The following is a 144179-nucleotide window of genomic DNA, read 5'->3' as shown; positions in this document are numbered from 1 at the left end:
TTGACATTGGTGATGTTGTCTGACTCTTTTATTGTACTTGAGTTTAATGCTATCTTTCCTTTTGTTGCTTTTTAGCTGTCATTTTTTTGTTTCTTTTTCTTTTTGTCTCTCTACCTTCTTTGACTCTTTCTCCTTTTTTGTGGAAGAAATGGAGATGTCCTTATGTAGATAGTGGTGATGGTGGTGAATGCATAAATATGTGATTATACAGGAAACCATTAATTGTTTACCTAGGACAGAATGTATGGTGGGTGAACAAATCATCTTAAAAATAAAATGGTTGATGAATAACTTTAGGGCACTATGTTGAGTGAAATAAGTTAGACAAATAAGGACAAATATTTTATGGTCTCACTGATATGAACTACTTATATATGTAAACTCATAGACATGAAATATAAGTTACCAAGATATAGAATGAGGCTAAAGAATGGGGAGTGGTTGCTTATTACAAGCAGAATTTTTAACTAGGTTGAACTCAAGTATTTAGAATTGGACAGAGGTGAGAGTAGCATATTTTTGTGAGAATAACTGACAGTGCTAAAAGGTGTGTGAATGTGGTGGAAAGTGGAAGCTAAGAGTCACATATGTCACCAGAAGGAAAGTTGGAGGATAAAATATGGAATGCATAAAACATTGTGGTGGACAATGTCTATGATTAACTGTACAAATATTAGAAATATCTCTCATGAACTAGAACAAATGTATGACACTATAACTAGAAGTTAATGATAGAGGAGTACATAGGGAAAAATATTCTTATTCCAAACTATGTAGTACAGTAAGTAGTATTTTAACATTCTTTCATCAACAGTAACAAATGTACTATACCAATACTATGAGTCAATTATGGAGGGGGGGTGGTTAGGGTATGGGAGGATTTGAGTTTTCTTTTTTGTTTTTATTTCCTTTCTGTAGTAATGAAAATGTTCTAAAAATTGAAAAAAAATAAAAATTAATTGTGATGGATGCACAGCTGTATGATGGTACCATGGGCAACTGACTGTGCACTTTGGATCTTTCGATGATTGTATGGTATGTAAACAATCTCAATAAAATTAAATTAAAAAACAGACGAGAATTTATCAAGAGGGACTAAAAAAATAGCCTAGGTTAATGCTATAACACATGAAAAAGTTCTCTAGAGCCTTAAAAGTTAAAAATACTGCTGAAAGCTGCTCATTTTAGCTGTGGGATAGTAGCAGATGCAGAATCATATCTGGCTTTGGAAATATTTACACATTTCCTACACAATTAATAGATCCCTCAAATATTTATGTATATTTTCTTGTTCACTATACCTACAACATATATTGATCAACAAATCAAATAAATTTTTGATAAAATAGTATTTCTATAAGACAAAAAAAGTAAATGTAAAAAAGAGAGCATTGTGCATCTCTTTAATTCATAGAATAAACTTTAGAATAAAAGTACAAATTACAAGATATGTATAACAATATCAAAAACTGTGGATTCTTTTGAATGTAAGTGTATATAAATTATTTATCCCAAAGTGTTTTTTATAAACAGCTTTTATGTCTGTTTGTGATTTCTTTCCTGGTGTAACAGTATTTTGAATAGCTTTTACAGTATTATGGACAGACGGTGAGTATAAAGAAAATTGAAGTTGGGTTCAAGAAAAGTTATGAAAATTTAACAGTGAGTTTCAGATTATTGCTTTCAAAATGAAGCAGTAGCAATGGTAATCATATAGTGTACATCTTGCAAACACATACAGGGAGAAAGTTATCACGTTATTTCATAAAACACCTAACATAATTTTTCGTTAATATGGCATTAATCTATTGGACACAGTTTTGAGAGTTGGTTTTTTTTTAACATTTTAAATGTCTGTGAGAGTCATTGTAGATTATTGACAGCAGAGTCTCCTGTACTTTTTATTGATATTTAATTATTCAATTTTGTTTATTTTCATTACCCTTGTTAATATATACTAAAATTATAAATGCATATTTAATTACAACATGAAGATGAAGACTACTACAAGCTTTTCATACTTAAAATAGATTATCCTGTTACAAAAGATATTTTATTTATCATTCAGAACAAGTGTAAATATTGTATTAAACAATCTCAATTTACCCATAGATTATACTTAAATATACAAACACTTGTGTAAACCAACTGCTGGCATTGGATTACATCACAAATATAGGGAATTTTGAAAACAATTTTAATCAGCATATTATTGAATAATTAGACTCAGGTATTCTTATTAAAATTATAGCAATTATTAATAAATCGCATGAGAAAATTAAGCAATGTTATATGGTATGTCAAAAGAAGAATATGGAAACTTCAATCACCCTCAGAAGTTGGATTATTCAATATATTAGAAACTTAACAGCATTATTGAAAAATGAATATTAAAGACAATTCAACTATAAATTTTAGTTCAGAATTATTTTCTATATCAATACTTTTCAGCAGCCATAAAACGTAAACCATAAATAAGAATTGTGAAAATATTTTAAATTTCCTTGTACCTATGTTAAAAAGAAAGTTAAAGAAAAAGAAGAAATTAATTTTAATAATATACTTTATTTTAACACAATATATCTAAAATATTACCAACTTAATATACAATAAATGTAAAAATATTAAACAGATATTTGGCACTTTTTTCTTACAAAGTCAAATCTGATTTGTATTTTACACTTAAGCACATCTCATCTGGATTTGGACTGGCTGCATTTTAAGTGCTCAATAGCATCAGGTGGCTGGTGACTAACAGGTTGGACAGCACAGCTTTATATTACAGATTTTCAACGAATAAAGCATCCAGTGTTCAGCATGTACTTGCTTCCATTGTGATCCATCATATTTAATCCAGATTTTCCCTTTGTAACCCAGCAGAGTGTATGAGAATATTCCTCTACCTAACAGATCTTGGTAAAGTCTCAGAGATATTTTCTTTCAAGTTGTCATACGTTTACTCAACATTATTTTTTATAGAAGTTGTGGGTTACAGAAACTATCATGCAAAAGATAAAGTATTCCCATATGCTGCCATATTATCAACACCTGCGTTGAAGTGAAACATTTGTTATAATTGATGAAAGCATATTTTATAATTTCTCTATCAACTCAATAATTATTATATTACTCAATAACTTTTAACCAACACAGTAGCATATAATCCAAGATTATACACTGGATACTAGAACTACAAATAGGAACATTGGAACTTATTTGGCAGCTGAGAAAGACAGAAAGAATGTGTCAAATGCACTCTGAAAAGTGTTGTGGTATTAACTACAGAGTGTAAAGCAAACACAAAGAAGAAGTGGATACTTTTAATAGGGCTGAAGACTTGGATTCCATGCAAGCCACCTAATTTTAACATATTCCAGTCATAACTTCCTATCTTTTCCCTGAATTGCTCATCCTTCTATATTCTGTTTTAGTTCATAGAATTGCAATTTAGCCAGTTATTCAAAATCAGGAACCGCAATTTGTCTTTTAATTTTCTCAAGGCCTCATCCCATCCCTACCTGCTTAGCAAGTGCATGCTACTGCTTCAGCTTCTTAAATATATACCTTTACCATCCAGTTTGTTTTATTTACAGCATCACATTTCTGATTCAGGTTGAGAGAATCAGATTAGTAATTTAAAAATAGATTCAGTGTTGTAACTGAGTTAGGATTTATTAAATGATTATGATTACTGAATCATTATGTAGTTATTTCTTTTTTACTTTCTGTTATATCAGAATAGCCAAAGAGAACGATCTTAAATTACTGAACTGTAACCCAGCTGCCTTGATCTTTGATAATGTTTATAAAACTATTTAGCTTTTATCTTGTGATTGTAAAAACCTTGTGACTGGCCCCCATTTGTACCCCCAATCCTAGTTTTCAACTTCAGAATTTTATGATCACAAAAACAGCCCCTAATGTTTATTAATGAAGGCAGAGTTACTGCAGTTCAGGGAGACAAATTTTTAGGCTCATAGGCCATCTTATTCCTGCTTCATGCCTAACAATAAATTCTTTCTCTCTTTGAAACCTGTGTTTCAGGAATTGGCTATCCAAGTGCATTGGGCAGAAAACCTACCACTTTTGATTGGTAACAGTGTAGAAAATGCACTGGAGGAACTCAATATCTTAGGTAAATTTGACTTACATTAAAGAATCCAAGTGAGAGATGACAATGTTAAGTCCCCCTATATTTCATTCTTCAGTCACATGTACATTGTCTTGATAGCTGAATATGGCTGTGGACAAAGAGGCCGTACATATGAGTATATTGACTAGCACAGATTTTGCCACAGCTTTGTTTATGTGTATTTGCATGTGTTTGTCTGTATATAAAAGAGGTAGTGCTAACATGATAGCATGTACAAGTAAGCATAAATCTGGCTGTCTACCTCACAGGGTTTAAAGGCAATCCTTCTATTGTACATGTTGTATGTATTAACAATACCAAAATGTAGAAAGAAAAAAATTAGTCTCCCCATGTTGTACTAATTGATTGAGAAGACTGAGATATATTTGGTGCAAAAATGATGATACAGATAGATAGACAGAGTCATATTACAATGTCTATTTAAGGAAAGACCAAATCTGTCTACTTTTTACCATCCTCTTTCTAATTGAATAACTGACTACTCTACCTTTCTCCAAAAAGTCTCCACACCACAATCATCATTTTCACCATTCTGGTTTCGGCAACATTCTTCATAAGATGAAGATAAATAATGTTGGTCATAATCGTGGCTGCAATACCAGATCTGTTTTATTACCACGTTCCAATATGCACTGCAGTGTGTATAGCACCTATAATTTAGTATAAAATTTTCTTCTTTCTAAATATTCAAAAAACTATGAAATCTAAAATTGACCAATTGATATAGACACATGGACATTGTGTGTCAAACAAATGTGCACTGTTTTATAATTCCAGAAATTTTAAAAGGAAGCATAAAATGATAAACAAAGTATTATAACAAGAGTATTACTTGCTCTATTTTAAAGACTTTCCTAACAAGTGAAAAATTAACATGATGGAATTAAAACTGATACAATTAATTCTACTTTGAAATATCTGTCTATACATAATGAATCTGGAGATCTCAAAAGTATCAAGCCAAATATTAATTGTGTGATGGTGAAGGAGTCAAGGGGACAGTATTTGAAATTAGATTATAAATAATTCTTCATCATTACTCATGTAACATAGAGATAAAACAAACTTTTTTCAGCAGTTGCAAAATTAGTAAAAGATATGCTCTAGACATGGCTATGACACAAATGACAAATTTATATCCTGGGATCACAATAAAATTAAGTAATATTTCATTTAAATTTTTATTTCTGACTAAATATTCTTTGTTTATGTAGAGTCTATCTCATACATTTTGCAGCTAATAATTTATATTAGAATCTTAATCCATGTAAAAATTTATTTCATACAATTACACTTCTACTTCATGTTCTATGATATGTTTATAAATTATATTTGAAACACATTTAATATTTAGTTTGGTAAATATTTAGTTTATTACATTACACACTATATTTTACTGAAATTAATATTGAGATTGTTATTTTGCTCTGGCAATAAAATAATTAAGTAATAATGATAGTAATAAGAGCAGAGAACAGAGAAGATGAACAAGTAAACAAAGAAGAAAAATAGAAAGAGATCAATTTAAATGTCTTACTTTTATAATATTTTAAATGAACTAATCCCCTATATCACTGGAGGTAACATTTATTCAAAGACCTCAAGTTCTGAATTTCCCTTGACAGATTGGCAACTCTTTTCATTCCCACTCTTATTCCTTCATTCCCAACTGTGTCAGTTTGTATACATTATGTCCCCCAGAAAAAGCCATATTCTTTAATGCAAACTGAGGGGGCAGATTGATTAATCTTTTTGATTAGGGTGTGCTCTCTTGATTGGATGCTTCCATTGAGCTTTGACCTACGCATTCAAGGTAGGTCCTAATTAGTTTACTGGAGTCCTTTAAAGGGACCTTGCACAGAAAGCAGAGATGAAAATGCTCCAGAATGTGCTAAGCCAAGGCTCAGGCACTTGCTGACACTTTGAGATGTTAGCCCTGAGTTTTCTCCAGAGAAGCCAAGAGAGGACCAAAGTGCCCCAAGAGATGCTTGCTGACACTAGAGATGCTTGGAGTTGCAAACAAAAGGATGTTTGGAGATGCTAAGCTAAGTATGCACAGAAACTGAGAGGAGCTGAAACACAACCTGGGACCAGCAGACAGCAGCCTTGTGCCTTCCCAGCTGACAGAGGTGATCAGGACACAATCCGTCTTTCTTCAGTGAAGGTATCCTCTTGTTGATGCCTTAGTTTGGACACTTTTATGGCCTTAGGGCTGTAACTTTGTAACCAAATAAACCCCCTTTATAAAAGTCAATCCATTTCTGGTATTTTGCATAACAGAAACATTAGCAAACCAGAAGACCAACTCATATGCTTATTTCTTATTTCTGATTCCTGAAGCTTATCTAAAGAAAGTAGATAGAACAACTTTTTGCTTCACTGGCTTCTATATTAGTGAACAACAATTTTAATAATTTGTATGTAGAGGAGAGGAAGCAGTGATGAGCACTGAATGTTGCTATCAATCTATCCAACTATTATGAATTATAATGGACAGGAATATGCATGATAAGGATGGAAAACATAATTAGCAAATGGGATTCCTGAAGTGGAACCTCTCTATCTATCATTTCATCTAGGTTATCAGTGCTAGGCTCTCTAGAAATACATAATATAAGAGATAAACTGATTCTGGAGCTAAAAGTCCTTCATTATCTAAGCAAAGCACAAGAGTTGATGGTAACTAGATAAAGGTGAAGAAAGAAGAAGGAAGAGGAGGAGAAGGAAAAGGAGAAGAAAAAGTAAAAGATGAAAATGAAAGAGGAAGAGGAGAATTCAAATATTTCTAAAATCTCATCTGGAAAGGAGGAGTTAAAGGAAAGAATACATCTCAAGGGTACATCTTATTGTGAGAAGAGGCGGAAGAATATTAGTGAGAGATTTAGTTGGTTCCTTGTTTTCATATTAAAGGAATAGGAGTCAAAATTGAGAAGAAATAGCAATTGGATTATAACACCCAAAATAAGGCAAAGAGGAATAGAAAAGCATCATTTCAAACACATCTAATGTATAATGTAATGAAAGGAATAAATGTCAATTTACCATGTTGTCCCAAAAACTGACAGGACTGAATTTTCCTACTTGAAGATTACAGATGCCAGACTGTTTTGAAATAAACTTCAGCTATAATATTTCTAAGAAACATTTTAAATGAAATGATAAACTACAGTTGGACATAAGAAATATATGCATTATAAATTGCTTATTATGTCCATACTCAATCTCATCCATTCTATTCTCTCCTAGTATAGCAGCAACTAGGAGAGTAAAAACACATTTTTCATCCTCTGTCTCAGCTACGATATTAGTACTACATAGCTTCTGTGAGAAAGGTGCAATGACGCAGAATTTGGAAGTGAAACAAGTATCTTTCTAGAGCTGTGGTGTCTGGCAAGAATAATTAAATAACTCTGAGTATTTGTGGTTACTGGGCTCCACTTCCAGTGTCTGTACACCAGGATCAAGGGTGTGAAGTAGCAGCGGTGGTAGGAGAAGCAGCAACAGTTTCCTAGATTTCAGATTGCTCTTAAAGCAGTAAGACCTTTTGACCTTGGAAACAGTGGTCTGGCGGTGATCTCTTGACTTCTCACCTACTCACCTAGCTTTTCCTGACTTCTTCACCTAGATCTTCCAATCAGGTTAAACTGCCTGAAATGCCCTTGAAATGCCTACAGTAGTTTAATGTATTGAACCATGACTGATAAAGATGGGCAAAGAGAGACCATTTAAATGCAATTGAAAAGAAAGCAAGAGATAAAGAAGCACAAAGATGAAGAATACTGTATACAGTGGCAGTATACACCATTATACAAATAATATATAAATTATATAAGGCAAGAATGCAAGAAAATGGCACCCAACTCACTTCCAAATTCTGTGTCACCAACCTAATCCACCAAGTTATTCCTAGCTACAAAAGAGGATAGAAAGTGTGTTTTTACCCTTCCTATCACTGTTAAATCATGGGAGGATAAAAATGGTTGGGGTTGAATGCAAATGAAATAAACAGTAATTAATATATATATTCCTTATAGTTAATAATTTTTTGTCACATGATTTTAAGATGCTTCTCATAAATATCACAGAGTTTGTTGTGTTTTTTTTTTAACTCAACCCAGCAGTTTATTTTAATAAGAGAATTTAGCAGGAAAATACATGTGTTTATACCTCCCCCTATTCACACACTCCTGATTTGCCCTTACAACAGAGAGCCAACCCTTCCATACTCAATATATCTTAATCTTGTTTAATATTGGATAATATATTACCACTCTATAGCAAGAAATTTGGAAACCTAAAATAACTGGAAGATTTCTTGTAAAGTATAAGTTACCAAAATTACCCCCAAGAAGTAAAGAGCTTGAGGAGACTAATTACATAGTGATGTTTTCTTCCACTGAAAGTGGACTAGTGGAAGCTCTCTCCTCCGAGTGTTGAAGCTGGGGGTTCGTATCCTAATTTGACCTTAACTAGCTCTGTGTCTTTGAATGTTACTTATCTCCTTTGTGTTTGTAAAGTGAGGAACTGAATACTAACTAGGTAATATCAAATAAGACCATTTATTACTTAGTTTACCTTAGATAGTAAGAAATGGAACCCAAAACTAAATTAGGCTATATATACGTTATTAGAAAAAAAAAATTAAGTAAGAACTAAATCATAATAGTCAGTTAATAACTACCAAATTCTACAACTTGCTAAATCAAAACTGTCAAACATTTGCTTGCATCATGTTCAACAAATACTTTGAGTGACTGGTATTTCCAAGATACATTTGCTGTTCATCTTGTCTTGTTTATTTTAATGATAGAGAGGATCATGCAGAGGTCTGGGGTTTGCATTCATTAAAACTTTCATTCCATGATGATAATGAAACATTCTTGGCAATATACTCCATGGTCATTCCACTTGTGAGTTCTCAAAGTCACTTGGTCTATAATAGCAGATCTTATTACATCATGCTTGAGTGTTGTTACAAGAGTATTGTTCTCTTGGATCCTGTCTGCAAGACTCAACTGTAGTCAATCATGTTGTATTATTCAAACCATAATTGTCCTAATATACCTCATTTTTTTCTACATGCCATACAGCCAAATGTATAAAAATTTCAGTTATTTTGAGCACATAATTCACACAAAAACACACTCTGTCTCTCACACACATATATAATAATTTAAATGGAAACAAATTGAAATATTATCTATGCAATAACTTATTCACCTTACCACATACAAGTATGACATTTAGTATGTCATACTGCATACTAAACTTAACTGTGACTATAGTTTTTTTCATAAAAATATGTATCATAAAATTGTTATAGTAAAATTGATTCATTACCCATTTTTTATGATTTTCCTTTAAAGTAGGGAAAAAAAGGCAAGATGAACTACTATGTATATATCAAATTATTCCATATCAAATTATCTTCATTAAAGCAAAGGTAAGAGATGCAAAATTAAAGGAGGATGAAATATACACCATTTGTGATTTGAATTTCTCTGCCTTATGAAATAAATACAATAAGAATTCACCAATGCCTTATTATCTTATCTCATTTAAACCTTATGGTCATTAGGTGAAGTAGATGGTAACTCTAGTATAAGGAAAAAAAAAAGTTAGCCATCTAGAGAAAAAGAAATATACTCAGATTCTCTAGCTGTAGAGTAACAGACATAGGTTATAAAATTGGATTATTATCTGACTCCAAAGTCCCAGAATTTTAAACTATATTGGCTTAGTTATTGAAACACAGTCATGAAACAAAGAAAAACTCTAATGTGAAATTGTTGTAATCTAGCATTTTAAGAAAAATGTTTAGTATCTGATTAATTTGATTTTTCACTTCTGAAAGTATATTCTGAGTGCTTATAAATATATAGGTACGTATTTAAGTTTATCCAAGTACAACATAAAAAGCAAACTCTCCTGTTGTATTTTAACATAAGAAAGGTGTTGACACTTAATATATTTAAATTGTGCCAATTTTATTAGATTAACAAACAGAGAGACTACAACGGTGCTTATCCTCCAGTATTTTGAATTTTGATATCTAAGTTACAGCCTAATTCTGATATTTAGTGGCTATGAGGCTTTGGACTTAATTAGCTATTCTAAGCTAATTAGTGAAGACAATCTGTAAAATGGGGTTAATAAAGACCATTTCCAAAAGTTGCAGACAGTAAATACTTTAATACATACAAAGCATTCAACATATCAGTTATCCTTACCATTGTTGTTGTTGTTGTTGTTGTTATTATTAGCAGAGGGAATAAAACAGCCTCAAAGCTACAAATAGATTCAGCTAATATGCAAAACTACAGTGTGAGCTAATTTTAAAGAAAATCTTCTTTGATGGATTTTTTCTACATATAAACTTGCTATATATGAGTATACTGAAACAAATTTTTAATAATATTAAAGAACTCAAAATATGTATATCCAAATGAACATGTTACTTTATAAACTTATAAAAATTTGAATTTCATGAGAAGTAACTGTTTGGACCTTTATTTTTATTAATATTTTATTGTATTTCTGAAACCATGTGGCTTCTGATACATTGCATATATTAAAATGAGAACTACAAATTATTCAGCTTCTGCTCATCACCATGCTTCATGCACAGCACTAACACTGCAAATAAATGTAATCAAAATGTAACTACAAAAGATGGTGATGTAATAACAAAGACTTTTTAAAAAGCTTTGAATACAGGGGTAAATATGGAGATGTATTCCTTGGTTAAGGTAGAGAACATAGAAGGAGTTACATTAAAAGTTCTCAAGCTTTTTCACAGTGTGAACATTTTTTTCAAGAGTCTCTGAGTTGATAATGATAGGCTTTAGGTTAGCTGCATCAATTACAATATTTAGTTCTTTCTTCATCTTGTTTTGACTTGCTGACTCATAATTGAGAAAAATCTGGAGTAGCTAAATGTGTACATTCATGTGATTGCTTATGAACATTTAGTAAGATATAACCATGAGTTCTCAAATGAAATCTGTTCTGTTAAGGATATAAGATATGACAATAAGTTTGAATTTTGGAGTGTAAGACTGATATTTCAATCACTGTCGAATCATGAGTTGATCAAAAGAGGAAAAACAAGTGGATTTTATAGCTTTTGGTTTCAGGCCTGATATGTAAAGGTTTAGAAGTTGTCACTCCCATTCTTATAACAACCAAAATGCTGAAATACATATCATGATAATACCAAAAAAAAAAAAAAAAAAAAAAAATGAAGGAGAGATAAAGAAGCAAAAGAAATAACAATAAAGAAATAGTGGCTGAGAATTTTTCAAAATTGATGATAGACATTAACCACAGATCTAGGAAACTCGGAGGATAACCAAGCAAGATTAATACCAAAAAATCTATACCTAGCCCTACCACATTCAAATGCATAAAACTAAAGACAAAAACCCTTTATGACAATCAGGGGGAATGGGGTGGTTAGCTATAGAAGAACAAAAATAAGAATTACATTGAACTTATCTTTGCAAACCATGTAAGCAAGAAGAGAGTGTAGTGAAATATTTAAAGCATTGAAAGAAAAAACCCACCAACCGAATTATATATTCACCAAAATTATCTTTCAACAGTGAAGGATGGAAAGAATCTTTGGATAACCAGCAAGAACTGACAGAAACATCTTTCTCCAATTTCCTAAAAATAGTTAAAAGGTGGCAGTAATAGGGTAAGCACCAAAAAAGAAAAGGCAACTTAAGGATGGTAGGATCTCATGGTGCCCTTGCTGGTTCCTGTCCCATCCCTTCATCAGCTTTGTGAGTAGCCAGCCCATGCTTACAGAGTGAATCTCTGGGCCTGGTTCCAGAAGGAGCAAAGTAGCCCTTATGATATACAAGGAGAATGTATGTCTGTGCCAATCTGTCTGGCATCAGCATGAAGAACTGTGCTAGGACACACATCACAGGCTTGTGCCAGATATTTCCCTGTGCCTAGAGGTAGCTCACAGAGCTCTTCTAGAGAAAGCTGTAGAATGTTCAAATTATAGCTGCCTGGGGCAAGGAAGTTCCAATGAAACATCCAGGGCCATGAGGAAACACTGGTTCCTAGGGAAATGAGAACATTCATGTCACATGAAAGGGGAATTCTTATGGTCACACATGCATGACCAAGACAAGATACACAGACAAGAAGAGGGAGGACCCTACACTTTTGCCTCAGACTATTATCTAAACTCATTATCATGACAGCTAAACTCTGAAGGATAGTGTTCAGGCTGGCCAGTCTACAAAGACTGCAAAAGAAATGTTTTCTTTTTTTCTTTTTCTGTTAGCTCCTGGTTTACAAATAAATCTCCGTCGTAACACAAGCTGGAAGATAAACTTAAGAAACAGACACTTCAGAGACTAAATTCCAGTTATAAAACATAAATATATCAAAATGTCCAAGTTTCAAAAAGGACTGCAAAGCATACAAGACACAGGAAACTATGGTTCATGCAAATGAGAAGACTAAAATGTTAGAAACTATCAACAAGGAGATGGAAACCTCTGACATAATGGAAAAAGACTTCTACAAAATGGTCCTAAATATGATTAAAGAGCTAAGAAAATCATGGACAAAGAACTAAAGTACCTCAGAGGAACACAATGATAATATCAATAAAAAGATACGAATCATGAAAAAGGAAACAAACAGAGCTGAATACCAAGGTGGCAGAAAAAAAAAAATTTCCCTAGTGGGGTACAGCAGCACATTGGAACTGGCAGAATAACAAATCAGAGAACTTGAGGACAGGATAATTGAAATCATATAGTCTGTGGAGTAGAAATAAAAAAAGAATGGAAAAAAAGGAACAGAGTCTGAGAGACCTGTGGGACACTGTCAAGCATACTTATATATGTATCATGGGAGTATGGGAGTCCCAGAAGGAGAAGAAAGTGAGAAAGAGCCAGAGAGAAAATTCAGAGATAATGGCTGAAAATTTTGCACAAATGTAGTGAAAAACATGAACATACACAATCAAGAAGCTCGATGAACTCTCAACAGGATAAACCCAAACAGAGACACATCAGGACATATCATAATCAAACTGTTAAATGTCAAAGAGAAAGAATCCTGAAAGTCACAAGAAAGAAGCAATGAGTCACATATAATGGAACCTCAATGAGATTAAGTTCTGATTTCTCATCAGAAACCATGGAGGCAAGAAGGCAGTGGGACAAAATATTTAAAGTTCTGAAAGCAAAAATACTGCCAACCAAGAATTCTACATCTGGAAGCACTGCCTTCTAAAATTGAGGAAGAAATTAAAACATTCCAGGAAAAACAAAGACTAAAGGAGTCTGTTACCACTAGACCAGCCCTATAAGAAGTGCTGAAAGTATTTCTTTAGGTTGAAAGGAGAGGACAATAGACAATAGATTGAAACTGCATGAAGGAATAAAGATCTCTGTAATAATGGTGACAGGGGCAAATATAAATGCCAGTGCTACTGTATTTTTGTTTTGTAACTACATATTTTACTTTTTACAGGACATGGATCTAAAATGCAATGGCATAAAAATAACAATAAATCCATCATTTTTTACTCAAAATCCATAAAAACTACATAATTTGTGACACAAACTATGTAAAGGTGGGGGCACAGAAGGGATAATGGAACATAGTTTGTATATTCTATTGAAGTTAAGTTGCTATCAAACCAAATGAGACAGTTACATATTTAGAATGTTAAGCATAAACGGGGTAAGGTTTCTGTTTGGAATGATGGGAAAGTTCTGGTAATGGATGGTGGCAAAGGTAGTGCACCATTTTGAATGTGATTAATCATATTGAATGGTATGTATGGGAGTGATTGAGATGTGAAAGCTTAAGTTGTATAAATGTCTCCACAATTTAAAAAAAAAACCTAAAATGACAATGACAATTAAATTAAATACATGATACTGGAATAGATCTATTAATGGAGGAGAAAAGGCTCAAAAGAATATTACTAAGACATATGAAAAAATGAAATATGGACTATAAGCTTTGTAGCAATGTCAGGTTAACTGAACTTTATCATTGTACTTATCATGGATACATAAGTGAATATCCTTATTCTTAGGAAATGCATGGAAGTACTATTCTGTTCAAAGAGCATACTATATATAATCACCCTCAAATGTTTAGAAAATACATTTTAAGTAGATAGATGATTGAAAGATGATAGGTGAGAAAGAAAGAGGTATGTAGATAGATATAGATAGGTAGATACATGATGATAGCTAGCTAGCTAGATACAATGATACAGCAAATGTGGCAAAATGTTAAAATCCATAGATCTGGGTATTTGGCTGAAGGTGGTATGTTGGAATCCTCTGTAAGAATTTTCCATTATTTTTGCAAATGTCCTACAAGTTTGAAATAATTTCAGAATAAAAAGTTTAAGAAGAATACCTCAACAAACACTTAAAAATTGAAGAAGAAATAAGAATGTGTCAGGAAAATAATATAAAAAACAAGACAACATATACACAATGGAATATTATTCAGTTGTAAAATGAATGAAATTCTGATACATGCAGCAACATGAATGAACCCTGAAGACATCATGTTGAGTGAAGTAAGCCAGAAACAAAACAACAAATATAGTATGATCTCACTGTAATAAGCAAACTCTTAGAGTCAGAAACTAGAATATAGGTTCCCAGTTAAAAGTACAAATATAAATATTTTCACTTTCATTTTCAGTGTAAGTATTTTCATTTACATTTTCAATTGTAAAAATGTGTTTCATTAGTTGTAACAAATGTACCACACCAATGCAAGGTGTTAATAATAGTGACACATAGGAATACTGTATTTTATGCATGATGATTCTGTAAACCCACAAATTCTCTAATAAATAAAAAAAAAAGGAAAAAAAATGAGGGAAATAATTGTTAGTAGACTTACCCTTTTAGAAATGTTAAAAGAAGTTCTTCAGGAAGAAGGAAAATGACATAGTTCAGAAGCTCAGGTCTACATAAAGGAAGAGCTTCAGAAAAAGAATTAATGAAGGTAGAACAAATTTTTTTTCTAATTCTTAATTGGTAAGTGTTTGTTCAAATAATATTAATAATATATTTGGGATTTTTGCATATGGATAATTGAAATGAATGACAGCAATGTTACAAGGGATGGGAGAAAGGAATTGTGAATAAGGCACTTGCCCTATCTGTGAAGCTGTATAGTGTCATTTAAAAGTGGGCTTAATTACATGTAAATGTGTATTCCTCATTCTAGGGCAACCACTAAAATAACTTTACAAAGACATATAATTTATATGTTAAGAGAGGATAGAAAATCAAATCATGTTAAATGCTTAATTGAAACCAGAGAAGAAAAAAAAAAAAAGAGGAAAGGGGGAAAGAAAACAAAGAAATAACAAGTGTAGTGAACAGAAATGATTGCAAAGATGGGAGATACCAAACCAACTATAGCAATAATCACTTTAAATATGAGTGGTTTAAAGGCAACAATTAAAAGACAGAGATTATCAGGGTTGATATAAGACAATACACAAGTATATGTCGTCTACAAGTAACCTGTTTTAAATATAAAGACACAAATAGGTCAAAATTAAAGGGATGCAGAAAGACATACCATGCTAACAATAATAAAAAGAAAGTTGGAGTGGCTACTAATTTCAGACAAAGCAATTCAGAACAAGAAAAATCATCAGCAATGAAGAGGGTCATTGCATAATAATAAAGGAGCTGTTCTCCAAGAAGAAATAATCCTCAATGTTTACACACCTACCAGCAGAGCATCACAATATGTGAGGCAAGACTAATAGAAGAGCTAAGAGAAATACACAAATCAACTATTAGGGTTGGAAAATTCAATACCTCTCTTTCAGTAGTTGATGGAATAAGCAGGCAGAAAATCAGTAAGGCTAGATTTTTCCTGAACCACACCATCAATCAATTTGATCTCACTGATATTTACAGAATACTTCACCCAACAACAGCTGAATACACATTCTTCTCCAGATCACCTGGAACATTCACCAAGATAGAGCACATTGTGGGTCACAAAATGCCCCTTAACAAAATTGAAAGAATAAAAATCGTACAAAGTATGTTTTCAGACCACAATAGAATTAAACTAGAAATCAGTCACACAAAGTTAGCTGGAAAATCCAAAAATACTTGGAGATTAGACAACACCCTACTAAATAACATGAGTCAAAGAAGAATCCTCAAGAGAAATTAAAAAAAATTTTGAACTAAATGAAATTAAAAATACAACTTATCAAACATTATGCAATACAATGAAAGCTTTGCTTTGAGAATAGTTTAAAGCACTGAATACATACTTTAATGGATTTTATTACTTTGGCAATGTATCATTTTGGGGGATTGAAATGGGTAAAAGCACAGTAAAGTAATTGAAGCCCAAAGTACAAGAAATATATTTCAAAGCATTGTTCCTCAAAGAATCTTTTTCTAGAAATTATGCTTTCTTAAGAAATAAAAAGAGCTAGATTAAAAATTTTGGATTAGTGGGAAATAAATATGAAATAAAAGAAAACTAAAATTATAATATATGTATATAAATTACATATTCAGATTAAGAAAGAGATGTGGTGATCTTTGTTGACATTCTAGACAAGTATAAAATAAAAGATTAGATCTTGACAATCATTTTACGTACCTAAATGAAAGTAAATGCAGAAAATAGTTTATAGTAAATTAATCAGAGAGAACAATTGGAACCCAAAGATACCCCACAAAAGGAAAGAAAAGCTCTGAGTACCCTGAAGCAGTTTTCCAGAGTTTAGATTCAAAAATGTTTTGAGGAAAACCTCTTAGAGCAACAGATGAAGAGTTCAGATAAAGAGTTACTAGGAAATCGCCATTTAAAGTTTTCCAATATTTGGTTATATGTAAGAAGGGGAGACCAGATATTCGGCAGTAAATTCTTAACCATTATTGATTAAATGTTAAAATTGTTTTATTTTATGTGATAATGTAGATAATTGGTGTGCTCTTGGAGCATATGCCCATAAAATTTAAGACCAGAATCATCTAATTTGGCAGATTCAAGCACATATTAAACCACAAGAGGTGAAAATAGTTTCTTATAACTATTTATGAGGCAATACAAATCTAGTTATTTCGAAGTTTCTTCTTAATATGAAAAAAATCTATTGCTTCAAAATATTAGTTGCTTTAAAAAACTGAAAATATTTTTCATGGATCTTGGCATTTTTATCTTGAACATCCAACCCAATAATATAATCTATATCATGTTAGGATTTAACTATCTTTCCTTAATTATTCTTATCATTAAGTTAATACACAAATTATGGGCACTGAAGCTCAGTAAAAAAAATGACTTTCTATTACATTTTTATAGTTGTTAACTTTTAATATAAAACATACAATGGAAATTTCATATGCCTACAACATACTTAAATATACTATTTCATGATAACTTGTTTGAAGAGAAATGTAATAATTTATATGTATTCTTCAAGAGTTCCTGTAAATTCCTAATCATTATTAGAAAAGGCTTGCCTACAGTACTAAAATTATTTCTGGATTGGGTTATTTTTTCTATTGCAAATCATTTTAATACTAGATTTAATAAAATGTGGTATTTTCCAAGTTAGTAAAAAAAAAAACTTCTAAACTTACTATTTTATAACAACTTGAGTTCAAAAAACTGTTATTAAATTTCCCACACCATAGTCATATATTGAATTCTACAGTACCCATTGCAACCATGAAACATGGTTTTAAATAAATATTTAAATCTCAATCAAAAAACTCTGTACATTGTACAAGGGAAGCTGTGATTATAGTGAATCAAATTATTAATTACTGAGATGGAAATTATTCGTAAGAATTTTAAGACTTTATAAGAGCTATATTTGCAGGAACCCGGAGTAATTTACTAGAAAATATGGGAAATACACAAACTCAAAATTACTAGAGGCAGATTAAAACATGAAAAAACATTTTCATTTAGTTCTTCAAAATGTATTAATTATATATATGCAGGGATCCCCTGAGGAGCTGGGGGAAAATGTGGAAATGATAGGACTTCCTCATCCGGATTGTTGCTGATGTCCTCACAAACATTGAGGACAGACGGCTGATTACTGCATCGGAGAGGCTAAACCTGCTTATAATTGTGCCTAAGTGTCTCCCCCAGAGTGCCTCTTTGTTGCTCAAATGTGGCCTCTCTCCCTAGCTAAGTCACTGCCCCCCCCCCCCCCGCTACATGGAACATGATTCCCAAGGGTGTAAATCTCCCTGGCAATGCAGGATATGATTCCCAGGGATGAATCTGGACCCGGCATCATGGGATTGAGAACATCTTCTTGACCAAAAGGGGGATGCAAAAGGAAATGAAATAAAGTTTCAGTGGCTGAGAGATTTCAGATGGAGTCAAGAGGTCACTCTAGTGGACATTCTTATGTGCTAGATAGAAAACACATTTTAGGTTTTAATATATTGGAATAGCTAGAAGTAAATACCTGAAACTAACAAACTCCAACCCAGTAGCCTGACTCTTGAAGATGATTATATAACAAGGTAGTTTACGAGGGGTGACAGTGTGATTGTGAAAACCTTGTGGATCGCACTTCCTTTATCCAGTGTATGGATGGATGAGTAGAAAAATAGGGACAAAACTAAATGAAAAATAGAATGGGATGAGGGGGATGATTTGGGTATCCTTTTTTACTTTTATTTTTTTATCCTTATTCTGATTCTTTCTATTGTAAGGAAAATATTCAAAAATAGATTGGGATGATGAATGCATAATTATATGATGTTACTGTGAACAGTTGATTGTACACCATGGACGATTGTATGGTATGTGAATATATCTCAATAAAACTTAATTTAATTTAAAAATGTATTAAATATAAAGTATTTAATATAAATCAGTTATCTTAAATATTTTGAGTTTATAAATTACTATTCAATAATATTAAGACTATAGTGAATTGAATGCAAATGTTAAAATATTTTACTGAAATTATTACAGATTTTTCCCATGTTATAGAAAACAATATATATTAATTTTATTAAAGAATAATGGGGGTAAATCTTAATATAAATTCTAGTCCCCTAGAATTCAATAATACTATTGAATTAGGTAATAGAATGTGACATTTGAAATGTCCTGTTTTATACACAAGGTTTTCTAAGTTATTTTTGGCAGATTTAAGGGTTGAAAATTATAAATGCTAGTGTTGCTTTTATTTATTCAATTTGAAATAGTTGAAGACTACAAAATGTAGCAGAAATGCCTCAATTACAGTATTAATTATTAAACCTGACACCAAACAAATTTCCAAATGTATATATAATTTTATAATAAAATTCCAAATGTATCATCTCTATATTATCGATGTTTTCATTTAGAGTTAAAAGACTGCATTGAATGAGTAAAGGCATTCTACTTATTTTTTTAAGCAAAGTATGCCTTCTTTTGAGAATTTTATGTGCAAATGGGATTGCCAAATATTTACACGTGATATACTAAAAAATCATCTGCTGTTTACTTGACATTCAAATTTAACTGGACATTCTTTATTTTTATTTGATCAATCTGGCAGCCCTACAAGTATGTGATACATGTTTAGGAACAAAATACGTGTTTGTTAAGTCAATCATGAGCTATACAAAATATTGTAGTTAGCCTAATACCCCTGAATCTCCTTCCTATTTAGATGGGAGAGACTGTTTCTTATCTCCACCTCTTTGCTCAGAAGATGTTTAATATTTAGATCAGAAAGAAGAAAGACTGAGCAATGTGATAACGTGATAGGCCATATCAATAAACATTTCCCATAATTAGTATAAATACAGCTGAAAAGGGACAGACCTTAAATAGAAAAGAACACAACATTTTAAAATGAAATAATAGTAAAGCACAGTTTAGGCAAATATTGGCCAATAGAAAACTGATGTAGCTATACTAACAACAGATAAAATAATCTTTAACTCAAAAAGTAGATAGAAATAGAGAGGGTCAGTAAGTAATAATAAATTTTACAACAGAGCAAAAAGAATACAGCAATTTTAAATATGAATGCACCAAATAAAATATCATCAAAATATTTTAGGCAAATAATGAAAGAACTATAGAGAAAATGGAGAAATCCACAGTTGGATAGGGACATTTCTACAGAGTTTTCATGAATATTAGCCATCACTGTATGAAAGAAATAAGAAAACATAAAGACATCTGAAAAAATAAAAATAATTAGTTTGAATCTTGATCATATATGGTTCCTACAAGCAGTGATTAAAAAGCTCACATTTATTTTCAACTAAAAATAAATCATTTACAAAAATTAATTATGTCATAGACCAAAAAACAACCTCAACAAATTTCAAAAAGTAGGTATCATATTGAGTATAATCTCAGATTAAAATACAATGAAGTTGCACAATAATAACCACAAATTCCAAATTTTAGAAAATGAAAAGCTTGAACCTTAAATATTTCTATTAGGAAAGGTTAAAAGGCATACAATTAATTTCTAAGTGTTAATTTTGAGGAAAATAAAAACAAAAGAACAAGTGCAAATAAGTTGAAGAAGAGATAATCAGAGCATAAATAAACAAAAATAAAAAGAAAAGAAAATTATAAAGGAAAAATCCAAATTGTTGATTATTTGAAAAAAACTAACTGTGCTGGTTAGGAGCTGTTATGTGACCCAGAAAAACCATATTCTTTTAATCCATTCCTGTGGGTATAGACCTATTGTGGGTGGGACCTTTTGATTAGGTTGTTTCAATTGATAGGTGACCCAGCCCACTCAAGGTGGGTCTTAGTCCCCTTGCTGGAGTCCTTTATGGGAGTATAAAAGACAGAAGAAACTCAGAGAGCTCAGAGAAACTAAGAGGTGAAATCCAGAGAAAAGCCTCCAGAGCAGAGAAAGAGACATCGACACCAGAGCCCGGGAGAGAAGGACCAGCAGACGTCACAGTGTGCCTTCCCATGTGGCAGAGGAACCCCAGATGCCAATGGCCTTTCTTCTGAGAACGTATCTTCCTCTTGATGCCTTAATTTGCAAATTTTCATGACCTTAGAACTGTAAATTTGTAACCTAAGAAATCCCCCATTGTAAAAGCGAACCCATGTCTGATATATTACGTTCTGGCAGCTTTAGCAAACTGAAACACTAACAACGTACAAATGTCTGACAATATTTATCAAGATAAGGAGAAGACACAAATAAATAAAGTTATGAATGTTAATTAACTCCTACAATTAAAGCAGAAGTTAAAAAATATTTGTGACAACTAATAACCAACAAATTGGAAAACAAAACTGAAGAAGAAATAAAAATCTGTAACTGTTTTATATCTGCTATATTAAGGAAATTGCATTAATTGTTAAAGTTATTCCTCAAAGAAAACATCAGGCCTGATTGTCTATCAGAAGGTGTGGTGGCCCAATGACTATGGCCCCTTCTAAAGGCCCATAACAAACCTGCTTTAGTCAAGGAAAAAGGTCAAGAAATTAACAATCTCCCAAGAGGGGAAAGAATGTAATTATGGATGTAAAAAACAGCTGATTGTATCTTAGTCTTGAACACTAACCTTAGTAAAACATCAGGACTTAGGCCCCCTTAATGATTATACTAGAGACATGATGTCCTCATACTATATGGAATGTCTTTGTTCTAAAATCATATATTGCCTCCTGCATTTCTTTTCCCTTTGTGGAGTGCTGATGTCCAGAATGGCAACCACTGGAAAACACTTCTCCTGTCCCTAAGTCCCAAATAAAATTCATGTCTGCTTCTGTGCCTGGCTTGTCTTGGTTCCACTGTGGCCCCTGCTTATGCACTGCAAGAGCTGAGCCTGGGCCAAAACAGAAGGTTTAGGTGATCATGATTTTATAGAAATTCCTAGAGAATATGGAAAAATTTCCCCATCTCCTTCCACAGGAAACATACCAAACCAAGAAAAAAACTTTGTGTGAAGAAAATATCAGTGGATATTTCACTCATGAGTATAAATTCAAAATGCAAATAAAATGAAAAAATTGAATGTGCTAGTGTTAGAAAAAGATAGCAGTCAAAGATGAAGATTGGTTTATCCAAATTATATAGAAGTAGAATAATATTAGGAAAGATTTTTTTAAAATGCTTTGAATCATATTATTTCAACAGATGCAGAAAGTGGATTTTAGGTAATTTACCTACAATTTATGACTAAAAACTTTCTGTAACTAAATGCAATGTGTGTCCTGAATTGGATAAAACCAAAAAAGACATTGGTGGGATAAACTTGTGAAATCCAAAGAAAGACTGGAGTTTAGTTAATAACATGATTATATCTTAGTTTTGACAAATGTATCATGCTAATAAAAAATGACAATAATGGGTGAAGCTGTGTTATCTTTAACACTTTTATGTATATCTAAATTACTCACAAACCAAAATTTTAATTAAAAACTATTAAAAAGTGGATCTAGTTTTAAAAACAAAGCTTTGGATTTACAGTTGAAAATTGGTATACAAACGCATAGTTAAATATTTAAAATTAAAATAGCATTCTATTTTAAAACAAAATATTTAAACCAATAAACTCTTTACTATTTGCCATTATTTACTCTTTGAAACTTAAGAATTAAAAAAAAAAGAATAGTAATCCACAAGAACAAACACCATCATAATGGGGGAAATTATAAAATATATAATAGGGAAAATTTTAAGAATTCTATTTAAAGTCAGAAATGGGAAAAGATTTACCAGTATTACCATTTTTATTCAATATTCATTAAGAGGTCTTAGGCAGCACATTGCAAAAAAAAAAAAAAATTGAGAAGAGAATACAGGCACTAGGGTAACATAAAAAGGAAAGGAAACTCTTGTTCTTTGTAGATTTTATTATGGCTTTCATAAAAATACAAAAATAAGCTAGCAATAATAGATCAGAAATAATAGGAGCACTTACAAGGTGCCTGGTGGTAAGATAAACATATAAAAAAATTGAGGGTTCATCTCCATACCCCTGCAGAACTATCAAAAAATATAGTAAAATAAAAGTCATTATTTAATTTAGAAGAAATCTAACCTAACCCATATCCACATTCTGAGGTGGAGGCTGCCTCAGGCACCTTGGCTGAGCTCTCTTTATCAGGGGAAGAGGAGAGGTCTGGAAGACACTTTTCTCTGCACTCACTCAGTACTCAGTACTTTCTACTCCTAACCCACCTCTCCGTCCCTCCAGCCCCTAGGTCCATTAAACTCCAGGAGCGTTTTGTTTGGAGCTCTCTTGGCCTGGTGCTGTTCCTCAGGGAAAATGTAACTGAGGGAAAGTGACCTTTTCTTCAGCCAATTCTTTATTCCATCAGAGTAAGTGATTAAAGGCTTCACTGTTATTTAATTTTCACTTGTTTTATTCAGCTACTTTCAACAGCTGGAAGCTCAGCTGAGCTCTTAAATGTGAGAGAATACATTTTCCTTATTTTAAGCCCACAATTTTTGGTAATACTTAAATAAAATACTTAATTAAATAAAAGTAACCCATATGTGGTGACTTGGAGTTATGTACCTCAGAAAAACATAATCTTAATCATAATCTATTTCTATGAGTGTGAGCCCACAGTAAATGAGACATTTTGATGAGGTTACTTCAGTTATTGTGTGGCCCAAAAATCTGAACGGTCTTAATCCTGTTATAGGAGGCCTTACAGAGAAAGCCACAGAAAGAGAAGCCATGGGGAGCAGCCAGAAGATGGATGTCAACAGAACCAGGAAGTAAAAGGAGAACTCACCACCGTGTGCATTGCCATGTGACAGAATGCCTGAGGAAACCCAAAGATCACCAGCCAGCCAAAAGGTAACAACCCCAGGAGGAAGCAAGCCTTTTACCCTTTGAGACCATGAGTAACCCATTGAATGACATTTGTCTCAGCAACCAGGAAACAAAAACACCTTACAAGGAAGAGGAAACATAAATAGCAGACAGATCATCTCAAAAGTTAATTCAGTAAATGAGGTATTATGTAGTTATTTTCTAATGAATTATGGAAGAACTATGTGAATAAGTTTTAATTATGAATCAACAGCACAAAATAGAGCTAAGAGTACAGAGACATTGAGCTAAGAAAAAAGAATTGAGGAAGACAAAATGAAGGTGTTAAAATATTAGCTAGCAAAGCCCAGGAAAAACAGGAAGCAGAAATTAAATCTTCAGAGAATAAAGGTGAAATCAGATATAGCACAATCAAGAGAAGACTCTGTTGAAAACAAAGTAAGGACAAGAAATCTACAATGCCAAAGAAAGAAAACTTAAACAAGCAAACAAAAAGAAGAGTTTCTTCTTCTGGTAATAGGTTCATTTATTAGATACAAAGTTGACAACAAAAACTCAGGAAAAAGAACAACAAGAAAAATATGTTGGCTTTTTTCATGTGTCAACTTGCTAAGCTACAGTACCTCATTATTCAATAAAAAATCAAACACTAATGTAGTGTTACTTTATCTAGGTGGTGCTTTGAAAGTATTTTGCAGATGTAATCAAAGTCCCCAGTTATGCAACTTTAAGTAAGGGAGATTATACTGGGTAATCAGGGAGAACATTTTTTAATCCATTGAAAGAAAAAGAAAAACTCTTTTAGAGAAGAGTAGTTTTGGAATATGACTGTGAGTTCCAGCCTGCCCATGACTACACAACTATATGATGATGCCTGACAGCCTGCCCCACAGATTCTGGAGTTACTTAGCCAGCCCCCACCATCTCATAAGCCAACTTGGGTTCTAAATCTCCAGATATCTCCTACTTGTTCTTTGGGGTATTTTAAAACTCCAACTTCTGAATGAGATCAAAGGAAAAAAAGTTTATTTTGTACAAAATTCATTTTTTTCTCTAGCACACTATCTAATTTAACCTGTCTGGTTAGTTTATTTAAACAATGTAATTACATGGAAACTAGAATAGAGAATGATTTCTTTTATTCTATACAGGCTAATGTAACATCCCAGAATATTTTGGGCAGAAAATAAAAAAGTATTTACAAAGTCACCCTAGGGCCTGAGGAAAAATGTGGAACTATTAAACTTCCCCACTTGGGGAATTTCTGCTATTCTCTTAAGCAATAAGGGCTCCCAGTTTAATAAGCCAACTCTTGATCTAGAGGCTTGCCATTATGAAACTTATCTTTCCGATGGTGAAGCTAAGCCTACTTGTAACTTTGCCTAAGATTCATCCCCAGAGAACCTCTTTTGTTGCTCAGATGTGGCCTGTTCCTCTGCAAATTAACATACTACCCTCCCCCTATGTGGGACATGACTGCCAGGGATGAGTCTGCCTCTGGCATCATGTGATTGAGAAAGACTTTTTGACCAAAAAGGGGGAAAAGAAATGTAACAAAATAAAGTTTCAGTAGCTAAGAGATTTCAAATAGAGTAAGGTGGTCATTCTGGAAGTCATTCTTATGCATTACATAGATATTCTTTTTTAGTGTCTAGTGCATTGGAATAGCTAAAAGAAAATACCAGAAACTGTTGAACTGCAATCCAGTAGCCTTGATTCTCAATGATGATTGCATAACTATACAGCTTTTATCATGTGACCATGTCATTGTGAAAACCTTGTGATTGACACTCCCTGGATCCAGTGTATGGGCAGATGAGTAATAATATAAAGACAAAAAAAAAAAAAATAGAAATAAATAATATTGGGTGGGTAAAGGGTAAACTATGTTTTGGGTGTTCTTTTTTATTTTTATGTTTTATTGTTTTTAATTATTATTATTTTTAGGGGTGAGTAATGAAAATATTCTAAAATTGATTGTGGTGATGAATAAACAACTATATGATGATACTGTAAGCCACTGATTATATACTTTGGATGGATTATACAGTATATGAATATATCTCTATAAAATTGCATTTAAAAAAATGATGCTGAAGGATAAATAGGAAAATAAAAAATGAAATGATAAGAAAGCCCATGATCAAATGGAAAAACTGGAAATAAAAAATGCAACATTTGAAATTTAAAATTCACTTATTCAGCTTTAAATGAAAAATAAGTCAGTGAACTTGAAGATGGACTGAAAAGAAATCATCCAAATTAATGAATGAAAATAAAAATAAGAATAACATGAACAAAGACTCAGGGACATCTAGAAAAATGTCAGAAGATTTCACTTGTGAATAACTGGAGTCTCAGAAAGAGAGAAAGGAAAGATTCAAGGAAATTATTTGAAGAAATAATGGCCAAAAAATTTCTGAAATTTGGTCATAGATATAAATTCACAAATTCAAGAAATTCAGCAACTCTGATACACAGAATATGAAAACAAATCAAAAAGCAATTAAAAAAACACCTTAATTAAGCATACCATAATTAAACTGCAATGAACCAAACATAATCAGAAAATTGTTAAAGAAACCAGAAAATAAGAATATATAACTTAGAGGAGAAATTACTTTGAATTTCTATTGACTTCTCATCAGAAATTATAGAGGACAGAAGATGGCATAATGATGACTTTGGTGGATATAGGGGGTGTAGGAGAAGGAACAAGGAAACCTTGTCAATCCCAAATTCTATATCCACTGAAATGTTTGTGTGATGCCTAAAGAGATTTTCATATAAAAAAATTAAAATAATTAATTTTAAGCAGACTTGCACTACAATAATTGCTAAAGGAAGGCTTTCATACTAAAGGAGAATGATATTTGATATATTGCTTGAAATCCAGGAGCTCTGTAGAAGAATATGGGAAATGGGAAATGTGTGGATAAATATGAAAGACACATTTTCCTCTTTATTTAAAATATTGACTGTTTATAAAGTCTAATGATAGCATTATAATGTGGAAATAAAAATACATAAAATATAATAAATAAGGACTTGCATGAAGGAAAGAGTAGAGGGTGATTGAACATATAGTGTGAAAAATTCATAATTATTATATGAAGTGGTACAGTAGTAACCATATATGACAAATAAATGGAAAATTGGGTTAGTTTTAACAGTGTGTTCTCACTACAGAGGCACTCTTCTTCCTATTACCAGATTTTAATTAATTTCAAGATTGCTATTGCAGGATTTCCATAACTCAGGGGCCCATGTAGAAAACTTATCATTTGTCAAAATTATAGCAGCTTCACTAATGTAATTGTGTGTTAGATATTAGCAGTTTGCTGTTTGCTTTGGAACGATATTTTTGTGAGAGGCTCATTTCCTGAATTTTGGTTCTAATACAGATGATTCCTCACAAGAAAAAGGAAATACTGCTGTGATTCTGTTTTTTCTCCATGAAGAATTAATCGCTTCCTCCAGTATTACCAACAGACACACAGAATAGCCACTGAAATCATATAGTTGTTTTTTTAAAAAAAGTTAACTCCTCACATACACGACTTAAAATAAACAGTAAACAACATACCAACTAGAGAATTGGCATTTGTTTCACGAATCCTGACATTTCAGACTGAGTTCTGTTTTCAAATGTTAGAAATATTGTTGAAAAGCCAAAGCTGTTTCTCTCATGGTTGTGGTTTGGATCAGTGATGAGAGACGTAGGTGGAGTATCAGAGGTGTTGAACTAAGGGTATTTGATCTGAGCTTCCTTCTGGAAGTGTTACAGTCAGCAAGGGTGAATGAAGAAAAAGAGTGGCACAGAGATCAGATATCCTACTGGAAAGTAGGGCAGCCTAAATAATGACAACACCGGGTGATGATTATTCTCTAGAGCATAAGGAGTGTTTACTGGAGTCTATAACTTACACCCTATCTTAATTATTCATGTGCACTTTCCTTGTCTATCCTCTTTTGGGGGCTTCTGGTTGTTTATCTTTCACTGTCTTGATATTGTAGTTATTATAACAAAGATTTCAATCTTTAAGCTTCCTATCTTATTTAGACTTGATTGTGCTAATTATCACAAGTATCAGACATGGTATTTAAAGGAAGATTAGCCAGGTTGCCATAGTGTTTTCTAATAGACCAAGTGGCCAGAAATAGGCCTGGGTCCAACAGGAGCCAGGGATTGGCCAACAGACTGCAGTGTAGCCAGAACCCCCAGAAAGGGAAGAAAAGTGCTTTACATTTTAAAGACTAGACAATATCAGAGATCTCAATATTAGTAGTATAACATTCCCAGCTGGGAGGCTGATTAGTAGGTTAATCACTCCACCAGAGAAATGTAAAGGCAGAAATGTCCTTTCTTTGTATATACTTCTATTACCTTTTCTAAGAGGGATATTAAATATTATATTTACATCTCTCACCAAAGGAATCAGAAATTACAAAAGAGAAGTTTTAAATTAAACTACATTTAAAAACCAATTTAATAAATATCCATGGTAAACAGGCCTGTGTATAGGGTTACCAGATTTAGTAAATGAAATGAAATGGCTGTGTTATTTATTTATTTATTTATTGGTAATAAAATGAAAAAATGGTGAATGCAGGACATTTAGGGAGCCCTGAGAGTCAATACAGTAGTCAAGACAAAAGTGTTAAATACAGAACATGTTGTGTCTCTACAGGATCGCTGGCAATCCCACCTACTCACTCTTTAGCTGTGCTCCTGATAACATTCCAATCCCAAAGGAAATGATTAGGATCAATTTTAGAAACAGACAAAGCGAATCGAGTTATCATATCCTTAACTGGACAAGTATTTTAGGTTTTAAAACACTTTTTGTTGATTTTCAACTGCAATACCTGTGTAAAAGATGTAGAAGTGAAGCTGTAGCAAACAGAAATAAAAGATTTGGAAAACTTGCTGATAGGAAGTCATGAAATGCTCTTGTCACCAATTATCTTTCTGAATTTGTATTGGCTTTTAGAATTCAAGTTGGATAAATTGAAGGAATATGGCCAAATCAAAAGGGAGAGAAAGGGCAAAGAAGATTGACATAGTTCATGCAATTCTGATTATATGAACTATAAAACCAAAAATGATTGGTTGTGAGAGAGTGAGGACACAAAACAAATAGATCTGACATTACTTATTTTATAAGTCATCTTGCGTGTTAGAATTCCTGTGGTGAAAGCACAAAAGCTGATGTGGACTTGGGACCTTAGAAGAAAATAAAATGTGCCTTTAGCATCTACAAGGAGCAAAAAACAGACATCCTATCTACCCTGTGTTCCACACTTGGGAAATAAAGCTGAAGGCCCTTTCTACAAGGGATAGTATGAGAGCATTCCCCCATGAGAGAATCTCTTTTATAATTACTTAAAGAATCTGGGTGTTACCAGGTGTCTTAAAGTTCAAGCTAACATTGGCCGTAAAGGTTATGAAACCAACTTTGCTGGAGGTGGCAGGAACAGAGGGAAAATATTTCCCATTAGGGAAAAGGAAACATTGAAACAAAAAATAACATACAATACAGAATCAAATTAAAGCATATTTAAGAGAAAAAATGGCTGTGCAAGACCACGAAAAATGGCATATTAGAAAATGGGTATTCATTTTACATTTGAGTCTCTTTCTGTAAATTAAGAAAAGGCAGTTGAAATATCATTGAGTAAGAGATAGAAGGTACATTATGTGGACTAAGTCCATCATTTCATCTGTATTTACAAATGTAGTGGCACAATTATCTGTAAATTATATGTTACTAAATTAATACATATTAATAGCAGAAAAGTTTGTCAATAAAGGGAAGTATAAGAACAGAAATAAATGTCATATTCAAAATAGTTTCATTGGTTGCACAGTATTTTGTCATATTTAATCAATTCCTTGATTCTTTGAAATTTTATTATAAATTGTACTGCGATTGCTATACTTCAGTTAAACAATATTGTTTAGTGCTTACTATGTAGTATTAACAATAGCACTATGAAGTACCACTATTATCAGTTTCTCCAATTTGCAGAGGAAGAAATTGATGTTGAGAGTTGGTATTTAAACCTAAGAAGTCTGATTTCTTGGCCATGGCCTTGGTTGTGTGTGTGTTTTTTTTTTTTTTATTATAATCCCTAAAACTTTACATATATATATATATATATATATATATATATATTTCAAAGAAGATCATATACAAATGTGCAAATATTCTATTGGTTTCCCTAGTGATGAATCAAGGCCCCCAAAACAAGCATGAGTAACTGACTAATTAGAATGTATTAAAATGCAAGAAACCTACAAGATTGAAATATCTCCTACACCTGATATTTTCTTTACCATTATTTTAAAATAATTGATCTGAGATTAAATTTTGCAATGGATATTAAGATTTTAGGGATTAACAGGAAAGCAAAAACAAGCATCAACTAAGACAAGGAATGAATCTGACTGAAAAGAACATGACTTCATTCAGAATCCAAAGAACTGCATTGCTTTTAAAACTTTGTATTTATAAACAAGAGTATTTATTTTTGCAAGTGGGAAAAGTAGATGACAAATATTTTTAAATGGATGCTTAACAGGAGAATAAAATTAACCATCTACAGAAACAACATGTATTAAACATCTGAAACTCTTCAGTCATACTCTAACACTCAACATACAAAAGACTTGAGGTAAAAAGCTGTTGCTCCCTCTTTCCCTCATTTTTTTAATAAAAGATTCTCTTTTTCTAAAAAATGAGCAACTAGAGCTTGTCAACATTTTTTAAGACTGATTTCTACAAAACCATTGTGGAGTTAAGTGTACAAACCATAGTACATCAGAGACTTGATAAATGTAAAATCAAATGTTAATTGATCACAGTTTATTTTAAAGTCATAAAAAGCCAGCAACAGAACTGGCTGGACAAATAACTGATTGTACCTATGTTTCCATCAGATGTGGACAGCAGGACAGAGTTTACACAATGAGAGCAGTGCTTTCCCTTTCCACCTTCCTGGCAAAATTTTTGTTAGACTAGGCAAAGGATGGCAGCTATAAATGGTGGTTTGAACCATACAAGAACAACAAAAAATAATAGGGTAATAGGTGTCCAATAAGCAGGGAGAAAAATCACAGAAGGCATTGGCTTAAAGGCATATAAACCCAGAATTAAAAAAAATTATACAAGAAATAAGCCTTTTAAAAATGTCTTCCTGGCACCTGTAATATAGGGCAGCATGGTCCAAAGATAATTTTATCTTTTCCATAATTTTTTAGGTTCATACACAGAGTGGCTTTTGAGTCTGCTTCTGCCCTCTTTTATTCCACCTGAGGGGAAACATAAAACCACCTAAATATCTTCCTCTAAAACTGTGGATTATAGAAATTCTCAACAAGTAACATTTATTTCACCCCTAAGCATAAATAGCTAAAACAGAGATTACTTCTCACTTTCCTCTTCTAGTATTTCAACTCTGAGAGACCTACAGAGTAGAACGTAAGTTTTAGGCCAGTCTCCACCACCAGAGAGCTACGAAATATCTTCTGGTGTAATGATTCTGACCTTATCATCATCAAATGTAATCCATTCATCTTGCTTCCTTTTCACCTATGATATGTAATGACCTGAAGAACTAGACCTTCCCTGATATTGCAACACTGCTTGTAAGTCATAGCAACCACTTTTATTGGAGCCAATATCAGCAAAAGAAAAAGCTTCATACTTTACTTCCTTCTGGACACTACTCTTTTCATCACTTGTCTTTGGCTCCTGATTTCACTTTTTTATCTTCTAGATCCTTGAACTTTGATCAATAAGAGATCACTTTCTCTTTACTTTCTGGTGTGCATAGTTGGTACACATCCAACACAAGAGGAAATTTAACATACTTAAGAACTTTGACATTCACAGATTCCTTCTCTTTATATAAAAAATAAATCAAACCATATGAATAGTCAAGGAAGCAGGGAGCCAGCTGATTTTTTTTAATTTGATATACAAAGCATTTCTTTGCAATGTTGGAGCCTGTTTAGTGATTTCTTCCTGAAGTTGCAATTTAAGACTTGTAAAAATATACTTACCTTCTTGATTGATAAAGCAACTGAAGCTGCTTTTCCTTTCCTTTAGTGACTTCTTTTTCTTCAGGTTCTGTACATTTCATGGTAGTTTCAAACCCAACACTGAAGAACTGGTCAATTATGCTTTTCTTTTTAGAAGTTGCCACTGCTGATGCAGAATCTGTTTCTTTAGCAGAATCATCCTCTAAGTCTTCCAATTTCTGTTGTAATACTCGCATCATTTGTATCAACATGTTTGCATCCTTTGAAAGGTATTGTCCTTGTTCACCTTTTCTCCACAAACTGTGGGAAATCCATGGGACAAAACTGCAGTAGAATAATAGGTGGAAAAATTGGAAGAAGTTTTATTCATGGAATCAAACAAATCTCCAAGGGCTACAGTAATAAACTGTGCTGAAGCCTTTTCCCTTGAGGATCTCAAGGCACCTGCACACTTTTTAAGGGCATCTTTGAATTCAGGCACAGGCTGGATACACTGAACTGTGGCATTCACGTAACAAGTGTTACCAAGATTTGTCAATGCACATGTGATTCCAGAGCAGACACTAACTGTTCTTCTGCCATGCCATCCACGAAGACAGCTTTAGCTGAAGGTTCCTCAGGGGGAGTAGTTGCTGACCCCATCACTAGGAGTATAATTCCTTTTGTTATTTTGATGTTTCCCCAATCATCATCCTTCAACGTCCGTCCTTTCACCATAACTTTCTGCCTGGCCGGCTGGACTCCAGTCAGTGCAGAAAGCTGAGCCTTGAACACCACTGGTGGTTTATAAGTATTCAATTCTACACCTTCAGATTTCTCCTCTCCCCATTTTACAGGAAAGGAGTATAGAGGTGTGGCTGGGAGCGAGGAGAGGTGGCGGTGCAGGAAGGCTGGACCTCGCAGGGCCTGCGAGGGAAAAGAAGCAAGACAATCTGCTGTGGCAGTGCAGGGGTGGCAGTGCGACAGTGGTGCTGCTTTAGCCGTACTCTTTACATTTATTTATCTTATTGATAATCGATTTAGGATAATTGCTAATGAATAGAATCAATGACAAAAGAAAAAAGAATTTAAGACTTTGCCTAATATCCCTTCAAAGATACTACACCAAATTATTGCCTCACTGCATTTATATGATTTTATATGTTGGCTTATTTTCCCTGCTAATAGTGGAAATTAAAATTAATAAAAATAAAATTTGCCTTACTAGCCACAAAATGACATATTATTAGGCAAATTTTTATTTCTCTATTAACTTGGTCATTTGATTTTTGACCACAACAGAGCTTGTGGTCATCTGGAAGTAAGTATGGCCCTAGATGAGGAAGAGGAAGCCAGGATTTTGGCAGAGTCCTATCAAGAAAGTCAAGAAGTCAATGGCCCTTGACATTGTGGGTCAGGACACAAAGCTGGTGATGTCTGTATTATCCAATGCTGTGACTTTCAAAAGAAATAAGCCAGCCAATGTCCCATCAAGCTCTACTAGCCTTTTCATCTCAGATATTAGAGGACAGCAGCCTGTTCAAACAGGGCTTCCTTCAGACCAGCTGGAGAAGGCAGTGGCAGACCCAAAGCCCCAGTGTGTCACTTCCTGATGCCTAAACCTTGATCACCTCTCAGAAGAAGATGGCTTGTGGGAAGACCAGGGGCAGTTCTTCATGCAGGAGAAAGCATGGTAATTCCTGGGCACTTGAAGCCCAGTCACAAGACGGAGACTTTCATCTTGTCCTGTGGGCCGTGAACATTCATGCACCCGTTCTCACATTAACACAAGGTGGGGCTGGGCAGTTAAAGCACAGCATTTGCAAATTTGAGAGTCAAATACAAGTGACTTGAGTAGGTTTGTGGTGTCACCTCATCTGCCTCCCCCTTGTTCCCAGACTGCTCACATGGATGCAAAGTGGGGCCAGGCCACTGTCCCCTCCAAGTCAGGCTACAGGAGGTTGTTGATGCTAAAAGAACAAAGTTCATCTCCTATGTCTGTCTGATTCCTCTCCCCCAGTGCCAGAGGAGGCTCTGTTAGTTTCTCTCAGGTCCTGGTTAATGCCAGCTCTGTTTCTCAGAGTGAACCTTCCCTGGGAGCTTCTGGGCTCATCTCAAAACAAGCTTAGGACAGAGAGTAATGGCCAAGAGTGGCTTTTCCCTCAAAATCCATTGGCATAAATAATAGTAAATTACAAAGACAAAAAACTTTTTCTCCCTGCTAAGAAAAAAGAAAGAAAAAAAGAAAAGAATGTGCATGTGTATGTATGTGTATGTGGTTGCTGTATTTGTGTTTGTAAGAATTTTGCAAATGTATGACTTGCCTGTGGTTTGGCTAGAGCTGGTTCTTAGAAGCTCAAGAGAGCTAATTGTTAAATTTTCAGGAATTTTTTCAAGCCTATTGATATCACAGAGGTAGCCTGAAGTCAGATCTTGAGGATATTTATACAATACAAAGAACAAACTCTATAAATCAGCAAACTCCACAAATAACGGGTTTCTGTCTCTCAGGAGAGCCCCTCTGTTTATTATTTTGCTCACTATTTTACAAATAAAGAAACTGACACCCAAAAATTACATTAACAAGCTTTTGGTCTTACACTTTGGTATGGGCAGAGAAGTCACTGACTTTTGAATTTTTGTTTCCCTCAAAATCAGTTCCTCCCAAGAACAAGTGCCTGAATTTTGGTTTCTGATACCATTCTCCAGTAAAAAGAATCAGGGGGCTCCTTGAAAAAAATAGCTCATTCATATAAAATGAATCTGGAGCTCTTGTACTGCCAGAAAGTAAGTAAATATTCATAAAACAAAAGGATGAGGGTGCCAAAGGGAAACAAGAGCCAACTGAAAGAGCTCCCAGTGGCAAAAGTTGGAACTGTTTGTTCAACAAAATAAAAGACATAGAAATGGTTTATAATCCAAAGTATAAAATAAGCATCATAGTCTATACTGATATAAATAATTGATTGACTAACTAAATAAATAAGAGAAAATAGACAACTCTTCTGTACAGAAGAGTTCCAAATAATTTAGACACATACTCTTCTCAAAGGGTATGCCTTAAGTGTGGACTGTTCAAAGTGCTTTCCTTCCAGAGTACAGTTTAAAAGGTGGGTGTGAGGGATATAACTTTCCAATGAAGAAATATAATCAGCATTATCTCAGTCAGGTGATCAAGTTTAACATTGTTAGTGATAGCCATGTTGATGGCTATCATGTTGATACAATGTGATGAAAATGGTACTTTGTATCTGTTTTCTTCCCAAAAAACCACTGCCCCAGCCTACATACGAGAAAAACATCAGACAAACCCAAATTAAGGGACATTTTACAAAATATCTGACAATACTTCTCAAACTATCAAGATCATCAGAAACAAGGAAACTCTGAGAAACTGTTACAATCCACAAAAACCTAAGGAGCTAACTGTGATGGGATTCGGAAACAGAAAAGGATATTAGGTGAAAACCAAGGACATCTGAATAAAGTATGAACTTTAGTTAGTAACAATATATTAATATTGTATCATTATTTGTGATACTATAACACACTAATTTAAGATATTAATAGTAGGGGAAATTGAGTGAAGCATATACTAAAACTCTCTATACTATCTTTTCAGCTTTCCTATAAATGGAAAAATATTCCAAAATAAAAAGTTTCCTTTCCTATAAATGGAAAAAAAAAAGCATTTGAAGTTTGTCATTATATTCAAAGCATTAGCCTTGAAGTCTACCCAGAGTTTTGTCTTTGGATAGGGCCACCTCATTCTTCATTGAAGAAAATAAAACTAATATGCCAGTAGCTTCTGTAGAGTTGAGTCAGGACTGGAGAAACTAATAAAGAGCAGAGTAAGATTTTCTAAGACCCTGGTCAAGGACTTTCAATCACACCTGAGAAACTAAGCAGGTATCCACCCAACTGAATATACAAAAATAAAGCCATAGCATAGCATATAGTTAGGATCTTTGCTTGAAAGTCATAATAAACTTTTAAAATGTTCTTTTTTGGCTCAATCCAATTTAAACAGTCAACACTCAGTTACTTCAAGTTAATTTAAACTACTTATGTATTATCCAACAATACTTGTCTCCTTTTCCCTTATCACATTCATATTTTGGCTAGACCATTGCTCACTGACAAATCCATTTAAAGAGCACTATGCAAAAGAGAAAAAAGAGACTAAATCAGTTACAGTTATTGGCTAAAACTGCTCTGAATAAAGATGGCAGAAATGAGTGGAAGCTATTAGTGAAAAACAAACTTAGAGAATGATAATTATTTAATTTTAGTTCATACATCATATTAGAATAGAAAAATTAAGGGTAGACTCCTTTAAAAAGATGGCTTTCCTAATATTTCTCAACTATCATAATAACAATATTTTTAGTACATCATGCTGATTTAAATGTATTGTGTACCCCTAAACACCATTATCTTTGATGCAATCTTGTGTGGGCAGACTTATTAGTGTTGATTAGATTGTAGTTCTTTGACTGAGTGTTTCCATGGAGATGTAACCCACCCAACTGTGGATGACAACTCTGATTGGGTAATTTCCATGGACATAGGGCCCTACCCATTCAGCGTGATTAGCTTACTGGGGCACCATATGAGCTCAGACAGAAGGAGTGAGCTTGCTACAGCCAGAAGGGACACTTTGAAGAATGCACAGAAGCTAAGAGAGGAGCTTCAGCTTACAGAGACATTTTGGAGATGGCCTTTGAAAGCGGACTTTAGTTCTGGAGAAACTAAGAGAGGACAAACACCCCAAGAGCAACTAAGAGTGACATTTTTGAGGAACTGCAGCCTAGAGAGGAATGTCCTGGGAGAAAGCCATTTTGAAACCAGAACTCTGGAGCAGACTCCAGCCATGTGCCTTCCCAGCTAACAGAGATTTTCTGGACACCATTGGCCACCCTCCAGTGAAGGTACCCGATTGTTGATGTGTTACCTTGGACACTTTATGGCCTTAAGACTGTAACTGTGTAACCAAATAAACCTCTTTTATAAAAGCCAGTCCATTTCTGATGTTTTGCATTCCAGCAGCATTAGCAAACTGGAACATCTTAATTATCAAACTTGAAAGTTTGATTCTTACCTCTGTGGTTATTTTTAAAGGAGAAGGAAAACAGTAAAAATTAAATGTACAAATGAATATTACTAAGAATTAGATTAACTAGAAGGTTTTCCAATGTAAGTGCAGGTTTTTTTAGATAGATACTTAACTGGATTCTGTGTTATTCGAAAGACTGGAGAAGAATGATCAAATTAAAGTTAACTTTTCTGAAATAAGAAATTTAATTGAGTTTCTACTCATCTAACAATAGTAAAAGACAGTCTATTATCAAAATGAAGTAATTTATATTGTGACACACATCACTCAGAAGGGATCTAGCTACTGCTGTTTAATTTGAGGTTGCGTTGATTATTTGAAACAGGAAACTGGACATAACTATAGCATAATAACTGCAATTTGAAATGTATCATAAAAGGGGGGTAAAGATTATTAGTTCCAGTTCCATTACTTCTCCAGAAATTGCAAGCTCCAGTCAACAGAAGTAGGATATTAATAATTGAATTAATAGCTCTCAGTGAAAATGGAGTTCAACAAGACAAGCAGCTTGAAGGGCTTTAATTTAGACTTGAGTCAATTATCACAGAGAGAGAAAGTGCATATTTTTGGCATAGAAAAAGGCTAAGTATCATTATCCTGTAATAGCTGCAAACTGTTCAGGAAGGGAATTTTTATTATATATTCTTATAATAAGCCAGGGTTATTGAACTTTCTTTTTATCTTGTTGCATACTGGTATACTGATTAGAATATTAACACAATTGCTCATGATTCAAGAAATTTTTATTCAATATTATATATGATAGATTATATGTAATAAAATTTTGGTTGATTTATGCATTGTCATAATCTAAACATTTTATAAATTATTCATAAATTTATTACTTATAATTATTACTAAATATTTGCTTTATCATCCTGTTTAAGAAGTATTGGCAATAAATTCACTCATCTCCATCATCAGAATTAAGAACTATCTGGCTGGTGGTAGAATATCATGGGATAGTCTTGAAAGACACCTTTATTTTTTAGATTTTATATTAAAAGTTAAAAAAAGTGTGTAGGGGATACATTGCTTCTGAATAGAACATCAAACACTAATGTAGTCCTCTTACTTTAAAGAAATCCCTGACAGAAATAACATTTAGCAGTGACATCTGATGACATGGACCAAGTTCTTCATAGACTGTAGACGTTTAGGATTCAATAGGAAGAATGTTCCAGTCTGTTTCTGCATGTCTTCCAAAGTTCAATAAAAGGTCAAAGGCAATTGTTGAAAGCTAGGTCTAATTTTAAAAACCAATCTCCTTTCAATAACTGTACCAGACAGGCCAATCTGATTTGGCAATACCTGTACTAAAGTTGAAAACAATTAGGGGAGTCAGTAGGGGTCAACTATGGATATGGGAAAGTGCTGAGTGCCACATTCTATACATACATATATTGATCTCCAACTCATGCAAACCGAGTGTGAGAAAACCAATATTTCTAGATATAGACAACATCTCTAACTGTAAGTTAAAACAGACACTTAAATCATTCTATTACTTTTAAGAAATATTAATTCTTAAATTTTAAGAAATATTAATTCATGAGTTGAATTATCTGTCAGTGGTGGATAAGAATGATCTATCCCTTCAAATACATAAGAAGAATAAATATTAACTAGTAGAATTTCAGAATAATGTTTTTTTAGGATCCTAGCATCCAGTTGTCTAATTTCACAAATGAATAATTTGAGGCTTAGGGAAGTCAGTCTTCTGTTTCTCCACTTAGGGGAGAAATCAGATGTAGATATTATCTTACAGTTTTCTAGTCAGTGCCAGCTACTTGGGAAAACTAGCTGTGTGAGCAAAGGCTTTCAACTAGTGGACACACTGGAGTTAACAGCTGATTGACAATTTTCCTATTGAGAGAATCAAACATCTGATCATAACCATCATGTATATTTTATACTATATATTTTAAAAGTCATTTAAGTATTTAATTTCTAAATTCTGAAGTATAACTATCTTTTCTACATCAGGTTATATACATCTCTCCTAACTCTTTCAATATTCTGAGTTAATTCTCTTTACTCTTTTGTTTCAGGCAATATTTCATTCCATATATCTGTATATATAATCCCCCAAACTACCCTAATTATGAAAGATAGTAGTTTTCTTAATGGAAAGGAAAGTACTGTATTTGTAAATATATATTTTTATACCCAAAAATAAAGTTATTATACCCAAAAATAAAGTTATTACAAATACACAAGTTCTATACCTCCTTTTCCTGCAACAACTTAACATGATTTTATGACATCGCCAGTATTAAAATAATTAAATATAAAGATAGACAGGTAGAGAGATAATGTTTCATTACATGATAGATATTGTTCTAGTTTGCTAATGTTGCCAGAATGCAAAACACCAGAGATGGATTGGCTTTTATAAAGGGGGTTTATTTGGTTACACAGTTGCAGTCTTAAGGCCATAAAGTATCCAAGGTAACACATCAGCAGTTGGGTACCTTCACTGGAGGATGGCCAATGGTGTCCGGAAAACCTCTGTTAGCTGGGAAGGCACATGGCTGGCGTCTGCTCCAAAGTTCTGGTTTCAAAATGGCTTTCTCCCAGGATGTTCCTTTCTAGGCTGTAGTTCCTGAAAAATGTCACTCTTAGTTGCACTTGGGATATTTGTCCTTTCTCAGTGTCTCTGGAGCAAGAGTCTGCTTTCAATGGCCGTCTTCAAATTGTCTCTCATCTGCAGCTCCTGTGCTTTCTTCAAAGTGTCCCTCTTGGCTGTAGCTCCTCTTCAAAATGTCACTCTCAGCTGCACTGAGTTCCTTCTGCTCGTCAGCTCATTTATATGGCTCCACTGATCAAGGCCCATGCTAAATGGGTGGGGCCACGCCTCCATGGAAATATCTCATCAGAGATATCACCTACAGTTGGGTGGGGTGCATTTCCATGTAAATCTTATCAGCACCAAAACGTCTGCCCCACAAGACTGCATCAAAGAATATGGCTTTTTTTCTGGGGGACATAATACATTCAAACTGGCACAGATATCTTTAATTTTTTGCTAAAAATGTGTTGCAACTGAAAACTTGTATATATGTTTGTATATAATGCATATATAGTTTCCTAGTTGCTAAAACAAATAACATACAATGGGTTGGCTTAAACACTGGGGATTTATTGGCTTATGGTTTTGAAGCTAAGAGAAGTCCAAAATCAAGGCATCAGCAAGGTGATGCTTTCTCCCTAAAAACTGTGGTCTTCCGGAGCTGGCTATGGGTCATCCTTAGTCTTTCACTTTTCTGTCACATGGCAATATCTTCTCCTTTTCCTCCTGTGTTCTATTGTCTTCTGGCTTTTCCTCCATGTGGCTTTTTTTCCATGTCCGATTTCCTTTGCGTATGGACTTCACCCAAATTTGATTAAGATCCATTCTCATTCCATTGGGCACAACCTAACCGATAACACTTTCAAGGGTCCTGTTTACAAATGTGTTCACATCTGCAGGACCAGGAGTTGGCACCTGAACATGCCTTTTGTAGGGAGCATGATTCAGTTCCCAACAATGTATTATGAATTAAGTAGTCAAAAGTTCTGTTAACTGAAAATTTCTTTTTTTTTATGAAGGAATGTGAAGTGTCAAGTTTACTTGGAAGACATGACATGAGTTAATTTAGTGAATATAGAAGAGTGCCCTGATTAAGGAAGTCTTGAGAAACAATTGGGGGGGGGGGGAGGAGATGAAAAGATTGCATATCTCTAGATGGTTTTATATTCTTGTTACAACAACAGAGAGTCAAACCAAGAGAATAATCATTGCTCAGCAAGATGGAGACTCATGCTAAAAAATAAATAAATAATAAAGTAAGAGATGGTACATCAAAATGATTAAGGGCAGATGCTATGGAAACACACCAGAATTTGAAACGCAGTTCTGCCACTTACTGATGTGACATTTTGTGTCTCATTTACCATCTTATGCTTCAGCTTCCTCATCTGTAAAATAAGATAACTATAGTAATTTCAAACAGTTATTATGAAGAATAAAAAAAACAATACATGTAATATGCTAAAAATAGTTTTTAGCACACCATAAGCCCTCAAAATAGTCAGCTATTATTATTCTTCACCACTTTCAATTTTCTTATCAACGACTTCCTTATGCTAATGATATGATGAAAAGTACTTGCAGGTAAAGCAAATGGTAATTTGAGGCAAAGTAACATTTGGGGAAGTTATTTCACTTTCCTATGTGGAAAGGTCATTAAGCAAAAACTGCAATTTCAAGACATTTTTACAACTCAGGTTCTAGAACAGAATTAGATTGCATCAATTAGATGCAACAATATCAGGCTTGAAAGGCAGAGGGGAAGCAGAGACTATTGAACTTGATAATGTGTAATAGAATTTGTATTCTGTTATTTATTGACTGGCTTTAAGGGTATTAGAGGCAGTTTTATCCATGAGAGCTATACATGTAGCAACAGGGACAGTAATACTTTACTGACCTTTCTGTTACAGACCCATGGGTGTGAACATGAGGCCAACAGCCCAGAGAAATTCCCCTCACTTCAACCCTTCCATCTTTCCAACAGCTTTTTAAGTATCAAATTACTTGTATTAAATTGCTTTATGCTTAAAATACCTAGAGAAGTTTCTATTTCCTCTACTCAGTCTTGAATGATACTGGTTGAGATCATCAGTAACTGCAGCATATAACTGCCAAAAGCAGAAAGGGCCAGATGATTGCAATGAATAGCACGTCTAGTACTATAATCAGAAAAGTTTGAACCACATGGTCTTTAGTAGGGGCTAATGGATCTTGGTGCATTCAAGACAGTAAATTAAAGGATACTGTTAGAATATTAATCTAAAATATGAATGATTATAAAGAATTGATTTCCTGGTTTAGCACTGAAATTATTTTAAAGCAACATTTAGAGAACTAAAGATTAATGGAATCCAGAGTCTTGAGGAAAAGAAATGAGACCAAAAAATAATGAATTTGCTATACTAGGAAAAGACAGTTAACTTGTTATTTTTTTGGTATCTTGGAAAGACTGAAACAGTTAAAATAGTTAAGAAGGTTTCTAAAAAAAAAAAAATTCAAAGACTATATTTTGACTTGACATGTCTGACATTAATATGTTATTTTCAGTGTATTCAGTGATTTGCTACATAATAATGGCAAATTATGCCAAAATTAATGAGAATGTCTCAGAAAGGAAATGCTGTCTTTTAACAGAGGGTCCAGATGTTTTACAGAAATGTCTTGCACCTCTTTCATCAGAACAGGTGGTAGGAGAACGGTGTTTCAATAAGTAAATTAATGAAGAATCTTTTCGGCAGTACCACAACAGATGTGGATTTGGGTTTTGATGGGGATGCTATCAGCTGTCCTTCTTCCTTTCCACCAGAAAACATGCACATGTGGCATTTGGGATAATAGGGAGTGAAAGGAACTAGCAAAAGGCCTCTTATGGGTATTATTGTTATTATTGTTATTATTATTATTTCTTTTCTTGGAACAAGCCAGGGCTCTGCTGGGGTGTGTGATTTTTATTTTTATTATTATTATTATTATTTTTTTGCTTAAGCAAACATAATTATACTGGTCTTAAGTCTAGTATATACATTGAAAGGTTATACCTATTTCTATAAAGTCAGGTCTCCATCAACTGACACATTTTTTTTCCCCTATTACTCATTAACTTGAAAAAAGCTGAACTTCTTTGGAGGTTGGTTTTGAAATGACTGACCTAAAACTTTTACTATGTGACACATTTGACTTTGGGAGTTCTCAGTGCATCTCCATGGAAGCAGCAGTCTAGACATCTAAAACTGAGACATAATGAGACCCTGGGTAACTGTAATCAGAAAAGAAAACACTTTCTAATAGTAAGATATTTGAACAGAGAAAACAAACACTGACCTCAAATATGAGCCCCAGATTGAAAGTCACAAAGAAAAGCATTCCAAATTGCAAGCTGATTTACAAGTGAACTGCTTCTCTCATGGGTAACCCCAAAGATTATGATGATTGCCAGTAGGAATTTATTTTTAAAGTAAAGATTCAGGATTTATACTGGCTTTTTTTATTAGCCACTTTAAGATTATTTTAAACAGAATTAGACCCTTTTGGTAAAACAAGACACCAGAACTTAAAGAGGAAAGTAAAAGAAAAGGAAGACTTAACTGTGGTGGTTGAACCTAAACCCAAAGTTGTATCTTTGAAGAAATTGCTGTCAAAAATTTAGCTAGAGACAATTAATATGAAAATATTTACATCAAGGAACACTTTTGTATCAGTGTGTAGACAGAAAACCCATAGGAGCTCATACATAGAATGTATGCCTGTAGAAAAAAATCATAAAAATGTCTCCTAGATAAATTCTTTTCACAGTGATCAAAATTTGATTCATATAGAGTACTTCTACTTTATAACTTTAAAAATAATAAAAAATAAATAATCTAATAGATTTTGAAATAAGAACAAAATAGAAGATACAAATAAACATTTGCATTATATTTTATTATACACTATAAAATGCCAAAAGCTCACTTCTCTTATTTAATATAGTTTTGTATATCTTTATGACCTGCTCAGTATTTGAAACAGCTGTTCATAAAGATATTTATTTTCATGCTGCATCAAGTTTACTCCTCTATTTTGCTTTGTTTGAAGCAATAAATTCCATTTCCACAGGTATATGGAAGCAATTGAAAGAATAATTTTACTACATAATTTGCAGTATTTGGAAAATGTCAAACTAATCTAAAAATCATTTGAAAATACTGTGAATTAACTCATGCTTTTTTAGAAATGAATGCATAATACTTTTCATCTATACTTTAACATATTCTGATTTTACTTATTGTCTTCAAACATAATTTGAAAGCAAAATAATGTAGCAATTCTTTTAGAACTTTCTTTATCTTGTGAAGAATCACTGGGAAAATTTGCATTGAATAAACTTTTATGGAATCATAGAATCATATCCTCCCAAAAATGAAAATTATAAGACAAGATAGATAATATGACAAATAGTTATCCAAGTGACTGATTTTTGTTTTTTTTTAATCAGAGAACATTTGGTAACCTTTTCATGGCCCTTGGGAGAGTTTCAAAATATTATTCCTCTAAGTCTTAGACATTTCTTACTGAGTTTAAAATGAGAAATTTTTGAGTTTTATTTTCTGTTGTGCATGAGTTATCTATCACAGTATTTTTTTCTGATGAGTATTACCTCATATTTAGGAAAGTTTTCATAATGCTGAATTCTGTTATTCCTAATGACTTTTCAGCTGATTTTGGAGTCTTTCCAGCTATACAATCATCCAATCTGATTATCTTATTTGAAAATAATGTATGTTTCCTTTCTTTAAGCATGTAAAATACTACATACATTTACACTACCTGTTTATAAATGGACACACACGTTAATTTTTACTAACTGCTTTTGCTAGTTTATCTAAGATAATGTTATATAAACATGGCTAACGAACATTCTGCCCCATGTTTGACCTTTGATGAGACTGCTTCCAATGTTGCACCATTAAGGAAAGATTATGTTTGGTTTTCACTTTTTTCTTGTGAAATTCCACCAACCCCCTCTTTCATTCTCTATCTCTTTTTCCCTTTCTTCCCTCCCATTCTCTCTTCCTCTGCCTCTTTCTCACACTCACTCTATCTAGCCTACTTTCTATCATGTAAGAAAGGATCCATCCATTTTAATTAGGATTGTATTTCAGATTTGTCAAGTGCTTTTAGATTTTATAGAAAAAAACATTACTCTCCTTTACATAAAGAAAAATACGAAATCAGAGATAAACCATTAGTCAAATAAAATCAGCTTTAATTTTAAAAATAGTGATGTAATTCACTTAGATATTAAAATATGTTGCTCAAACTCTGCTTTTTAAATCACTTCCTTCAGCAGTACAGAGAAGCTAAGAGTAAGAGTACTTACAAAGTTCAAAGAAAGCATTAGAACTTGCCTGCTGTCTAATAAGTTTAATACAAAGAATTAACTCTAAAATTGTGGCCAATTATAAGTGACAGAGTGCCCAAATTGTATTTTCTTCTCATTCAACATAAAAGGTAAGAATGATATTTCTCCCAAATTATTTTATTAATGAGACTGTTGTCAGCCATAAGAAATACAAACTTTAATTTTGGAGTTCATAACTCCAAAGACTTCCATTGTTTTATTTGAGATTTTTCATCAACAATGTTTTTTACCATGGGAAGATATTAGTTAATAATATGTGCCTGCTAATGTTTCCTTAATTTGTATAATGTTCTATATGATCTGTCTCTGTGTGCCATCTTGCTTTCATCTCCTATCTCTCCCACCTCAATGACTATTATTCAGCCATAAGAAGCTTCTCTATCCCAAGAAACAAATAAGTTCCCTCCCACAATAGTTTCTTCATACTAACTCTTACTTTCCTAACATTCTTTCCCAGAATATATTCAGCTGGGAGGCCACATCTTTAGAGGTCCAGACTCGACCACCCTATATAAAGTAGTATAACCTTGGGACTTTATATTCCATTACCCTATTCTATATGTATCTATTCTGTATTTATATCCTTTCCTTGGGCTGCTCCCTTTAAGCTGTACATATCTTGCATATATGCACAACTATGTGTCTAGTCTATGCATATTCTGTATAATAATCTGACACTGGGATATTTGTGCTTCCACACAAACTAGACGATCAAGTGCACCACTCACATCTCCATCCAATGGGATGATTTTCTCTCCACTCTCTTTTCAGGCCACTCCAGAAAGTGGCTATAATACAGGTACTAACTTCTGACTTGAAACCAATATTGAGCTGACCTTCCTGTAAACTAAGATTGAGTTTTCCTTCAATCTGGAGATCATATCAGATCCCCCCACTCACCCCTGCCATATGGAAATAGGAACAGACTGGAGGGGGGATGAGCTGGAGGTGTGGGCTCCCTCAGGTCATGCTCAGGCTCGAACCTGGGTGCACCCTTTGTGTCTCAGAATGTACTACTAATAAGCCCACCCAAATGTATGACTTGATGGGCCCAATAGAGCCCAGCTCATCCTGCACAGTTCTGGATACATCGCTGCTTGGTAACCCAGGATCAACTGTCCTGTCCCTACCAGTGTCCACTTACCTGCCAGGAGTTGTTTCTCAAACATAATCCTTTACCATTAATGGCATTACCTTGTCCCTGTACACAAGGACCTGCATTGTGATTCTTCCACTGGAATTATTCATAAACTCCAAAATGCATTTTCTCTCAAACTGATTCTAAGAGATGTCCAGAAGGTCCAGATATTTTTAGACTGTATTATTATTGAAGGCAGTAGAGTTAACACAGCTCTGGGGAAAATATATAAATGAATATTATTGTCCATTCCAAATGAATGTGTATTTTTTTTGATCCTCTTTCCTGAGTTGAATAGAAAACACACACACACACACACACACACACACACACACACACACACGTTCCCCAAATTAATGGTTTAACTTATCATGTACCTGAGGCCATATTATCTGCCTTGGCAATGATACCACTGATAATAAAGAGACCAACCCTATAACTCCCTCTCTTGGTTCTCCACTGAACATCTTAGTGATGCTGGTTCTCCTCTCACTAGTGCTTTCCTGACAGGCTTGAGGAATGAGTATCCACTGGACATTTCATGGAACATAATCCTCTGTGGGGTTTTTGGTCTTATACATTATATTCACTTCAGCATGCTCACGTCCCTGAGCTGTTTTTTCCTTTCTCTACCATTGCTGGGACAATTCAGGAATTTCCCGTTTCATTCAGTATGGTCCATAGCTCTCTCCAAGACAATAAAAGATACTAATTGCAATTTTGAGTCTTCCTTATTTTCTAAAATAAGCTTTTTAAAATAATAATTTTACCTGTAACTATGACTTTAATATTCATTATTTTTAAATTATACTTTCTTCTTTGATTTATGAGCTTTTTAAAAAAAAGTGTGTTTTAGAATTCCAAATGTTTGAGTATTCTTATTAATAATCTATCATATTGACTTCAAATTTGTTTCTTTGTGTTCAAAGAACATGGTGTACATGTTAACATTTTTGAAAAAAATCATTGTGCCCTGGTACATGGTCACTTTTGAGTATTTCACATATACTTGATAATAACATATAATCCCTAATTTTTCACTGTCCATAGATACATAGATATATTAGACATTAGATAGATAGATAGATAGATAGATAGATAGATAGATAGATAAATAGATCTCCAAGATTCATCTTTGGTAACTGCTTTTTTAAATTTACCTACACATTTATAAGCTTTTCTTCCATACAAGGTAGCTACAATTGCAAGGATTGTTTTGAATTTCTCCCTGTGAGAGTAGATTTTTCAATTTCTCCCTGTAGTTTTATGAAAGTATAGATATTCCTGGTGTATTCAGAGTTTTATTATTATAAAATGACCTTCTACCCCTAATAATTCATTTGTCTTAAGGTATATTTTGTTTGATATTCTTAAAGCTATGCAAACTTTCTTTGTGATTGCAATTGTCTGGTATTTTTAAATCCCTTTATTTAGACATTTCCAAGTATTTATGTTTTAGGTTTGTCTCCTTTTACATAGCATATTCCTGGATTTTTTTAGATCCAATCCGACATCCTCTTTTTAAATAGTGTATAAATGCAAGTACATTTGTAATGATTGCTGACACACTTGGAATTCTTTTATGTACTTTCATTTAGGATTTTATTTATCCTGCATATTTTTCTCCTATCTTGCCTTGAAAAATTTTTCATTTTTATGGTTTTTGTTTTGTTTTCTTATTCTATTTACTGGTGCAATTATTGTATACTCTATACTCTTTCACTGGTAATCCTTAAAATTTTACAAAGCATAATTTACTTTGTTTAGTCTAATTTCAATATCTGAGTCTCCCTCCAAGCAATATAAGGACTTCAGAAAACTTAAAGTCTAATCAGACCCCTTCTGACTTAAATTGTTTTTCAGTATTTTATTCTTGTCCTTTTTAATACCACAAATGCATCTTAAAAAAAAAAAAAAAAAAAAAAAAAACATCAATTTGCTTTTATTTTTACCAGTGTCTGCTTGCCAATCTTTCCTTCATTTAAGAGTAACCTCTTGCATCCATGAGTACATTTTACTTATCAACTTCTTTTACAGATTCTTTAGTACAGGCTTGTTGATGGTAAACTCAGTTTTTGTGTATTTGCTAATTTTCTTCATTTGCCTTTGTTCTTAAAAGTTAATTCTCCCGGATGCCAAAATCTTGACTCACCATAATGTTCTCTTAGCAGATTAAATACATTATCCCACTGTCTTCAGGCTTAGGTTGCTGAGAAATCTGTCATGAGTCTAATTGTGGTTCCTGCGTAGGTGATGCTGCATGTCTCCCTGACTAATTTTAAAATGCCTTCCTTGACTTGGCGTTTGTTAGAATTCCTATAATGCTTTAAGATGTGTGGATCTTTGTATTTATTTATCCTGTATAGCTTAAACTGTGCCTGCAGATTTGTGTCTTTAATTTTTTTAGGAAAATGCCCAATCATTATGTCTTTAAATATTATATCTTCACCAATCTCTTCATTTTCCAATTTTGGATATTTGATTAGACATATATGTTAGCCTTTCTCATTCTATCCTTACCTAACTCCTAAGGTCTCTCATATCTTTCATCTCCTTGACTATCTGGCAACTATCTGAGCCTCTTTAGCCTCCTTTGATAGATTGTGGTTTAATTTGGGAGTCTCTGGTTCTATGCTGCACTTTACTGCTGCCCAAAAACTTTCTCTCCTAACTGTAGCACCGATATTGTCCCACTTTTCATAGGTGCCTTGCCCCCGCAGCTGCAATTCAAGTCTCAGCTGACAGTCTCCTTTCCCCCTCCTCTTGTTTTTGGAGGCCCTTCAGCATATCGGGACTACAATGTTTCATTTGCCCATTCGTGTGCATTTACATCTCCATTTTGATTAGTTGAATTTCAATCAACTTTATGGAGGTTTAATTTTTACATCATAATATTCAGGCACTTTAAAGTTTCACTTCTGTGAACTTGGAAAAAGGTAGATAGTCACGTAAACATCGCATCAAAATGAGAACATTTTCATCACACCAAAAGTCCCTACCTACGTTGCACCCCTCCCTCCACCACAAGCCATTGTTAACTACAGTGACTACAGTTTTTCAATGTGTCTCTTCTATAAAACTGCATACCATTCACCTGAAGAACTAATTTTACCTGGGATTTCACCCTGGTGTGCTCTCTTAAAGGATCATTTTTATTGTCTCTTTTGTTTTCAGTCTTCAATACCGCTGAAGACAATTATCTCTAAAAATATCTATCAAACATCTTTTTAGCTTAGAACCACCTTAGGTGGGTCCAGAACATATTTCCTGTCCGGGGTGGTGACTATCTGTGATAAGAATGCTGGCTCTCCAAGAGTACTTAAATCACATCTTCATATGTTTCTGCAAGTGCAGTATGTGTCTATGTGTGTGTGCTGGGATTAATACTAAGAATTTTTCAGGATATTTCTTACCTATCTTTGGTCTTTGGAGGAGAGATATATTAGATCTGGAATCTCTGTGGAACCAACATAGTGCCTTTTAAAATTGTAAAAATGTCTCTCCTTACTTCTAACAAGATTAGACCATGAGGTTTGGAAACCTCTTTGTCTGACTGCTTCAATATGTTCTCCTGACTTGTTCATTATTTTTGCTTTTTATTTTTATGCTTAACTCTTTTTTTATTCTTCATATTGGTTTCTGTCAGAGAGAATTTTAGAAGCCTGGCTTGACTGCACCATATTCTTTCAAAATTTTAATTCAGTTTTGAATCCATGTACTGAATTAGAATGATAATTTTTAATATTGGAAATAATGTATTTTAAAAATAATGTCAGCAGTGGTTCTTTTAAATACTACTGTACTTGCGCCAGAAGCTATTTCATGAACTCCCATGTAACTATCAACAAACATCAGCTCATTTCCATCACCTACTCCTTCCCTACTATTTGGAAGCAAATCCTAGATATTACATCATTGAATTTGTAATTTTAAGTTTACTTATATCATTTAATTTCATCAAAAGACATTACTAAATCACTTCCACCTCAGTAGTCTGAATCAAAATACATGGGGAGACATTTTTTATTGTGGTTTCATTACTTTTAAATTTTGTTTTATTATTAACTCTTTGCATAAGTTTGGTATCATTTTTACAGTTGATGAACCATTATTATTATAATTGTACTATTAGCTTCAGTCCAAAGTTGACATTAGGGTTAACTCTTTGGAGGGTAAAGTCTATGCTTTTTTTTTAATATTCTAGTATCATAGATACAATATAAATATAGCTTTAAACCATGTTCAAATGTATAATTCAGTGGTGCGAATATACAATCACAATGTTGTGCTACCATCTCTACCATCCATTACCAAAACTTTCCAGCACCCGAACAGAAACCATGACAATCAAACATTAACTCCCCATTCCCTACATTCACTTGGGCCCATGTTAACTGATATCCTAGTTTCTGAATCTGAATTTGCTTATTCTAATTATCTCATATCAACAAAATCATACAGTATTTGTCCTATGGTGTCTCATTATTTCACTCAACATTATATCTTCAGGGTTCATCCACATTGTTATATGCAGCAGAACTTAATTCCTTTTTATGACTGGGTAATATTCCATTCTACATTACCTACCACATTTCGTTTATCCCTTTATCAATTGATGGACAGTGGGGTTGCATCCATCTTTTGGCAAATGTAAATAATGCTTCTATGAGCATTAGTGTGTAAAGATCTTTTCGAGTCCCTGCTTCCAATTCTTTCATATATCTAGAAGGGGGATTGCCAGGCCATATTGTAATTCTGTACTTTCTGAGGAATACCCAAACTGTTTTCCACAGCAACTGTACCACTATCCCCTCCAACAAGGAATGAGTATTCCTATGTCTCCATATCCTCTCCAACATGAGTTATATTCTGTTGGTTTTGTTTTTTGTTTTTTGTTTTTTTTTTTTTTCTTTTAGTAATAGCCATTCTAGTGGGTGTGAAAAGGGTTCTCACCATGGTTTTGATTTGCATTTCACTAATGGCAAATGACATTGAGTATCTTTTAACATGCTTATTGGGCAGTTGTATATCTTCTTGGAAAAATTGTCTATTCAAGATTTTTACTCATTTTTCAGTTGGGTTGTTTGCCTCTTTTTGTTGTCGAGTTGTAGGATTTCTTTATATATTCTACATATTAAAACCTTATCAGACATGTGGTTTCCAAATGTTTCCCCCATTCTCTAGGTCCTCTTTTTATTTTCATTATAAAGACCCTTGATGCACAAAAGTTTTTAATTTTGATGAAGTCCCATTTTATCTATTATTTTCTTTTGTTGACCATGCTTTTGCTGTGAAGTCCAAGAAACCATTATCTAACACAAGGTCCTAAAGATACTTCCATTATGTTTTCTTCTAGGAGTTTCATAATTTTCTTACTTACAATTAGATCTTTGATCCATTTTGATTTAATTTTGATACATGGCATGAGGCAGAGGTCCACGTCATTATTTTACATGTATATATCCAGTTTTCCCAGCACCATTTGTTGAACAGACCATTGTTTGGAATTTCAAAACTATTGAGTGAAATTGGCACCCTTGTCTAAATTAACTGGGCACTGATGTGAAGGTTTATTTCTGAACCCTCAATTTGATTCCATTTTTCTGTATTTCTGTTCTTAGGTCAGTACCAAACTGTTTTGCTTGATCCAGCTTTGTAATAACTGTTAAAAGCTGGAAATATAAATCCTCCAGCTTTCTTCTTTTTCAAGATAGCTTTAACTATTTTGGACCCCTTACCTTTCCACATGAATTTGATATCTGTCTTCTCCATTTCTGCAAAGAAGGTAGTTGGAATTTGGGTTTGAATTGCATTGAATCTTTAAATCATTTTGGGTAGAACTGATATCTTAGCAACATTTAGTCTTCAAATCCATGACATAGAATATCTTTCCTTTCATTTAGGTCTTCTTTCATTATTTTTTCTTAGTTCTGTAGTTCCCATTACATGTTCTTTATATTTTTTAAGTTACTATTGCAAATGGTATTCTTTTCTTGATTCTATTTTAGATTGTTCATTACTAGTTTATAGAAAAACTAGTGATTTTTGCAAGTTGATCTTATACCTAGTCACGTAAGTGAATTCATTTATAAGCTTAGTACCTTTGTTTTTGGATTTTTCAGGATTTTCTTTGTATGGGATTATGTCATATACAAACAGGGAAAATTTTACTTCTATCTTTCCATTTTGGATGCCTTTTATTTCTTTATCCTGCATAATTGCCCTAGCTAGACTCCCAGTACAATGCTGAAAAACAGTTGTGACACTGGGCATTCTTGTCTTGTTACTGCTCTTAGGGGGAAAGGTTTCAGTTTTCACAACTGAGTATATTAGCTGTGGGTTTTTCATATATGCTCTTTATCATGTCACGGAAGTTTACTTCTATTCCAAGTTTTCTAAGTGTTTTCATTTAGAAGAGGTGCTGAATTTTGTCAAATGACCTTTCTGAGTCAATCGTCATTATGTGGTTTCTCTTTCCTTTATCCTATTAATGTAGTGTACTACATTAATTGATTTTCTTACATTAAACCACCCTTGCGTAACTGGGATAAATCTGACATGATGTGTTTTTTGATTCAATTTTGTGATATTTATAGTATTTTCTGAAGGATTATTGTATCTATATTCATAAGGGGTACTGTTCTGTGATTTTCTTTCTTGTGGTATCTTTATCTGGCTTTGATATTAAAGTGATGTTGGCCTCAGAGAATGAGTTAGGGAAATTTTCCCACCTCTTCGATTTTTTGGAAGAGTTTGAAGGATTAGCATTAATTATTCTTAGAACGTTTGTTAAAATTGACCAGTAAAACCATCTGCCTCTGTATTTTTCTTTTTCGGGAGGTATTAGATGACACATTCAATCTCTTTATTTGTTGTTGGTCCACTGAAATCTTCTGTTTCTTCTTAAGTCAGCATAAGTAGTTTGTGTGTTCCTAAGAAATTGTCCATTTCATCTGGGTGATTTAATTTGTTGGCATACAGTTGTTCATAGTATCCTCTTATAATCCTTTTTATTTCTGTGAGGTCAGTAGTAATGGTCCCACTTTCACTTCTGATTTTAGTACTTTACATCTCTCTCTCTTTTTCTTTGTCAAACCAGCTAAAATTTTGTCCATTTTATTGATCTTTTCAGACAACTATCTTTTGTTTTTGTTGAATCTCTCTATTGTTTTTATCCTTATCTCATTTATCTCTGCTCTATTCTTTCTTATGTCTTACTTTCTGCTCACTTTAGTTTTAGTTTGCTCTTCTTTTTATAGTTCCTTCAGTTTGATGTTTATTCTTTGATTTGAGGTTTTTCTTACTTTTTATTGTAAGCACTAAGAGGTATTCATTTCTTTTCAACACTGTATTTGCTGTATCCCTTAAGTTTTTCTATGTTGTATTTTCATTTTCATTTGCCTAGACATATTTCCTAATTTCCCTTGTAATTTATTCTTTGACCCATTGGTTAACAGTTTATTGTTTAATTATCATTTGTGAATTCATCTGTGAATTTTCCAGTTCTCCCTCTGTAATGATTGTTAGCATCATTCTATTCTGATCAGAGAAGATACATTGTATGGCTTCAATATTTTTAAATTTATTGACAGTTTATTTGTGACCTAACATATGGTCTATCCTGAAGAATGGCCCATATGTACTAGAGAAGGATATATATTCTGCTGCTGTGGGGTAAATTATTATATAAATGTCCATTAGGTGTAGTTGGTTTATAGTATTGTCCAAGTCTTCTCTCCTTAATTGATCTTCAGTCTAGATGTTCTAGCCATTACTGAAAGAGGTATATTGATGTCTCCTACTATTAAGTGATAAACATCTATTTCTTCCTTCAAATCTTTCAATATTTACTTTATATATTTTGGTGCTTTGCATTATGTGTACATATATTTATCATGTTTATGACTTCTTGTTGAAGTGACCACTTTATAAGTATATAGTGACCTTCTTTGTTCCTCATAACAGCTTTGACTTAAATTCTGCTTTATTTGAGATTAGTATAGCTATCCCAACTCTCTTTTTTGTAGCCATTTGCATGGAACATGTTTTCTGTCTTTTCATTTTCAACATAATTTTGCTTTTAATGTGAGTCTCTTGTAAATAGCATTTAGTCAAGTCACACTCTATTATCCATTCTGCTGACCCCAGCTTTTTAGTTGGAGAGTTTAATCTATTTACATTTGAATATTTATTGATAATGCAGGACCTTCTGCCATTTTGGTATTTGGTTGTTGTAAGTCATATTTTTAATCTCTTAATTCTTCCATTAATGCCTCCTTTCATATTTATTGGATCTTTATTTAGTGTACCATTTTGGGTGCCTTCTCATTTACCTTTGTATATATTTTTCAGGTACTTTCTCTATGGTTAACATGGGGCTTTAATTTATCATGCTAAATCTATCACAATCACATTTTATTTGATGCCAACTTAACTTTAATAGCACACACATACAATGTTCCTGTACCCCTCTGGGCCAGTTTACATGTATTATGTCCCCTCAAAAGCCATATTCTTTATTGCAATCTGTGGGGGCAGACTGATTAGTCTGTTGATTAGGGTGGAACCTCTGATTGAGTTATTTCCATGGAGGTATGGCCACACCCATTCAGGATAGGTCTTAATTAGACCACTGGGGTCCTTTAAAGAGAGCTCACACAGAGAGCAGAATGGACAAAAGGCCCCAAGAGATCTTTGCTGACACTTAGAGATGCCTGGAGGTGCAGACAGAAGGATGTTTCTAAGCTAAGAGAAACCCAGAGCTTTTTTGGAGAACACCATTTTTGAAATGCAACCCTGGAGCAAAGGACCAGCAGATGCCAGCCACATGCCTTCCCAGCTGACAGAGGTGCTTCAGATGCCATTGGCCATTCTTCAGTTGAAGGTATCCTTGTGTTGATGCCTTAGTTTGGACACTTTTATGGCCTTAGAACTATAAATTTGTAAACAAATAAACCCCTTTTATAAAAGCCAATCCTTTTCTGGTATTTTGCATAACAGCAGCATTGGCAAACCAGAACACCCTCCATTAATCCATTAATTGTTACATATTATATACTTAAACATTATATGTCAAAAACCATAGATTGATAATTACTTTTTATGCATTTTCATTTTAGAGCATGTAAGAAGTAAAAAGTGAAGTTACAATCCAAAAATACAATAAAATAGGAATTGTGTTTATAATTACCTATGTGATTGCCTTTATCAGCTATCTTTATTTCTTTATATTGCTTCTCTCCATGTCTAGTGTCCTTTCCTTTCAGTCTGAAGAACTCCCTTTTGCATTTTTATAGAGCAAATCTAATGGTAACAAACTTCCTCAGCTTTTCTTTTTTTAATTTGGGAATGTCTTAATTTCTCCCTCATTTAAAAAAAATTAGTCTCACAGGATATAAAATTCATTGTTGGCAATTGCTTTATTTCAGCTCTCTAAGTATTTTGTCCCAATGTCTTCTTGCCTCCATGGTTTCTGATGAGAAATTGGCATTTAATCTTATTGGAAGTCCCTTGTATATAACCCTTTGCTTTTCTATTGTGGTTTTCAGAACTCACGCCTTGTTCTTTGCATTCAACAGTTTGACTGATATGTGTCTGGAGATAGTTCTCTTTGAGTTTTTATTCCTGTTTAGGGTTCATTGGAGTTCTTGGATGTTTATATTCATGTCTTTCTTTGAATTTGGAAAGTTTTTCCACCATTAGCTCCTTGAATATTCCTTCTGCCACTTTCTCCCTTTCTTCTCCTTCTGGGACTCCCATAATCATATATATATATATATAGTTATGCTTGGTAGTTCCCACAGTTATGTTAGTATCTGTTCACAGTTTTTCATTTTCCTTTTTTCTGCACCTCAGCCTGAATCACTTCAATTCTTGTTTTGGAGTTCATTGATTCCTTCTTCTGCCAGCTCTAATCTGTTGTTGAAACCAACTAGAGAATTTTTTATTTCAGTTATTGTGGTCTTCAACTCCAGTACTACTTTTGGATCATTTTAGAAATTCTCTCTTTAATGGAATTCTCCTATTGTTCTTTCATCATTTTCCTTATGTCCTCAGTTCTTCTCTTTACTTCTGTAAGCATATTGAAGTTCATTTCTTTTTTCAGCCACAACTTTTTACTTAACTAGTTAGATTGTTTTAAAATCAGTAAAATAAATTGGGTCTAGAAGCTGCAGTGATCTAAGCAGCAGCAAGTTTATGCATTCACTATTTTTGTTTGTTTAAATATATTTAATTGTCACATTGCCAGCATACCTCATTTGCATGAAATTCTGCATCAAAGGGACTAATTGTAGTAAACTTACCCCCATCCCAGGAAAAAAAAAAAAAAAAAACTCTGGAAGATAATTTTCACTAAATCTAACTGTTGTGGTTTGCTAATGCTGCCATTACGCAAAATACCACAAATGGATTGGCTTTTATAATGGGGATTTATTAAGTTACAAATTTACAGTTCTAAGGCCATAAAATTATCCAAACCAAGGCATCAACAAGAGGATACCTTCATTGAATCATAGCCAATGGTGTCCCAAACACCTCTGTCAGCTGGGAAGGCATGTGACTGATGTCTGCTGGTCTTTTGTTCCTGGGTTGCTTTTCAAAATGGCTTTCTCCAAAATGTCTTGGGCCTGTCTCTCTTAGCTTCTCCAGAGAAAGTCTGGGCTAGCATCTCTTAGCTAAGCATCTCTAAACATCCTTCTATTTGCATCTCCAATTATCTCTAAGCATCTCACAGCATTAGCTCCCAGTCATCTCTCCAAAAGTCTCTCTCAGCTGTTCTTGGGTTTTTTGTCCTCTCTTAGCTTCTCTGGAGCTAACTCTTGGCTAGCCTCTCAAAGTGTCAGCAAGTGCCTGGGCCTTCCAAGTGTCAACATTTGTGTGTCCTGGCTAAGCATATCCTGGGGCATTTTCCTCTCTCTACTCTCTCTGTGAGCTATCTTTAAGGGCCTCCAGTAAAGTAATCAAGACCTACCCTAATGGGTGGGGTCAAATCTCCATGGAGACATTCAATCAAGAGGCTACACCCTAATCAAAAAGATTAATAAATCTGCCCCACAAGATTGCATTGAGAATATGGCTTTGGGGGGACATAATATATCCAAACCAGCACACTAGCCAAACATCATTAAGTGGACTCTGGACAAGATTATAAATGATAGGAAAAATAACATTTTATCATTTGGCCATCAATTTAAGGAAATGGTTGCCCATACAAATAGTTTAATTTTTGTCATTTTAAAAGGTAATAGATTCTCTTTTACATCACCTCTTCAATAAAGCGAAGTGCCTGCTTCAAACTACTCCCTAACAGTGGGCTTGTTTCTTTTTCAACAGCATAATGTTCTGAGCACTCACAGCACCAGTAGTCTTATTTTTTATCAATTACAAAGTTTATTTTACCTCTGGTTTCCAGCTGAATGTTCCCTTTGATATCTTCAGGGATATAAGTCAGATAAAACACTTCTTGTCCATTAATTCATTCTTAAGGGAGAATTTCTGGTTTTATTTTCACAAGCTTAATATCAATGAGTTTCCCAGTCTGCTTGTCAGATGATACTTCAATTTCAACATTACTTCCCTCCTACTTTTAAGTCCTTCAGGTTGCCATTATACTGTGAACAGTGGAAGAACAGTCTAGCTTGCTACTATGAAGACAGGATAAATCCATAATTGGTTAGCAGTTTTCAATAAACCCAATACCACTTGGGTACCCATTGTGTCCATTGTTGTGGAGAAGGTTTGGATCAAAGTTCATCTCACAGTGATATAAAATATTATTGTACTTTTGGTTTATTTGATGATTCTTCTTTTTTAGCACGTTTCAAAGGATGAAAGTTGCTAACATTAACAAAAAATGAGCAAGAAAAAATAATCTATCAAGCTAATAAAAAATACAACTGATGCCATCCCAGGCAATCTCAGCACAGCACCAAGGAAAGCAAAGTATACTAGCAGCAACAAGGCTGTTGAGTAGGCACAAACTTCTTGTTTCAGATCAAGTGGTGTGTCTTCAACTTAAGTGTAGTCTTCTTTGTTCTGGTTAGTTGTTACAATGTTTGTAACTTGAAGTATCAGTTTCAAAAAGTAAAGCCTGTTCTGTTACAATTCATATCCAAAAGGTCAGTGAACCTTCTTCAGTACCATCATTAAGCAGCCTATCCTGGTAAGTAGCTGAAGGTTACTTCTGAAAATCTTTGTCTGGTATGTTCAAAGTCTGGTATTTGTTGATGGTTTCTGAAATTTTATTTTGTTCCTTTGAATGGCCTATCCTTTCTTGTTTCTTTACATGTCTTGCAATTTTTTGTTGTACACTGTACAATTTAATGTTTCACTGTGTTACCTCTGGGATTTAGTCCCAGAGCTGTCTGTTTCTTATGTTTATACCTAGATAGGAATATGACAGAGATTTTTTGAGTGCCAGGAATTAACAAAAGCAAAGAAACCAATGCAAAAAAAAAAAAAAAAAAAAAAAAAAGAGAGAGAGAGAGACAGAGAGAGAGAGAGAGACAGAGAAAAAGAAAAAGAAAGAAAGAAAGAAATCTTTGACAGTTTTGCTTATGCTCTGTGTTGGCTGATGAACTCCTTCAGAGTTTAGCCTTCCTAACAAGAGCATTATCCCAAGGCAACTCAAAGTACAGGACCATCTTTGTCCTTTCTGAGCTTTTGTCTTTTCCTGGGCTTGTGCTTGATTGTTACCTTAGAACTCTCCCATGTAGAGGAATTGGGATATGCCCTCTAATCCCAATGAAATAGACACAATCTGCCCCCACTCTAGTTGCTCTATGGTATGTCTTAAAGCCAGTAATGCTTTGCCCAGGCTGTTTTCATTTAATTGTTTCTTACACTGTTTTTGCTGTCCACAAGATGCTCCTGCTTGCAGGAAAGTTCTGTGAGTACAAACCAGAGACCTGTCTCCTGATTCTATCTTTCAGACTGCCATCCCACTGGATTTGTCCTACACAGGCACACCAGTACATGCAAAGGGGTTGCTCTGTTCACTCTGTAACAGGGCCAGGGACTCACAGTGGAAGCACAGACTGGCTCCACACAGCACAGGGATGGTGTGGTCTGGGCCAGCAAAGGTGCCACAAGCTTCTCCGGCCATTTTTTAAAGCTATGTTTTCTTGATTCAGCACACACACGGTTACTGCTGCCCCTTAACTATTTTCCATAGTTTTGAGTAAGACAGCTCTGCCAGTTTTTGCTACTTGTTCAGAGATTCTGTGGGGAAGCAGAACTCAGGAGCATTTTATGCTGCCATCTTCAGGAATGGGAAGTCCATGCAAAGGATTTTAGAGACAATGTCTTTACACTTATTATCTTGCTATCTAATTTTTTTATAGGCATATCTCAATATAATGCATTAATTTCCTTACAAAAATGAGTCCTTTGTGTTAGGTTGGAGTCATTCAGGAATCCACACAATGCGGCAAGTCAAAGTTTAAGTATAAAGTTTAAGATTTATTAGAGGAAGAAAGCAGGTGGGAGCCAGCAGAAAAGAAGAAAAAAGATAATGGTTCCCATTCTGTATCTGAAAGCAGCATTTTTAATGAAAAAAGGAACCCACATTATGTAGGGTGTCTGCTGTGATGTTCTGTGCCTCGACTGGGTGAGTGCTTACCTAGTTTTGGGCTGATTGGTTGCTAGAATTCTGAGACAATATTCTTTTTAGGAAAGCAGCTGCATTATCTAACTAGGGAGAGCAGGCCTTTTTGGTTGTTTATTTTATGGACATATCTGTCCTTGCCTTACCCGCCTTTGAGGGGCCACTGTGGCTGGAACAGCCTTGAGCAGCTTTGAACAGCTTCCATTCTTTAGTTTATGGGGCACCTGTTTTCTGTGAGATAAGCTGAGGGGCCCCTGGGTTAGAAACTCCTTCTACATGTTAGTTTCTTCTTCTGGGATCTAAAATTCCTTATTTTTGCTTTTAGTAAAATTGGTAAAAGTCTAGGCTGTATTAGGGTTTAAGGCTTTAACTCAGCTTAAGGCAACTTTTTGCAGGGGGCTGGGGCATCATTCTTTCCTTTGACTGCTTCTGGCTGGGTGGCCGTAGTTGGGGGTAGTTGCCTTGAACTAAGCTTTAGCATTATTAAATTGATGCTTGGATATCTTCTGCTGGAACCAGCTGGTAGCAAGTCCCTTCTTGCAACAGGAGCAGACCTTCAAATCTTTGTTGAGGCAGGAGCATGTTTTCGGAATTTTGCTGGTAAGTCACGGCTGCTATTGACCTATTGATAAATTTAATTAGACATTGTAACAGGCAAGGAGCAAAAAGAAAAATTAATATAAGGATAATTAATGGCCCAATAAGAGGTAGTAGAATAGCTCATACAGGCATGGAGAAGAATGAAAGAAAATTGATAGAAAGTTTTTTAACTAGGTACATGAGAGAAAGCTGTTTGGTTAGCATTTTTATTATTTTTAGTTTTTTTCTTATTTAGCCTTGCTTTTTAAGGTTTTGATTATGAGACTATATGGTTACATCCCTCATATTTTACCACTGGCAATGCTGGGAAAGTTCTTGGGAGTAGAGAATACATTTTTGTTATTGAGATTAGAGCAACAGCAAGTTATGTTAACAAGGGCCTTTTATGGTTAGAATAATAAAGCTGCTTGAGTGAAGTAATTTTAATAAACAGTTTTTTCTTTTTCTCTACTGGCTATTGAGGACTAGAATTGTATTGAATATTTTGTATTTATTTAGCTTTTAAATTTTCCTTTTTTATGAGGCATTTTCTTTATTTTTAAGAAACGGTATCTTGTGAGCATCTCTTATAAAAGGGAAAGTGGGCAGAGGTTTTTTTCTTGTAACTGCTTTTTGTTGAGCAAGGGTGAAGAGGTTTTTATGTTAATTTGGAAGATGTTTTGGACATAAACTCACAGATATAATATAGGCAATAATAAGATAAGCAAATGACAAGCAGAATAATAATTATGGAAATAAGAGCTATTTTCTATTTTATGGTAAATTCATTAACCACTTAGAAAATGCATTTAGTTTATTATAATTTTAACATTATTATTATTTTGCAAATGAATTAATATTGAAGAGATTGTTACATTTATTTGGCATATATGTGTAGCATTGAATGCTAATGAATGCTCAAGTTTTTCTTGAGCTGTATTGGGTGTTAAGTTTACAATACCATGTATGCTGTCCCCTCATAGGAGCAGCCTTTAGTGTTAATTATGTTTTTAGGTTTTAAGCACATCACACTGGCAGTTACAGCTCCAGGAGGTATCTTCTTTGTACAGTTGTAGTGTAGCATCATTGGTCCTCTGGGAAACAGGACGGTGGGCTTTAGGGTTCCTTTGGTTTGTTCCATAGTGCCCTCTGACGCTATGCAGCAGAGTCAGTCTGGAGGCAGTGTTCACTGAAAAGCCAAAGTGATCGAGTCTTTTGTGGTAGGCAGAGGCAAAGGTGTCTGTAGTAAAAGGTGTTTGCAGTAACAGCATGTGTCCATTTACTTCTGGAGCATGTCCATGTGATGTGTTGACACCTTATAGCTTTAGGGACCACAGAAATGGGTCTTACCAATAACTGATGGGGAGAGAGCATGCAGGCACAGTACTAGAAGCTTGGTTTAAACATGCAAGCACTTCAATTAAAACAGAGGTTTAATTTTTGTTTACATTTAGAACATGACATATACTTGCCTTGCTTCCTTTTTAAAAGTGTTTCTTTGCTGTTGTTGAAGATGAAGCTTTGACTTGTAGCTAACTGCAGGCACTTTTAGAAAAGTCTTAGAGTAAAACAATGTAACTTACAAGGAAATTTGGCTGTTTTTGTGACAGATAACACTTTAAAAATAACTGAAATTATAATTAGCAGTACTATATTGTTGTTTGATGTTATGCACATTAGTAACTAAAAGAAGGTGAGAAGTTTTTAATTTTTATAACATTATCTAAACATTTCTTTTGCAACTTATAACATATTACATGAATTTAATCATTTTTGGTAGTTTATTTATTTTTTTCAAGGTAAAAGAACAAATTTTTGTAACTGTTGGGAATAAAAAGATATTCTTTAAGGTTTAACCTTGAGAAAGTAAAATGTTAAAAGCTATTAAGTTTGAAGCAGTATTTTTTTAATTTAATTAATTACTTGGCAAAGTATTATTATTATTATTTTTAATGAGTGTGCTAACAATACTGTTAAATATTTGAGGTTTGATGAGAAGTTGAAGTGAAGATATTAAGTTTTTTCTATATATTCTAGGTTTACTACAGTGATTACTAAGTAATTGTTGGATACATTTATTTGAGGCATGGATAGCTTAGAAAACAAATAACATTTTTATACATTTACAAAGTTTTATTTAATATAAAATGAGTAAACAAGGCTAGGCCTCCCTATGGTTATGCCTAAGAGCCCCCTCCCGAATGCCTCTTTGTTGCTCAGATGTGGCCCTCTCTCTCTGGCTAAGCCAACTTGAAAGGTGAAATCACTGCCCTCCCCCCTACGTGGGATCAGACACCCAGGGGAGTGAATCTCCCTGGCAACGTGGAATATGACTCCCAGGGAGGAATGTAGACCCGGCATCGTGGGACGGAGAACATCTTCTTGACCAAAAGGGGGATGTGAAAGGAAATGAAATAAGCTTCAGTGGCAGAGAGATTCCAAAAGGAGCCGAGAGGTCACTCTGGTGGGCACTCTTACGCACAATATAGACAACCCTTTTTAGGTTCTAAAGAATTGGGGTAGCTGGTGGTGGATACCTGAAACTATCAAACTACAACCCAGAACCCATGAATCTCGAAGACAGTTGTATAAAAATGTAGCTTATGAGGGGTGACAGTGGGATTGGGAAAGCCATAAGGACCACACTCCACTTTGTCTAGTTTATGGATGGATGAGTAGAAAAATAGGGGAAGGAAACAAACAGACAAAGGTACCCAGTGTTCTTTTTTACTTCAATTGCTCTTTTTCACTCTAATTATTATTCTTGTTATTTTTGTGTGTGTGCTAATGAAGGTGTCAGGGATTGATTTAGGTGATGAATGTACAACTATGTAATGGTACTGTAAACAATCGAAAGTACGATTTGTTTTGTATGACTGCGTGGTATGTGAATATATCTCAATAAAATGAAGATAAAAAAATGAGTAAACATAGTTTTATTTATTGGCTAAACAAGGCTGTTAAAGGGACTTTGTGTTAGTGTTACAGGTTTGTTTGCTACACTTTAAACCTATGGTTTTTATTAGAAAAGGCCTGAGCTTTATCAGGTTGTCATTTAGACAGTTTGGGCTTCATTAAATAACCTCTTATTCAAATAAGAGTATAGGGACAGACAATAATTTAAAAGTAAAGAGGGCTTAATACAAGAATTTAAATAAACAATCAAGGACATAATAATGTTAACATAAAGTTCAAGAAGTTATTTTGATAAAAGAGACTTTTTGCATCCTATATCTGATTACTTAGAAAAACACTTTTGCAACCTTTTATTAAGAAATAACACCTTAATAATTTAAGGAAACTTTTTTTTAAAAAAGGACATATTTTTATATATATTTCATTTTAAAAGTTATTAAAATGATTTTTGAAATTATTTTTAAGCAAACATTTTACAATATACAATTACTATTATGAAAAGTAGGATAGGAGGAGCAGGAAGAGAGTGGCTGGTTGATAGTAAACAGCAGGAGACAGTAACATGAGGAGCTTGCAGTATAGTGAGGAAAGTCTACATTTTGTGAATTATTAGGCACATACTTAAAACACTGAATATCAATTTTTGTGTGGTGGTCCATATATTCAGTGCTATTTTGTTTTATAAAACCACTTTTTTTTTAAGTTGTGAGGCTCTATTTTTAAGCAATGTAATTACTAGTTTTTACCATTTTTTAACTTTGACCACAGAAATAATTGTTTTTACAAACTTTTTACAGCCTTCTGTATCTATCTTTTAACCTTGAGTACAGAAATAAATTTTCTACTTTACAAACTTTTTGCAACTTTTTGTATCTATCCAGGCTTTATCCCACATTCCTAAACAATGAGTCATTTAGAATAAAGCCACTTTTCTTTTCCTCTTAATTAGAAAAACATTCTTTATACCTTTTATACAACATGTTATTACCACCAAAATCAATCTTGTTAGAATGATGCTAAATATTTTTAAACATTTTAGTCAATGCATTTTAAAACAGTAATAAACAATCTTTTGGCTTTTTTTTTTTAATATTTTTGGCTTTTAACTGCTTAGCTTGTCTTGAAGTATAGACTTTTAATATAGGACTTGGAAGATATGAATCATTTGTCTTAGTTATTATATTAAGACTTTTTACTTTTTATTATGTAGAAATTGTATTTTAGTGTTTTAGGGTGAAATTTTGTTAAATATGCTTTTATATTAGAAGGAATAATTGTTTTCTTACCATCAGAACACAAATTATTAGTTGACATATGAGAATAATAAGGCTTTTTAGCTGTCTGATTTTTATAGAGAGAGGAAGTTAAAGTTTTTATTATTAGATTTCTTAGTAGAGATATTTTATGACACTGGTTTGATAATTTGCACTTTTGCTGATTTTTAAATTGTATTAGTTATTTTTGATATCTTTTTAGCAATTTTAGGTTTTTGTAAGGACCCTTTTGACTAGGTCTTTTTTGACTTCTTAATTTTAAAAACTGATAGGCTAGCACATTTACATTATTATTTCTTTTATTTAATTGCTTTGGAAGTTTTGATATTAAAGCAGAGGTGGAAGTCCACTTATTTTTTTAAAAACTGTAACTTTTCTTTTAACTTACAGATTTCTTCATCTTTCTTGAAACAGTTTGCTGTAGCTAGCCATACAACACATAAAGGCTCGCTGACTGCAGCTATTGCTCATTAACAATTTTAATGATACTTTCTAAATTCAGACTAATTATTGAGAATAGTTTTTAAGAGAGACATAGCTGGTATATTTTAAGCATTTCCCATAGCTGAGCAATAGCAAAAAAAATTATAAAGACAAAACATAGGAGTAGGAGCTGTTTAAATGTAACTGGTTTTTCACACAAATGCAAATTGTGCAAATAGTACAAAATTTAAAAGGAGAACTACAAATCTGTGGTTATGGTTAGTGAGGCTCAAATTCACTAAGTTTGCATGTATGACTTTTGGATTAATTTAATTAGCCTTAGTACACAATAGAGTAATTGAAACAAAAGAAAATAAAGTGAACACAATAAATAAAAAATTACACACTTACCCAGCACAGGGAAAGTTTCAATTGCAATGCTACCTTAACTCAGACGCATTTGATGTTTGTCTGTGGTGGGCACTTCCACTTGCACTTCCCAGTCCTGGTTCTCTAGGAAAAATTTCTGGACAGCTGAGGGGAGCTTTATAGCCCATGAGACATGGATTAGGGCATTTGAAAACATGGTTTTAAATAGGTTTACCTGATCTTTTATCAAATAGAGAAATAAGTTTTCCTTTTGTTAGGGGAGAGGGAAATTTCTAAGTAAGTGACTTGTGGCTTAGAAAAATGTTTTTTATTTTTGGAAACTTTGTATCCTTTTTGTTGGAGGTAGTTAAGGAGAGTGACTGTTTTTGTGATAAGGCTTTGGAGGGACTGCATAGTAGGAGTTTATTTATATATATTGAAGCAGCTCACTGAGATGTAAATTTAGTGTTTGTAAATTAGAGGCTAAACATTGTTAGGGATGGGGGTAGGTTTAGGAAAGGAAGGGGTTAATAGTAAAACAGCAAGAGACAGTAACTTGAGGAGTTTTCCCCTTATTCATTTATCTTCTGGTTGCACCAGGTGTGCACATGCTCCAGGCTTGCGCTGCATCCCCCTGCCCAGGAGAGGAGGGCTGGAGTGGGAGATGGGGGGAGAGGCGCACGGATGGTGAGCAGACTGTGCACGGGCAGGGTGAGGTGGGGAGGGGGCGGCAATGGGCCGAGAAGGGAGGGGAAGGGGGTAAGGATGAGGGGAGGGGAGCAGAAGGGGTTAAGGGTGAGGGAAGGGGAGTGGAAGGAGTTGGAGAGGAATTGGGAGGGGGAGTATAGATATGAGGGGGATGGTTTGCAAGGTTAAAGAAGCAGAAGCTGTTTAAAGGCTTTTCAGGGTTAACTTTTGTAGAATGGAAAGCAGAAGACTTAGAAGGCTCTTTTGGTGAAGGAGGAGAATTTGGTAGGAGGCGACAGAGTGGCACAAAGATAGCTGGGACTGAACAGTTCTAGCTTGAGATTAGGAGCTACAGACCACTTATTGTTGTGCTGAATAAAATAAGTTCAGCAAGAATTTGCCAATTGATAGTGCCACTTACTGGCTAATGTTTTTGTTGCTCTAAAGGATACTGCAGCCAAATTGTATTGGTTCTACTTCCCCTTTTAATTGAAGTTTAAACATCTGAGGGGGTAGATTTAGGAAGAAATTCAGTTGTGGAGCTACTGAAAAGTGACTGTATATTACCTATGATTATTTAAGAAATTTGAGAGGCTTGAGGTTTGTTAGGGAACTTTGCTCATCAGAGGCTTATGAAAATCGCCCATGGGAGACTCATGGTTCCCTGCTCCTTTAGAGGCTTACAGTCTCCCTGTAGGGAACTTTGCTCATCAGAGGTTTACAGAGATCACCCATGAGACCCCCACAGTCCTCCTGCTCCTTTAGAGGCTTAAGGTCTCCCTGAATGAGGCTGACACGAATTGGGGCTATGCTCGTCAGAGGCTTACGGAGATCGCCCATGGGAGATTCATGGCCCCCCTGCTCCTTTAGAGGCTTACAGTTTCCCTGCAGGGAACTTTGCTCATCAGATGCTTACAGAGATCCCCTGTGAGACCCCCATGGTCCCCCCCACTCCTTTAGAGGCTTACAGAGGCCACCCAAAACATTGCTCAAGTGAGACTAACTGCCCAGATCCACACGACCGCCACAGCAACAAAGCAGGCATCCCCAGTTTGTCATTGAGGATCAGGAAATGCATGCAGTCTTTCACCCAAGGTATCCCCCAGGTTACTTTGACTACTGCAATGGGGAAAAACACTCATGGAGTGTCAGAGAGTTTTGACTGAGGCTTACGAAGCCAGGCGCCACATTAAAGCAAGCCAAGGCGCCACATAGAGGTGGGCCAGGGTGTCCACGGGACACCCAACAAAACTCTTGAGGGGGGATCTGGGCAGAATGACGTCACTTACCTACCTAGGGCCAAATTAGTTGTAGATAGTTGAGAGCCGTGAGGGTGAGCCGGCATCACATCAAGGTGCTCTGAGTTGATGGACTCAAGCTGCTGAATGCATGAAAACCTGAATGGCTGTAGTTCAGGGAATGGAGTCAACTGGAAGGCTGCCCTGTTGCCTTGAGGGGCCAGGAAATTTAAATCTCAGTCAAACCTCCGTCCCAGGTCTTCAGCACCAAATGTTAGGTCGGAGTCGTTCAGGAATCCACACAACAGTGAGTCAAAGTTTAAGTATAAAGTTTAAGATTTATTAGAGGAAGAAAGCAAGTGGGAGCCAGCAGAAAAGAAGAAAAAAGATAATGGCTCCCATTTTCTATCTGAGAGCAGCATATTTTGACAAAAAAAGGAACCCACATTGGGTAGGGTGTCTGCTGTGATGTTCTGTGCCTCGACTGGGTGAGTGCTTACCTAGTTTTGGGCTGATTGGTTGCTAGAATTCTGAGACAATATTCTTTTTAGGAAAGCAGCTGCGTTATCTAACTAGGGAGAGCAGGCCTTTTTGGCTGTTTATTTTATGGACATATCTCACCTTGCCTTACCTGCCTTTGAAGGGCCACTGTGGCTGGAACAGCCTTGAGCTGCTTTGAAACAGCCTCATTCTTTAGTTTATGGGGCACCTGTTTTCTGTGAGATAAGCTGAGGGGCCCCTGGGTTAGAAATTCCTTCTACATGTTAGTTTCTTCTTCTGGGATCTAACATTTTGAAGATCCAGGGCCTAGAAATATGCATGATTACAGTACATGTTTAATAAAAACTTGTTTTTAGCAGGAATGTAATACTGAGATTTAAAATATAGTTATACCTCCAGAATTTCATATATTTTGAAATTTTAACTCTATCCATAAGAATAATATAATTTCTATTAAATAAAGGCTAGGATTTAAACTGTACTTAATAGAAAATAGAAATTTAAAATTTGTATACCAGTTCTGAAAAGGAAATTGCTAGTTTAATTTTCACTAACAAAGCTGATTATGCCAGGAAAGCTTATCTTGTTTCCAACAGTCAAATAGTAGATCACAAACTAGGAAAATGACAGAAGAAGCAAAAAGACAAGCATTACATTAGATAGCTATGAAAGATTTTCCTGAATGTCCTGCTGAGGATAAATGGATAGTTAATAATTGAGTTTCATTATTGTCACCCTATACACTATGTGTAGATGTTAAAAATATATTTAATATTCACTAATCTACATGGATTCTGCTATTCCTAAGTAAACATTTGTAGCATTTGTAATGCCCATGGTCTCTGTTTGGATGTCTCCCTTAAAGCCTTGTGAATACATGAGGCTTATAAATGCTATAAACCAGTCATATTTATGGACCCAGAGTCAGAATCCATGTACGTGGAATTGAGGGGTCCACCTCCACACCTGGCCCTGGGAAACTTTCATGTGCTTCTCACCAGCTCTTTCCACTTTCCTCTATTTGGCATGGATTTTACCCACAGGGCAACCCTCAAAGGCATGTGTTAAAGATGCTGGGTTAGTGAATTCTAACACAGAGTAAAGTCCACCTCTCTCCCACTCCCAGGATATAAGCTAAAATAAATGTACTGTTTTTTAGCCATTATGCATTTGGGGTCTGCTTTTTATTCTTGTTCACTGCAACTAACAATGTTCCTACCCCAATAATATCAGCAAAACCTTTGATTTGTTTTCTTGTTATTTAATAAAACAAAAAATGACTTATACTTTTTCCTGTTTGGGCTTGCCAACTTAAACAGAAAAGTCATCTTTCTGGTCTCCATTTATATATTATAAATGAACAACACATTAATGTCTATACATTCAAATATTCCACAAAGCCATTATTTCAATGAGCTAAATATAATATTTCCAAAATATAATACTTTCAAAAATATGTAGAGTAGTAGAGATGAGGAAAGCTTTTTCTGCCCTTTGTGCCTCATACTAATAGAATAAACTAGAAAACTCTGGTCATTTCTTTTTTTAATTTTTTTCTTATTGGAGCTGCGTAGGTTTACAGAAAAATCATGCAGAAAGTACAGTTCCCATATAACTGCCCCCCCCAACACTCAGGTTTCCCTATTATTAGCATTTTGCATGAGTGTGATATCTTTGTTACAATTGATGAAACAATATTATTATAATTACAGTATTAACTATAGTCCACAATTTACATTAGGGTTCATTCTCTGTTCTTTTTTTGTCTTAATTTTTATTCTATTAGCATAGGTACAACTTAAAATTTCCCATTCGAGTCATTATTTCTTACACAAGTGAATTGATATCCATATGGAATATGCTGCAAAATATTTTAAAAAGAACGTTATGTCTTTTAAATATTTTTCTTTGCACAAAATATGTCTTATCCAATATTAGAACTTATCACAAGTTTTCTACAAATTGATTAGTTGGTTAAATTCTCAGGCAAACTTCTTTTGCTCCAGCTGAGGGACAAAATCAGTTTCTTTGTAGTTCTTTCCAAATCTTTATATAATAAAAATGTGTCAAAAGCTCAGAAAGTAGAAAATCAAGACTGTAACAACAGGCACTGTCACTAAACAGTTTTGATACATCAGTGAACTGTGCTCCCTGTAGGGCAGCAACAAGACATCCAGCAAGAAATCGTATCATTATTAAAGTATTATGGATACGGTCATTAAAGACTACAGAGGACTCGTGTTCTGTGGAGAAGTGCTATCCAAGGTGTTCTCAGTAGTTTTCATTTTACTTTTTAAAAAACTACGTGCAAAATGACATGTGTACAACTTGACAACTTGCCCACAGAGGCTTCATTAAAAGCATTTACCATGAAAAATCTTGATAACAGCCTTTTCTTGGAAAAGGAGCTTGAAAGCTGTCAAGTCCTGATCTTTTGCAGTGCATACTGATGTACTGCCATTGCTATATTGTCATGACTATTGTCCTGAGGTTTAAATGACTCCTTGGGAATAAACTCTAACATTTGTCATTTTTGTGTAATTCTGAAATTTTTTATGAATGTTCAGTACATCTCTCGCGTAATCTCTGTATGCCATTCGTATTTAGCTCATCCCCTCTGAAGAAGAAAAAGATGGCAGAAAAGAAGGCAAAGAAGCTCTTCCAAAAATACACCAGGCTCTCAGCTACAGTTTTTATTTGAGTTAGTGTTTTGCTCCATGTGTCTAGTTCCTATTTCTACTGAATTTGTTACACTTGTTCAGTTTTCTTTTGAATTACCAGTTTCCTTATTGCACTTATTCTTATATATTCACCACTAACTCCCCATCCTCCTAGAAACAAAATACTTCTGTCCTTTCAAATGGAAATATAAACAATCTATTTTAATTCTTATGCTATGGTGATTGGTGTGTCCTTGAAATGGAATATGTAGTTGGAAATGCATTATAATTTCTCAGGGTCCTTTTTTAATATGTCTTCCTTAAGGTACTAAATGCTTCAAAAATGTATGTATTCTCGTGTTCATTTGTTGTAAAACCCAAATTGCAGGTTTTCAATGCTACAGTGTAACGAAGCAGGAATTATTTTCATATACTATAACTATTCTTTGCCCCAACCCTCCTTTTTATTATTTATTTATTTTTTGGTCATTTACATAAACTAGGCCTTATTTACTGCCATTGGATTTCCCTGGGTGTGTCTAGTCAGAGCTCAACCATCCCTGAGAGTCCTTTGACTCTTATATTATTTGGACTGACAATACCTTGATCATCCACATATTTTCCAGTATTTATCCCTCTCCTATTCTCACTGTCCTCCACACTCAGATTACGATCCATGCCAGCTCATTATTAGCACTCCCTTGAAATATCCTCAAAAGTCTACATAATCCATTTTCCCCATAAAACTGCTTAAAAAATCCAAAATCTGGAAATCTTCCATCAACTCTGTACTTGGAAAAAGTACTTGACCTTGCCAACTGGACTCATTTTAAATTATGACCATTAACATCAGGCTGGGCCCTTAATGTCTCCTGGCAATCCTCTTACAATTCCTTAGTCCAGTAACTGTCCCACTCTCTTCAAGAAGTATACTGCCATCTCTTTGTATAAAATAAGACACTACCACAAATAACATTATCCCTCTTGGCTTTCTTTAATTTCACTGATAAAATAATTACAGTAGAGAAATTCAAGATGTATGCAGTATCCTTTTTCCCAATTCATACACAACTGTACCCATATATTCTGTCCTTACTCCTGATAATAGGAATGGATTGCTCCATTTGTTCACTAATCCCATCCCCTTTTGTGTACTCAGGCATAATTCCAAGACTTCTTTTCTTCCACATCATTTTGTTCCTTTCTATTTGCTCATTGCCATCACCATCAGCACATAAACATGTTATATTTTCCATAAAATCATTTTTACACCATATCTGTCCCAACCAACCATATCAGTTTCAGAAGAAGTATTCACTATCTTCATGTCTTCTTCTCCCAGTCTTTCTTGAATTCACGCTTACTACTCAATGTCTTCACTATATCCATTTTGCTAAATTCAATGGGCAACATTTTGCTCACAAAGATGAGTGTATGCATGGAGGAAATGGGGTTTGGTTGTGTGTGTGTGTGTAATTTCTCTTCTGACTTTTTAAGTTCTCTGAGTAAAAAAGGTCATGATGCCATGAAGTGAGGGTGAAGCAGTGGGGATGTGTAAGGAGAGATTGAGGAGAGATGGGCAAATATGGACCAGTTTTCTAAGGGAGGGGCAGAATGAAGGCAATAGAATACTGTAGAATGATTGCCAGGCAAATTTTAGGACTTACTTGATACATGTTGTCATGGGTTTGAAGTGAGGCCAGTCAGCACAAGGACTTGCTAATCCTAGCTACCAGACTGACATAAGGGATGGATGCATTTATATCCATGGCAGTAAATGCTCACTCAGTGATGTGAATGTATTATAGTTTACCGCAGACTGAATCAAGCCAGCTAGTCAGCACAGAGTCAGAAGTGCTAGGTCTATCAAAGAACACTCAACAGTTGTGAAGAGCTCTCAGGAAGGATCCAGTTGCCACCACAATATTATATATATATTTATTTTTTACTGTTTACTCAGTGAACATATATTGAACATTCACTGTTTCTGAGCCTAAGGGAGGGATGTAGATTCAGTTATTTTGCATACTTGAAAAAGAAATGTGATCGTGGCCAAGAAAGCCACAGTTGTACTTGGCCAAATACTTCTGTGTGTCTTGTTTTGCCTAGTCATTTTCATACACATAAGTTCTTAATTTCTTAGATCCTAAACTTGCATTAAAGATACCTGTGTATCTTCTGCTTGTGTATCATTGTGTCAATCACTGTCATTCTTGTGACAGCTATGATATCCCCACATAAATATCCATGTTTGTTTTTCTTAGTTGTGTTAGAATTTTAATTCCCACAGTGGTTTCTCCTATATTCTATATTTAAACTGATTCAGTGTTTACCACCAATACCCTCATACTATGATTGTTCTATTCCACAATTATTTTTAAATATTATGAAATACAAGATAAATAAAAGCTAGAAAGACCAATATGGTGAACAGACATGTACCTACCATACACCAAAAGAAATAAAATATTAATACAGTTTACACCCTCTTTATATAAACTTCTGCTCACATTTCCTTCCTTCCATGCTAAGTGGTTATTAATATCCAATATTTAGTGGTGAAAATACCAATGCATTCCTTTATACTTTAACCATGTGTTAAACTTTGTATTATATACTTTAAACTTATACATTAAAACAATTTATGAAGGATACATACAGTATGCTATCAATCATACACATTGTTTAGTAGCATTTCAAACATTATATGAATGATAGTGTTCTAGTTTGCTAATGCTGTGGAATGCAAAACACCAGAGATGGATTGGCTTTTATAAAAAGGGGGTTTATTTGGCTACACAGTTACAGTCTTAAGGCCATAAAGTGTCCAAGGTAACACATCAGTAGTCGGGTACCTTCACTGTAGGATGGCCAATGGCATCCAGAAAACCTCTGTTAGCTGGGAAGGCACATGGCTGGTGTCTGCTCCAAAGTTCTGGTTTCAAAATGGCTTTCTCCCAGGATGTTCCTCTCTAGCAAGCTTGCTCCTCTTCAAAACGTCACTCACAGCTGCACTGAGTTCCTTCTCTTTGGGTCAGCTCCTTTATATGGCTCCACTGATCAAGGCTCATCCTGAATGCCTGGGGCCATGCCTCCATGGGAATATCTCATCAGAGTCATCACCCACAGCTGGGTGGGGCACATTCCAAGGAAATCTAATCAGCACCAAAATGTCTGCCCCACAAGACTACATCAAAGATAATGGTGTTTGGGGGACACAGTATATTCAAACTGGCACAGATAGCATAGTAGATACCTAGAATGCCATTCTATTGCATCTCCTCCTGTATACGTGTAAGAATCAACTTACTAGGTCAGAGGACATGAATAACTTCTAAGTGATTAAATTTGGTAGGCTATTTGCCAACTTCCTGCAGTTCTGGAATTAGCCTGAACTATTTTGCTAAAGTTCTTGCATATCACCGTACCTGGTTTAAGGCATGAAACATACCAATTAGTAGTGTTTCCTTATAATCATGCATCCAGAGAATTTCAGGATGGTTTGAACCAGCTTGTCAGTATTGTTTGTTGATAACAGATTGATAATGGTAAGCCAGAAGCCTTGCCCACTAAAGCTGGTTATGTGACAAGAATATGTCTATGCGAACAGTTTGGTATAAGAAGTGTAAGAATAAATTCCATTTTGGTTCCTTGCTTCTGAGGTATTTCATGTACACATAGGTGATTTCTGAACCAAGAGACAAATACAGAAACATATTTACACATTTTCTCCTTATTGATTGAGGAAAATAGGAACTGGAGATTGGCATCCCCAGGTCCCCTGCTGTGAGACAGCCTTTGGCTATAAAATAAACCCTTTATTTAATGGTGTTGCAATATTATATCCTTTTCCTGCAATAAACAGCTGATTTGTAAGCATCATTATTTTGGGCCCTGTTAATCTTTAGCAATTGAACCCTGTCTAATGGCCACTAGCTGCACTATATTTGTGAAACTAATTCACATTGACAGATGTAGCACTAATTACTTCATATTTCCTGCTATATATTTCCATTGCAAGAAAATACTGCAATTTATTCTTCCATTATCTTATTGATAGATAATTAAAGTTGTATTTTATGCAATGCCTCAATACACATTTCAGTGCACATGTGCTGGGAAAGTCAGGGACCCTCCTAGTGGTCAATTCCCAGCCCTCACCTACCACCCCCTTGCCTCACCATCTTTTCTTTGTGTGCAGATGTTTCAATATGTTTCTATTTGACACCCAAGGGAGCCACAAGATCGAATGGAAACACCTGTCCATACCCAGAACCCAGAAACTGGAAATGAACAGCCACAGCTGCTTATCAGAGAGGGAGGCAGGACCCCCTTCAGCTGTGGATGCTGCAGAGATTTGTCTCTTGGCTCTGTGAAGTGGGATGTGCACAACTGCCATGCACCCATGCTGACCTGAGCAGTTGGCCTCCCCGGGGAGCTGGCCATGATGAGATCTCTTTCCATGCTCTTTGGGCCCATCATGTTGTGTGAATAATAAAGCGGTCATTTGCTGAAATTCTCTGCTGTGCCTGAACCTGCGTTCCCATGACATACCACACATCAACTCGCTCCACAATGTCTCCTCCTGGATATGTGTAGGAATGGAGTTACTAGGTCAGATGACATGAATAACTTCAACTTCATTAAATTTTGCTAGGATGTTTGCCAAATTCATATATCAATTTACATATCCAGAAGATGTACGTGGTTTTTCAAGCTTCATGTCGTAGGAAAAATTTTGTACTTTTAGACTCTTACACATTGGCTGATCTGTGAAATTATAATTGGGTTAATACTTCAAATTCCCAAGTTACTAGGGAACATCTTTTCATATATTTAATGACAAATTTCCTCTTCTGTGAACTATTTTGTTCATATCTTTTGCTTATTTTTCATATTTAGCTTATTGTAGAAAACACAAACCTAATTGAATTAAGCAGAAGGGGAATGCTCTACTTCCTGAAAAGAACGTACAAAAGATACTTCAGAATAAGCTTTTTTCAGTGCTCCCATGTAACCCTAGAATCTATCTCTTGTCTGTCTCTGATTTTTTAGGCCCTCTCTAATTTAAGGCTTCGCTAGATAGGTTCACATCTCTACCACATCCCAACCAGTTAAAGAATTTGCTTTTACAGCAGTTCAAGAAGAAATGTGAAATTTAAATCACATTGGCTCTGATTAGTCTTGTTTGGATCAAGGACTTTTATCTCAAAATATAAGTGACTAGACTAGCTGACATATCAGTTGCAATTAGTTTAGCTTAGATTAGCTGTTCTCAAAATTTGCTAGGCTTGTAACTGCCTAGTAACTGCTAGGCAACTGCTGGGCCCCAATCCAAAGTTTTTAATTGAGTAGGTCTGTCACAGGGCACAAGAATTTTCATTTCTAACAAGTTCCTGAAAACCACACTTTGAGAACCATTGGCCTTGTTCTTGAGCTATACACCTGGAGACAGGGAATAGATTTAATCTCATCTCAAACATGCAGGTTTTCCTGGTTCACTTGCTTCATAGTTTTGCTAAAATACACCTCAATGAGTATATTTTAGCTTCTCTATTTTTCTATTTAAAATTGCAACATGCTTAACAATCCTTTCCTTCCTGATCACTTTTCCTTCTTCTATAGAAATTATGACATTCAAATAAGCCATAAAATCAATGTACATAATACGCCTGCTGTTTATTGTCTCTTTCATGCCCTGGAGCACTAGCTTGCATAGGTAGTTAAATATTTGCTAAATGTATTAATGCATGAGCTATTTATAGATGAAGGTTGATCATTCCAAAGCAAAATCAAAATGTTATCTCCATAAGTCTGGAAAAGGATTATTCATAGGCCCTTACATAATAAATATACTACAGCATTATATTAAATCCTATGGTTTCCTTTCTCCAATCTTAGTAAATGAGAGTGAAGGCTTCATTGTCTTCTGGTGTCTACTGTTGCTAATTTAAAATTAAAATAGGGATCATTTATACCATAGAATGCAGATGAGATTTCAGATAGAATATATCTGAGTATTTTATAGTGTCCTTACATATTTTTAAAATCAGCAATATTGATTTTATATACATTCTGTGTCCACTGCCCATCTTCCATACCTAAAATTTTCTCTCTGAACAAATTTGTTTAATCTTTTTCTTCTTTGTGGGATATTTTCCACAAATTGTGCTCCAGGTTGCAGGCTCTGGTTTCATAAGAAGTGTTTATTTTACTTCTTAAAGTTCTTATTTTTTTTTCCTACAATGACTTTGTTTGTTTGTTTTCAGCCATGTATTTCCTTAGATCTCCCTGCTTATGAATTTTAGTTATCCTATGACTATTTTCTTTTCTTAGTATCTCATATTGTACTATATTTAGTCAACTCTTCAATGTACTTTAAAAGTCAACTCTTTAATGTACTTTAAAATATATATATATATATTTTCCTCTATTTCTTAGAATAATGATACCATATATGTGGTATGTAATGTGCAAACATAGAGCATAATGGATGGTAGGGAATTTAGATTAGAGACTAAGCAATGACATTTCTGAAATGATAATAAAAATATATACATATTTTTGGAAGTAAAAGTAAAGAAAAAAAAAATAGGTCAATCTGGTTTGAGCATATTGAGCTAGGCATAGAAGGCCTGAGATATAGCTGTGTAAGTAGGCAGTAGAAAGAAAATGCACGTTCTTGGAGGGCATATGGAGTCCTATATTGTTAAATAAATAAGTTCTCCCTGGGACCATGATTTGTTAAAGTATATTTGGGTTTTGGGAAGTGACCTAGAATACCAAACAACTTGCATTTGTATATTTTCTCTTATGAAATAGCCCATGTTGCCTACCGTTTAAGGCAGTCATGCACCCTGCACCCTCAACCCTCACATGCAGGTAAGCTGATGGCACAGGAACGAGGTCCATGCAACTTAAGGTGAAGCACCATTGAGCACTGATATTTGTGACTTGGTTTGGTGGATTTGTGCTTATTTATCTATTGTCTGTTTCCCTTTAATCCTCTCACGTTAGGTCACTGACCCACTATGTTTTTGGACTTTTTTTTTTTTTTTTGGTCAGAGTTAAAAAATATAATATGAAATCTATGTCCCTGAATTTTTCTTTTCTTAAGAGTTCTCATACCTTTGGCTGAAAGGCAGATTTCAAACTTTTAGACAATTGGAGAGAAGAATGGCTGTTCTGCATTGATGTTCTATAACTCTTGATTTTCCTCAAGCACTAAGTCTTTACTATTCCAACAAAGAACGCTTGGTAGGATTCTTAAGCATTATCATTTATTGAAGAGAAAGCTAATTCCACTAATAAATGGAGATGTATTTATTGACTTTCAGTGATTTTCAAAATTTAATTCTATTACATATTTTTCATATTTGATTTGGTGTCACAATTTCCTATTTTATTAAATATGTAGTGCTTTCTACTTTTTATCCTTTTTTGTTGATTTAATGGGTTTTAAAGAAGGAGAACAGCAAATTTATTTACCATTATTTATGAGAAGTTTACACCACCAAGTTAATAAATGATATGAGCTAAATTTAATGTATTTCCTCTGGACCCATTAACTAGCACACTTAAATAAGTATTCCTTATACTTATGGTTATCAACGTAAGTATAGAAAAAAACTATTCCATTATATACAGTTAAGATTTATTTAAATGAATAAGTCTAGGCAACTGGTTATATTATATATGCATATTTTATACTGATAATTTATTAGGCATTTGTTGTATTTTTACACTTACAGTGAACCTCTTTAAAAAATTAAGTACATTATAAAAATAAACTTAACTTCAGAGGGGAAGAGATAATAAATTTTGGGCAAAGGGAAAATGCAAAAAGTTAAATGAGATAGAGTTAGTGATCCCTCATGAAAATATTTTTAGTTCTTTATTTTCAAAATCATATCTAGATTTAAGCATTTATAAAGAAACATTTTTTTTTAAATTTCTATATTTCTCTTAGATTTAAGAGGCCTGTGAAATATACTTTCTCAAATTATGCATGAACTATAGACCTGAGAATCTAATATGCCATCCCACTCCTCCTGATAATTGTTTTATACATACTGTTTTTACCTTTGAATGTCATTACCTTATATAAACTGACTGGCAACAACTTTAAATATGTAGTTTATATTCCAGAAAAACAGTGACTTTTACTTTGATGAATTTAGTAATGGCTTATATTATTACTGACACCAAACATTCAAATATACCATTAAACTCATCTTTTGAGGATTTGTGAGTCAAAAAAAATTATCAGCTAACTTTAAAAAAAATTTTTTTTTATTGAGGTGATATTCACATAACACCATCACCTCTATTTAGTTCCAAAGCATTTTCATCACCTCAGAAGAAACTCTGTACCCATTAAGGAATGTATTCCATTCCCTCCTCCCCACAAATGATATTAACCTCCAATCTATGTTCTACCTCTATGGGTTTACCTATTTTGGATATTACATATAAATGAATCATACAACACATGACCATTTGTGCCTGACTTCTTTCTCCTAGCCTAATATTTTCAAGGTTCATCTGTATTGTAGCATATATCAGTCGGTCATTCCTTTTATGGCTGAATAATATTCCATTGTATGTATATACAACAATTTATCATTTTATCAGTTGATGGACTTTGGGCTATTTCCACCTTTTGGCTATTGTGACTAGTGCTGCTATGGACGTGAGTGTACATACACTTGTGTCAGTTCCTGTTTTAAATTCTTTTCAGTATTTACCTAGAAGTGCAATTCCTGGATACATAATTCTATATATAACTTTCTGAGGAACCGTCAATCTGTTTTTCACAGTAGCTGAACAATTGAACAACTTACATTCCCACCAGCAATGTAGAAAGGTTCCAATTTGTCTACACTCTTGCCAACTTATTATTTTTCATTTTTAAAATTATTTATATATGACTTAGGTACTCAAAAGAACCATAACCTAGGATATGTGTGTGTGTATATATGTATATATAATGCATACATGATGTATATATTTATGTATGTGTGCATGTTCCTTGACTTGTGACAGCATCACTCAATCTGTGCCTCTGTCACATGGTGGCTCTCTCTCTTCCTGTGTGCAATTTTCCCCTTTTAATAATGCCACCAGTCATATTGATCTATGGACCAGCCTAATCAAGTTTGCTCTTATTTTAACAACATCATCAAAGATTTTGTTTCCAAATAAGATCACATTCATGGAACTGGGGGATAGGACAAGAAAATAGCTTTTGGGAGACACAGTTCAACCATAACAAGTAGTTAAATAACTAAACAACCCTGGTAAAAATTGCTTATATTAGAATAGAAATTTTATCCCAAGTATTTGACTCCCTTCCTCTCAAACACCAACTGCAATGACTAAAGGTCTTTTTAAGACAATGCAAGAGTGACAGAAAAACTTGAGTAAATGATAGAAAGAAAAAGAGCCAGACATAGTTTTAAATTATGCAAAGGCTGAAAATAATCCTTTTATGATTTTATTAGTTAGGGTTCTCTTGGGAAACAGAATCAATGAGAGATGTCTCTGATTATCAAATTGTAAAAGTGACTTATGCAACTGTGGGTATGCACGAGTCCCAATTCTGCAGAGCCGTCAACAAACTGTCAACTCCAAGGAAGATGTCCGATGAACTCCTCGGGAAATGAACCGACAACTTCGACGATCTCCTCAGGAAATGAACCGGCAACTTCGACGAACTCCTTAGGAAATGAACTGGGATTTTCGACAAACGTGCTTGATGAACTCCTCAGGAAACAAACCGGCAACTTCGACGAGCTCCCCAGGAAATGCTTCACTGGGCAGCCGAAGAAGAAGTGAAGGTTCTCTAACTGTCCCGCTTATAAGCCTTCAACTGATCACCCAGACCAAATCCAGCCAATTGCATTCTCTCATTGTGGAAGTCACGCCCCTTGATGAGTCATCAGTCAGCTGCAGTCAGTTGACTGGTGATCCAACAAACCAGCCCATTCGTTGGTTTATTAACCAGCCTCAAATATCTTCACAGCAATCGTCAGGCCAGTGCCTGCTTGACCAGACAGCTGGGTCACCTAGCCAAGTTGACACATGAACCCAACCATCACAATGATATACCACAGAATTAAAAAAAATTCACACATTGCTCCTATAAATTCTTTACTGTCAATGCCACATTAGCATTCATTATTTCCACAGATACTTATAAATGCCTAATGTGTGTTAGACATTCTACTGAGTGTTGGGATGTAGCAGTGTACAAAACACTCAAAATTCCTTGCTCTAATGGAGCTTATGTCTTAATTGAGTTGAGTGGGAAACATAATAAACAGTAAAATGCATATATCAGATGATGATAAACTCTAAGGAGAAAGGGTTAATGTAGTGCCAAAGAGGTGCTATTTTAAACAGGATGGTCAGGGAGAGATCTAAGGAAAAAAACAGGACTATCTGAGAACACCTAAGAAAGATTATTCCAGCCCAAAGAAAGAGCTAAAAAGAATCTGAGGAAGAAAGGACATCTGGCCTGCATGTGGTTTGAGCAATGTTAGAGGGTGTAGGAGCAAGAGCTATGGTGAGAGATGACATAAAGATGGATCAATGTAAGGGAGGGAGAATGAGGATGATTGGGGATCTTGAAAAGGTTTGAAAATATTTTTATTTTAATGGAAGAGAAATAGGAAGCCATCAGTGGATTTTGAATAAAAGTTTTATGTATTCCCACTCACCCCAGAAAATTAATTCATGATTGTTTTGTATATCTTAATTTTCTTTTAATAACTACATAAAAATTTTCCTGTTTTAAGCATGTGTAGTATCTACGAAAAAGACAAGGGTGGGTTGTAGGAAAAGGAAATATTTATCAAGCACCAAATATATGCCCAATATGGAGTTAGGTACTGAAATGTTATCACATTAATCTGAAACAAAATTATAGTCAACTTATTATCTCCAAAATGTCTGAAGAATCATATTACCAAAGAAGATATACAGATGGAAAATAAGCATATGAAAAGATGCTTAACACCATATGTCATTAAAATAACAATGATCTACCACTACACATCTATTAGAATCACTGACTTCCAAAAATAACTGAAAATACTAACTGCAGGTGAGTAAGTGAAAAAACAGGAACTGTCATTCATTACTGAAGGAAATACAATAGTATGACCACTTCAGAAGACAGTGTGACAGTTTCTTACAATGCTGAATGTACTCTTACCATATGATCCAGCAATAACACTCCTATTTACACAAATGAATACTATATACTATACTCTACTATAGAATTTTACTATATAATATAGTAGAATATACTATATTCTACTATTTATACTATATTCTACTATACTATATTATACTCCACATGAATGCCTCAAACTAGAAGCACCCAAGATATCCTTCAATAGATGAATGGATTAGCAAACTGTAGTACATCTTTCCTGTGGAATACTATTCAGTGATAAAAGGAAATGAGCTAAAAAGCTATGAAAAGACATGGAGGAACATTAAATACTGTTGCTAAGTGAAAGAAGCAAGTCTGAAGAGGTTACATACTGTAAAATTCCAATTATATAAAATTCTGGAAAGGTCAAAATTGTAGAGATGGTAAAAAGATCAGGGGTTGCCAAGGGTTCATGTGTTAGGGGTAAGAGATGAATAGTTGAAGCACAGGGGATTTTCAGGGCAGTGAAACTATTATGTGTTACACTAATGGTGAATACATGATATTATTATCAAGATCCATAGAATTCTAACTGTATTTCTCTTTGTACTTTCTGTTGTTTAAAATAACTCATTACAATTAGGAAAGTAAATTGAGTCTGTCAGTGAAATAATGTTATGAAAACTGAGGACAAGACTGAAAGCTTTATTAAGAGATTTTCCATTATCATAGAATTATTTATATAATAGAATAATTATATTTATATCGTTATGTATTATATAATTATAATAATATTATACGTATAAAGTTTCTTCTCTGCTATAGAAACACATCTGTTAGGCAATATAGGTTATGCTGGTGGTTTCTAATCTTTTCCCATGTTTGTGGTAAAGCCCCATGAATCTAATTTCCCGTATCACTCTTTCATTAATGAAGAACCATATTTTGTTGTACTTGACACCATTCTGAGATGGCAGGAGGAGGGAAGTAAAAACAGAAGAATGCATGCCATTTAGGAAGCAAAGTAGAAATTGAGACCAAAGGAAGGAAAAAATAGTTCTAAATCCAAAGAGAGTGCTGAAGAAAGCACATGAATATAAGACGCACCCACATTCTGATAAGGCAGTGGATCTCAAAATGTGGTCCCCAGAACTGTTTTAGAAATGCACATTCTTGGACTTTTCCCCAGGTGTACTAAATTAGAAACTCTGGGGATAGATCCCAGCAGTCTGAGTTCTAACATGCCCCAGGTGATGCCAATGCTCTTTAAAATGTGAGAATTCCAGTGTTGTGAGATGAACATGACTTTGCCATAACCCACAAATGGGAACTCACTAGTCTGATTGTCGTGTCCTCCTCAAGTTACACAATATTGGAAGTAAAGCAGTTTCTTCAGAATCTTAAAACACATGTTCTGAATAATACATTAACAGGCTAATTTCCTATGGAGGCTCCAAATTAATGGGGCAAAACTGCAAACAATGCTCTCATATATGATATACAAAATAGTTTTCTTATAATGAAACTTGTGAGACAAAAACATTAAAAATACATTTTGAAATCAACTCCAGTTATCAATATTGAATAAGTGGGCCTTAACCTCACATTACAAAGATGGTTGATGGAAACAGTCATCTTTATGAAGGAAGGATGCACACCTAAATGATAGCAAACATGAGAAATGATTCTTTATGCATCATGAAGTCTTTTTCTCCGCATATAGTTGCAGTCCTTACTCTTTCTTAAACCAAAATAGTTTTTGGTTATTTTGAACAAGAAATAGTTGGCTTTTGTTCGGTTTGCTAATGTTGCTGTCTTGCAAAACACCAGAAATGGATTGGCTTTTATAAAGGAGGTTTATTTGGTTACAAAGTTATAGTCTTAAGGAGGCCATAAAAGTGTCCAAGGTAACACATCAACAGTGGGGTACAGAAGAATGGCCAGTGGCATCTAGAACACCTCTGGTGTCTGGGAAGGCACGTGGCTGGCATCTTCTTCCTTTGCTCCCAGTGTGTTTCAAAATGGCTTCTCCCAGGACATTTCTCTCTAGGCATCTGGGGTATTCTCTTAGTTTCTCCCACGCAAATTCTGGAGTAGCAAAAGTCTACTTTCAATGACCGTCTTCAAAATGTCTTTCTTGTCTGCAGCAGTGAGCTCCTTCTGACTGAGCTCTTTTATATGACTCTAGTGATTAAATCATGACCCACCCTGAATGGGTGGGGTCCATATCTCCATGAAAATAATTCAATCAAACTTTTCACCCACAGTTGATTGAGTCACAACTCCATGGAAACAATCAAAGGATTCCAAACCAATCAACACTAATACATCTGTCCCCACAAGATTGCATCAAAGAACATGGCATTTTGGGGGACATAATACATCAAAACTGGCACAGCTTTAAAGGTAAAATGTTGAGGAATATTGATATGTGTAAAGAAAGAAAATGCAGTCTGAAACGAAATTCAGTTTATTTGCCCAAATACAATCTTGGGTTTCTGTTACAAGTTGTTTAAAACATATAATGCTATTATAAATGTATCTTTTTAACAGAAATTAGTAAATTTATATTTTTTTCTTAACTATAAATACAGTTTGGAGATGTAGTAAATATGATAGATTCTTATGTATTTACATTATTTCTTGACAGTAAGTCATGTTTTTTAAGGGTTTTATAAATATCATTCAGAAAACTTGCTTTAAAAACTGAAAAGCCTCATTGATTAGAAATTATCATTTGGCAACATAGGCTAAAAATTATTGATAGCTGAATATTAGGTTTCTGGACTTGATACAGTGCTGCAGATTTTTCTTTTATTTTGTTCTGTTTTTATTTTCATTTTTTGATAAATTTGACGTCCAATGCACATTTGCAAGCATCTAGTTAACTATATTGTCTGTCACAAATTAATTTCCAACATAAAATGTAAAATAATCTTTAATGGATTCTCTTGAGTCAGCAACACTAAAATATTCGCCTAATGAATTTCACACTATGTATATAACTGATAATTATTTAGCCAAAAGATGGCAAATCTATATGATGATCAATGACAATAGAATAAAACTGCTACTGTTAAACACTCAAGGATTGCTGGCTTTATTAATCTGGGTCAGAAAAGCAATAGCAGCTAATTCTTTCAGTGAGTGAAGAACTATCCTAAATATTTAAATCTACGTGGCCAGAGTGAACAACCGATTTTTAATCCCTAGAATATAGGATTGAAATGAGATGATTTTGTGTTGATAGTATTTACAATGATCATAATAGTTATCAGGCACTGACCAGTATTGATTATATATTTTCTTCAAAACCTTTCTGCAAGTTATTCATGACTACTACCATCTTAAGGATGACAAACTTCAAATTAAACAGATTTATTTAAATTTTCTAAGATCACAGTTTTAGCCAGTAGCCATGTTCACACAACAGTGGTTAAATCCAGGCTTGCTTGACTGTGCCCTTTTCAATACACCATAGGAGTTGAGAGAAAAATATCAAAATCCTTTCAATTTTATGATGCTATGTACCATTTTGTACTCACCTTGTGTGCTAGGTAATGTGAACCTAGCAGGCCACAACACTTTACTCTTTTAATCATATAACTTGTGCTTCATTTCTGTACTCTGCCTGTAAAATATATAGTCTTCTGCCTCATTTTGATTTCTGGTATTATTGATCTGAAAGACTGAACCTGTATAAAGATTCAGTATCTAATAGTTCATCTTCTAAAACTATTTTAGGAATTCATGTAAAATGTAATACAACTATAAAATACTTTCAAATTTTATAACTCAGAAAAAATTCCACCAAATTGATTAAAATTATTGAGAAGTTGAGCATCATGTAAATTATCACAATATACATATAGTCCAATCCCCCTTATTTCAAGCTAAATTGAGTAACTATATTGTTACTACATAAATTTTAATGTGAATTTAATTTTCTTTACAGATATTTCTTATTCCTAAGAAAGAGTTTACCATAAGCTCTTGGAAATTTATGCTTAAAATTTAGTAATCACCTATTCCAGTGTAAGATTAAAAACAACCCTCTTTTGAAAACAAACTAGGCAACAAATTACAACAGAAAATAATACTCCCATTTCTCTCACTGCGTTTACCACTATGGAAACATACCTTCAAATCAAGGAACACAATATTTTGTGTAGCTGAATTTGCAAGGAGAGGGTGCAGCAGCACCTACGCCATAACTTGTAATAGCAAGCTAAAAAATATTCATCAGCCACAAACGGGGTTCAAATTATCTGCAGAACAAAATTGGAAATCCCTGTAACTTAGAGTTAGTTCAGAGAGTAATAACTGCAGTTGGCAGATTCTTCACCAAATGTTCTTTGTGAGCTCCTGTGGATCCTCTTCAAGGGTAACATTATCCTGTTGCCAGATTTGACATGCTAACTTGTAATGGAAGAATATCTCTTAGTGTACTTTCTCGTACTGATGGGAATTTAGAAGTAAGCAAACTTTTTATCTCATACTGCCATTAGCTCCAGGGCAGATTTTCATTTTTCCCTGAGCTAAAGATGAGTAAGCATCCATGGAAAAATATTGTGTTAATTTTTCTGTTGTTTGATTTGGAGAAGTTATATTTTAAAAAAATATACTAAAACCCATTTGTAGTTTTAGGAAAAAAATAGATATACACCTTTAAAAATTGCTTTGAAGATTTATAATTATTGTATCAGCATTTGCATAATTAATTTTTAAAAATCATGAGAGGTACTCTACTAAACAAAGCTCTAACCAGGAGGGATGTAAAAATGATGGGGGGAGAGGGGAGTGTATTATTTTTCCCTATCATTTTATAATTATGAGTATGGGTTATATATTCATCTCCAATGCTTTGGCAAATATACTGAAGTATTTTAACTAGATTAATATTAATATGTGAGTAAATAAGTGGCAAAATGAATAAGATAATGAAATTCAGAGAAATGTTCTCAGAGAATGATAATTAAAGATGGGGGTTGGGGCAGAAGTTGGGTAAATGACATAGCCCTAAAGCTATCTTAAGAGACTGGGTTTCCAAATATGATCCCTGGAACAGCAGCCCAAGCATCAGTTGAGAATTTATTAAGCATGCAAATCCTCAGGGCCCTCCTCCCAAGCATTGCGAGTGAGTTGTTCCACGGTGCTATGGGGACACAGGCTCAGGTGCAACAGAAACTTTCAACAGATGACTGCTTTATTACTTCCACAGCACGAAGAGTCCAAAAGAGCAGGGGAAGAGACACCATCATGGCCGGTCTCCTGGGAGACAAAACTGCTTGGGTCAGGATTGGTGGGTGGCATCTCTGCAAGCCCCACTTCATGTTGGAGAAGAAAGACCTATCTGTGCTGCCTGAGGGTGGGGTTTTGTAAGATCCAGGGGCGGGGGCCCTGCCACTGAGAGTCCCAGCCCTGGTAAGCAGCGGAGGCTGCTTATTCCCAGTTTCCAGGTTTAAGGCAGGGAAAGAAGTCTCTCTGGCAGCAGAATGGAAACATACTGAAACATCTGCACATGACAAAGAAGGAGGCAGAGGAGGGTGAGGGCTGGGAGATGACTGCTAGGTATGCCCATGCCTTCCCAGCACCCACGTATCCAGAATGTTAAGAGTGCCGCCCTGCAATCTTTGTTTTTGAAATGTCCCCAGGTGATTCTGATGTATGTTAAAGTTTGAAAACCACTGTTCTAAGATCATGATCTTCAAGTCTTTATATTCCTTATAACAAATTAGAATTCACTGCTTCTCATTAAAAGCACATCTTGTGTAAATCCTCAATACCCCTGCACCTCTATCACCTCATTATACCTTAAGACAAAACACCAATACTGATTAAATCCAACTCCCTACACAGATGAATGTGACTAAAGAAATACCTATAAAAATGCTGACTACTCTCATTTTAAATTTATAACCACTAACCTCAAGTGGGTCTTTGGTGCATCCTGCTATATAACCTAGTCCTTGCACTTTTCTATTCTCTTCTCCTCACTCCATACAACTCTCAATTTCCTCTCTCATTCTCACTCTAATTGGATAACTCCATTTCCTATTTACTGAGAAAATAGAAAAAAAAATGAGTAGAATTTCCACTTGGTGATTTCACCACAATCAACTTACTTGCATCTGCCCATTTTCTCTGCCTTCCCTCCTGTTGCTATGGAGAAACGTGATGTGCTCCTATTTAAGCCCAGTGGCTGCTATTGCACGTTTGGTCCCATCTGCTTTCACATGATCAAGGACTAACTTCAAAAACTACCCCATCTCCCTTGTATCATCATTTTATTTTCCTCTTTACTGGAACAATTTATTCAGTTTATAAACATTTTATAATTTCTCCCATGTTAAAATAAATTTTCTCTGATCCCACATGATCTTCTTCTACCACCTCAAATTTTTATTCTCATCTCTTATTCTTCTCTCTCTGTTGCTTACTCCTGCTGTAGTTACACTATTTTCTTTGTTGCTCTTTAAGCAGTTCAGGCATGTTAAACTAAGGATATTTGCTCTTAGCTATCTCCTCTGTCTGGAATTCTCTTTCCATGGATACTTGCTTGGCTTACTTCCTCAAGTATTTCAAAGTAAACTTTAGGCCTCACTTTATCAGTGAGTCCTATCTGGATAACTCTACTTAATACTTCACCATTCCCCCAAGCCTTGGTATTCCTGTGTCTCACCTGTGCTACTTTTCCTTGCGTCTACAGCATTTAACATGTCCAAAAAACTATATAATTTATTTCTTTATCATTTTATTGTTTATTGTCCTTGTTTTCCTAATGGAATATAAGGTCTAGGCTAAGATATCTACTTTAGATATTCACCCTGTATCCACTTAGAGTTGAAAAGACGGGGGGTGGAGGTATAAGAAGAGTAACAAGAACAAAACATAAGTGTATTTAGTAAGCAGGGAGCATATAATTCCAAACAGGGAGAAGGTTGATATAGGGAAGACGGGAAAATGATTTTGGAAATATATGTTAAAAAAAAACATTGTGAGCCGCATTTAATGAGACACTGTGAAATGTTGAACCTGATATATGTCACAGTTTAATGCCAATGTAAGGACTTACAAAGAAAATTTAATTTAAACATTTCTACATCCATGAATAAAAATGCTTCCTCAATCAAAAAATACTAGAAGTTGCATGATCTAATGTTATTTAAGCCTGTGGGATTTGTTTACATGTAGCTCTTAAATGGCAGCATGATTTATAATTCTTCTATGTTTGTTCTGAGTTTTTGGCCTTACTGATATACAGACAAGAGTTGCTAGATTCTTCATTTTTTTTCTATTCCTGGTGGAATAGGATACCCTTTAATTTCAAGTACTAAATATCAATTTGCAAGATACTTTCTATCTAGGGAGTCCTCTGTACTTGTTATCTAGCAGTTTTATTTCTTAATTATTGTTCTGATGTGTCAAGTAACAGTGATAAACCAACAAATAATATATTTTAAATGACAACTGAGTCCAAAAGCATTTTGCTAATAGAAATAAGCTTCTTTTAGGGTTCCCTTAGCCTTTTCTTACAGTTTTGTAATAATTTTTTACAAGAATTCTTAAGGACAGCTGCCTGACATTCTTCAATTTTGGCCTTTTTTTTGTGTTTTTTTTTTTTTGAAGATGATTTTTTTAATCAGAAATTACTTGTAGGTATACTGAAAAATCATGCAGAACATACAGACTTCCCATATACCTCTCCTCATATGCATAATTTCCCTATTATTAGCAATTTGTATTAGTGTGGTAGCTTTGTTACAACTGATAAAACAATATTATTATAATTATACCATTGATAATAGTCCATAGCTTACATTAGGGTTCACTTCTTTTGTTGCATGGTCCTATTTTGTTGTTTTTAAAGAATTTTATTCTAGTAACATATATGCTATCTACAATGTCCTGTTTTAACTACATTCAATATATAATTCAATGGAATTGAATATATTCACAATGTTGTGCTATGATCACCACTGTTTTAGTTTCCTGGCTGCTAATACAAGTACCATTCAATGGATTGGCTTAAACAAGAGTTTATTGCATCATGCATTTGAGGCTAGAAATCCAAAACCAAGACATCATCAAGGTGATGCTCTTTCCCAGAAGACTGTGATATTCTGGGCCTGGCAGCCACTTAATGCTTGGCCCTTGGCTCTTCTGTCACATGGCAATACACGTGATGGCCACTCTTGGTTTCTCTGGGTTCCATTGACTTCTGATTTCTTCCTGTGGCTTTCTCTCTCTGTGTTTGAATTTCATTCTGCTTTTGAAGGACTCAAGTAATAGGATTAAGACCCATCCCAATTCAGTTGGGCCACACTTTCATGGAAGTAACCTCATTAAAATGTTCTTTTTACAATGGCTCACATCCACAGGAATGGATTAAGGTAAGGAACATGTTTTTCTGGGGTACATAGTTCCTAGCCACCACAATTACCTTCTGGACCCCAAAAAAACTTGTTGTTCCCACATGCAAAATACATTAATTTCATCACATCTCAAAAGCCTTAAGTCAGTTCAGCAATAATGCTAAATACAAAATCTCATCAAAGTCATTTATGGGTATGATCTGTCCTGGGGAACAATTCCCCTCTCTCTGTGGATCTGTGAAAACTACATAACAAGTTATCTGATTCCAAAATACAATGGAAGGGCAAGGCTGGGATAAACATTCCCATTCCACAAGGGAGAAATTGGAAGAAAAACAGGGGTCATGTGTCCCGAACAATTCTGATACACAGCATGGCAAACTGCATTAAGTTGCAAGGTCTGAGAGTCAACTATGCATCAATGTTTTGTCCTCCAGACCTGCTGGAGGAGCAGCCTTGCCCTTTCCAAACTCTGGAGTGAAGGTCCCACCCCTTCCAAGCACTGAGATGGCAGCCAGTCTCCCTGTGAATGCCCCATCATCTCTGAACATTGGGGTAACAGCACTCTTCCTGAATAATAGAGTGCAAAACCCAAACCTCTTAGTGCTGGAGCAGATGGTCTGCCTAGTCCAAATGCAGGGTGGAACCTACACTTTCCACACACAAGAGAAGGCCCAATCACTTGGACCGAGAAAATTTCTTCAGTCCAGTCTTGGCTTCCATGGTTCTACGATTGGATACACTCTTCCTTCAATTTGTCCCTTCTCTGTCCCTTTCAGTCCAGACTGGCAGTGTCTCTGCTCAGACAAGTTTTGCAGAAAACTTTTCAGCTTTGCATGCAGTTCACATGGATCTAAGCCATCAATCAATGATCCTTCCACAGATCCTTCTTCTACAACTGCATTTCCAAACATGACTTCCACTGAAATAGATTTTTTCCATGTTCAGTTCAACCCTAAAATGGAGCCCTGTCCCCTGGAGACTCACTTCCTGAAATATCAAAGAGGTCCCTGATTGAGTTACTTCTGGCCCTAGTGTCAGAACACACTATCTGGATAGGCTCAGAATTTTCAAAATCATTAATTTCTGGTCCCATTGTATTTAAGAGTTTACTTTTCACTTTATCCTTTTTCTCTTGCATTTGACTAATCTCTTTAAGGAGAAGCCAGGCCACACTTTCCACATTTAGACTGGAAATCTCTTTAGCTATGTAATCAAATTCATTGCTTTCAAGTTCAGCCCTCCATTCAATACAAGCACTCAATTTTTCTGAGTTCTCTGCCACTTTCAAAGAAGAATCACCTTCCTCCAATTTCCAGTAACACATTCATCATTTCCTTCTAAGGCATTTCTGGAAATACCTCTAACACCCCTATTTCTGCTAGCATCCTAGTCATGATGAACTATGTATTCTCTAAAATGATACAAACTTTCCATACAACTACCACTCACAATTCGTCCAACCTTTACCCATTACCCAATTCCAAAGTTATTCCACATTTTAGGTATTTGTAATAGCACATCCAAATCTCAGTACCAAAACTGTTATCATTTCCTGGCTGCTAAAACAAACACAATGCAGTGGGTTGGATTAAACTGAGAATTTATTGGCTCCTGCTTTTAAGGCTAGGAGAGTTCAAAATCAAGGTGTCATCAGGGCAATGCTTTCTCCCAAAAGACTGTGGCATTCTGGGATGGGCTGACAGTGTTCCATGGTCCTTGGCTTTTCTACAAATAGAAGTGCACATAGCAGCTTCTCCTGGCTTCTCAATTCCATTGACTTCTCTCTTCTGGCTCCTCCCTGTGGCTTTCTCTCCACATGTCTGAATTGCATTGTGCTCATAAAGGACTCTAGTAAAAAGATTAAGACCCATCTTGATTGAGTTGGACCACATCCTAACTGAGGTAACATCGTAAAAAGATCCTATTTACAAAGGTTTATACCCACAGGGATGGACTAAGTTTAAGAATGTGTTTTTCTAGGGTATATAATTTCAAGCCACTGAAAGTATCATCTATTATCAAAACTTTTCCATCACCCCAAACAGAAACTTTGTGCAAATTCAGTATTAACTCCTAATTCCCTACAAGCACCCAACACCTGGTAACCTCTATTGTGCTTTTTGACTCTATGAATTTGTTTACTCTAATCATTTAATATTAGTAAGATCATATATTTGCCTTTTTGCATCTGACTTATTTCACTCAACATGAAGTATTCAAGGTTCAACCATGTTTTTGCATGTAACATAACTTTATTCATTTTAACAGCTGAAAAATATTCCATTGTACATATACACCACATTTACTTTGTCCATTCATCTCTTAATGGATGCTTGGATTGTTTCCATCTTTTGGCAATTGTGGAAAATGCTCCTATGAACATAAGTGTGAAAATATCTGTTTGAGTCCCTGCATTCAATTCTTTTGCTAGAAAACATGGTAATTCCTTACTTGGCTTTCTAAGGAAACATCATATGGTTTTACACAGCAAATACATCATTTTGCATTCACAGTAACAGTGAACAAGTATTCATATTTCTCCACAGCCTCTCCAGAACTTGTTTTGCTATGTTTATTTAACAGTAGTAATTCTAGTGGATGTGAAATGGGATTTCATTGTGTTTTTGATTTGCATGTCTCTAATGGCTAAAGATGTTGAGTAACTTTTCATGTGCTTTTGGCTATGTATATATCTTCTTTGGAGAAATGTCTATTCAAGTCTTTTTCCCATTTTTAATTGGGTTGTTTGTCTTTTCATTGTTGAGTTTTATATAGAATCTTTATAGATTCTAGACATTAAACCCTTGTCAGATATGTGGTTTCCAAATATTTTCTCCCAAACTGTAATTTTCGTTTTACTTCTATGAAGAAGTCTTTTGATGCGTAAAAAGTTTTAATTCTGATAAAGTCAAATGTATCTATTTTATCTTGTGTTGTTTATGCCTTGGTGTAAAATTTAAGAAATTATTGCCTTACATAAGGTTCAGATGTTTCCTTATGTTTTCTTCTGGGAGTTTTATAGTTTTGATTTCCATATTTATGTCTTTGATCCATTTTGAATTACTTTTTTAATACGGTGTGAAGAGGAGGGTCACCTTCATTCTTTTCATGGGTTTTCCAGTTTTCACAGCACCATTTATTAAAGACTCCATTCTTTCCCCCATCAAATGGACTTGGGAGCCTTGACAAACCTCAATTAGCCGTACAAGTGTCTGTTTCTGAACCCTCTATTGGATATCATTGGTCTATATATCTGTCCTTGTGTCAGTACCATGCCATTTTGATTTCTGTAGCTTTATAGGAGTCTTCAAAATGGGGGAGGTGTGAGTCCTCCAACTTTGTTCTCCTTTTTCAATATAGTTTTTTTCTACCTGGGGCCCCTTACCCTTCCAAATAAATTTCATGACTGGCTTTTCCAATTCTTCAAAGAAGGCTATTGTAATTTTGATAGGAATTGTGTTGAATCTTTATATCACTTTAGGTAGAATTGACATCTTAACAATATTTACTCTTCTGATTCATGAACACAGAATGTTCCTTTCATTTAGGTTTTAGTTAATTTCTTCCAGCTAATTTGTAGATTCCCATGTACCAGTCTTTACATCCTTGGTTAAATTTATACCTAGATATTTGATACTCTTAGTTGCTCAATTCCCTCTTCAAATTGTTCATTACTAGTGTACAGAAACATTGCTTGTTTTTAAGTGTTAATCTTTTACCCTGCCACTTTGATGAATTAGTTTATTAGCTCTATAGCTTTGTTGTTGATTTTTCAGGATTTTCTCTCTATAGGAGCATATCATATGCAAAGAGGGGAAGTTTTACTTCTATCTTTCAAATTAGAATGTTTTTATTTCTTTACTTGCCTCCTTGCTCTGGCTAGAACTTCTAGTACAATGATGAATAGTAGTGGTGACAGTGGGTATCCATGTCTTATTGCTGATCTTAGAGGGAAGGCTTTCAGTCTTTCCCATTGAGTATGATATAAGTTGTGAATTTTCAAAAATGCCCTGTGTCACATAAAGAAAATTTCTTTCTATTCTTAGTTTTCTAAGATATTTTGTTAATAAAGAGTGCTGGATTTTTAAAAATGTCTTTTCTGCATCGATGGAGATGATTGGGTGTGTTTTTTCCTTCTCTTTATTGATGTAGTATGTCACATTAATTGATTTTCTTTTATTTAACTACATATGCAAAACTGGGATAAATCCTGCTTGATCATGGTATATAATTATTTTAATGTGCTATTGGATTCATTTGTTAATATTTTCATAAGAACATCTATATTATTAAGGGATACTAGTTTGTAATTTTCTTTTCCTGTGTTACCTTTATCTGGGTTTGGTATTAGGATCTTAGATGGTAGTCTTAGAGAATAAGTTCTAGTCTTACAGAATAAGTTCTTAAGTATTTTTTTCATTTTCAGTATTTTTTAGGATTTTGAGCAGGAAGGTGTTTTTCTTCTTTAAATGTTTGATAAATGTCACCACTGAAGCCATCTAGTTCTGGGCTCTTGTTTTTTGGGGAGGTTTTTGATACTGAGTCAATCTTTATCTGTTATTTGTCTCATGAAATTTTCTATTTCTTCTTAAATAAGAGTAGCTAGGTTGTGGGTTTCTAGGAAATTTTTCATCTCACCTAGGTTACCTAATTTGTTGGGGTACAATTTTCACAGTATCCTCTTATATCTTGTATTTCTGTGTGGGTGGTATTAATCTCTCCCCTTCATTTCCTGAAATACTTGCATCCTCGATTTCTTTTATTTTTGTCAGTCTAACTAAAGATTTGTCAATATTACTGCTATTTTCAAAAACCAGCATTTGTTGATTCTCTCTGTTTGTTTTAATTCCCTATTTCATTTATCTCTAATTTCCCTCCTTCTGTTCACTTTGGGTTTCATTGGCTTTTTTATTTCTAGTTCCTCCACTTTTGAATTGAAGTCTCTGATTTGAGGTATTCTTTTATAGTGTAACCATTTAGAGCTCTAAATTTCCCTCTCACCTCTGCCTTTGCTGTGTCCCATAAGTTTTGTTACATTGTGTGTTAGTATTCATTTGTCTCAAGATATTTCCTAATTTCCTTATGATTTTGCCTTTGATTAATTGGTTGTTTAAGAGTACATTGTTTAATTTCCAAATATTTGTGAATTTTCTGGTTGTTCCTCTATTATCTATTTCTAGCTTCTTATTACCATCATGGTCAGAGAAAATAATTGTATGATTTCAATATTTTTGGTTCTATTGATACTTGTTTTGTTACATAACATATGGTCTATCCTGGAGAATAGTCCATTTGCACTATAGAAGACTATGTATTCTGCTGATGTTGGCTGTTCTGTATTCATCTGTTAGTTCTAGTTGGTTCATAGTATTATTCATATCTTCTATGTTCTTATTGATCTTCTGTCTGATATTGTAACCATTACAGAAAGTGGTGTATTGAAGTCTCCTACTATTAATTTAGAACCATCTATTTCTCCTAATAATTCAACCTTTCCTTCATATATTTGGGGGTTCTGATATATATTTATTATATTTATATATAATTGTATCTTTTTTGTAGAATTGACCCATTTTTCAGTGTCCCTTGTAACCATTTTGAATTAAAGTCTATTTTATCTGATATTAGTATAGTTACCCTGACTCTCTTTTTGTTGCTGTTTGCATGGTATATTTCCAACTTTTCACTTTCAACTCACCTGTGTCTTTGAATTAAAGGGAGTCTTTTGTAAACAGCATATAGCTTGGTCAGGCTTTTTTAATCTATTCTGGGGATCTCCACCTTTAGACTGGAGAGTTTAATCCATTTGCATTTAAAGTAACTACTCAGTGCAGCCTGTTCTTCTGACATTTTACTATTTTGTCTTTGTAAGTCATATACCTTGCAATTTGGTCCTGAATTTTTCCATTAATGACTGTTGTCATATTTATTTGATATTTTGTTTTGCATCATTTTAAGTCCTGTCTCATTTATTTCAGTAAATATTTTTCATATATTTTCTTTGTGATTACCCATGGGACTTAAATTTACTATCATAAATCTATAACAATAACATTTGATTTGATACCAAATTATTTCAATAGCATTCACATTTCACACACACAGTTCCTAAACTCCTCTATCTCCCCACCTTTTTCTTCTACTCATTATGAATTATATCTTTATATATTTGATGCACAAAACTATAGATTTATCATTGCATAGTATGCATTTACAGTTTTGATATTGTAAGAAATAAAAAGTGGTGTTACATGCCAATCAATACAATAGTACTGGCATTTATAACACATATCATTACATTTACCAGAGCTTCTTATTTCTTTGTGTCATTCTAATGCACTGTGTGGTGCTCTTTCCTTTCATTACAAAGAACTACCTTTAGCATTGTGTGTAGGATAGGTCTAGTGCTGACAACTCCTTCTGCATTTGTTTATTTGGAAATAATTAATCTCTGCCTCATTTTTGAAAGACAGTCTTGATGGATATACAATTCTTTGTTGGAAATTGATTCCCCTCAGCACTTTATATATTTCATTCCTCTGACTTCTTGCTTCCCTAGTTTCTGATGAAAATTTGGAATTTAATCTTATTGGGACTCCCCTTTACGTAATCCATTGCTTTTCTCCTGCAACTTTCAAAACCCTTTCCCTTTCCTTGACAGTCTGACCACTAAGTGTCTGGGCATGGTTCTTTTCTAGTTTGTGCTCTATGTGGCCCATTGACCTTAGTGAATATGCATAGTTCTATCTTTCATTAAATTTGGGTAGTTTTCTATCTCTATTTCTTTAAATATTTCTTCTGCCTCTTGAGTTCTGTTCATTTTCATTCTTTTTTTCTTTCTGCTCCTCTGCCTGAATCATGTCAATTATCTTGTTTTTCATTTCACTGATTCTTTATTCTTTCAGCTCCAATCTGCTGTTGAATCCCTCAAAGGCATTTTCATTTCAGTTATTGTGGTCTTCAATTCCATTATTTCTGTTTGGTCCCCTTTAAAATTTTCTGTCTGTTTATTGACATTCTCATGTTATTTCATTGGTTCCCTTCTCTCCTTTAGTTATTTTGCTGTGTCTTCCTTTAACTCCTTGAACTTATTGGAGATCATTTAAAAAAAAAATACTTTGGTGTATTCAATGTCTATTCTTTTTCTTTCATGGTTTCTGAACTTTTAACTTTTTCTCTTGAATAGGCCATCAATTTTTGCTTTTTGTTTCTTGTTTCTTATTTGCATACTGTACATTTTAATATTTTAAGGTGTTAACTCTAGGATTTAGTCTCTGATCTGTCTGTTCCTTAAGTTAGTATTCATTTCATGCTATGACAGAGAATTCCTTTAACAGAAACAGACAAGCAAACAAAAAACAATGCAGAAACACTTTCACAATCTTTGCATATTGGCATGTTGGTGCTCTGCTTCAGAGTTTAGTCCTCCTATCCTAATGACCAGACAGAGATGAATGTGAGATGCAGGGTATTCTCCATCTATTCTGAGACTATGTATTGTATTGGGCTTGTGCTTGCTCATGGAATGCCCCCCATTTACAGGAATTTGAACACCCCCACTATTCCCTATGAAATAGACTTTCTCCCCCTCCCAGGCCTCTACTGTATGACTGGAAGCAAGTACTCTTTTGCTGCAGTCTACTTTGACTTAATGGCTTCTTACAATGCTTTAACTGTCTACAAACTGCTTCTACCTGTAGGTCATGTTCTGGGAGACTGAAACACAGAAGTTTCCTAGTTCAGTCTTTCAGGCTGCCACCCTTTAGACTGGCACCTTAGTATGCTTATAGGGGTTACTCTGCTCCCCCAGGAACAGGGTCATGAACCCACAATGGGAGTGCAGACTCTCTCCAAACTACAATGGGGAGAGGGTGAGAGATAGGTGAGCAAGGGTACTATGTGCTTCTCCTACCATTTTTAAAACTACATTTTCTTGATTCAGCTGTCACCAGTTACTACAACCCTTTAACTTTGCTCTGGAATTCTGACGACATTGGCTCTGCCAGTTTTTGCTAGTTGTTCAAAAATTCTGTGATAGACTGGAACCCTGGGACATTTTATGCTGCCATAGTTTTCAAAGCAATCTTGATCTAATATTTAAGCCACTTTGCAATTCAAATCTTTAATGTAGAGTTGTTGTCCAATTAAAATCACCACTACTACCATCACACCAATCTCAGCAAGTGTCTGTGGTTCTTCTCTTTGTTCCTCCTAGCAAAGGAGGCCTTTCTTGATTTTCCTGAGAAAAGTTGATGACTGTAACTTTTGAGGATGGTTTTGTGATTGCTTATCATTAGCCTATTTGCTTCCAGACTTATTTATTTCCCTTCTCTTGCAAACCACATTTCCCAGGCTCCTTTTCCCTCTTCGCTTCCTGGTAGATTCAGCCAATTATAGGCAATTGTGGAAGAGTTGAGGGAAGTAAAGGGAAGAGGGGAGTGAAGAGAAGCCAGGTTATTTCTCTTTAATTCTCTCTACCTCTTTTGATGTGTCTTGCAGTGGCTTCGTTTCCCCTGTGATTTTGGTGCCATTGGCCTGACACTCTCTCTGTGCCACTGACTCCCCCAGGGAATGCCTGCTTTGGCTCAAGCTCAATCCAGAGTGCTGTGGTTTCTGAGTTCCTCCTTGTGCACCTCCTGCCCTGGGGATGGTGACATCTTTCTTCAACTGTTAATTTCTGTTTCTTCACTGTCTATTCCTATAATCTTCAGCCTTTCCTTCAATATTTTTAAAACAATTTAATGAATTAAATTCCTTAAAGTTAAAATTTCTTGTCTCTATTTTCATATGTAGATACTGACTGACATACACTCTTAAATTACTGTAATCAGGATATATACATATTTTAGCTAAGAACTTTCCTCTGAATTTTTATTTAAGCTTTGCATCTTCTGTAAACCATTATTAGCTAACAGCAACTACTGTTCAACAAGGAATAATCATTATATTAATGGTATAATTTAGTCCACAAACAGATGTACGAAATAAACATTTCTCTAATTGGTGCCATAATTTGAAAAGGTATGGATTATATTTCCAAATGGAATAGTCATCTTAGTTTTAAACATCTGTTTTTTGTGTTACTTTACTTCATTCAGGTCTTCCCAATGGATAAGTACTTTTCCTATATCAGCATAATTAAGGGTTCACTAAAAGAGTCCCCTCTGTCACACCAGCTTTTAAAAGGAATTACTCCCCCCAAAATCATGTTTCTATCCAGAAATGAAGACTCGTGCCAATTTGTATTATTATAGTTTTTTTCCTGCTTCTTAAACAAAGTAACACATACTTATCCATTACACACATAATTTTGAGCAAAACATATTATGACATTTATACATAAATACAAAAATGTAGAGATAATCTATATATACGAATTTTTTCATTTATCATTATAGTTCCATAAGATAAAAATTATGAACTGAAAACAGCATAACAATAACCCTCCCTTGTGCCACTGTCCTGTTATTCCAATCCTGTTTTCACAATGTGTGGTTTTATATTATGGGATTATTTGAAGGCTGTTTCACCACATCATAAATCTATAAATGGGGGGGGGGGTGGATAAGGGCTATTCCATCATTGATGAGTTATTTAAATAGTAATTGGCATATATTTTTCCTATTCATATATATTCTACTTATCATAAAACTTAGTTGTGAATACTTTAAGTTTTGTTTAGCAAATTAATGTAACTGTTTTCCTTGTATCATAAGCCCACTAAGAGTATTGTGAATAAGTCCCTTAGACATTTTGTCAAGCATCTTTAAATTCCTCTTGTCTGATCATCTGCATTTTGTTTCTACAGATAGCCCTGCTTTCTCACATCCTCTTTTCGCTCCTATGGATACTGTTCTCACTCTCTTTTTGGTCCACTTAGTCCACTCACCCAGCTTTGCACCAAACTTGTAATATATATAACTCCTTTTAAAATGTTAGCTCTAAAAAATGAAAAGATTTCAAACTTTCAAATGATTTCCTTATGATTTTAATGGGGAAAAAAGAAAATACTACTTTTTCCCTGGAAATCAGGTTTCAAAGACATTGTCAAGTTTTGGTAATTTTCTCAATGTGTAAGGCATTTGTTATGAGTGCCAAGACTATAAAGTCAGGGCTTTAATGGAACTTATGTTGCAGTACTGAGAAAAAATAAAGAAATTAGCAAGGAAACTGTATTATTTCAGAGTATAATAAGTGCTTTGAAAAAAATAAATGTAGAGTTTTGATACAGAACCACTGAGGATGGGATGATAAGCAGAAAGCTTAGAACATAATGTGTCTGAAGAGGATACATTCAGGCCAAGGTAAAGAATGAGAAAGGGCTGACCATTTAAAGATCTGGGCAATACTGGCTCTTGATAGACAAAAAAAGCCTGGAAAGTGAGAGTAACAGACTAAATGTCAGAGTGGTGAAGGCACAGTGATGAAAGGGAAGAATTTTACAAAAAACAAGTTGAACAGAAAGCTGCGGGCAGACCTTACAGTTTTCAGCCTTGCATCAAATGTTTGGATTATTTTTCCTCAGTGTGGTGGGAAACCATTGGATAATTTTAAGCATGGTAGTGGCATAATTTGGTTTAAGCAGTGATGGGAGACAAATTAAGAGGCAGAACTCTAGGCAAAATGTCTGGGGGTTTTACTGTGGTGGTGGCAGTAAAAGATGGAAAAATAGATCGATTTACTTTTTTATGGAAGTAAAGTTTACAAGCCTTGTTCATAGATTAAATGAGAGTTATGTGCATCTTGGAGAAAAAAAATTTGTTAAATTACAGGTATAGGATTATTATTTGATTCTGTTCTTGCTGTGTCTCTCATGTGTACTCACTATTTTCATGTTTCTGTGTCACAATATATGTGCAAAGTAGCCCTCCTCAGAACTACCACTAAAGTAAATATCCATAAATTCACTTATCCAATAATCATCATGTATTTTTACATTAGGTTATTTTCTTATTTATTATATCACAAGTCCAATTTGAGAAAAAAAGGCAAATTGGTGAAAAATAAATCCAACTTCATTATATTTATAAAGTATTTATCTCAGGGAGATGTATTATTTTTATAATATTTTGCAGAATATCCTTAAATTCAAAATTTTGTACTCTTCCACAAAGTATATCCTAGTTTACAGGGATGGATGGGTGTCAAATCAAGAAAATGATGATTACAAGTTTGACAATACAAAATTAAGACTAACTAGTTAATGGATCAGGAATATTTTCATTGGTATCTAAAAATAATTTGATAGAAAGTAAAGTAAATTTAACCTAGAAGCATTATTTTCATGCAATTAGTTCTTAGGGTTTTGAGAAATGTTTAATTAAAAATAATAGGATGAATAATTTGTAACAAAGACACTATACCAAAGCTAAATGTCAATAATAGGGGGTATAAGTGGTATAGGATTTTTTTTCCAAAGAAATGAGATTGTTCTCTTATTGAGTGTGGTGGTGAATACATAACTACGTTATTATATCAAAAACCATTGATTGTACACCAAGGATGGAATATATGTTGTGTGTCTAGAATGGGTAAAAAAATAGGATTGAGGAGAAAATGAAGCAGTTCCATGTTCAAAATGGGATTTAAGTAATGGACTATTGAATATCTAGTACTAAAAAAAATATTCTTGCACTCAAAAATTACAGTCATAATGAATTCTTAGACAAGGGCAAAGAACAAAACCAATGGAATAGCTAATGTTGAAATTCATAACAAATGCAAAGGAAAGAGGAAAAAAATGAAAATTCACCACTTACAATGTTTAATATGATAAAGTGTAAAGGTCAAAAGATGAATAAAAGACCTAATTTGGAACCATCATTATTTTAGAAACTATAAAATTATACAAAAGTAGATATTTTAATAAACATGCTTCTTTGCTTTTATTCTTTCACTGCATGCTTTTGTTCCCAAAGCTGTCAAACTGTATTACTCAGACCTTCTGCATTCACTTCATTTCACACACTGTTTTACTTACAATCCATATTCACAATGATATATAAGATTTCAACTGTTTGATACCTTATTTAATTAATCACTTTTGTGTGATGTATAAGATGACATTCTTCCTATCACACATCCAACCTTTATTGACAAAATATAAAAACTAGTTTTCTTTTCTCTTTAATTCACCATCCATGGGCCATTTCTAACTTGTTTTCACTCTTTCCCCCATAAATAGAAAATAAAAATGCCTTGACAGTTTTGCTGTTAAAGAATGACTACAGTTACTAAATAAGAAAATTTTGAATAATTTAAAATACAGGCAAGAAAACACATCTATGCAACTAGACAGTATAATCAAAACATGGCTCTTTCCTTCATTACTACATTGTTATCATAGCATAATATGAATACCTAAAACATTTCTCTGGCTTTGGAAACATATTGTTTATACACAGATAAAAGCAAAACTTGTCACATATGCTTTCCTTCATGCATGCTCACATGTAATGGAATGAAAAGCAATGGTTTGCATAGGTGGCAATCTTTTAGAAGAGGTAATAACTTGTTAAAAAAGGCAAGCCAACAATGAAAATATAAATATAATAAGCCTTTACAACATGTGGAGTGGAAGTTGAGATTCTTTGATTGCAGTATCACCAGTGAAAAAATATCATGCAACCATTCTGTGGAAAAAAATTAACTCTTTAGAAAAAATTAACACAGCTCTCTCACTTCTTATTGTTGTTATGTTAGGTAAGTTATTTTACATCTCAGGGTCTCATTTATCACTTGTAAAATATTTATAATCTCACCCATAGATTTGTGTAAGTAAAAGTGAGAAAATTAAGGAACAACACAGAAAATAATGCTGGGCACAGGATAAGTGTTCAATAAATGTTACCTATTATTACTGAATAATGAAAACTCTGCCTTCTTCCACCACTCAACTCCCACAACACAAAATGTAAGGTTAACATCATTTGGCACACTGGAAACATCCTCTGTGGGAGAAATATACTGCCCCAGAGAAAAGACCTAAAGAAACTTTTATTTTGGTTTATGTGATAGAGCCATGTGTCAACTTGGCAAGGTGGTGGTACCCAGTTGTCTGGTCAAGCAAGCACTGGTCTAACCATTACCGCAAGGACATTTCATGTCTGGTTTATAAACCAGAAGGCTAGATTGTTAAGTCAGATTGCATCTATGGCTGATTACATTTATGATCAACTAAGGGAGTGTCTTCTGCAATGAGAGAATCCAGTCAGCTAGATTTGATCCAATCGGACACTAGAGAAGAAGAGAGAACTTTCATTTCTCCTTCATTCAGCCAGCCTCTCCTGGGGAGTTCATCAAAGACCCTCACTGGCATTGCCAGCTCACGGTCTGACCTATGGAATTTGGACTCATGCATCCTGCCTTATAGAATTTGGGCTTATGTGTCTCCTTAGTTCCTAGATTAGCCATGCACTAGATTAGCCATAAACAACAAATCAGAAAATAACAAGGGTTGGCAAGGATGTGGAGACAATAGAAATCCCATACACTGCTGGTGAGAATATAAAATATGATCTGGCAATCCCATTCCTAGATACATAATTGTGGTGGCTTGGAGCTATGCGTGTGAACTCATTGTAAACAGGACCTTTCTATGAGGCTATTTCAATTAAGATGTGGCCCAACTCAATCAGGATGGGTCTTACTATTATTGGAGTCCCTCAAAAACACAATGAAATTCAGAGACATAAGGAGGAAGCCAGAGGAAGTATAAGGAGAAAACCAGTAGGTAGGAGTCAATGGAACTAAGAAGCCAGAGAGGCTACTGTATGCATTGCCATGTGACAGTAAACCCAAGGACCAAGGATCACTGGCAGTCAGCCCCAGAACATCACAGTCTTCTAGAAGAAGGCATTGGCTAGTTGACATCTTGATTTTGGACTTCTCCTAACCTCAAAACTGGGAGCCAATAAATTTGCCTAGTTTAAGCCTACCCATTGCATGGCAGTTGCTTTAGAGTCGAAGAAAATAAAATCATTTTGGTTCCAGGAATTGGGGTGCTGCTGTGATAAATACCTAAAGATGTGGAAATGGTATTTAATTGGATAATGGATAGATGGAGGAAGAATTGTGAGGTGCTCAACAGAAAAAACATAGGTTGCTTTGAAGAGACTGTTGATAGAAATATGGATGCTAATGGTTCTTCTGAAGAGGCCCTAGAGGGAAATGATGAATGGTTTATTGGAAATTGGAGGAAAGGCAATCCTTTTTATAAAGTGGCAGAGAATTTGGCACAATTTAGCTATGATGTTGGATGGAAGGCCGAACTTGAAAGGGATGATCTTGAATATTACGCTGTGCCAGTTTGAATATATTATGTCCCCCAGAAAAAGCCATATTCTTTGATGCAGTCTTGTGGGGCAGACGTTTTAGTGCTGATTAGATTTGCATGGAAATGTGCCCCACCCAACTGTAGGTGATAACTCTGATGCAATATTTGCATGGAGGCATGGCCCCACACATTCAGGGTGGGCCTTGATCAGTGGAGCAATATAAATGAGCTGACAGGCAGAGGGAACTCAGTGCAGCTGTGAGTGACATTTTGAAGAGGAGCTACAGCCAAGAGGGACACTTTGAAGAAAGCATAGGAGCTGCAGATGAGAGACAGTTTGAAGACAGATGTTGAAAGCAGACTCTTGCTCCAGAGAAGCTAAGAGAGGACAAATAATCCAAGAGCAACTAAGAGTGACATTTTTGAGGAACTGCAGCCTAGAGAGGAACATCCTGGGAGAAAGCCATTTTGAAACCAGAACTTTGGAGCAGACGCCAGCCATGTGCTTTCCCAGCTAACAGAGGTTTTCCGGACACCATTGGCCATCCTCCAGTGAAGGTACCCGATTGTTGATGCATTACCTTGGACACTTTATGGCCTTAAGACTGTAACTTTGTAACCAAATAAACCCCCTTTTATAAAAGCCAATCCATCTCTGGTGTTTTGCATTTCAGCAGCATTAGCAAACTGGAACATAAGCTAAGGAGATTTACAAGCTAAGTGTGGAAGGTGCATCCTGGTTTTTCCTTACAGCCTATAGTAAAATGTGAGAGAAAAGGAATAAGCTGAGAACTTAGTTCTTAGGCACAAATAAGCCAAAAATTGATGGTCTGGAAAAATTCTGAGTCTGTACAGATATTATGCTTTCAGACTAAACTAAGGCCAGAAGTGGCTCTATCAAGGACTTCCTGAGCTTTTGGAAAGTGAACCCCCAATGGACAGGTCTCCATGTGAGAGTTTGACTCAAGAATCCTGTGCTATAGAGAGTGAGGTGGAACATGGATTCAATCGGTCTTTTCTGTGGAAGTCAAAATTGGAGGTGACATAATCCAGGAAAAATGTGTGGAAAGTCTTTCTGTCTGATGGTTTGGACCTCTGTCAACTGCACAAAATGCCAACAAGTTTTTGTAAAATTTGTATACACCAACCACAGCCAGCTTGGACTGAAATGGACAAAGAAAGGGTGAATTAAAGGAAGAATGACTTCAATGGCAGAACCATAGAAGCCAAGATCTGGAACAAAGATATCTTCTTAGAACAATAAAGTGGGCTCACCCATGCATGTGGAGGGGGATAGCTGTCTACCCTGGCACTTTGAAGGGTAGAGTTCAGGAAGAGTTCAGGAAGAGTGCTGCTACCCCAGTGCTCAGAAATGGTGAGATCTGTGTCTCATCATTCACAGATAGCCTGACCAACACCCAATGCTTAGAGAGGGTGGTGCCTGCATCTTGGTATTTGCAAAGAAACTGGCCACCATCCCTATACTTGAGGAGGATGGGGCCTTCACTCCACTGTTGGGAGAAAGTATGGCCATTGCAGAAGTGCTTATAAAGGAAAGGGTGGGGCTGCCACTCCATCAGTCCCAGAGATCAAAATACAATCCATAGATTACTCTCAGTGCTTGAAATCTAATGGAGCTTGCCCTGATGGGTTTCAGTACTGTTTGGGGCCCACGACCCCTGTTTGTCTTTAATTTTCTCCCTCCTGGAATGGGAATGTCTATCCTATGCTTTCCACATCATAGTATATAGGAAGTGAATAACTTGTTTTCTAGTTTTCACAGGTCCATTGACAGAGAACTGTGCCCCAGAACATACCAGACCCATAACTGATTTTGATGTGACTTTGCATTTAACATTACCAAAATGACTTAAGGCTTTTGAGATATTGTGATGGAATGGATATACTTTGCACAAGGGAAGAACTTGTCTTTTGGGGTCCAGAGTGTGGACTGTGGTGGCTTGAATTTGTGCACACCAGAAAAACATGTTCTTAAACTTAATCCATTCCTGTGGGTGTGAACACATTTTAAACAGAGCCATTCCGTGAGGTTGCTTCAGTTAAGGTAAACTTACACTCAGTAAACTCAATCAGGATGAGTCTTAATCCTACTACAGGAGACTTAAATAAGCACAATGAAACTTAGACACAAAGAAAGCCACAGGGAGCAGCCAGAACCTAGAGTCAACAAAACTGAGAATCCAGGGAAGGCCGCCATAGGGCAGAAAAGCCAAGGACCAAGGATCACTGAAGCCAGCCTCAGAATACTACAGTCTTCTGGGAGAAAGCATTGCCTTGTTGGTAACTTGATTTTGGATTTCTGGCCTCAAAACTGTGAACCAATAAATTCCTGTTGTTTAAGCCTACCTGTTGCACAGTATTTGCTTTAGAAGTCAAAACTGAAACAATACCAAAAAAAAAAAAAAAATTGGAAAACATATTCAAACAAATTCTTGTACATGAATTTCATGATACTGTTCACAATGACCAATAGGTGGAAACAACCCAAATGGCTGTCAATTGATGAATGGATAAATATGGGACCAGTTTCTTTATGATACATTGTGGAAACATGGGCTTGGGGACAACAGATTTTTTCAACAAATGATAACTTTATTATACAGCAGAAAGGGTCCAAAAGAGCATGGGAAGAGGTCCTACCATGGCTGTTTTCCTGGGGAAGCCCACTGCTCAGACCAAGGTCAGTTGATGGCAGTTGAGCATGCCTCACTTTGTGTCAGATGAGGGAATTCATGCTGCCTTTTTGCTGGCATTTATATACCCCAGGGGGAGGGCCCCTTTCACTGAGCAAAAAACATGTATCAAGCAATCTTTGTGCAAAGCTCTTTCCCTGGCAAGGAGCTGGGGCTGCATGTTCCTGGTTTCAGGTTTAAACTATGGTCAGGAAATTCCACTTCCAGGTAACTTGATTTCATACTTGAGACATATCTCCTGCACGCAATAAAATGGAGAGATATTGAAACATCTACATGCAAACAAGCAAAAGGGAAAAGGAAAGTGGTAGTTGAGGGTGGGAGATGGAAACTGAGGGAGTCCATGACTTCCCCAGCAGTAAATGAAATGTGATACTGTATATCCATATGATGGAATATTTTTTGGTCATAAAAAGGAATGAAGAACTGATACATGCTGCAACATGGATGATCCCTAAAAGCATTATGTGAGGGAGATGGAAGATGATGGTGGCATAGAGAGGAGTGGAAGCTGGTTTGTCCCGCCGGAACAACTAATAAACAATCAAGAACGACTAGTAAATAATCTGGAATAACTGCAGGGGGACAAATATGACTGTCCATTCATCATACACCAACCTGAATTGGGAGGAATGCCTGAGATTGCAACATAAAATCTGAAAGTAAAAACTGTGGATCCAAGTGGGAAACCCCCTCCCCCCATGGCCCAAACTGCAAAGCCTCACAGTGCTGGAGACAGCACTCTCTGAGCAAGCAACTATAGCTCAGCTGAGCTCCAACAGGGTTTTTAATTAACAAACACAGGGTGCTCAATACAAGCTATGAATCCCCAAGAAGTAGACAGAGGCTTTTGGTGAACTGACCTTGGAGAGCTAGAGAGTGGCCACAGACTGGCCCTGAAGGGGGCTTTCTGTCCCTTTTCTGGCTTGCTGGAGAAGACCTAAGCCATTATCAGTTCCCAGCACTGTGACCCAGAAAAGGGTGGAGATAGTGCAGACAGAGAGACTAGTCAAATGTAAATGACCTCTCCCTAGGGGGTGTATTTTCCCTAAGAGGAAGAAGGTGGTGCCAAGATCTACTACTCACCTTTCATTCAGAACCAGACCCCAGAACCTGGGGGAAAACAGCCATGGGCCACACCTCCTTACACCACTCTGGAGCTACAGGCTGACAGGCACCACCTGCTGGGCAGAAAAGCACAGTGACTAGAGGCCTCACAGAGTGTACCAATCTTCTAAGACACACCCTCAGGGAGACATGCTACTATTGCCTCCTTCTGAGACCTGAGCCCATTCTGGTCTGGGAAAACCTGATTGGGGTAACCAAGGAAATCAGATGCCTAGACAACAGAAAACTACAACCTACACTGAGAGAAACAAAGTTATGGCTCAGTCAAAGGAACAAACTTACACTTCAACTGAGACACAGGAATTTAAACAACAATAAATCAATTCAAAAAGTTTAGGGAAGATACAGCAAAAGAGATGAAGTGTATAATGAAAACATTGGGTGTACATAAGGTAGAAATCGAAAGTTCGAAAAAAAACTGGCAGAATCTATGGAAATGAAAGGCACAACACAAGAGATGAAAGACACAATGGAAACCTACAACAGCAGATCTTCAAGAGGCAGAAGAAAACACTCAGGAACTGGAGAACAAGGTACCTGAAAGCCTACACACAAAAGAACAGACAGAGAAAAGATGGAAAAATCTGAGCAACATCTCCAGGAACTTAAGGACAAAACAAAATGCAGGAATGTACATGTCATTGGTGTCCCAGAAGGAGAAGGGAAAAGGGGCAGAAGCAATAATAAAGGAAATAATCAATGAAAATTTCCCTTCTCTTATGAAAGACATAAAATTATGGATCCAAGAAGCATAGCATACCCCAAACAGAATAGATCTGAATAGACCTATGCCAAGACACTTAATAATCAGATTATCAAACCTCAAAGACAAAGATGGAATCCTGAAAGCAGCAAGAGAAAAGCAATCCATCACATACAAATGAAGCTTGATAAGACTATGTGCGGATCTCTCAATAGAAACCATGGAGGCAAGAAGGAAGTGATGTGATATGTTTAAGGTACTAAAAGAGAAAAACCACCAACCAAGAATCCTATATCCAGCAAAACTATCCTTTAAGTATGAGGGAGAGTTTAAAATATTCTCTAACAAACAAACAGAGTTTGTGAACAATATATCTGCTATACAGGAAACACTAAAGGGAGCACTATTGACAGAAAGGAAAAGACAGAAGTGAGAGGTTTGGAAAACAATTTGGAGAGATAGTAGCACAGCAATGTAAGAACACTGAACAAAGATGACTGTGAGTATGGTTGAAAGAGGAAGGTTAGGATCATGTGGGACACCAGAACGAAAGATGAAAGATAAAGGCTAGGACTGTATAACTCAGAGAAGCCTAGGGTGCTCAAGAAATGTGATAGAAGGTACAAATATGTTTTTACATGAGGGAGAACAAATTAATGTCTACATTGCAAGGTGTTAAAAATAGGATGGGTTTGGGCGGGAAATACAATCAATGCAAACTAGAAACTATAATTAACAGAAACATTGTATTATGCTTCCTTTAATAAAAAGGCAATATACCAAAGCTAAATGCCTATGGAGGGGAGGCGTACGGGAAGGGTATGGGATTCCTGGCATTGTTGATGCCGTCTGATTTTTTATTCTAATTTAGTCTAATGTTATCTTTCCTTTTGTTGCCTTCTAGCTGTCATTGCTTTTTTTCTCTTTCTCTCTTTCTTTTTTCTTTTTCTTTTGTCTCTCTATCTTCTTTGACTCTTCCTCCTTCTTTGTGAAGAAATGGAGATGTCCTTATACAGATGGTGGTGATGGTACTAAATACATAAATGCGTGACTATGCAGGGAACCAATGATTGTTTACTTAGGACAGAATGTATGGTGTGTGAACAAAACTGTCTTGAAAAGAAATGGGCTGATGAAGAAAACTTGAGGGCACTATATTGAGTGAAAAAAGACACACACATAAGGACAAATATTGCAGGGTCTCACTGATAGGAACTAATTAAAATATATAAACTCATAGACATGAAATATAAGTCACCAGGATATAGAACAAGGCTAGAGAATGGGGAGCAGTTGCTTATTATGAGCAGAATGTTCAACTAGGGTGAACTTAAATGTTTTGAAATGGACAGAGGTGATGGTTGTATGTTGTGAGAATAACTAATAGTGCTGAATGATGTGTGAATGTGGTGGAAAGGGGAAGCTCAGAGTCATGTATGTCACCAGAAGGAGGGTTGGAGGTTGAAGGATGGGAATGCATAAAACAGTGAATCTTGTGATGGACAATGTCCATGATTAACTGTACAAATATTAGAAATCTCTCTCATGAACTAGAACAAATGTATGACATTCTAACTAGAAGGCAATAATAGAGGGGCATATAGAGGGGCAATATATACCTATTGCAAACTATATACTACAGTCAGTAGTATTTTGGCATACTTTCATCAATAGTAACAAATGTACTATACCAAGACTGTGAGTCAGTGATGGAGCGGGAGGTGGGTGGTGGTTAGGGGTATGGGAGGATTGGAGTTTCGTTTTCTTGCCTTTATTTCTTTTCTGGAGTAACAAAAATGTTCTAGGGATTGGGGAAGGAAATTAATTGTGGTGATGGATGCACAGCTGTATGATGGTACCATGGGCAATTGATTGTACATTTTGGATCTTTGGATGGTTGTATGGTATGTGAACAATCTCAATTAAAAAAAGAAAAAGAAAAAAAAAACATTATGTAAAAGAAGCTAAGTGAAAGAAGCCAGATACAAAAGATCACATATTGTATGCTTCTATTTATATGAACTATCCTGAGACAGCCAAGAGGGACACTTTGAAAAAAGCACAGGAGCTGCAGATGAGAGAGTTTGAAGACAGCCATTGAAAGCAGACTTTTGCTCTGGAGAAGCTAAGAGAGGACAAACACCCCAAGAGCAACTGAGAGGAGCAGGGGCAAGATGGCAGAGTGGTGAGGTGCAGAATTTCGTCTCTCCCCTAGAGCAGCTGGCAATTACCCAAGAACTATATGAAACAGTGTTTTCAGGGTCTCCAGTAACCAGTCACACATTGGACACAAGTTTGGAATTGGAGGAAAAGCTGAGATCGCAGCGAACATTGTAAGTTCCCTGGACCAGGGGTCTGGCACCCCTCCCCACCCAGACCTCAAGACTGTCTTGCTGCTGGCTCCCTGAAAGGGGGGAAAAACCCCAAAAAACAGCAATCTGCTGAGGGCAAGAAGGAGGGCTCAACCCAGCCTCAACTGCAGAGTTAATTAACAAATTAATTAACTAACTTTGGGAGCTGGGGTGCTAAAGAAGGGCTGGGCTCCAAGATGTGGGGGCACATAAAAGCGGGCACCCATTCCTAGGCTCCAAAAAAGCCATTTTTTCCCCTACATTTTATCCTTTCTGGCTTCTCAGTGATTCCTTATCTTTTTGCATTTCAGTAGCCCCCGGGCAGGGGTGGAATTGAAGTTGTTGGAGAGTAATTATCAGACAATAGCCCAAAGTACATCTTTAAATGCTCTATTCTGACACTGACAAAACTTCCAGGCTGGGAAAGGCTTTTAAAAGGGACTCCTTTTTTTCCCCTTTTTTCTTTCCCTTGTTTTTTCTTTTAATCTAAAAGTAACATATGTGGTTATTTTCTATCAGAAAGCCCAGGTTGAGGGACTAGGCTGGGCTTAGAGGGGAGACAGAATACGCACAGCTTCTTTGAGTTCCAGATTCACTTCTGAAGGTCTCCACCCCTGTCTTTAATTGGCAACTCAGGCTGACCAAGGAATCTAGCTGGAGATACCCCAAAGAGGAGAGGGGAGAAGGGAATAGTGTCCCTGAAAGACAGCTGCAGTTCCTAGGATTGGGAGAGTGGGGGGAGGCCCAGCTCAACTGGCAGTCCTCCTTCTGGGAACTCAGACCCCAGGGGCTGCAATTCAGATTCCAGCTTCAGTCAGCCATGCCCCCGACAGGATCAGAGTCACCAGGAGAACTAAAGGCTCCATATCTCCTTACACTGGTGGAGGAGCTGAGGGTTGGCAAGCGCCACCTGCTGGACAGGAGAGGAAAAGCACCGATTCTAAAGGCCTCATAGGAGGGTCTCATTCTCAGGAAAACTCCATACCCTCCCAATAAATCTGACTGGAGTCGACCCTCTCACAAAAAGGCTACATAGAGGCAGAGCAAGAAACAGAAAAAACAAGAGGTGAAAAATTCTGATCAACTAAATAGAACCTAAATTAGAGATCTAGAATAAGTTGAACTGAATAACAGAGGCCAGAGAACAAAGCCAACCAACAAGAAAATCCCTAGGTAAAAGATAGAAAACAAGCTCCAAAATAAAGTAATCAAGGAAATCAGATGCCTAGACAACTTAAGATAACAAGCCATATAAGGAAACACAAAAATATGGGCCAGCCAAAGGAACAAACTAATAATTCAACTGAGATACATGAGTTGAGGCAACTAATGCTAAATAAATTCAATGAAATGAAGGAAGATATAGCAAAAGAGCTGAAGGATATATGAAATATCCTGAATAGTCAAATCCATAGCTATAGAAAGTAGACAAGGGCCTGGGAGGAAAGGGGAGAGGAAGTGACTTCTTAAATAGTATGGGGTTTCCTTTTGGGATGATGAAAATTTCTCACAACTAGATAAAGGTTATGGTTGAACAAGACTGCAATTATAGAAAATGCTTTTGATTTATATAATTTTAAATAGTTAATGGTCAATTTTAAAAATACAGAAAAAATAGTAATTCAGACACTGAAAATGAATGTGAAGTGCTAAAAAACCATGCACTATAATAGAAGTAGAAGCTAAGATTTATAATTACACAGAGAATGAAAAACAATATCATGATGGAGAAGTATCTGAGCTAAGATTTGAAAGATAAATAGAATGTTAGTGGTAAAGAAAGTTATATGGCCACCATGCCATTGGTTTACATTAACAAAGGCCTCGGAATGTTATAGTATCTAGCATATTCCAAGCTTTGTGCAGAATTGGGGATGATTAGAGGATAGAATATGTGGATCAACATGGCTGAAAATGCAGACAGACAGGTGGGCAGGAGCAAGATGGTGAAAGCAAACATGTGTGCCATGGTGTTTAGCCTTAATTCTGTAGATACTAGTGACTTACTGGGTAATTCTGAAAGTAAATTAGATATGAGTCAATCTGTAATATTAGACAAATTTGTTGGAGAATTGGGAAGAAGAAATATTAGACACATTTAAACTATTTGAAATAGTTCAGGCGGAAGATTATAAGACCCTAACCTGAACAGTGGAAACAGAAAAGAGTTAAACTGAATATGCCTTGGAGATTTATATTTCTATTTTCTCAATGGGAGGTAGTGTCATCAGCTGAGGACAGGGATACAGAAAGATGAGAAAGGTGGACTAGGCACATAATTTAGATCACTTTTGAATTTTTCCAGGGCCAGCTAGTAGTGTGCTGAATCAGTTTTCTAGGACTGATTGTGCAGGACTTTTTCCATCTCTGTATTCAGTGACTTCAATTTGGTTGCTTGAAACTGTCCTTGGTGGGACTATTTATACCAATGAAATTGGCAAAATACTACAACTTAAAAGCATAGGGTACGTTTGGAGTGACATTGCCTATTTAGGAACACAAATGTCACTCTCTCTTGCCATTTAAGGAAGATAACTGAAGTTGCATTGAGGTAGACTGAATTTCAAATATTCATGAAAGTTCTCCAAGATTGTCTTCACATTTCTGGCTTCCAACTCAATTTTTTTTTTCTTTCTTTATATTTCCTAAATCAGTTTCTCATGCATATCACAAACAAGATGTAGTAGTCTGAATTATGTAACCCCCCAGAATAATGCATGTTCTTAATCTTAATCCATTCTTGTGGGTGTGAACCCATTATAAATAGGACCATTCAAAGATGTTCTTTTTAGCTAAGGTATGGCTTAACTGAATGAGGTTAGGCTTTAATTCTATTATCAGAGATTTAGGAAGAGAAAGTTTCACAGAGGAGAAGGAACTGGAAGTCAAAGAACCTGGAAAAGAAAAGAGAGGATGTCACTGTCTGCACTGCCATGTGACAGAAAAGTTTAGGACCCTGGGATCATCAGCAACCAGCCCCAGTATACTATAGTCCTTGGGGAGGAAGCATCACCTCCTTGATAACTCAATTATGAACTTCTTCTTGCATCAAAACCAGGAGCCAATAAATTCCTGTTGTTAAGCCAACCCATTGTATGATATTTGTTTTAATAACAAATTAACTAAGATTCCCAGTGTTATGCAGGGTACCCAGGATACAGTCATCATTGGCTTTCTTTTCCAGTTTCACATCCCCATTGTTGATGTTTATTTCCCACACACTTCCTTTAAGGAGCTCCGTTTTATTTGGAGAATGCATTTGTCTATACCTAGCCTAATAGGTCTTTTTTTTACATTAATATAACCATATTTGTTATAATTTTCTGACTCCCATATGACACATATGTAAAGCAGAACATTGCAGACTGACATTACTAGCAGCAATCCTTCCTAAACAGGAAGGATTTAAGTGAAATTAACAATTAGAATTAATTTAAAGACAACATTACAAGTCGTGGTTTGTCTTTTGGCAGCTGGTATCTGAATAGTGAAACTATAAATATACAATCATCCAGGTTCATCCTTTTCTAAAGCACACACACACACACACACATTAAGTCATGGTGCAAAGAGATATCCCAAGGGTTGCCAAACAGAAGACTAATGTCTTCAGATGCCAGTATGGAACAAGCAAATTGCTTTTAAGACACGGCTTACTTTCTTTACTGCCAGAGCTACAGGAAAAGGAATAGATAGCTGCCTAGAAGCTACCTCACACATAATCATAGTTTAAATAATACCCCTTAAAATGTTTCAGATATTTTTTTCACAGCTCTAAAAAAATAACATGAGACATAACATCAGACATTTGTTCCAAAGGACTAAAAATCAAAATCAATTGCAAAGTACTGGGAATAGCTTTTATAGCTTTCCTGAGGGACAGTTCCCATCTTTTCAGATAGGGTATTTTTAAAGAAGCACTAACTCTGGTGGCTTATCATACTACTTTTTATTCTAGATAAATAGGACAATGGAAGGTCTCAGGTATATTTATTTTTCTTCCCCTAGATATTCAGATTCATCCAAAGCCATTTCTTAACAGAAAGCTTTCCTTTGTGTTAGAGGAGTGCTAGAGAACTTGCATTCCAATGGAGTAATGAGGTCAGAGAAGGCATAGGTACCCTGCTATTTGTGTTGCACAGATCACTCTCTGACAATTGTCATTCAAAACGTTTCTCTCTTAGAGCAAATTTCAAGTTCCGTTCCATACTAATCATGCGATACAAAAGGTATCCCAGACTTCAATATTTATTCGATCAGTAAAATTTAAAGCAAAGAGTAGCCAGCATAGAATAAACAACTTTTTACATTGCCTAAAGCACCATTTCAGAAAAAGTTATTTAAATCCAAAAATAGTAAAAGAATATGATCGTCGAAAACAAACAAATTATTTCGGTGTTAAAAAAGAAAATGTATTGATGTACCTATATTTTCCTAATGTGTGCAAGTATAGGTGCTGTGAAACACTGGTGCCCGTCCTTAGGAACAGTGCTTGAAATCCCTTCAATAAAAGATGCAAGAACCACTTGCACTACTGTCCTAAAAATATCAAAACTCATTACACAAGTTTAGCTTGATTAGGATACCTCAGTATTTAACAAGGCTATCAGTTATCTCACTCATAGATCAAGAAGAGATTATTTTTAATGACCTAATTCTCATATGCAGTTTTGTTTAATTCTTTGCAGTTCAAATGGATTGCCTAGACCTTATATTCCTGGAGTGTATGATCTCCCAGATAAGCTTGTTAAATCTTTCTGGAATATGACTTTTCATTGGAGGTTTTAGAGCAAAAATGGGAAAGAATGGGTAAATTATAGTTTAACACAACATTCACATGACTTTTTGACATATGAAATATAATATATATATATATATATATACCCTCACATTATTTTCATAACTAGACAGGACAGTGGCGTAGTGGAGAAGAAGTTCTGGCATATACAAATTCACTCATCTTTGCCAATGGGTGTAATTTGCTGGAAACATTTGAAAAACATTGCACTTTATTTAAAAAATTATATCTTTAATCATATCTTTATAGAGAAAACTAGGGCATATCAACCTTTCTAATAAAGTAGCACACTTTACACAGATACTATGCACTTAATTATAAAATATTTTCCATTCAAAATATTTTTATTTAATCAAAATTAAATATAATACATAAATGTATTTTGTGATTTTATTAATAAAGCTTGGAAACATTCTGACTATTCAAATATCTAGTTTCTGGAATGGGAGACTTTTCAAAGCTTTAAATCTCAATATTAGCACACATTTGTGCTAGCTAAATTGTTTAAATTTATACAAAAAATTTAACACTCTTTCTACTTTGTTGCTAGTTATAACCTGGTTTTATTTTAAATTTTTGGAAATGATTTAGTTTAGGGATGACAAGTTTGTGCTCTATGTAAAGAACAGTTGATAGCTCATCAGCCCAGATAAAAATTCAATTAGAAATGTTGTGCAACCATTGAACTGATGAACTGACAATGTAAGGGCTGAGGTTACCAAACAGATATGGTATATAAGAAAAAGTAATAGATCTTGAAAGTGGCTAAAGGAAATCTGAGCATTGTAGTTAACTACCAAATAAAGTAGTCCAGAAGCTTTTTCTCTAGGAGTGAAACCTGTAATGATGTTTACAGTCTAAAGAAGCATAGCTCATGCTTCTCAAGTGCTTATACTTTTCAAATAACACTGATTACAATTCCGAAGTTTCTCAGTAACACTTATTTCTACCACCACTGTAAAGAAAAATAAAGGAACATCATGGTGAGAAATGAATTTTATGAATGATAAGATCAGTTTGGAGGAAGTAGAGGAGGTATTTAAGGTTTTTGTGATCTTTATCCAGAGATATTTAATAAAAAATTTTGATTTTATCAATTAGATCTCAGGACGCTAAAACCATTGGCTTTATCAGCCAGCCAAAAAACATAGAAGTAGTGCCAAGAATATGTAGACCACCATATAAGTCACATTAAGATTTGCTAAAAAAAAAAAAAAAGGAAGAAAGAAAAAAAGGAAAAAGTGTTTTTTTGTTTTGTTTTGTTTTTTTCTTTTTTGGTAACTGAAGGCAATTAGGCTCACATCAGTACTACCAGCAAATGGTGTAATTGGATAATCTCTTGAAAAAGAAAAGAAAAATTTCTGGTAAGTTGCCCTGATTTTTAGTCTCCCAGAGATCATAATGTGTCATATAATGGGTGGGAGAGGAGCTCAGGAACAAGTCTTCTGTCCAGAGTGGTAGAATTGGATATTCCTCCCTGAGTATTTGGTGTCATAGGACTTGTTCAATTCTTGTCTGCATCACCATGTCTCTGCACTGACAAATGCCACAAGAATAATTTCTTTTTGAGTGAGTTTCTGGGTAAGACTTCAAGACTCAGTTAGTCCTCCAGAGCAGCTAGTGAACAGCCAGCAACTGTCTGAAACAACACTCTGGGGACTCTGGAGACCATAAGAACACTGTACACCACCCATGGAAGAACAGAGCGAGAGACTGATAACCCGAAGTGAAGGTCTGTGAGGAAAAGTCTGCATGCAGTGGAGGCTGGTGCCCATCCCCCACTGTCATGCAGGCCTCCCCAGGATCCAATCCCTGACTAGAAACAAAAGTCCTCTTCTGAAGAATGGGGTGGGGTGGCACAACTGAGCAACAATCACAGCTTTTGATTAGTGAATTTGGAATGCTGGGTCCCAGCTCCGAGGGCAGCTACATTTTCAACCAGCCCAGGACATACAGCAGTCGGTGGCCTTATTTCAATCTTACCTCCAATATAGGTGGAAGTGGGAGTGACTTAGAGACACTGTGCTTTCCTGAAGTTGTGGGAAACAATTTGCTGAAGGTTGGCTAATCCCCAAGAACAGTAGCAGGGGGCAAGGCTTAGGAGTAATCGTGATTTTTGATTAATGAATTTGGAATGCTAGGTCTTGGCTATGAGGACAGCCACAGTTTCAACCTGGCCGGGATGAAAAGCAGCCAGCAGCCTTTGTTTCAACCCTGCCCTGCAAAAGGATTGGAAGCAGGGAGAATTTAAAGTCCCAATGCCTTCTTGTGGCTATGGAGAACAGTTTGCAGATGGGTGGTTCTTACCAAGAAAAGTGAGGGTGGAGGGAGCAGCACAGCATTGTTCATGGCTTTTGAATAGCAAATTCAGGTTGCTTGATCCCAGCCCTGTGCTATAACTTCAACCTTCCTTGGACAAAAGTGGCTGACAGCATCTGATTCAACACTGCCCACAACAGGGGTGGAGTCTATTAAGACTTAAAGGCACAGTACCACACTGTAGGACTGCAGGGAACAGTTCACTAAAGACTGATCTGCTGGGCAGGTCACGAAAGCACAGAATCAGGGAGACATCAAAAAGAAATTTGGCATCCTTTCAGGTTTCCTCCCCAGGGAAATTTGGAATTTATCTAAACCCCCTTTGTGGGTCCCTGGCCCTGTTTTGACTGGGAAATACTGACTTGGGGTAGTCCTCTCTGGGTTAAACCTCCTCTAAGAATTCACCCTTCGAGCAAAAGCAGACAGAAACAATGAAAGGAGTGTTAAAAAATTACACAGGTAGATCAGAAACAAATAGCAGAGATCAACATTCTGGAGAAGGAACACGGGAAAGGAAGCTTTCTCCTGAGGGTGAAACAAATAATTACTGCAATCTCAAAAATTGTACCATATGTCCAGGGCAAGAAGCAGATGAATAAGAGCTAAAAAATCGGATCAGTTAAACATAAGGTATTCTGAAGGTCTATAATAAGTTGAATCCAGTGTCAAAGAGGTACCTTAGCACAAAATCAATCAACAAGAAAACCCTAGGCAAGAAATAGAGACTGACCTCCAGAGTAAACTCATCAAGATAATCAGATGCCTAAACAACAGCAAAAAAAATTGCAAGCCATAATAAGGAATAGAAAAATACAGCCCAGTCAAAAGAGCAAATTAGAACTTCAGGAGATACACCAAATTTGGAACAACTAATAAAAGATGCCTAAGCAAATCTCCTAAATCAACTCAAGGAGATGAAGGAAAATATGGCTAAAGAGGCAAAGGATATTAAGAAGACACTGTATGAGTAAAAAGAAGTATTTAAAAGCATGCAAAGAAAAATAACAACTTATGAGCATGGAAAACACAATAGAAGAGACTAAACGTATGCTAGAGGCATACAACAGCAAATTTGGAAAGGCAGAAGAAAAAAATCAGCAAGATAGAAGACAGGACAGTTGAAATCTTACAGACAGAAAAAGAGAAAGAGAAAAAGAATGGGGGAAAATTCAGCAGTGTTTCAGGGATTTGAATGACAGCAAAAAGAGTACATACATACATATCATGAGTGTCCCAAAAGAAAAGGGAAAAGAAGGAAGAATATTTGAAAAAATAATGGCCACAAATTTCCTATTATGAAGGACATAAATATGCATGCTCAAAAGCCCAACATATTCCAAACAGAATAAATCCTATTAGACATACTACGAGACACATACTAATCAGAATGTCAAATGCCAAAGATAAGGAGAGAATTCAGAAAGCAGCAAGAGAAAAGTGATTCATCACATACAACAGAAATGCTATGGGGCTGAGTACTGATTTCTCATCAGAAATCATGGACGCAAGAAGTAGTGCTGTGATATGTTTAAGGTAATGAAAAAGAAAAACCAAAGGCCAAGAATTCTTTACCTGGAAAAACTGTCTTTCAAAAATGAGAGAAAGTTTAAAATATTCACAGATTAACAGAAACTGTGAGTACATCAGAAAGAGACCTGGTCTACAAGAAATACTAAAGGGAGTTCTGCAGGCTGAAAGGAAAAATCAGGAGACAGCAGTTTGGAGGAAAGCATAGAAATGAAGATTTTCAGTTAGGGCAGAAGAAAGGATATAAAGAGACACAAAAATAAGATATGGTATATAAAAGCCAAAAGATAAACTGGTTGAAGTAAGTACTGCCTTTATAGAAATAATATTGAATCTTAATGGATTAAACACTACAATCAAAAGACAGATTGAAAAAATGGTTGAAAATGTATAATTCATCTATATGCTGTCTACAAGAGACTCACCTTTATCCAAGGATTTAAATAAGTTGAAAGTCAAAGGCTGGAAAAAGATATTCCATGCAAGCAGTAACAAAAGTGAGCTGGGGTAGCTATATTAATATCATATAAAATAGACTTTAAATGCAAAACTTATAAAAAACAAAAAAGGACACTGTATTAATAAAAGAGGCTATCCACCAAGAAGAAATAACTATCATAAATATGTATGCAGCTAACCAGGGTGCCTCAAAACAGATGAAGTAAATAGTGACAAAACTGAAGGGAGAAATACACATCTCTACAATAGTTGGATATTCAATATGCAACTCTCATCAATAGATAGAATATCTAGATAGAGGATCAATAAAGAAACAGAGAACTTGAATAATATGATAAATTAACTAGATCTAACGGACATATACAGAATATTGCACCCAATAATAGCAGGCTACATATTCTTTTCAAGTGCTCATGGATTATTTTCCAGGAAAGACCAGACGTTTGATCAAAAAACAAGTCTCAAAAAATTCAAAAAGATAGAAATTATACAGAGCACTCTCTCTGACCATGATGGAATGAAGCTGGAAGTCAATAACTGGCAGAGAACCAGAAAATTCATAAATTTAGAGAGAATAAACAACACAGTCTTAAATAATCAGTGGATCAAAGAAGATACTGCAAAAGAAATCAGTGAATATCTGCAGATGAATGAAAATGAGAATGCAACACATCAAAACTTATGGAATGCAGTGAAGGCAGTGCTGAAAGGAAAATTTATAGTCTTAAATGCCTACATTAAAAAAAGAAAGCTAAAATCAAGGACCAAACTGCAAACCTGAAGCAACAAGAGAAATAATGACAATCTAAAACCAAAGCAAGTGGAAAGAAAGAAATATTAAAGAGTAGAGAAGAAACTAATGAAATTGAGAATTAAAACAATAGAGAGAATCACCAAAAACAAAAGTTGGTTCTTTGAGAAGATCAGTAAAATTGACAAACTCTTAGCTACATTGATGAAGGAAAAAAGAGAGAAGACGCAAGCAAATAAAATCAGAAATAAAAGGGGAGACAATAGTACTGACCCTACAGAAATAAAGAGATTCCTAGGAGGATACTTTGAACAACCACATGCCAACACATTAGAAAATTTAGATTAAATGGACAAATTCCAAGAAACACATGAACAGCCTACACTGACTCTAGAAGAAACAGAAGCCCTCAACAGATCAATTACAAGTAAAGAGATTGAATCAGTCATCAAATCTTGATAACAAAGAAAAACCCAGGACCAGATGGCTTTACAGGTGAATTTTATCAATAATTTGAAAAAGAATTAATACCAATGTTACTCAAAAGCTTCCAAAAATTTGAAGAGGAGGGAACACTACCTAACTCATTTTATGAAGCCAATATCACCCCAATATCAAAGCCAAATAGATGTATTACAAGAAAAGAAAATTACAGACCAATTTATCTATTAAATATAGATGTAAATATCCTCAACAAAATACTTGAAAATCAAATCCAACAACATATTAGAAGAATTATACACCACAATCAAATTGGTTTAATCCCAGGTACGCAAGCATGGTTCAACACAAGAAAATCAATTAATGCAATACACCACATTAACAAATTGAAGGAGAAAAAACAAATGATCCTCTCAATTGGTGCAGAAAAGGCATTTGACAAAATCCAGCATCATTTCTTGATAAAAACACTTTGAAAGATAGGAATAGATCAAAACTTCTTCAACATGATAGAGGGCATATATGAAAAACCCACAACTAATGTTGTGTTCTATGGTGAAAGGCTGAAAGCTTTCACTCTAAGATCTGGAACAAGACAAGGATGCCCACTGTCACCATTGTTATTCAACATTGTGCTAGAAGTTCTAACTAGATAGTTAGGCAAGAAATAGAAATAAAATTTATCCATATTGGAAAGGAAGAAGTAAAACTTTCACTATTTGCAGATTATATGACCCTATATATAGAAAGTCCCCCAAAATCTACAACAAAGCTACTACCTCTAATAAAAGAGACAAAGTGGCAGAATACAAGATCAACATGCAATAATAGTGTTTCTATACAATAGTAATGAGCAATCTGAGGAGGAACTCAGGAAAGTATTTCCATTTACAAGAGTCTATTATTTAAGACTAATTGAGGATTTAAATGCCCTGAACACAGAAAACTACAAAACATTGATAAAAGAAATCAAAGAAGGCATAAATAAATGAAAGGACACCCTTTGTTCATGGACTGGGAGTCTAATATCCTAAGATATCAATTCTATCCAAATTGTTTTACAGGTTCGATGTAATACCAATAAAAATTCCAACAGCCATCTCTGCAGAAATGGAAAAGTTAATTATCAAATTTATTTGGAAGGATAAGGATCCTCAAATAGCCAAAAAACATCTTTAAAAAAAAGAATGAAGTTGGAGGACTCCCACTTCCTGACTTTTAAAGCATAGTTCAGAGCTACAGTCCAAAACAGCATGTTATTGACATAAAGATAGATATATTGGCCAATGAAATTGAATGGATAGTTCAGAAAAAGACCTTCACATCCATGGCCAATTGATATTCAACAAAGCTGCTAAGTCCACTCAACTGGGACAGAACAGTCTGTTCAATAAATGATACAGAGAGAACTGGATATCCTAATCCAAAAGAAGGAAAACAGGCACCTATCTCACATCTTATACAAAAATTAACTCCAAATAGATAAGAGACCTAATTATAAAAAACAGCACCATAAAACTCTTAAAAGAAAATGTATGGAAGCATCTCCAAATTCTTGTGGTAAGCAATGGGTTCTTAGACTTTAGACTCAAAGCACAAGCAATGAAAGGAAAATATAAATAAATGGGGCTTCCTCAAAATTAAAAACCTTCTTACTTCAAAGGATTTTTTAAATTTATTTTTTTATTGACATTGTTCACATACCATACAATTATCCAAATATCCAAAGTGTACAATCAATTCCCCATGGTACCATCATACAGCTGTGCATCCATCACCACAATTAATTTTTTTTTCAATTTTTAGAACATTTTCATTACTTCAGAAAAGAAATAAAGACAAAGAAAGGAAACTCAAATACTCTTATATCCCTAACCACCCCCCTCCATTATTGATTCATAGTTTTGGTATAGTACATTTGCTACTGTTGCTTAAAGAGTGTTAAAATACTACTAACTGTAGTGTATAGTATGCAATAGGTATACATATTTTTTCCTATATGCCCCTCTATTATTAACTTCTAGTTATAGTGTCATACATTTGTTCTGGTTCATGACAGAGATTTCTAATATTTTTACAGTTAATCATGGACATTGTCCACCACAAGGTTCACTGTTTTACACATTTCCATCTTTTAACCTCCAACCCTCCTTCTAGTGACATACGTGACTCTGAACTTATTCTTTCCACCACATTCACACACTATTCAGCACTGTTAGTTATTCTCACAACTTGCTACCATCACCCCTGTCCATTTCCAAATGGTTAAGTTCACCCTAGTTGAATATTCTTCTCATAATAAGCAACCACTCCCCATTCTTTAGCCTTGTTCTATATCCTGGTAACTTATATTTCATGTCTATGAGTTTACATATTATAATTAGTTCATATCAGTGAATCAGTGAAACCCTGCAATATTTGTCCTTATGTGTGTGTCTTTTTTCACTCAATATAGTGCCCTCAAGGTTTCTTCATCAACCCATTTTTTTTAAGATGGTTTTGTTAGTAAACAATTGTTAGTTCCATGTATAGTCATGTATTTATGTATTAAGCACCATTGCCACTATCTGTATAAGGATATCTCCATTTCTTCTACAAAGAAGGAGGAAGAGTCAAAGAAGGTAGAGGGACAAAAGAAAAAAAAAAGAGAGAGCGAGAGAGAAATGACAGCTAGAAAGCAACAAAAGGAAAGATAGCATTAAACTAAAGTAGAATAAAGAATCAGACAACATCACCAATCCCAGGAGTCCCAAACCCTTCCCCCATGTCCCCCACCCCCACCCCATATGTATTTAGCTTTGGTATATTGCATTTGTTATATTAAAGGAAGCATAATGCAATATTTCTGTTAATTATAGTCTCTAGTTTGCATTGATTGTATTTTCCCTCCAAACCCACCCTATTTTAACACCTTGCAAGGTTGACATTCATTTGTTCTACCTCATGTAAAAACATATTTGTACCTTCTATTACAATCATTGAGCACCCTAGGTTTCACTGAGCTATATAGTCCCAGTCTTTATCTTTTGTCTTTTGTTCTGGTGTCCCACATGGTCCTAACCCTCTTTCAACTATGCTCACGGTCATCTTTGTTCAGTGTACTTTCATTGCTGTGCTACTGTCTCCCAAAATTGTTTTCCAAACCTCTCACTCCTGTCTTTTCCTTTCTGTCTGCAGTGCTTCCTTTAGTATTTCCTTTAGAGCAGTATATTGTTCACAAACTCTGTCATTGTCTTTTGTCAGAGAATATTTTAAACTCTCCCTCATATTTGAAGGACAGTTTTGCCAGACATAGGATTCTTGGTTGGTGCTTTTTCTCTTTCAGTATCTTAAATATATCATCCCACTTCCTTCTTACCTCCATGGTTTCTATTGAGATCTGCACATGGTCTTATCAAGCTTCCTTGTATGTGATGGATTGCTTTTCTCTTGCTGCTTTCAGGATTCTCTCTTTATCTTTGATGTTTGATAATCTGATTATTAAGTGTCTTGGCATAGGCCTATTCATGTCTATTCTGTTTGGGGTATGCTGTGCTTCTTGGATCCATAATTTTATGTCTTCCATAAGAGATGGTAAATTTTCATTGATTATTTCCTCTATTATTGCTTCTGCCCCTTTTCCCTTCTCTTCTCCTTCTGGGACATCAATGATGTACATTCCTGCATTTTTTTTTTTGTCCTTAAGTTCCCAGAGACTTAGTGCAGGTTGTATTTTTCTGTTTTCTAGGCATCTGGTTTCCTTGGTTACCCCAATCAGGTTTTCCCAAACCAGAATGGGCTCAGGTCTCCCTGAGGATGTGTCTTAGAAAGTTGATGCACCCAGTGATGCCTCAAGTTACTGTGCCTTCCTACCCAGCAGGTGGCCCTTGTCAGTCTGTAGCTTCAGACTGATGTAAGAAAGTGTCATCCATGGCTGTTTTCCCCCAGGATCTGGGGTCTGGGTCTGAATGGAAGGTGGGTGGTAGAGCTGGGCTCCACCTCTTTCCTCTTAGGGAAGATATCCCCCCTAGGGAGAGTTCATTAGCATTTGAATAGTATCTCTTTCTGTGCTGTCTCCACCTTTGTCTGGTTCAGAGTTGTGGGAACTGAAAATGGCTGAGGTTTTCTCTACTGAGCTGAAAAAGGGACAGAAGTCCCCCTTCAAGGCCAGTTTGTGCCCACCCTCGGTTTCACCCATTGGCCAGAGACAGCACCCAGTCCTCTGGGCTCCCCCACCCTCTCAGAGAGGTCCTCTGGCTCTCCAAGGTCAGTTGTAACAGAAAGCCTCTGTCTGCTTGTTGGGAATTCATAGCTTGTATTGAGCAGTCCACGTTTGCCAATTAAAACCCCAGTTGATCTCAGCTGAGCTACATTCACTTGCTCAGAGAGTGCTGCTCTCCAGAACCATGAGTCTTTGCAGTTCAGCTGTTGGGGGAGAAGGCTCCCGGCTTGGATCCGCAGCTTTTACTTACAGATATTATCCTGCGATCTCGGGCATTCCTCCCAATTCAGGTTGATGTATGATGTGTGGACAGTCATGTTTGTCCCCCTGCAGTTACTCCAGATTATTTACCAGTTGCTGCTGGTTGTTTATTAGTTGTTCCAGGGGGACAAACTAGCTTCCACTCCTCTCTATGCTGCCATCTTCTTCCATCTCCCACTTCAAAGGATTTTGTGAAGAAAGTGAAAAGGCATGCTACTCAATAGGAGAAAATATTTGGGAATCATATATCCAATAAGGGTTTAATATGCAGAATATATAAAGAAATCCTACAACTCAACAATAAAAAGGCAAGAAAATTTTAAAAAATTTGGTAAAAGACTTGAGTAGACATTTTTCTGAAGAGGGCATACAAATATCCAAAAAGCACATGAAAAGTTGCTCAACATCACAAAATGTTAGGGAAATGCAAATTAAAACCACAATGAGATATTGTTTCACACCTGCTAGAATGGCCACTATTTTAAAAACAAAACTACAAGTGTTGGAGAGGTTGTAGAGAAATATGAACACTCATTAAGTGCTACTGGGAATGTAAAATGGTGCAGTTGCTGTGGAAGAAAGTTTGGTGATCCCTCAGGAAACTACAGAATGCTATATGATCCAACAATCCCCCAACTAGGTATATGCCCAGAAGACCTGAAAGCAGGAATGGAATGGATATTTGCACACTGATGTTCATAGCAGCATTATTCAATTGCCAAAGATGGAAGCAGCCCTAGTGTCCATCAACTGATGAAAGGATAAACAAAATATTGTATACACATACAATGGAATATTATTAAGCCATAAAAAGGGCTGAAGTTCTGACACATGTGACAACCTGAATGAAATTTGAACACATCATGCTAAGGGAAATAAGCCAGACACAAAAGGAACAATATTTTATGATCTCACTAATATGATCTGATTATAATAAGCAAACTCTTGGAGTTAAAATCTAGAGGATAGTTGACCAGAAGATAGAATGAGGTTAGAGAATGGGGAGCTGATGCTTAATTTGTGGAGAATTTTTAATTCTGTTGATTGTAAATGTTTGGGGGTGGATAGAGGTGATGGTAGAAAATTAATGTGCATGTAATTAACAGCACTGAATTACGAGTATGAATGTGGTTGAAAGAGGAAGTTTAGGGTCGTGTTTATCACTAGAAGGAAAGCTAGAGGATAAAACATGGGACTGTGTATCTTTATGAACATTGTTGTGAATCATAACTATGGTTAATACTACAAATGTAAGAGTGTTATTTCATGAACTAGAACAAACATATATCATTATTACAAGGTCTTAACAGTAGGATGATATGTGGGAAAAACATACCTAATGCAAACTTTGGACTATAGTTAACAGTAATATTTTAATATTCTTGTTGATTATATCAGAGGTACTGCACAAATACTAAGTATCAATAATAAGGGGGCATGAGGTGCATGGTTTTTTTTTCTTTTTGGAGTAATGAAAATGTTCTACAATTGATTTTGGTGATCAATACACTTTGGATGGATTGTATGGTATGTGAATTTATCTCAATAAAACCACTTTTTAAAAAAGGATACTTTGTTTTGTCATTAAACACACAAACTGATATACAAGCCAAAACCCAAAGTTAGGCAGTTCAAACATAATTGGACAAATTAGAGTAAATTTCAATGTTAGGTTTTCTTGCATAAAATATATTCTATTGTGAGTTTTTGCATGATATGTTGAAAACAATTCTATGTTGTTAATACTTTAATTTCTAGCCTTATCTTATAAACACTATTACTTTTGGAAAGTCTGTCAGTTTACTTCTTTTTTTTTCTTTTCATTAAATATCTCTCAAAACTTTTAACACTTCATTTTAATTTAAAAGCAGGACAGTGATTTGTATTTGGTAGCAATCAATAAAAATATGTATGTTTGAATGAAAATGTAAATACATTACTTCATAATCTTAATTGCTAATTGCTTCTCTGAACCTAATTTTCATGTCTTTCTCATGTAACTCTTCCCTTGAGAATATAAATTTTACTCATGTCTACCTAACATTGATTATGTTTATAACTGAGGTCAATTCAGGTTTGCATTCCCTCATTTGTAAATTGAAGGCTTGGAACTACACAGCCTCTAGTGACTTTTAAAAAATATATATTTGTAATCCTTTATATTTAAGGAAAAATATGAAAAGAGATTCCAATTCTGCTAAGGTATACGCCCACCACAACCCATCTTTCTCACTGATGACACCTAAAATCTCTGCACAAAAAGGATCTACCTGGAAACTGAAGAGTAAACAAAAGCAGGTAGATTGTGGAGAGGAACAATTTACCATGGTGTTTCCCTCTCATGTCTTTACCCCAAGGGTGGGACCTAATTGCAGAGCTGTGCAGCAGTGTGGAGAGAAACTATGAAGAAACCCAAATTTTCTGCCCAGAGGAATCAGGGAAAGGCTCCTTTGCAGGCAAAGAGTATAGGAGAACTCCAGAAGAAAGAGAGCTAGAGGAGATTCCCTAGTTCTGTGTATAAACCCATACATGCATTTGTCTAATTTCTAAGCTACACAGCATGGGGCAGACCCAAACAACATAGTGAAGGCTTTGAACTTTGAATTGGTATCTGAAGTACCCAAACAAGTCTCAGAATAAACCCTGAATAATACATGAGCATAGCAGATCAAAATCAATAAAGCAAAGACTGAGAAAGGTTAAGAAATTAAAAAACAAAACAAAACAAAAAAACCAAGCAAACAAAGAATTATCAGCATTAAAAAAGAAGTAATAAAAAAGAACCCTAATGGAGAGTTTTAGAACTGAATAAAATAGCATGTGGGGAAAGAAAACCTCACAGAATGGACTCAGTAGTAGAATGTCATAACAGAAAAAAGAGCCAGTTTACTTGCACATAGGCCAGAAGAATATTAGCTATCTGAAGAGCAGAGAAAAACATTGAAATCAAAAGAACAGACCTTAAAACACCTGTAACCAAACATCAAAATGTCTAACACATGTGAAATTATAGTCCCAGAATGAAAGGAGAAAAGGATTGGGGTTAAAAAAAATTGTGTGTATATTTATACAAACATACATACACACACAAGCACAAACATGTACACACATGCACATGTATGAAATAACGGTAGAAAACTTTATTACTGCTGTTATTTCCATAATCTTGAACAGTGCCTGGCTCAAAGTAAGAGATCAATAAATGTTAAATAAATGATGAATATACTGTATAGCAAGATAGATGATGAAATATATACTCTTTTCAAAAATGTCTATACAAAATTTTATTTTATCATTTTTATGTAAAAAAGAAATCCTTAATAACTATTAAAACTTGCTAAAGTATTATTTTGTCAAAGAAAAAATAAGAGGTGAACTTTTAGACAATCTAGAATTTAACAGTAATTGTAATACTTTGCTTAAAAAATTCACAGAAGACAGCTAAAGCTACAAACCCAGAGAAATTTTTTTGCCTTAAACATTTATATCAGTAAACTTAATTTGAAAAATTCATGCATTAAGGCTCTGACTCAAAAACTTAGCAAAGTAGGGAAAAAAAGAATAAATCAACATGAGCTAAGGAATCCAAAAATAAAATATATTGAGAAAACAAGAGCACAGAAATAAAAGAAAAATAATAATTAAATAAAAAGATACTCTTCCCAAGTATATAAGATGCAGTATATATTAAAGAATGACAAAAGAGCAATTCCCACACTATATACAACTTGATTCTAGAATAAAGATAGCATTTTATTAAATGACCAATAACAGTAAAATAAATTGAGCCAATTATCAAATGTTGCCCCGTAAAGGTGCCAGATTTTTTCTAATTATCAAAAAAAGGATAATGTTGATATTACTGAAACTGTTCTAAAGTAGAAAGTAAAAAAGAAAATAGCAAATTATTTTCATGAAATTTTCACATAATCACACAAAACTTGTCAAATACAATTTTAAAAAAGTAAGATTTTAGGACAATTTCACTGATAACCATAAACTGATGCAAAAGTCTTAATTAAAAAATAAAATATACAAAATTAGAAATTAGGAAAAAACATAACTAATAAATATTTTTAAAGGATAAGTGAATTCTATATGCAACTTTTTTAAAAGGTATATTTATAATCAAATTCTACAAAAATATAAATAACCTTGATTTTCTCTAAAATACAGAAAACAGATTTAGAGAACAGAGATTTTTCTTCTATATCTAATGAAATTTTAAATTAGTTCAATGATTTGGAGAACAATTTGGTGATATCTAACATTGAGACAGTCTTTAAATGATGTGATCTCCTAGGGTTGATTTTCTACTAGGGTCCAATTTTAGTTAGTGTATAAAACAGAGACTACATTTAATGTTAGGTGTATATTCTAGTGAAATATCACAAAACTGTGTTTGGAAATACTCTCAAAAATGTTCATGGCAGTAATTTTTGTAATGCTGAAAAACTGGAAATTTTCAATTTCAATTGGAAATGACTAACAATAGGTAATGAATTCAGGGTCTTAATTTTTAGGCAGGAATATCATATAACTGTTGGAATTATTAACATGAGTAGACTCCAGAAATATATGAGGGAAAAGTAAGTTGCAGAATTAAAAAAAATACATGCAGAGAACGTATTTATAAATTTAAAAACAGCTCTCAAAGCAATACATTATGATGTATTTACAGTAAAACTATAGAAACACAGACCAGAAGTATGCAAGTTTATGCAATCAATTTCATAATAGGAATAGAAATGAGGTGGGGAACAAATGAAACATGAATTTGTTTATTTACTTATTTATTTAAGCATTCATCCAAAGGACAAAGATAACCTACAGAATTAACCAAAAGTGGTTTGTTCAGATCTTACTAAGGGATTCAGCCACTGGTACTCTTTTTTCTGGTAGAGACTAGAAGGAGAATGAGTTTTATAAAGTAGATGAGCAATTTTTAGATGGTGTTTAAATGACATGTGATTTCTTAGGGTGGGATTTTCTATTAGGGTCCAATTTTAGTGTTTTGGTTTGCTAAAGCTTCTGGAATGCAGTATACCAGAAATGGGTTGGCTTTTACAAAGAGCATTTATTAACTTAAAATTTGCCTTAGAAAAGCCAAGAAAATGTCCCAATTAAGGCATCAGCAGTATGATACCTGGACTCTGAAGACAAGCTGCTGGCATCCCGGCTTCCTCTGTTAGATAGCAAAGCACATGGCTGGCGTCTGCTGGTCCTTTAGCCCCAGGTCTTGTTGCTTTCAGCTCCTGGTTCCAGTAGCCTCCTCTCTGAACTTCTGTGGGTCCTCTCTTACCATCTCCAGGGCTTTTCTTTCCAAGCTTTCTAGGTATTCCTCTCTTAGCTCTCTGGGCTTTTTCTGTCTTTTGTCTTCATAAAGGACTCCAGTAAAGGATTAAGACCCAGCTTGAATGGACTGGGTCACATCGCAATTGAAACAACCTAATCAAAAAGTCCCACTCACAATAGGTCTGCACCCACAGGAATGGATTAAAAGAACATGGTATTTTCTGGGGTACATAACAGCTTCAAATCAGCACTGCTGGAGAAGATGCTTTATGAGTGAGTTTTAAGTACATTTGGCAGTCTTTGATTGGATCAATATCTACCAGTACCTACTGGTGGACTTTCTGGGCTGCATAGGGTCACATAGGTTTTCCTGTTTCAGCAGGAAGAATGTCTGATGCTTGGCTTCGGGGTCTGAATCTTGGATAAGCAATTCCTCAGTCCCTACTTTTGGTCGTTCTCTCAACTGGATTTGGAAGACTGACAATTATTTGGGTTCTTGTGTTATTCTGAGATGCATCACCTCCGGGTCTGACACCTGAAATAATATGCAAGATAACTGGATTCTCATTGTGGTCTTCTATTATTGGTTTTTGTTACTGTTGGAAATTTGGTAACCATATAGGACCCATCTCCTTGCCTATGAAAAGAAGTTCGATGAACTCACCTCTGTTTGACCTCTGGATTTAAAATTCAAATAATCAATCACTTGATAAAGTCAGGCCAATGAAACTTTGGTTCTAGATTTACACAGTAATTTTGGTGTGCAAAATTAATTTATTAAGGATGCTGCTAAATATAAAACAGTTTGTACTGCAGTATTTTCAAGCAGATACAATTTGAGCATTCTAGGCTATGTAGCCAACTAATCTTTCCTCTGAAATTTTCCACTCTGTTCAATGATTCAACATATTTTAACTCTAACTTCATTTGCTAAAGGGTAACAAATCATCCTAATTAGCATGTAAGTCAAGATGGTTGTGTTCTTTTTATTATTTTTGTTTATTGCTTTGCTATGCAACACAGACGTCTTTTATATGCTTTCTTATTTTCACTCATTACATACTTCCAACATGAGCAAAGATGTTATAAAGACTTATTTTTCATGCTAATGAGCAACTCTGATGAGTGAATCAGTATGAGAAATGTTGCCAATTCGAAATCTATTTCAGTGATTCTAAATTTTCTTTTATTGAACAACGCCACATATTTTGTTCCTTTTTTTAAAAGTCCCTATTGAATCCATTTTAATGTATTTGTTTCTCTTTGGAATCTTTGTTTTCATATGATTTTTAAATGTGAAGCAGTCATTTTTACAGATTATTCAATTTATATGCAATGTATGGACATTTACCCTCTTTAAGAGCAAACTGTCCTGGTCATCACAGATGAAGATATTCATGCATGTATTTAAATTATTTATATTTTGCAGGTGAAAGATGAGGCAAAAATGTTTTATATTTTTTTATGATTTTTTGCTAATGTTTCCTCACAACAAAATACTAAAAAATGCAGAAAGTATATAAAACTTGGACTTTTCTTGCCGCTGTTCACTTTTAATAATACATATATCTCTTATCCTTATAATTATAGACTTAGATAGAATCAATCAACTTTTATTCAAAGGAAAGTGTATATAAAGAAAACATCAATCCACATCAATTTAGGGATTTCTTTTTCTCCTTTTAAGCCTAAAGATCAATTATTAACTTTGAACTCAGAAATTCACCAAAAGCCTGTCAAACTGAAAGCTTGGCATATTCCATAGAATGCAATTTATATGTTGCATTTGGTTTCTGACTTCAGTGCACATTTAAACTACATTTTTGTCCTTTAAAATATAGACGTGAAATGTATTGCCTTTTCATAAAGGAGAAAAACAGAATAGTCTCTATCAACTTTTGGACTTAAAGAATTATATCACCTTGTATCACACTGAGATCATTCACTTGGGGAAAGAAAAGGAATTTTGAAATATTTGATCATAGCTTTTCAATGTTTTTAAAGAGTGCTGACCTCATACTTTCAGTACCTTTGATCTCTTTTATTTCCTCAAGCCCTTTTTCTTATTATTAAGGGATACAATGAAGTAAACATCAACCTTGTAAGTAAAATCCAAAGAGGACAGCTGTTTGGATAAAAGCAACTAACTCAAAGTGTCCTGAAATGGGAAAAAAATCAATTCATAGTTATATGCTGAGATGAACATTAAGATAACATACTCTCAGACTCTTTAGCAAACATCTGAATCAACAGGTTAACATTTAATTCTTCAGCCAATATTACAAATTCTGAGCACATCAGTGGTGATGATTGTGGAGACACGGAAGGTCCCCTGGCTTGATAGATTATACATAGGGCCCATTTCTCAAAATCTGGAAGCCTGAAGGTGGGCTCCAGAATGGGAAAAGGCCAAAAGCCTTGAATGTCTGAAAGCGGACTGCAATTTAGATGAGGAAATAGTTTCTGAGCTCCTGCTGGGCTCCTTCCATGCTCCCGTCTCCCACCCCCACTGTTTCCTGTCTAGCCCCCAAAGAAATTGTCCCTTAAGACTAAAGATATGTAAATATACCTCATGGCTTTGGAGAGAATGTACCTCTCCCTGAAATACCTGAGGGCAGTCATGTAGGAGACTACCTTGTAGGCTATAAAGACCTGTAGAAGTAAGTAGAATAAAACTTTCTCTTGCATGGACATTGAGGACAGAGTTGTGCTCCCCTTCTTTCACAATTGGTGCCCTGTGTGAGGCTCACCAATCCTGACCACGATGTTTGGAAGCTGCGCAGTAAGTACAAGTGAGTTGTCTCGCGGTGGGTCAGAAATTTTCAGCCACTCAACAATATGGGTCAGTCTTTCAGTGCTCCCCAGTGCCGGTATGTGTTAGTTTTACAGTTGCTGCAGGCTAGTGAAGCTTCTGTTTCAGAAGATAATTTGTACTGTATTGTATGATGTTGTTCAAAATAACCCTTTGTTTCCTGAGAAAGGCACATTAGACTTAGATGTGTGGGAGCACGCTGGACAAAATTTAAAGTGCCACTTTGAGTGAGGACAAAAAGTTTTCTCTGAAACATTTACTACATGGGCTTTTATTAGCACTGCCCTGGCCCCTCTTCACATCACTGAGACTGAGAGTTCTAAAACTGAGGCCCCTGAAAAAGAAACTGCCGCTCTTTCCAATAAATGCCTCCCACCCCACAAGCCCTTGATCCCCATACTGCCAGCCGATAAAGGTGGCAGGGAAATGACCATAGCCTGGCTCCTTCCCCTTTCTCCTTTACCGCTGCCTTCACCGCCACCGCTGCTGCCACCGCTGCCACTGCCATGACCGCTGCCTTCCCTCCCTAAAAGTGCTGCACCAGTTTTGCAATGCTGTCTTCACAAGGCAGCATTAGCCAAAAATTTTGTTTGCCCCATTATGCTTAACCAGTTGCCCAGAAATTTTTCCTAGAGTACCGGGACTGGGAAGTCCAGATGAAAGTGCCTGCCACAGTCACCGAAGGCATCTGAGTTAAGGTAGCTTTACAATTCAAACTTTCCCTGTGTTGGGTAAGTGTGTAATTTTTTGTTCATTGTGTACACTTTGCTTTCTTTTGTTTCAATTAGTCTATTGTGTATAAGGCTAATTAAGTTGATCCAAGAGTCGTGCATGCAAACTCAGTGGGTTTCAGCCCCACTAACTATAACCCCAGATTTCTAGTTCTCCTTTTAAATTTTGTGCAGTTTGCACAGTTTGCATTTGTGTGAAAAACCAGTAACATTTAAACAGCTCATACCCCTATGTTCTGTCCTATATTGCTGTTGTTCAGCCATGGGAAACTCTCAAAACATGCCAGTTACATGTTCCTTAAAAACTATTCTTAATAATTGGCCTAAATTTAAAAAGTGTCATTAAAATTGTTAATGAGCTATAGCTGCAGCCAGCTGGCCTTTATGTGTGGAATGGCTAGCTATAGCAAACTGTCTCAAAAAAGACAAAGAAATCTGTAAGTTAAAAGAAAAGTTACAGTTTAAAAAATATATGCAGAACTTCCACCTCTGCTTTAATATCAAGACTTCCAAAGCAATTAAAATAAAAGAAATAATAATGTAAATGCACTAGCCTATCAGTTTTTAAATAAAGAAGTCAAAAAGACCCAGTCCAAAGGGTCCTTACAAAAGCCTAAAATTGCTGAAAGAACATCAAAAGTAACTAATACAATTTAAAAATCAGCAAAAGTACAAATTGTCAAACCAGTGTCATAAAATAATATCTCTACTAAGAAATCTGATAATGAGAACTTTGACTCCCTCTTTCTGTAAAGAATGTTTAAAAATATTTAGCATCATTCTAAGAAGTTTAATTTTGTTGGTAATACCATGTTGTATAGACGGTATAAAGAATGTTTTTCTAATTAAGGGAAAAAGGCAAGTAGCTTTGTCCTAAATGACTGATTGTTGAGGAATGTAAAATAAAGCCTGGAAGGATAAGAATGTGGGATAAAGCTTAGATGGGTACAGAAAGTTGTAGAAGGTTTGTAGAGTGGAAAATTTATTTCTGTAGTCAGGGTTGAAAGATAGGTACAGCAAGCTGTAGAAAGTTTGTGAAAACAATTATTTCTGTGGTCAAAGTTAAAAAAATGGTATAAACTAGGAATAACACTGCTTAACAATAGAACCTCACAACTTAAAGAAAAGAAAAAAGGGTGGTTTTATAAAACAAAATAGCATTAAATATTTTAACCACCACTCAAAGCAATAATTAATATTCAATGTTGTGGGTATGTGCCTAATAAGTCACAAAATATAAACATTCCTCACCGTACTGCAAGCTCCTCATGTTACAGTCTCCTGCTGTTTTTGTTACAAAAAAGGTTTCCTTAAATTATTGAGGTGTTATTTCTTTTTTTTTTTTTATTTATTTATTTTTTTTTTTTAAATCATCATTTTATTGAGATATATTCACATACCACGCAGTCATACAAAACAAATTGTACTTTCGATTGTTTACAGTACCATTACATAGTTGTACATTCATCACCTAAATCAATCCCTGACACCTTCATTAGCACACACACAAAAATAACAAGAATAATAATTAGAGTGAAAAAGAGCAATTGAAGTAAAAAAGAACACTGGGTACCTTTGTCTGTCTGTTTCCCTCCCCTACTTTTCTACACATCCATCCATAAACTAGACAAAGTGGTGTTTGGTCCTTATGGCTTTCCCAATCCCATTGTCACCCCTCATAAGCTACATTTTTATACAACTGTCTTCGAGATTCATGGGTTCTGGGTTGTAGTTTGATAGTTTCAGGTATCCACCACCAGCTACCCCAATTCTTTAGAACCTAAAAAGGGTTGTCTAAAGTGTGCATAAGAGTGCCCACCAGAGTGACCTCTCGGCTCCTTTTGGAATCTCTCTGCCACTGAAGATTATTTCATTTCCTTTCACATCCCCCTTTTGGTCAAGAAGATGTTCTCCGTCCCACGGTGCCAGGTCTACATTCCTCTCTGGGAGTCATATTCCACGTTGCCAGGGAGATTCACTTCCCTGGGTGTCTGATCCCACGTAGGGGGGAGGGCAGTGATTTCACCTTTCAAGTTGGCTTAGCCAGAGAGAGAGGGCCACATCTGAGCAACAAAGAGGCATTCAGGAGGAGACTCTTAGGCACAAATACAGGGAGGCCTAGCCTCTCCTTTGCAGCAACCGTCTTCCCAAGGGTAAAACTTATGGTAGAGGGCTCAACCCATCAAACCACCAGTCCCCTATGTCTGTGGTCATGTTAGCAACCATGGAGGTGGGGTAGGCGAATACCCCTGCATTCTCCACAGGCTCCTCAAGGGGGCACTACATCTTTTTTTTTTTTTTTTTCCCCTTGTTTGTCTTTTTTCTTTTTTTTTTTTTTTTTTTTTTTTTTTTAACTTTCCCTTCTTTTTTCAAATCACCTGTATGAAAAAAAAAGTTAAAAAGAAAACAAACATACAATAAAAGAGCATTTCAAAGAGACCATAGCAAGGGAGTAAGAAAAAGACAACTAACCTAAGATAACTGCTTAACTTCCAACATGTTCCTACTTTACCCCAAGAAAGTTACATAATATAGCAACATTTCAGTGAACTTGTTCCTACTACAACCATCAGAAATTAACAGACCATAGTCATTTCTGGGCATCCCCAGAACGTTAAATAGCTTATCTGTTCTTCCTGGATTATTGTTCCCCCTTCCTTAATTGCTCTCTACTGCTAGTTCCCCTACATTCTACATTATAAACCATTTGTTTTACATTTTTCAAAGTTCACATTAGTGGTAGCATATAATATTTCTCTTTTTGTGCCTGGCTTATTTCGCTCAGCATTATGTCTTCAAGGTTCATCCATGTTGTCATATGTTTCACCAGATCGTTCCTTCTTACTGCCGCGTAGTATTCCATCGTGTGTATATACCACATTTTATTTATCCACTCATCTGTTGAAGGACATTTGGGTTGTTTCCATCTCTTGGCAATTGTGAATAATGCTGCTATGAACATTGGCGTGCAGATATCTGTTCGTGTCACTGCTTTCCGATCTTCCGGGTATATACCGAGGAGTGCAATCGCTGGATCGAATGGTAGCTCTATATCTAGTTTTCTAAGGAACTGCCAGACTGACTTCCAGAGTGGCTGAACCATTATACAGTCCCACCAACAATGAATAAGAGTTCCAATTTCTCCACATCCCCTCCAGCATTTGTAGTTTCCTGTTTGTTTAATGGCAGCCATTCTAACCGGTGTTAGATGGTATCTCATTGTGGTCTTAATTTGCATCTCTCTAATAGCTAGTGAAGCTGAACATTTTTTCATGTGTTTCTTGGTCATTTGTATTTCCTCTTCAGAGAACTGTCTTTTCATATCTTTTGCCCATTTTATAATTGGGCTGTCTGTACTATTGTCATTGAGTTGTAGGATTTCTTTGTATATGCAAGATATCAGTCTTTTGTCAGATACATGGTTTCCAAAAATTTTTTCCCATTGAGTTGGCTGCCTCTTTACCTTTTTGAGAAATTCCTTTGAGGTGCAGAAACTTCTAAGCTTGAGGAGTTCCCATTTATCTATTTTCTCTTTTGTTGCTTGTGCTTTGGGTGTAAAGTCTAGGAAGTGGCCTCCTAATACAAGGGATTGAAGATGTTTTCCTACATTATCTTCTAGGAGTTTTATGGTACTTTCTTTTATATTGAGATCTTTGGTCCATTTTGAGTTAATTTTTGTGTAGGGGGTGAGGTAGGGGTCCTCTTTCATTCTTTTGGATATGGATATCCAACTCTCCCAGCCCCATTTGTTGAAAAGACCATTATGGCTCAGTTCGGTGACTTTGGGGGCCTTATCAAAGATCAGTCGGCCATAGATCTGAGGGTCTATCTCTGAATTCTCAATTCGATTCCATTGATCTATATGTCTATCTTTGTGCCAGTACCATGCTGTCTTGGCAACTGTGGCTTTATAATAAGCTTCAAAGTCAGGGAGTGTAAGTCCTCCCACTTCGTTTTTCTTTTTTAGAGTGTCTTTAGCAATTCGAGGCATCTTCCCTTTCCAAATAAATTTGATAACTAGCTTTTCCAAGTCTGCAAAGTAGGTTGTTGGAATTTTGATTGGGATTGCATTGAATCTGTAGATGAGTTTGGGTAGAATTGACATCTTAATGACATTTAGCCTTCCTATCCATGAACATGGAATATTTTTCCATCTTTTAAGGTCCCCTTCTATTTCTTTTAGTAGAGTTATATAGTTTTCTTTGTATAGGTCTTTTACATCTTTGGTTAAGTTGATTCCTAGGTACTTGATTTTTTTAGTTGCTATTGAAAATGGTATCTTTTTCTTGAGTGTCTCTTCAGTTTGTTCATTTCTAGCATATAGAAACATTACTGACTTATGTGCATTAATCTTGTATCCCGCTACTTTGCTAAATTTGTTTATTAGCTCTAGTAGGTGTATCGTTGATTTCTCAGGGTTTTCTAGATATAAGATCATATCATCTGCAAACAATGACAGTTTTACTTCTTCTTTTCCAATTTGGATGCCTTTTATTTCTTTGTCTTGCCGGATTGCCCTGGCTAGCACTTCCAGCACAATGTTGAATAACAGTGGTGACAGCGGGCATCCTTGTCTTGTTCCTGATCTTAGAGGGAAGGCTTTCAGTCTCTCACCATTGAGTACTATGCTGGCTGTGGGTTTTTCATATATGCTCTTTATCATGTTGAGGAAGTTTCCTTCAATTCCTACCTTTTGAAGTGTTTTTATCAAAAAGGGATGTTGGATTTTGTCAAATGCTTTTTCAGCATCTATTGAGATGATCAATTGATTTTTCCCTTTCGAGTTTTTAATGTGTTGTAATACATTGATTGATTTTCTGATGTTGAACCATCCTTGCATGCCTGGAATGAACCCCACTTGGTCATGGTGTATGATTTTTTTAATGTGTCTTTGGATTCGATTTGCAAGTATTTTGTTGAGGATTTTTGCATCTATATTCATTAGGGAGATTGGCCGGTAGTTTTCCTTTTTTGTAGCATCTTTGCCTGGTTTTGGTATTAGATTGATGTTAGCTTCATAAAATGAGTTAGGTAGTGTTCCATTTTTTTCAATGTTTTGAAAGAGTTTGAGTAAGATTGGTGTCAGTTCTTTCTGGAAAGTTTGGTAGAATTCCCCTGTGAAGCCATCTGGCCCTGGGCATTTATTTGTGGGAAGATTTTTGATGACTGATTGGATCTCTTTGCTTGTGATGGGTTGGTTGAGGTCTTCTATTTCTTCTCTGGTCAGTCTAGGTTGTTCATATGTTTCCAGGAAATTGTCCATTTCCTCTACATTATCCAGTTTGTTGCCATACAGTTGTTCATAGTATCCTCTCATAATTTTTTTAATTTCTTCAGGATCTGCAGTTATGTCACCTTTTTCATTCATTATTTTGTTTATATGGGTCTTCTCTCTTTTTGATTTTGTCAGTCTAGCTAGGGGCTTGTCAATCTTGTTGATCTTCTCAAAGAACCAACTTTTGGTGATATTTATCCTTTCTATTGTTTTTTTGTTCTCTATGTCATTTATTTCTGCTTTAATCCTTGTTATTTCTTTTCTTCTACTTGGTTTAGGATTGGTTTGCTGTTCATTTTCTAGCTTCTTCAGTTGATCCATTAGTTCTTTGATTTTGGCTCTTTCTTCCTTTTTAATATATGCGTTTAGTGCTATAAATTTCCCCCTTAGCACTGCTTTTGCTGCATCCCATAGGTTTTGGTATGTTGTGTTCTCATTTTCATTCGTCTCTATATATTTAGCAATTTCTCTTGCTATTTCTTCTTTAACCCACTGATTGTTTAGGAGTGTGTTGTTTAACCTCCAGGTATTTGTGAATTTTCTAAGTCTCTGATGGTTATTGACTTCTAATTGTATTCCATTGTGGTCAGAGAATGTGCTTTGAATGATTTCAATCTTTTTAAATTTATTGAGGCTTGTTTTATGTCCCAGCATATGATCTATTCTGGAGAAAGTTCCGTGAGCACTAGAAAAGTATGTGTATCCTGGTGATTTGGGATGTAATGTCCTGTAGATGTCTGTTAAATCTAATTCATTTATCAGATTGTTTAGGTTTTCAATTTCCTTATTGGTCTTCTGTCTGGTTGATCTATCTATAGGAGAGAGTGATGTGTTGAAGTCTCCCACAATTATTGTGGAAACATCAATTGCTTCCTTTAGTTTTGCCAATGTTTCTCTCATGTATTTTGTGGCACCTTGATTGGGTGCATAGACATTTACGATTGTTATTTCTTCTTGCTGAATTGCCCCTTTTATTAGTATGTAGTGGCCTTCTTTGTCTCTCAAAACATCCCTGCATTTGAAGTCTATTTTATCTGAGATTAATATTGCTACACCTGCTTTCTTTTGGCTGTAGCTTGCATGAAATATTTTTTTCCATCCTTTCACTTTCAATTTCTTTGTGTCCCTGTGTCTAAGATGAGTCTCTTGTATGCAACATATTGATGGTTCATTTTTTTTGATCCATTCTGCGAATCTATATCTTTTAATTGGGGAGTTTAATCCATTTACATTCAACGTTAAAACCGTGAAGGCATTTCTTGAATCGGCCATCTTATCCTTTGGATTATGTTTGCCATATTTTTCCCTCTCTCTATTAATATCCTTTATTGTACCCATACCGAATCTCTTTAGTACTGAACCTTTCTCCAAGTCTCTCTGTCCTGTCTTTGTTTCTCTGTCTGTAGGGCTCCCTTTAGTATCTCCAGTAGGGCAGGTCTCTTGTTAGCAAATTCTCTCAGCATTTCTTTGTCTGTGAAAAATTTAAGCTCTCCCTCAAATTTGAAGGAGAGCTTTGCTGGATAAAGTATTCTTGGCTGGAAATTCCTCTCTCTCAGAATTTTAAATATATCGTGCCATTGCCTTCTCGCCTCCATGGTGGCTGCTGAGTAGTCACTACTTAGTCTTATGCTGTTTCCTTTGTATGTGGTGAATTGCTTTTCTCTTGCTGCTTTCAGAACTTGCTCCTTCTCTTCTATGTTTGACAGTGTGATCAGTATATGTCTCGGAGTGGGTTTTTTTGGATTTATTCTATTTGGAGTTCGCTGAGCATTTATGATTTGTGTATTTATGTTGTTTAGAAGATTTGGGAAGTTTTCCCCAACAATTTCTTTGAATACTCTTCCTAGACCTTTACCCTTTTCTTCCCCTTCTGGGACACCAATGAGTCTTATATTCGGACGCTTCATATTATCTATCATATCCCTGAGGTCCATTTCGAGTTTTTCAATTTTTTTCCCCCTTCTTTCTTTTATGCTTTCATTTTCCATTCTGTCATCTTCCAGGTCACTGATTCGTTGTTCAACTTCCTCTAGTCTTGTACTATGAGTGTCCAGAATCTTTTAATTTGGTCAACAGTTTCTTTAATTTCCATAAGATCATCCATTTTTTTATTTAGTCTTGCAATGTCTTCTTTATGCTCTTCTAGGGTCTTCTTGATTTCCTTCATATCCCGTACTAGGGTCTCATTGTTCATCTTTAGTTCTTTGAGTAGCTGCTCTAGGTGTGTCTCTTCTGGTCTTTTGATTTGGGTGCTTGGGCTTGGGTTATCCATATCGTCTGGTTTTTTCATATGCTTTATAATTTTCTGTTGTTTTTGGCCTCGTGGCATTTGCTGTCCTTGATAGGGTTCTTTTAGGGTTTGTAGACCAGTTGAAGTCCTTATCTCTAATTTATCAGATCTACAGCTTCGTGGAGTACACTTTCTCTAACTAACCAGCAGGTGGCGTCCACGAGCCACCTGTTCTCCACAAGCCAGATCTCCCCTGCTTAGCCTTTTTGGTGAGTGGGGGAGTGAGTCTTGTGGGGCCCAATTGGTGTCCCAAGCTTGCGTGTGTAGTTGGTGTTGCCTGCCCTGTATGTGGGGCGTGTTTCTGGGCAGTCGGGGAGGGGGGGTGGCCCTAACAATCAAATCTCCCTGATGATCCTAGAGTTTTAAAGCTACTGCAATAGTCTAATCCTTCAGTTCAGTCCTGCCACAGTTTGTCTCTGCCACTGACCCACAAGTCTTTGGTATTGGCGTATGGCTCCTGAGACTTGCAAGTGGGCCCCTCTTCCAGGCTGTGCACCCCGGGTCCTCTGTTGAGGGATGACTGTGCTATGTCACAGGTGAGTGCCGTCCCCCCAGGGCAGTTCTGGGCTGCTGGGCTGTGTTGGGAGGCTCCCAGTCTGCTCAAATGATGGCTGAATGGGGCTCTGTTAATTCACACTGCTCCCCCTTCCCAGCTCTGGGACATTCAGCTGAGGTTGCAGGGAAGGCTAATGTCCACACCCAGTTTTGTGGTGTGTGCCTGTTATTTGAAGCACTTCCGTCACACTGGGTTGTCTGGGGCAGCTCTGGGCTATGGGGCTGGCGATGGGCAGGAGTGTTTCCTGTCCACCAGGATGGTGGCTGTGAGCGGACACCCCCCTTTTCTTGGGAAGTTGTCTTGTTTAGTGAATTTTCTCAGCCACTGGATTATTGCCTTTTGTCTCAGAGCTCTCTTATTTCTGCTCTTGACTTGACGTGCCCAAATTTCAATTCTTTGAAGCTTTCTGTATTGAGCTTCTTAGAGTAATTGTTTTAGAAAAAGCAAAAAGGATTTAAAAAAAAAAAAAAAAAAAAAAAAACGGCCCTCCTCAGAGATCTAATGGGTTATTGAAATGCTAATAGACAAAGCAACCAGGGCCATTAAGGAAAGGTGCCCTGGGCAGAGAGATCAGCCTTGCTTCGGGATTTGCATATGCGCCTCAAGGCCTGATCTCCGCCCTTCCCCTTTCTGTGTTCACCAGAACTCCAAAAATCCTCTGCTTTTACTTTGGAGCTTCTCGTGTTGTTTTCCTTCTATGCCCGTCTCCTCTCTGCTGGGCTGGCTGCTCTCAGAGTCTCTGGTGTCTGGCCTCAGTCTATCTATGGTTGGAGTTTGAATCAGTAGAATGAGTTTCCGATGAGAGCAGCCACTGCAATTCTCCCTTCTCCTTCCTGGAGCTGACAGCCCCTCCTCCCCCGGGACTGAGCCTGGCAGGGAGGGGCGCGGGTCCCCTGGCCGCAAAAACTTACAGATTTCGGTGATCTCAGCAGTTCCACGTTTTCATGAGTGTTGTATGAAGTATGCCCAAAGACAGATTGCTCTGTGGTGTCCAGTCCACGCAGTTCCTGGCTTTTTACCTACTTTCCTGGAGGAGTAACTAAAACATACAGCTCACCAGTCTGCCATCTTGCCCCGCCTCTCCCTTCTATTCGAGGTGTTATTTCTTAATAAAAGGTTGTAAAAGTGTTTTTCTGAGTAATCAGTGTAAAATGCAAAAAGTCTCTTTTATCAAACTAACTTCTTATACTCAACATATGTTAAGTTTATCATGTCCTTGGTTATTTAAAAATACTGTCTTCTCACTTTTAAAAAAAGCTAAGTCTTTTCCTTAACTTTAACTAAATAAAAAATATATA

At 35.3% G+C, this 144179-nt stretch overlaps 1 pseudogene; it reads right to left on the bottom strand.

The window, feature by feature from the left end:
• Positions 1–31373: 31373 nt before the first annotated feature.
• On the bottom strand, positions 31374–134537 carry LOC119530545 (annotated as a pseudogene).
• Positions 134538–144179: the final 9642 nt, after the last annotated feature.

This window comes from Choloepus didactylus, chromosome 3, assembly GCF_015220235.1.
Source record: "Choloepus didactylus isolate mChoDid1 chromosome 3, mChoDid1.pri, whole genome shotgun sequence".
Lineage (NCBI taxonomy): Eukaryota > Metazoa > Chordata > Mammalia > Pilosa > Megalonychidae > Choloepus > Choloepus didactylus.
Note: the sequence above shows the minus strand (reverse complement) of the source record. Positions and strands in the feature narration are given on the sequence as shown.